The sequence below is a fragment of the Pan troglodytes genome, chromosome 8, assembly GCF_028858775.2.
Source record: "Pan troglodytes isolate AG18354 chromosome 8, NHGRI_mPanTro3-v2.0_pri, whole genome shotgun sequence".
Lineage (NCBI taxonomy): Eukaryota > Metazoa > Chordata > Mammalia > Primates > Hominidae > Pan > Pan troglodytes.
This window is the reverse complement of record NC_072406.2, coordinates 73,662,112-73,806,290: the sequence shown is the minus strand read 5'-3', so window position 1 is coordinate 73,806,290 and position 144,179 is coordinate 73,662,112. Positions and strand designations below refer to the sequence as shown.

The window sequence follows — 144,179 nt, the reverse complement described above, 5'->3', positions numbered from 1 at the left end:
ATGATTAAGCATTTTAATGCTTTGTTCAGAACATTTTCTATGATCTTATTTTTATCTCTGGGATATGTAGTGATGTCCCTTTTTCATTTCTGATATTGCTAATTTTTGTTCTCATTTTCTGTTTCTCTCCCCTGAGCATTTTAAAAGCCAATCAATTCTATTAATCTTTGCAGAATCAACTTTTGTGCAGAATCAACTTTCGATTATTGTTTATTATTTTAAATTTCATGTATCTGCTATTATCTGACTTACTTCCACTCTTTGGCTTACTTTGGGTTTAATTTTGAAAACGTCCAATTAAAAATTTTTACCAACCGTCTTCCATTAGGTAAGAAGCCCTTTGATAGCAAAGACAATATCTAATGCCGTGTATATAAAGCTTCAAAAATATTGGTTAAATCAATTGCCAGAGACAGAAATGGGAAAGTTCTAGTTGTCCAGCATGTAATTTGGTAAGCATTTGCATTAGTTATCTATTGATGAATAATATATTAACCCAAAGGTTCTTGCCTGATCGGGAAGGGGAAGAAATATAAGAAAATGACTAAAAATAAAAATCCCTTTAAAATGCAGAGGAGTGTAATAATATAGAAAGAGCAGAGATATGGAACAGAATGGGTCAAATTCCAGTCTCTAGATGTGGAATTTGGGGTAAATACTTCTCTGAACTTTAATTTCCTCATGAAAATTTGGTTATCACTAAATTGCCAGCCTCAGGTTTATGAACATATCAGTTGCTGAACTATTGATAATAAGTCTGATATTTTGGGTATCCTTTTTTCTGTAGTCAGTGTTTTGCTTCACCTTGCAAATCACATGCTCAAAGAAGGGCCCACTAAAAATATAGTGAACAGATGTCCTAGTCCCATTAGATCATCAAGGCTTACATTCATGATATAATTGATCCCATTATCAAGTGATTACCATAGTATTAAACTTTCTACTAAGCATCTCTGTTTTATGGTGCTTTGCCAAACACCAGTCCTATTTCTGTTTATTCCTGCTTTATGGTAGCTCACATAATACGGAGATAGAGTTTCATGCTATAGTCTAAATGAAATAAATGTTTAAATCACTGGTAATGAAAGGAGATATCAGAAATCCTTTTCTAAAATTTTTAATTTTTATGGGTACATAGTAAGTGTATGTATTTATGGGGTATGTTGTATATTTTCATAGAGTATTATCACATCAGGGTAAATGGAGTATCCATCACCTTAAGCATTTATCCTTTGTGTTACAACGCAATTATACACTTTTATTTTAAAATGTACTGTTAAATTATTGACTATAGTCACCCTATTTGCTACCAACTACTAGATATTATTTATTCTTTCTAACTATTCTTTGTACCCTTTAACCATCCCCAGTCTCCTACTCCCTACACTTCCCAGCTTCTGGTAACTATCCTTCTACTCTCTATCTCCATGAGTTTAATTGTTTTGGTTTTTAGATCCCACAAATAAGTGAGAACATGCAATGTTTATCTTTCTGTGCCTGGCTTATTTTACTTAATGATTTCCAGTTACATCTATGTTATTGCAAATGACAGGATCTCATTCTTTTTTATGGCTGAATGGTACTCCATTGTGTATATGTACCATATTTTCTTTATCCATTCATCTATTGATGGACACTTACGTTGCTTCCAAATCTTGGCTATTGTGAATAGTGCTGCAATAAACATGGAAGTGGAGATATCTCTTTGATATAATGATTTCTTTTCCTTTGGGTATATGCCTAGCAGTGGGATTGCCAGATCATATGGCAGCTCTACTTTTAGTTTTTTGAGGAACCTCCAAACTATACTCCATAGTGGTTGTACTAATTTCCACTCCCACCAACAGTGTATGAGGGTTCCCTTTTCTCAACATCTTGCCAGCATTTGTTATTGCCTATCTTTTGGATAAAAGCCATTTTAGCTGGGGTGAGTTGATATCTCATTATAGTTTTCCTTTGCATTTCTCTGATGATCAATGATGTTGAACATATTTTCATATACCTGTTTACCATTTGTGTGTCTTCTTTTGAGAAATGTCTATCTAGATATTTCACTCATTTTTTAGTCAGATTATTAGATTTTTACCTATAGAGTAGTTTGAGCTCCTTGTGTATTCTGGTTATTAATCTATTGTTAAATGGATAGTTTACGAATATTTTCTCCCATTCTGTGAGTTGTCTCTTCACTTTATTGATGTATCCTTTGCTGTGCAGAAGCTTTTTAACTTGATGTGATCCCATTTGTCCATTTTTGCCTGGTCTTGGGGGGTTATTACTCAAAAAAGTTTTGCCCAATCCAATGTCCTGGAGAGTTTCTGCAGTGTTTTCTTGTAGTAGTTTCATAGTTTGAGATCTTAGATTTAAATCTTTAATCCATTATTATTTGATTTTTGTATGTGGTGAGACATAGGGTCTAGTTTGATTCTGCATATGGATGTCCAGTTTTCCCAGCACCATTTATTGAAGAGACTGTGCTTTCCCTATTGTATGTTCTTGGCATCTTTGTCAAAAATGAGTTTATTGTAGATGTATAGATTTGCTTCTGGGTTCTCCATTTTGTTCCATTGGTTTATGTATCTGTTTTTATGACAGTAGCTTGCTGTTTTGGATACTGTAGCTCTGTAGTATACTTTGAAGTCAGGTAATGTGATTCCTCCAGTTTTGTTCCTTTTGCTAAGGATATCTTTGGCTGTTCTGGGTCTTCTGTAGTTCCATGTAAATTTTAGAATTGTTTTTCTATTTCTGCGAAGAATGTCATTGGTATTTTGATAGGCATTGCATTGGATCTGTAGATTGCTTTGGGTGGTATGGACATTTTAACAATATTCATTCTTCAAATCCTTAAACATGGAATAATTTTCCATTTTTTGTGTTCTCTCCAATTTCTCTCATCAATGTTTTATAGTTTTCATCGTAGAAATCTTTCACTTCTTTGGTTAATTCCCGGGGATTCAATTTTATTTGTAGCTATTGTAAATGACATTACTTTCTTGATTTCTTTTTCAGATTGTTTACTGTTGGCATATAGAAATGCTACTGATTTTTGTATGTTGATTTCTTATCCTGCAACTTTAGTGAATTTGTTTATCAGTTCTAAGAATTTCTGTTAATTTAGATATTTTGAAATAGATTTACCCTGAAAATTTTAATGAGAAGTGCATAAGAAAGAATTGTAATGAAATTTGCTTATCAGAAAGTTGTGTCAAAAAATTTGCATTAAAAGATGTCCTGTTAAATTCATAGAGAGTAAAAGGAATGAACAATTTTAGGCATTCTTTTCTTAATAGTCATAAGCCAAGATTAAATAAAGAGACGAAATATGAGTTTGCAAAGGCAAACAGACCTGATGCCTAATGTGATCTTTTTGTTTTTTTTGGCTCTGAGTTCAACATTGTAGCTGACTTGCACTGTGGGTGATAAAGTTAAAACTGAATAAAAAACTTGAGAATCTTACTTATCTGGCTTTCACTTTCTTCTAATGTTGCACCAAATCAAAACTCTGCCATAATCTCTGCATAATAAATCAAGCAGATGTTTCTGTTTATTTAATGAATATTATTTTTTCCATATATGACCATTGCTGTGTCTTCAGCAAGTATAAGGGTAAATTAATGAAGCAAGTCACTAAAAATTGCATGTTCTATTAACTAATTAGATGACCACAAAGAGAAGAAAATTCAATAGCTAAGGTTGGTATGATATTATTTTAACCATTTGTCTGAAATGATCAATTTCTAATCAAGGTGATCCCGTTGTCTAACAATGGGATTGAATTTTTTTTTCTGATTTTGTTATGAAAAATTTCAAACATGCAGAGTACTTGAACAAAATAAATATCTACCATCAATATTCAGCAATAGGTAATGACCATATTTACATTTGCTCATTTTATCTCTAGCATTTTTAAATCTAGAGTAGTCTTCCCAGCTTTTGGTGTATTTAACATATTTTTAAAATTATTTTAAAATTAAACTTATTTTGAGAGAATTATAGATTTACATACAGTTGTAAAAAATAATGCAGATAGGGCCTATGTATCTTTTATCCATTTACCCCCAATGATAGCATTTTGCAAAATGATAGCATTAAAATATCACAATTAGGATATTGACATTGATACAATCAAAATACAGAAGACTTCCATCACCACAAGGATCCCTTGTATTCCCCTTTTATAGCCACAACGGCTTCCTCCTGTTTCCACCCTGTCCAATGCCCCTGGCAACTACTAATCTGTTCTCCATTATTATAATTTTTTATATTGACTTTTTAAAAAGACCAAATCCATTTTCTCACTGATTGTCCCACATCGTAAATGTATCTGATAGTTTCCTCTTGATGTTTATCTTTTTTCTTTATCCCCTATTTCTGGAAAACTGAAAGGTTGATCTAAAGACTTGACTAGATATACAGTAAACATTTTGGACAATATTTAATAAGTAATGCTTTGTATTTCATTTTACATCATATCAAGAGGTACACATGTTGGCATACCCCAATGTTAGTGAGGCTAAGTTTGATCACTATGTTGATGTGATGACCAGCAAACCTCTCCACTTAAAGGTATGTTTTCCTTTGGCAACTGTGTATATCTTATACTCTAGCAACATTTTACCTAATTGTTTTAATCTTTACAAATAATTTTTGCCTGAATTACTTATTTCAATGTGGGGGGGTCAGAAAAACATGATTTTAAAATATTATTACGCTTTCTATGTTTATTAACTATCATTCTTTTGTAGAAAAAGTGTTTCTCCTCCAAAAATTTGCTCAGCTCCTTTCTTTTAATTACCAGCTGTCAGAGTAAGAAACTGGTATTATAATAATAAGATGACTAGCTATTCCAGTTTATCCATGACAGTCCTGGTTATATCTCTTTCCACAGAAAGTTATTGTGTTTCCATTCACAATAAAAATTTAACAATTGACAATAAGTTATAACATTATTCCATGTATCAGTCACCTCCAATTTCTCTCTCCCCCGGCTTTCACTTGCAGAATCACTACAGACTACTAAGTGTTTATTTATTCAATGTTTCATAATTAATTTTGCCTTTTGATAGGCAAATCTTTTATACTTGAACAATTAAAATAATTATCCCTATTGGTGCTCAAATTTCAATACTCAAATACTCAGAGCTCAAAATTGGCTAATGTAAATCCCTTAAAAATGCTTTTGTGGGAATGAGATCATGTCCTTTGCAGAGACATGGAAGGAGCTGGAAGCCATTATCCTCAGCAAATTAACGCAGGAACAGAAAACCAAACACCGCATGTTCTCTCTCGTAAGTGGGAGCTGAACAATGAGAACACATGGACACAGGGAGGGGAACAACACCCACTGGAGCCTGTCACAGGGTGGGATATGTGAAAAGAGCATCAGAAAAAATAGCTAATGCATGCCGGGCTTAATACTTAAGTGATGGGTTGATAGGTGCAGCAAACCATCATGGCACACGTTTACCTATGTAACAAACCTACACATCCTGCACGTGTACTGCGAACTTACAAAATAAAGTAAAAAATCGCTTTGTGTATTTTTGACACAAATTTTTGCTTCAGTGGTCTTTGACTAAATTTTTGTTTTATGAGCTATTAAGATATTACAGTCTTACCCTGTGTTTTCTTTTTTCTTTTTCTTTTTTTTTTGAGAAAGGGTCTCACTCTGTCACCCAGGCTGCAATGCAGTGGTGCAATCATTGGTCACTGTAATCTTGAACACCTGGACTCAAGTGATCCTCTGACCTCAGCCACCAGAGTAGCTAAGACTATAGGCATGTGCCACAATATCTGGCTAATGTTTTATTTTTTGTAGAGACAGGGTCTCACTATATTGCCCGGGTTCGTCTTACCTTGTATTTCCTATGCTCCAGATCAGAATTTAAACATTTCTTCAAAGATCTCTGAATTCATTTTTTAAACATTTATTTGTATAAATTTAAGGTATACAGTGCAATTTTGGTACATGGATATACTACTTAGTGGTGAAGTCTGGGATTTTAGTGTATCCACCACCTGAATAATGTTACATTGTACCCATTGAGTAATTTCTCATCATCCAACCCCCAACCTGCACCCTCCTGAGTCTCCAGTGTCTCCAATTCCACACTCTATGTCCATGTGTACACATTATTTAGCTCCCACTTATAAGTGAGAAGATGTGGTGTTTGTCTTTCTGCATCTCACTTCTATCCATGTTGCTGCAAAAGACATCATCTCATTCTGTTTTATGGATGAATACTATTCTATTGTGTATTTATATCACATTTTCTTTATCCAGTCATCTGATGATAGACACTTAGGTTGCTTCCATATCACTGCTAATATGAGTAGTGTTAGGATAAACGTAAGAGTGAAGGTATCTTTTTGATATAATATCTTCTTTTCCTTTGGGTAGATACCCAAACAAGGATGCTTACTTTGACCACTCCTATTCAGCATAGCACTGGAAGTCTTAGCCAGAGCAATCAGGCAAGACAAAGAAATAAAAGACGTCCAAATTGGAAAAGATAAAGTTAAATTATACCTGTTCATTAGTGATATGCTCTTACATGTACAAAACCCTAAAGACTCCACAAAAAATCTTTGAGTCATAAATGAATTCAATAGTTTCAAGATACAAAATTAATGTAAAAAATAGTACCGTGTGTATACTTTAGCTATCTAGCAGAGAACCAAGTCAAGAAGGTAATTCCATTTACAACAGCCACAAAAAAACAAAAAAACATAAAACCTAGGAAAACTTTTAACCAAGGAGGTGAAAGGTGTCTACAATGAAAACTACAAAACACTGATGAAATAAATTGTGGATGACACAAACAAGTGGGAAAATCATCCTATACTAATTGACTGGAAGAACTAATGCCATTAAAATGACCACAATGTTCAAAGTAAACTACAGATTTAATACAATCTTTATTGAAATACCAATGTCATTTGTTTTACAGAATTTGAAAAAACAATCCTAAAATTTGTATGAAATAAAAATAAGCCTGAATAGCCAAAGGAATTTTAAGCAAAAAGGAACAAAGCTGGAGGCATCAGATTACCTAACTTTATTTATTATTATTATTATTATTATTATGATTAGTAGTAGTAGTAGTAGTTGTAGTATTTGAGACAGAATCTTGCTCTGTAGCCAGGCTGGAGTGCACTGGCAAGATCTTGGCTCACTGCAACCTCTGCCTCCCAGGTTCAAGCGATTCGCATGCCTTAGCCTCCCAAGTAGCTAGGATTACAGACATGTGCCACCACGCCCAGCTAATTTTTGTATTTTTATAGAGTTGGGTTTCTCCATGTTGGCCAGGCTGGTCTCAAACTCCTGGCCTCAAGTGATCTGCCCACCTTGGCTTCCCAAAGTGCTGGGATTACAGGCGTGAGCCACTGCACCCAGCCCACATTATCTAACTTTAATCATAGTACAAAGGTATAGTAACCATAACAGTATGATTCTGGTATAATAGACATATAGATCAACGGGAACAGAATAGACAACTCAGGAATAAAGCCATACACTGACAGCCAATTGATCATTGACAGTTGACAAAAACACACTGGGGAAAGGCCACCCCTTTAATAAATGGTTCTGGGAAAATTGGGTTCTCATTATGCTAAAGAATGAAATTAGACCTCTATCTCTCACTATATTAAAAAAATCAACTCGAGATGAATTAATGACTTAAAAGTAAACCTGAAACTATGAAAATACTAGAAGAAAACATAGGGAAAACTCTTCTGGATATTGTCCAGGCAAATAATTCATGACCTCAAAAGCAAAAATAACAAAAACAAAATGGCACTTAATTAAACTAAGAATCATATCTGATTTTTTTTGGGGGGAACTGATAATTAGAAACTAAAATGTGAGTATCAGGAGTATTCATTTTCATTGGGGTGGTGTGGTTCCCAGACATTTCAATGGATAAAGCTAGGATATTTGTAAATATAAGTATATTTAAATATAGAGTATATGTTGTTTATTTCCAATTCAAATTTAACATTATAGTGCTTTTCTGATTTTTTTGATTTTGTATTGATAATCTATGTTTTATATTGAAAACCCTGGTTACTAATTAGCACATTTACTTTATTCTTTATTCTAGGACATGTATAGAATGACTACAATGTAAAAATTTCAATATGCTTACCAACTCTCAATAAGGTTTATAATTTTCTTTCGGATTTTTTTCCCTTTAGAATATGTTCTATTAAGGAAGTTCAGTCAGAATACTAGGCTAAAAGTCATTTGAACATTTGCCTGCAAAAATACCACAAGCAAAATAAAGATACACAATAATCTAAAAAAATAGCTTCCAGTTTTTTATCACAGGTGAAAGATTAATATTCCGAGCATAAAAGAGCTAAAAGAAACAGAATATATAAAATAGAACAAAAATGTAATAGAGATACAAATAGTTCATTGAAAAAAGAAATACAAATGACTTTTAACATATGCAAAAAGGCTTAACTTGATCACAGTAAGTTACATGTAAAACTCTATTAATGTACAAATTTTGACCTATCACACTGACAAAAATCCAAAAGTCTTACAACATATTCTCTTGGCAAGGCTTCAGGGGTAGAGACAATGACATATTGCTGGTGACAATGCAAAATGTTATAATTCTTTATGGAAAGGAATAGACAATATCTAGCAAAATTTGTACATTGTTTTAGTCTTTGACACAGATAATACAAAATCTTTCCATCCCCAAATCATTAATTTAATAACATCTGAAAAATCCCTTTTGCCAGGTAAGGTAATATATTTTTAGGTTCTGTGGATTAGGACATGGATATCTTGGGGGGCTTTTTTTTTTCTACCACAGAGAGTCACAGAAGACATAGATGAATTTACTAATAAATTTAAGAGGAGTGTAGTTGTGTTGAGTATTATCCCTTATAATAAGAGAATTAAGTAAAAAAGTCATTGAGAGATAACAGCAATTTAGAAAGCAATCAACACACTTCCAAATTACCCTCAGATCAAAAAAGAAATCAGAAGGGAAATTAGAAAATATTTGAAATTAAATGTAAAGAAACCACCTATATTTCAAAATTTGTGGGATACAATTAAAGCAATGTAGACAGAGACATTTATTTATTTATTTATTTTTGAGACAGAGTCTCACCCTGCTGCCTAGGCTAAAGTGTGATGGCAATCTTGGCTCACTGCAACCTTCACCTCCTAGGTTCATGTGATTCTCCTGCCTCAGCCTCCTGAGTAGCTGGGATTACAGGAGCCCACCACCAAGCTTAGCTAATTTTTATATTTTTAATAGAGACAGGCTTCACCATTTTGGCCAGGCTGGTCTTGAACTCCTGACCTGGTGATCTGTCTGCCTCGACCTCCCAGACTGCTGGGATTACAGGCGTGGGCCACCACAGCCGATACAGACATTTATATCTTTTAATGCTTATGTTAGTAAAGTGAAAGGGCATACAATCAATGAACTAAGCTTCAGTATAGAAAGCTAAAAAAGGAGAGTTAATAAAACCAAAGTAAGTGAAAGCAAGTAAATAAAGATGAGAGCCAACACAGTAAAAGAGAAAACAGACCCCCAAAATAGAGATGAATAAAATTCAAAGTTTGTTCTTTGGAAAGATAAAAAAATGATTGAATGTCTAGTAAATGAATTAAGAAAAAAGAGAGAAGGCACAAATTGTCATTATCAGAAGTGAAATAAGTGATGTCTCTACTGATCGAACAGTCATTGAAAAGATTATAAAAGAATATTATGAACAACTTTATTCCAATAAAATTGAGAACTAAAATGAATTGGGCAAATTGTTTGAAAGGTCTTAATTACAAAACTGACTTATTGAGAAATAGACACCTGAATAATTCTGTATCTATCAAATAAATTAATTACTTAAAGCCTTTCCCAAAAGAAACTGTAGGCACAGATGACTTCATAAAAGAATTGTATTGCATATGTAGGAAAATACAATACCAAGCCTAACAAACTCTCTAAGAAAGTAAAAGGAGACAACATTTTTCAGACCATGTTATGAGTCTAGCATTAGCTGAACACCATATCCAAATAAAGACTTCAAAAGAAAACAAAGCTAAAGAGCAATATCTCTTATAAAACAGGATGCAAGAATCCTGAACCAAATATTTAAAGATTAAATCAAGCAATATAAAACACAGATAGCCTGTAATCCCAGCTACTTGGGAGGCTGAGGCAGGAGAATTATTTGAACCGGGAGGCAGAGGTTGCAGTGAGCCAAGATCACACCACTGCACTACAGCCTGAGTGACAGAGTGAGAGTCCATCTCTAAAAACAATTTTATTTTATTATTATTTTAAGATGGAGTCTTGCTCTGTCACTAGGCTGGAGTGCAGTGGCAAGATCTTGGCTCACTGCCTCCCGGGTTCAAGCAATTCTCCTGCCTCACCCTCCCAAGTAGCTAGGACTGCAGGCACGTGCCACCACACCAGGCTAATTTTTGTGTTTTTAGTAGAGACAGGGTTTCACCATGTTAGCCACAATGGTCTCGATCTCCTGACCATGTGATCTGCCTGCCTTGGCCTCCCAGTGTGAGGATTACAGGCATGAGCCACCACACTCAGCTGGTTTATCATTTTTAACTCAATTAATGTAATTCCCCATGTAGAAAATAATGAAGACAGCTATGCCACTGCTGCTGTCCTGAGTGCACTCTGCCCGTGAATGCCCTGTCATGCTAGCATTGCCAGCACAAGCACATGCATGGAGGCCAAAAGTCCCACCTCCTGCCCTGTACCGCTATTGCTCCTCTGGCATGAATACATACAGAGAAATTGCCAGCCCCACATCTACCAGCACCCTGCCCCTGCACAGACACCACTGTATCCACAGACTCCAGTAGCCCCAACACCTGCCCCCCGTATGCTGCCACTGCAAACACCTGCATGGACAAAGTCAGTCCTGCACTGGCCAGCATCCCTCACTAGCCAATGAGTGGAGACTCTGCTGCTATGCTGCTGTTGCTGCTACTGACAGGTATGAAAAAGCACAGATCCACAGATTCTGCTGTCACCTCCCAGTGAAGTGCTTTGGCTGGCACAACCCATCATAGTGTTGTGGCCAGCAGTCCAGGAATACCTCAACTCCCCAGTGCAGCAGGTTCCTAACCTGAAGGGGCCGGGGCCTGCTATCAGCCCCTGTGATTTAGAGCATACAGCCCAGGAGTGCTGATTTGAGGCTTGGCCTCCTAAAATCTTCCCAAAATGAAGCCAGTCAACTGAACCTACCTTATACCATAAGTAAACCCCCAAGGACATCAAATAGGACAAAAGCCAAAACAACAACAACAACAAAATGATCCAAAGGACAGCATCTTCAAAGATTGAAGGAACATCAGCCCACAAAGATGAGAAATAACCAGCCCTGGAACTCTGCCAACTCAAAAAGCCAGAGTGTCTTACCTCCAAATGATCACAGTAGTTCCCCAGCAATGGTTCATGACCAGGCTGAAGTGGCTGAAAAAACATAAATAGAATTCTGAATATGAATATGAATGAAGATCATTGAGATTCAGAAAGTCAAAAACCAATCCAAGAATTCTAAGGAATATGATACAACAATGGAGGAGATGAAAGAGAAAATGGCCATTTTAAGAAAGAATCAAACTATTCTGACAGAGCTGAATGACTCACTTCAAGAATTTCAGAATACAATCACAAGTATTAACAGCAGAATTAACCAAGCTGAGGAAAGAATTTCAGAGGTCAAAGACTGGTTCTCCAAAATAACTCAGTCAGACAAAAATAAAGAAAAAAAAACAGTATAGAAGAATGAACAAATTTGCTGAAAAATATGGGATTATGTAAAGAGACCAAATCTACAATTCACTGGCATCATTGAAAGAGAGGGAGAAAACACTAACAACTTCAAAATATACTTCAGGACACTGTTCATGAAAATTTCTCCAACACTATTAGAGATGCCAACATTCAAATTCAAAAAATACAGATAACTCCTGCACGATAATACAAAAAAAGACCATTCCCAAGACACACAGTCATCAGATTCTCCAAGAATGACATAAAAGAAAAAATGTTAAAGGGAGCTAGAGAGAAATGGCAGTTTACCTACAAAGGGAACCCCATCAGGCTAACAGCAGACCTTTCAGAAGAAACCCTACAAGCCATAAGAGGTTAGGAGCCTATATTCAGCATTCTTAAAGAAAAGAATTTCCAACCAAAAATTTCATATCCATCCAAATTAAGCTTTATAAGCAAAGTTGAAACAAGATGCTTTTCAGACAAGCAAATGCTAAGGGAATTTGTTACCATTAGACTGTCTTACAAGGGGTCCTAAAGGGAGTGCTAAATATGGAAAGAAAGACCATTACCAGCCACTACAAAAATAGACTTAAGTACATAGACCAGTGACACTACAAAGCAACCGCAAAAACAAGTCTGCATAATAACCAGCTGACAACACAATGACAGGATCAAATCTGCACATTTCAATATTAACCTTAAATGTAAATAGGCTAAATGCCCCAACTGAAAGGCACAGAGAGGCAAGTTGAATAAAAAAGCAAGACCCAACAATATGCAGTCTCCAGGAGACCCATCTCACATGCAGTGACACCCACAGGCTCAAAGTAAAGGGATTGAGAAAAATCTAACAAGCAAACAGAAAACAGCAAGGCAAGGGTTGTTATTCTTTTTTTTTTTTTTTTTTGAGATGGAGTTGCTGTCATCCAGGCTGGAGTGCAATGGTGTGATCTCGGCTCACTGCAACCTCTGCCTCCTGGGTTCAAGTGATTCTCCTGCCTCAGCCTCCTGAGTAGCTGGGATTACAGGCGCCTGGCACCATGCCCAGTAAATTTTTTTGTATTTTTTAGTAGATATGGGGTTTCACCATGTTGGTCAGGCGGGTCTTGATCTCCTGACCTCAGGTGATCCACCTGCCTCAGCCTCCCAAAGTGCTGGGATTACAAGTGTGAGCCACTGTGCCCAGCCCAGGTTGTTATTCTAATTTCAGACAAAACAGACGTTAAACCAAGAAAGATACAAAAGACAAAGAAGAGCATTGCATAATGGTAAGGGTAAAGGACTTAATTCAATTAAAAGATCTAACTATCCTAAATATATACACACCCAATACAGGAGCACCCAGATTTGTAAAACAAGTACCTAGTGACCTACAAAGAGACTTAGATAACCACACAAAAATACTGAGAGGCTTCATGACACCACTGAAAGTATTAGACACATTATCAAGGCAGAAGACTAACAAAGGTATTCAGGACCTGAACTCGACACTTGACCAAATGAACCTAATAGACATCTACGTAACTCTCCACCCGAAAACAAGAGAATGTACATTCTTCTCATCTGCACATGGTACATACTCTAAAATCAAGCGCACAATTGGACATAAAACAATCCTTAACAAATTCACAAAAACTGAAATCATACCAACCACCCTTTCAGACCACAGCACAACAAAAATAGAAGTTAATACTAATAAAATTGTTCAAAATCATACAATTATACAGAAATTAAATGACCTTCTCCTGAATGACTTTTGGGTAAACGATGAAATTAAGGCAGACATCAAGAAATTCTTTGAAATTGATGAAAACATAGAGACAACATACAAGAATCTCTGGGACACGCTAAAGCCATGCTAAGAGGGAAATGCATAGCACTAAACACCTGCACCAGAAATTTAGAAAGATTTCAAATTAACCTAGCATCACAACTAGAGGAACCAGAGAAGCAGGAGCAAACAAACCCAAAAGCCAGCAGAAGACAAGAAAGAAGCAAAATCAGAGCTGAACTGAAGGAAATTGAGATGTGAAAAACCATAGAAAAGATCAACAAATCCAGAAGTAAATTTTTGGAAGAATTAATAAGATAGAGAGACTGCTAGCTAGATTAATAAAGAAAAAAAAAGAGAAGATCCAAATAAACACAATCAGAAAGGACAAAGATGTTAACATTGACCACACAGAAATAACAAACAAACAAACAAAAGCTCTCAGAGACTACTACAAACACTTCTATGAATGCAAACTAGAAAACTTAGAAGTAATGAATAAATTCCTAAAAACATGCAATCTCCTAAGATTGAACCAGGAAGAAATTGAATCCCTGAACAGACCAAGAATGAGTTCTGAAATTGAATTAGTAATAAAAAGTCTACCAACCAGAAAAAGCTCAGGGCCAGATGGACTCACAGCCAAATTCTATCAGAAGTATAAAGAAGTGCTGGTACGATTCCTACTGAAAGTATTCCAAAATATCCAGGAGAAGGGACCCCTCCCTAACTCATTCTATGAGAACAACATCATGCTGACACCAAAACCTAGAAGAGACATAACATAAAAAGAAAATGTCAGGCCAATATCCTTGATGAGCATATGCAAAAATTCTTAACAAAATGCTAACAATCTAAATCCAGCAAAACATCAAAAAGTTAATCCACCACAATCAAGTAGGCTTTATACCTGGGATTCAAGGCTGATTCAATATAGGCCAATCAATAAATGTGATTCATCACATAAACAGAACTAAAAACGGAAACCACATGACCATCTCAATAGATGCAGAAAGGTCTTTTGATAAAATTCAACATCACGTCATGTTAAAAATCCTCAACAAACTGGGCATTGAAGGAACATACTTCAAAATAATAAGAGCCAGCTATGAAAAATCTACAACCAGCATCATACTGAATGGGGAATAGCTGGAAGGATTCTCCGTGAAAAGCAGTACAAGGCAAGGATGCCCATTGTCACCCCTCCTATTCAATATAGTACTAGAAATGATGGCCAGAACAATTAAGCAAGAGAAAGAAATAAAAGGCATTCAAATAGGAAGAGAGGAAGTCAAGTTATCCCTGTTTGCAGATGATATGATTCTATACATAGAAAACCCCATAAAAGCTCCTTGATCTGATAAACAACTTCAGCAAAGTTTCAGGATACAAAATCAATGTACAAAAATTAGTAGCATTCCTATACACCAACAACATCCAAGCTGAGAGTGAAATAAAGAACAAAATATCGGTTGGGTTCAGTAGCTAATGTCTGTAATCCCAGCACTTTGGTAGGCTGAGGTGGGCGGATCACGAGGTTGGGAGTTGGAGACCAGCCTGACCAACATGGTGAAACCTCGTCTGTACTAAAAATACAAAAAAATTAGCTGGGCGTGGTGGAGCACCTGTAATCCCAGCTACTCAAGAGGCTGAGGCAGGAGAATCGCTTGGACACAGCCTGGGTGACAGAGTGAGACTCTGATTCAAAAAAAAAAAAAAGAAAGAAAGAAAGAAAGAAAGAATCTCATTCACAATAGCCACAAAAAGAATAAAACACCTAAGAATACAGCTAATTAGGAAGGTGAACTATGTCTACAACGAGAAATATAAAACACTGCTCAAAGAAATCCAAGGTGACACAAATGGAAAAACATCCCATGCTCATGGATAGGAAGAATGAATATTGTTAAAATGGCTGTACTGACTAAAGAAATTTACAGATTTAATGCTATTCCTATCAAACTACAAATTACATTCTTCACAGAACTAGATAAAACTATTTTAAAATCTACATGGAATCAAAACAGAGGTCAAATAGCTAAGGCAATCCTAAAGAAAAAGAACAAGCCTGGAGGCACCACAATACCAGACTTCAAATTATTCTACAAGGCTACAGTAACCAAAACAGCATGGTACTGGTACAAAAGTAGACCCACAGACCAATGAAACAGAATAGAGAACCCAGAAATAAGGCTGCACACCTATAACTATCTGATTTTCAACAAAGCTGACAAAAACAAGCAATGGGGAAAGGACTTCCTATTCAATAAATGGTGCCAGGATAACTGGCTAGCCATGTGCAGAAGATTGAAACTGGATCCTTTCCTTACACCGTTTACAAAAATCAATTCAAGATAGATTAAAGACTTAAATGTAAAACATAAAATTATAAACCATGGAAGATAACCTAAGAATGCTATTCTGGACATAGACCTGGCAAAGATTTCATGACTATGACACCAAAAGCAATTGCAACAAAAACAAAAATTGACAAATGGGATCTAATTAAACTAAAGAGCTTCTGCACAGCAAAAGAAACAACAGAGTAAGCAGACAACCTACAGAATGGTAGAAATATTTGCAAACTACACATCTGACAAAGGTCTAATATCCAGAATCTATAATGAACTCAAACAAATTAACAAGTGAAAAACAAACAACCTTAGAAGAAGTGGGTAAAGGACATGAACAGACATTTTTGAAAAGCAGACATACATGTGGCCAACAAGCATAGAAAAACTGTTCAACATCACTAATCATTAGAGAAATGCAAATCGAAACCACAATGAGATATCATCTCATTCCAGTCGGAATGGCCGTTATTAAAAAGTCAAAAAAAATAACAGATACTGGCAAGGTTGTGGAGAAAAGTCATTGCTTATATACTTTTGGTGGAAATTTAAATTAGTTTAGCCATTGCAGAAAGCAGTTTGGTGATTTTTCAAAGAACTCAAAGCAGAATTACCATTTGACCCAGCAATCCCATTATTGGGCATATAGCCAAAATCATAGAACTTATTCTACCATAAAGACACATTAACATGTATGTTCACTGCAGCACTCTTCACAATAGCAAAGATGTGGTATCAACCTAAATGCCTATCAATGGTATACTGTGTTAAAATAATGTGGTACATATACACCATAGAATACTATGCAGTTATAAAAAAGAATGAGATCATGTCCTTTGCAGCAACATGGATGGAGCTAGAGGCATTATCCTAAGTACACTGCCACAGGAACAGAAAATGAAATGCCACATGTTCTCACTCACAAATGGAAGCTAATCATTTAGTACATATGGACACAAAGAAGAGAACAAGAGACACTGGGGCCTACTTGAGGGTGGAGAGTGGGAGGAGGGTGAGGATCAAAAAAATGACTTATCAGGTACTATCCTTGTTACCTGGGTGACAAAATAATATGGATACCAAAGCCCTGTGACATGCAATTTACCTATGTAACAAATCTGCACATATACCCCGAACCGAAAATAAAAGTTTTTAAAAATTCAGAAAAAGATGAAGAAAAACATATCATCTCAATAGATGTAATTAAAAACATTTTGCAAAATGCATCATCCACACATTGTAAAAGTTCTGAGCAACATGTAAATATTAGAGTAAGAGTAGAAAACCTTACTTAAGGTAGCATCATACTTATAGTGAAGGATCAAATAATTGTCCTCTAAGATTGGGAAAATTGAAAGAATATGTACTCCCACTTATATTCAACATTGTCTTTGAAGTCCTAGCCTGTGAAATAGAGCAAGAAAAAAGAAATAAAAAAATAGGTTTGGATTCAATTGTATCTCTTCTAAATAGTTATCCATATATATGTGTATGGATATGTGTGTATTACACTGTTGAGATGATATGTTTTTCTTCATCTTTTTTTGAATTTTTGTAAACTTTTATTTTAGGATCAGGTGTACATGTGCAGGTTTGTTATATAGGTAAACTGCATGTTACAGGACTTTGGTGTACATATTATTTTGTCACCCAGGTAATAATATATACACACACCTTCCATACACACACACACACACACACACATTCATATAGATAGATTAGATAGATAGAGAGATAGATAGATGTCTTATTTGTTTTTAATCTGTGTGTGTATATATATATATATAAGTATATATATGAAAGGAAGCTATAAAACTTAAAACTTTTTTGGGTATTGCCATCCTGTACATAGAAATTCCTAAGATCTTTACAACTGAAGCTACTTTAATCAGTATGTAAATATAACATCAAATGAGACAAAACTAGTAGACCAAAGTCAATGATTTTCTCAATTCTAACAATGAACAAATATAATGGCATTAACAACCATAAAGTGCATAGAGATAATTTTAACAATACATTGAAAAATATAAAAAAATTGTTGAATGCAATTAAAGAAAACAAATAATTTGGGAGACACAAGGTTCATGAATTGGAAGATTGAATACGGTTATGATATTGATTATTTCCAAATGTATTTATTTAACACAATTTCAATTAAAATCCAGGCAGAAGTTTTTATAGAAATTGTCAAACTGATCCTGAAGTTTATGCAAGTACGCAAAGAATACAGAATGTTGAAAAAGAATAGAATGTATCCAGAAAACTTATATTCCCTGAGTTGAAGACACTGTCAATGTGTAATGCTTGTATTGGCATAAATATAGACATCTAGATCCAAGAAACAGAATTGAGAGTTCAGAAATAGATGTATGATTATATGGTCAATTTAAAAAAATTGTCAAGATAATTCAGTGAGGAAAGAATTTGTCTTTTAAATAAATGGTCCTGAAAGATATGATCCGGCTGGATATCTGTATGGAAAACAGGATCTTAGGCACTTTTCTCACACCATACCCAAAATTTGATTCAAAATGGATCATAGACCCCAATAAGAGTTAAAACCCCACAACCTCTAGAAGAAAACATGTACGAAAAATCTTTGTGGTCTTGGGTAAGGCAAAGTTTGCAAAGACAGGATGCAAAATATATGACTCACCAAAGAAAAATATTTTATAGTTAAAATAGACCAAAATAAAAAGCTTTGGCTTGTCAGAAAACACCATTAATTAAGAAAACTAAAAGATAAGCTACAGATGGGGAAAAATACTTGCAAAACATACATGTTATAAAAGACTTGGATTCAGAACATATAATGAAATCTTACAACTCAATAACAAGACAATCCAGTACGAAATGGGCAAGTTATTTGTAAATGACCAGCAAGCCCAGGAAAAGTTGTTGAACATCATTGGTCACTACGTAAATGCAAATTAAAACCACAGTGATGTACTATTACACACCTGTCAGAATAACTACAATTAAAAACAAGTCCCGGCAAAGATGTGGAGCAACTGAAATCCTCATGAACCACCTGTGGAAGTGCTAAATGACTGTCAGGAGAATAGCAGTGTTACAGAAATGGACTATTCTATCAGCCTAGATTCTGGAGTAATGAGGATTCTGGAGTAATGAAACAAAGCAATAGCCAACACAAAATTTCAATAAGCCAGGAGAGAAATCAACATTTGCTGTTGCTGTTCATGGAGATGTGGGGATTATTACACAGCATACCTTATAAAAGCTGATGAATAGAGTTGTATTTTTACTGGTATATGGTGTTATATTTTGTTTCTTCCTTTTTGTCTTGCCACACAAAAGATTTTTTGTATTCAGGTTTATTGATTTTTTTTTATTGCTTCAAAATTTGAATCATAATGGGAAAGGCTTTCCAACTTTCATGTATTAAAATAATTTACTTATTTTTCTTCCAGTATAGGTAACATTCTCTTTTTTATATTTATATCCCTGATCCATATGGATTTTTTGTTGATGTATAATAAGTGAGAGGTCTGGATTCAATTGTATCTTTTTCTAGTTATCCAATTGTTCTATGATCATTTACTTATAAGTGCATCATTTTCCCAGTAACTTGAGATGCCATGTTTACCATATATCAAATATCCATATATACTTGCCCTAATTTTGTACTTTCTATTCACTTTCGCTGTCTATTTTTTCTTGCACTAATACCACAATGTTTAATTATAGTGGCCTTATTATACAATTTAAGGTAGTTTTTATTGATTTTTTCCTACATTTTCTTGACTATTTGCATTTTGAGAATCAAGTCTGTAGCTTAGAAAATAACTTCACATTTTTATTGGAATTACATATTGTAATTTTTATATTAACTTGAATAATATTAACCCTTTATGAGTCAAATCAGCAAATTCAAGAATATAGGGTGACTTGCTGTCTAAGTTTATTTTGCTTGTATCTTCTAATAGTGTTTATTATCTTCTATATATAGATTTTGCACCACATTTATTATTCATTGTATTTCTTGTTTTGCTCACTTTTTTGTTTTTGTTGGGGCATCTTTCCTTCTATTATATTTTCTAATTATTTTTGCATATGTGAAATAATTTTTGCATGCTAATTTTAGATCTTGATTCCTCATGGAACTATATTTTTGTTTGTAATTATATTTTCATTGATTCTTTTCAAGTACACTATCGTAATTCATACATATAGATATATTTTTAATCTTTTCCTTTATAATCATTTTACTCCTAATTATTGTGCTTATTATAACATTGGGTAATTGTATCAGTCCGTTCTCACATTGCTATAAAGAAATACCTGAGACCAGGTAATTTATGAAGAAAAGAGGTTTAATTGGCTCACAGTTCTGCAGGCGGTATAGGAAACGTGATGCTGGCATCTATTTAGCTTCTTGGGAGACCTCAGGAAACTTACAATCATGGCGGTAGATAAAGGGGGAGCACAAACATCCTGTGGCTGGAGTAGGAGCAAGAGAGAGAGAAGGGGAGGTGTCACACACTTTTAAACAACCAGATCTCACGAGAACTCACTCACTATCATGAGGACAGTACCAAAGGGGATGGTGCTGAACCATTCATGATAAACCACTGTCATGATCCAATCACCTCCCACCAGGCCCCATCTCCAACACTGGGGATTACAATTCACCATGAGATTTAGGTGGGGACAAGAATCCAAACCATATTAGTAATGTCTCCAAAACAAGACGATATGTTAGTGGAAATGATAGGCATCCTTGCCTTATCCCTGCCTTAGGGAAAATTTATGTTGTGTTTACTACATAATGTTACCATTTGTGTTGAGGACTGGATATACATAGATACACAGACACACCGACACACATGTAATAATTTTAAGGATGAATGCATTGAATTCTATTTCACAAAGTCTTTTTTTTAAGTTAGAAAATGATGTTGAATTTTCAAATGCCTCTTAAGCATCTAGGAAGATGTATGATTTTGTTTCCTTAAATTTATTCATGTGTTGAATTACATTAAAGGCTTTTTAAAAATTGTTGAACGGTTCTTGCATTATTGTGATGAATTCCACTTAGTCAGGATATATTATTTTTTAATGTGCTGTTTGATTTTGCTTGATCATATTTTATTTGAGATTTTTGCATTGATATTCACAAATGAAACTATCTGTAGTTTTAATCACTTAGGGTTCCAGCTTTCTAGTTTCAATATTATGCTCTAATCATAAAAATCCTTGAATATTTTTCTTCTCTTAGTATTCTCTTTGATGGTGATGTTATTTGTTATTTGCTCACATCATTGATTTGTATAGTTTTTGGGAGAATATATAGAGAAATTAGAATTTGCTGATGGTCATTACATAATATGAACCTGGAATTTTTGTCTTATAATACCAAGGCATGCTTCTTGAAAAAACTTTAGTAATTACAAATGAGCAAAAAGAAAAATACAATAAAGTAATAATGTTAATAAAAGCAACAATCCTTTAGTGTTTTGAATAATTTTTTACAAGATGATTTAAAAACATAGTAAGTGATCAGCATCAGAAAAATAAATGTACCTTAAATACTTCTGTCAGTAGAACATTAGTCTTAAAAGCCTTGCTTTTGGTTTACTAATATATTTTTGTTTCCTTTATAATAAAAACATTTAAAAATATTTTGATATACATAGCTCTTCTATAAACTAATGATTCTATACTGTTGGAAGAGTAAAAGATAGTCTTTTAGAAAATAAGAGATAGCTCATTTTAGTTATACCAGATGGGACCACAATATATTAGTTATATAAACAACTAAAAATTGACTAAAATGAAGGCTATCATTCTTCAGGCATAAAACAAATTTTTGAGAGCTTACTTTAACCTTCCTCTCTAAAAATGTCATTTGTATACTTTCTGAATTCATACCTTAGGTAACAATGTTTTAGATTCTTCTTTATGATTGGATCTTAGTGTCGAATTCAGATACTCTTACATGGATACCTGAGATATATATTTTTTAAGACAGCAAAAAGTATAAAATAAAATATCCATTTTCTGTTTTTTGTTCCTCTGTTTCGCCTTTCTTACATTCCTGTGGGTTATTTACATATTTTATAAAATTTCATCCTGTTTTTTATTTATGGTATTTTTAGTTTCAGTAGGGGTGGTCCAGGTTATAACAATCTGCATATTAGTCTGATGTTATTAACATTTTGCCACTTTGAGTGAAATTTAGAAAGCTTACTCCCACTGGGGTCCCTTTACCCCACTCAATTACTCAATTTAAGAATATAATTGTCTTATGTATTTCTTCTGCATACATTAAGTACCACATTAGAGGGTGTTAGAAATTTTATTTTAATCATCAAACATGATATAAGAACTTTACAAGAAGATTGTCTATTATATTTATTCCTATTTTTACCCATTCCAATGTTATTTCCTTCCAAAGTTTCAAGCCTTCTATTAATATTTCCTTCCCATTTATAGAACTTCCTTTAGTAATTCTTTTACAGTGGATTTTCTAACAATAAATTTTCTTAGTTTTACTTCTTCTGAGAATGTCTTTATTTTCCCATCATTTTTAAAGGCTATTTTCATCAGACATAAAATTTATATTGAGTTCTTTTCTTCCAATACTTAAAAAATGTCACTTTTTTTCTGTCCTCCCTGGTTTTAGGTATGAAACTGGTATGTTCTTATAAGCAATGTATTATTTATTTATGGCCATTTAAAAGATTTTTTCTTTGTCTTTAATTTTCAGAATTTTATTTATGATGTTTGTACCTTGGCATGGATTTCTCTGGATATTCTATTTGCAGTTTGCTCAGCTTCTTGAGTTTTCAGGTTTATGTCTTTTTCCAAAAGTGGAAAGTTTTTAGTCATTATTTCTTTTCTTTTCTGAGAAGGAGTCTTGCTCTGTCATTCAGGCTGGAGTGCAATGGTGTGATCGCGGCTCACTGCAACCTCTGCCTCCCGGGTTCAAGTGATTCTCTTGCCTCAGCCTCCTGAGTATCTGGGATTACAGGTGTGTGCCACCGCGCCCAGCTAATTTTTTTTTTATTTTTTATTTTTAGTAGAGACAGAGTTTCATCATGTTGGCCAGGCTGGTCTCGAACTCCTGACCTCGTGATCCGCCCGCCTCGGCCTCCCAAAGTGCTGGGATTACAGGCATGAGCCACCACGCCCGGCCTGCCATTATTTCTTTGAATACTTTTTCAGTTCTACTCTTTTTCCTCTCCTTCTAAGTCTCCAATGATACTAATGTTTGTTCTTTTGTTTTTGTCCCAAAGGTCCTTGAGACTTTATTTTTATTTTCAATCTATTTTCTTGCAGCTGTTTAGACTGAGAAGATTTTATTGATCTAACTTCAAGTTCACTGATTCTATCCTCTGCCAATCCCATTCTACTATTGAGCACATTCAGTGCGTTTTAAAAATAAATTGGCTGTTGTGTTTTTTAGTTCTATAATTTCCATTTGATTCTTTTTGAATGACTTCTATTTCCTTGCTGAGATTTTCCTATTTGTTCACTCCTTTCAAGAGAATTTGTGATTGTGCATTGAGGCATTTTTATGATGGTTACCTTAAAATCCTTGTCAAATCGCTGTAACATCTGATTTGTCTTGGTGCTGGCTTCTGTTGGTTGCTTTTCTAATTCTTGTTGTGATTTTCCTGGTTTTTGATATGAAAAATAATTTTTTATTGTGTCCTAGACATTTTGGATATTATATTATGAGACTCTGTTTCCTATTTCATAATCTTTTCTGTGCGGGCCATGCCTCTGTTAAGGGGCACCTCAAGGTCTGGGTGGTTGCATGTGTTCAGCTTCTTGCAGGGTCTCATCTATCACACCCTGGCAAAAGTGGGTACTGACTCACACTGCGTGGTTGCTGCAGGGTGTCGATTAAGTTTGGTTCCATACTGAGCCTGAAACCAGAAGAAGAACTGGAGTTGCAATTATTCCTGCCTCCCACTACCTCTTCTGCCTGTTCAGTGACAGACAGGGTGCAGGTTTAGCGTCTCACTGGTCCTGCTGACACCGAGGTAGATGAACAATGGGACAACTATCCCACTGTCAACTACCCTGCCTTCTACTACTTCATTCCATCTCCTTGATGCTATGTGGGTGTGGAGGTTCAGTTCCCCACCAAGTCTTGCTGACACCTGGGGTGGAGGTCAACTGGAGCACAGATTAGCCACAACTGGCACCTCTTTATTTAATCTTGTTGATTGCAGGTGGGAGTGGAGGTTCAGCTCCCCAACCCAGGCTCCACTGCCATAACTCTCCTGGGGAAATTGGAGCACTGCCCATCTTCATCGGGCAGGGGATGGAATACCATCTCCCTGCTTAGCCCCATGGACATCAATCAGATGTGGGGAATCAGAATGCTGCCTATTTTCACCAGGCAGGGGATTGGTTTGGAAGATCAACTTCCCACTGCGTGGCTGAAACCAGAGGAATACAAGATATGATTTTTTCCCCTTCATGTTTGGCTAGAGTTTGGCGGTGTTGCCAAGAAAGTTTTCTAATGTTGGGCCATGTTTCCTGGTCTCTTGGCTTGGGCGGAGCAGGTTTTTCTTGGAGCATTTTGGTTTGTGGCTGTTGACACTTCTGGGTTGGAAGCTTCTGCCTGGCACTGTCTGGGATATGTGGGAGGCAATAAGGAGATGCAGTAAACTCATCACCATGTAGTTCCTCAAGTCTCAAGGTCCCTTTGCAGCCAGCTTTCTTCTTTCCTCCATTTCTGAGACTTCCTATGCTTGTTGTGTTATATCCAGGGCTTTTTTTTTTTTTTTTAATTTTAAGTGGGGCATTGGAGAGAAATGAAACTACTCCATCTTGGCAGAACCAGAACTCCCTATCATATATTAAGATTTAAAATTTGTAAAAAACACATTAGCCTTTATTTTTTACTTGCACACTGACCTGATCAAAGATTCATTCAGCTGTCTGATCCTCCTTGTCAAATCAGACCCTAGCAGATCAAGAGCAGATCAGGTTTAAGTCATCATCAATCTGTTAAAAGATGGTGAAGGCAGAAACATTTTCCCTAAGTAACTAAGGCAGAATTTTTTAATATGTCTTTTGATGATAAATGATAAGTGGGAATATTTGATTCAGTGACATGTGCAATATTTCCTCTGGATTTATATCTACCGTTTAGCACCACCATGTTTAGTTCATGAACACGTTTAATGATAAATATCCCTTTTAGGTTAATTTTTCTATATCTAAAATAGTGGCCCAGTGGGAAGAGGTGGCCAATCTATTCCCCAATGGCTGCAGGTGGAGAAATACTGAGTTCATCATCAATCTTACCCTTCAGTCCTCCAGGGAAGATTATCTTTGCAGAACACTGTAAAGCTAAATAAATTTAAAAGATTATCAGAGAGAGAGATAATAAATCTAAGCATAAGTTCATGATTCTGGGCACTTATTAGAATCACCTGGGGAGTTAGAAAAAAATAACGCTAATGGGTTTTCATTGCCCCAGATCAATTACATAAGAATTTTTTGGGTAGGGCCTGGGCATTGGTATTTTTTAAAGCTCTCAAGGTGAATCTAATGTGCAGCCAAGATTGAAAATAACTCGTATAGGTAGATGTTGTTTTCCATGACAAGGAAATTCATTGCATCTACCATATCACATAAAAACTCAGACTGAATAGAAGGTGTTCTGGTTTTATGAGAGAGACAGCTCAAAGATGGACCCTTTAAGGTTGCTTCTCTCAGCCGGGAGTGGTGGCTCATGCCTGTAATCCCAGGACTTTGGGAGGCCGAGGTGGGCAGATCACGAGGTCAAGAGATCGAAACCATCCTGGCCAACATGGTGAAACCCCATCTCTACTAAAAATCCAAAAATTAGCTGGGTGTGGTGGCGCGTGCCTGTAGTCCCAGCTGCTCGGGAGGCTGAGGCAGGAGAATCGCTTGAACCCGGGAGGGGAGGCAGAGGTTGCAGTGAGCCGAGATTGTGCCACTGCACTCCAGCCTGGTGACAGAGCAAAACTCCATCTCAAAAGGAAAAAAAAAAAAAAGAGATTCCTCCTCTCAACTTCACTAGTTACTTGCTTGGCTGCCAGAATGTCCTCTAAAACCAGGAGAAAGAGTAGACAATACTCCAAAAATATTTACCCCAACAGATAAAGAAATGCCATGAATCCAGAGAGATCGATGGTCTAAAATGTTAGTCTCTTGTACAGAAATTATGTTACTAACCATCAAGTTCCTTAACTGTGGGATTTACAACTTCTTGACATAACAGAAACCGTACCTTTCAAGCAATACCTGCCAATGAGTCTGTCAGAAGCAAAGCACTGAAACTGCTGTATTCCTATGTAGGGAGCACTGAACCCTGCTCCTGGTGGAGAGCTCATCTTGAACCTGGCAAACCTATCTTATTTTGTCTATGAAGAACATTTCTAAGCAGGAATTTTCATTTTTGAAACTTCAGGACTTCTGGTTTGGTTACTTACATTGGTGAGTTAGCTACACCTGGAAAATGATGAAGGACTTTTTCCCAGGGGAGTGGTGTTGAGCTGAGACAACACTCTTGAGATGGCAAGAATATTCAGTGTCTCCATCTGTAGGGCTAGCAGAGGGTGCCAGTCCTGAAGCAGGGTACAGGCTCACAGGTTATATAATAATATATCAGGGCTTTTGTAGGAAAAGCAAACCTCTTTGTCAGTGGAATCTTGCAAGGAGACATGATAGAAGTTTCTAGATATGATGAGTATTGTTATTAGGGCAAAAGCATCAAAAGTTGTTTAAATCACCTTTCAGGGAATGCAACATGTATTTATTGGTCATGAACTTAATCAGCCTTGGGATATGGAAAAAGGATTGCAAAACACCAGTCACAGCCATGTTCTTTTTCTATGAAAGGTAAGCCTGTTGACTGGAATAAAATAGATCTCTCCTCCTTAAGTTTTCTTAGCCCATGTTTTCCTGGCCATCATGGGCTCTGATAAATTAAAAGAGCCTCCACAACTGATCTCATTTACAAAATTCTATGAAGATTTCACTCTGTCCAAGTTTTCATGAATTCTTATTGATACTGCAGAGGCATTCACAGCAATTGGCCCTAGTGTCCATGTATTTTTAAGAATGTTTCTCTTGATTTAGGGTTTAAGATTCAGAGTTAGCATCAGTTTAAGATTTGGAAATTTGTGTTTAAATAGGAGATTTTTCTTGGCTCAACACAAACAGGAGGCAGAAGGGTTGCACAAGAATTAGCCAGCCCGGCTTCTAGAAATCTTACAGGCAAATTTAGCAACAAGTTAGCATCCACATAAGTAACCCAAGTGGTCAAACTGAGGTGTGTACGTAGGGCAAACAGAAGATTCCTTGGAAGCCATGCCATCCCTAAAATTCAGGAATGGACTAGTAGGTGATTTAACATTCTAGAGAATGTTTAACAAAAAATTGTTGAATACCATTACCTGCTAATATGTACAGAAATTGATAAAATGTGGTCTCTGTCCTTTAGAACTTTACAGATGACCACAGTCTTTCTATTTTCATCCATATTTGGCCCTGAGACATGCCCCTAGTTTCAGACAGTGTTCAAAGAAAGTTTAATTTCTGCTTTATAGTTCACCAGTGATTACATAACTAAGGCCCTTAATTCTAGCCTTGAATATAATTGCTGCTGGTTGACTTACTCATCTCTCATTTTACATATTTATTATTAAAGCTTTTCTATATAAAGAACTCTACAAGCATTCAAATTGTATGAAGATGGCTCACCAGACCAAGTACATAAATTATAGTTGGTGGCTCTTTAAAATCTTAGCAGGCAGCCACCAACATTTGCAATATTTGTCAGCCATCTCTTACATGTCTGTGTCCAAAAGGAGTTCGAGCCTCATTGTCTACATCTATGAAGAGTTACAGCCCACATGTAGTATATAGAGCTTGTTGCATGATGAATTAGGTCTCCAAATAAATTGAGTGAGAGTAAAATGAAAATAAAAGTCCATGATGGGTATGCTTAATGCTTGAAAATATTTAATTCATTTGCACTTAATGATAGTTGCAAGATTTCTCTAAAATTAAGACAATTACCTCAGTGTATATTAGATGTTAAAGCTGACATTGAAGAGAAAAAAATTCCATTTGGACCTTCCTAAGCAAATGGCTGGTGAAGAGACATCAGCTGCATTACATTACTTCTTTCCACATTGCCTAACTAAATTATGTGCTCATTAGTTTATTGGGTTAATAAATGGGAGGCTAAAAAATGTACATGCTCTTACAAGTGAAATACTTTAGAGCCAAAGCAAGCCTGACTAATTTGAGTTAAATTTGAATCCTCTGTCTTTTGTAATGATTCATACCGTGAGACAATGAAAGAGTCATCAGCTTCTAATTCTGATGTGGTCAGTGACCCACCAAGAGAAAACTTGGGAAATCCTCTTCACCAAAGGACCACATCTTCATATCTGTAAAAGGATAAGACTAAACTGATGCTTAGGGCTCTACCCCATCAGATAAAGATCGTAAGGGGTTTTATATTTATGTTTATAACTTTGTCTTGCATATAATAAAATTGATCTGTTGTTACTAAAGCATATTCTCTCAGAGTCAAGTTCACTTAAGGTCTGAGGTACATCCTAGGCTGAGAAACACTCCAGGGCCAAGACCCATGATGTAGCTGCAGCAGTGAAATTGCTGAGCTCTCAAAGGAGAATGGGCTGATGATATATCATCAGGAGATATGATAATGTAAGTGAAAATGCTTTATAAACTATTTCGGGCAATATAAACATCAGGTGTTAGGCATCGTTATTACCTTCTCCATTTACTGAGAGAGATCAACTTACAGACATGACTTCAGCAAGGCCATATAATAAGTCAAGAACAACCTGAAAAAAAGGCAGTTTTTCATTCTGACATTCCTTCCAATATTTATGGATTGCCTTCTACTTGCAAAGTAGCAGTGGGGGAATTAAAATTGTGTCTAAGACACTATCATAATTCGCAAAGAGTTTGCAATCTAATAAGTATGTATACAACAGCATTGTCTACTTTTCTTTAATGGCTCTATGAGTAAAGAATCATTTTCCCTGACTAGGTTTTAAGTTCTTTGAAGGCCCAAAGTAGACTTTTATTTCTTTTGAATTTCTTGACAATGTTCAATAGACTATTGGACATATTGTCCTAAAAAAATGTGGATAGGGAAATAAAAAATAAGCTCTGGAATAGTGTTTAGATTCTCTAAAGTGTTATACAAATGTAAGTTATCATCATTATCTGTGTTTGAAACTTTCTCTAGCGCAACTTGAGAAGACATCTGGACACAGATTTCATTGCTGTAAAATGATTCTGGACCAATAACAACCCAAAGTAATAATACAAAAATATCAACTTTTTTTGAAGATTAATAATATGCTCAGCATTATGTTATATATTTATATGCAGTATCTTATTTATTACCCACAACAATCCTATTAACTTGAAACTTATTATCTCCATTTTATAAATGAACAGACTAAAGTTTAGTGTGAAACCAAAATCACAGGGTGAGTAGCAGAATGGGAAACTGAATTAAGCATTTTAGTTGCCAACACTTGAAAGGTGGTATTACTGGGATCTGAATCTACCTGATTTACCACATAAATAATATCTAGAATTTTAGATCAGTTGAGATTAGTGGTTCTCAATGGAGGATGACTTTGCCACCCAGGGGATTTTTGACAATGTTTGGAGACATTTGAGGACATCACAACTGCAGGAGTCCTGTGGAGCTTAGGGCATAGAAGCTAGGGATGCTGCCCATCATCCTTCCCCACAAAGAGCTGTCCCCCTCCACAAAGAATGATCTGGCTCTGAATGTCCATGGAGAATCCCTGATCTAGACCTCTTTTTCCATGCCTGGATAGTTCTGTTGTAAATTAGTGACTTCCTTCTTATGGCTTAGGCAGTCAAGAAAACGCATGACCTAAAGCCAGCATAAGAGAGTCAAGTATGAGGGTACATTTGTGATCTCAAAGCTTCTGTGGAAGGCAATGCTATGTAGTGTATTTTTTTCCCAGAAGGTAAGAAGAACATCCTCCTTTGATATTTATTACTTTTTGGTTGAATTTGGAATTTGTAAAGGTTAGGTTTATAGGTCGTCTTCCCCCAACAACCACCCCTACTCTTCATCCTAATTTAGACTTATGTCCTATAATTTTCTAAAATATAAAATATAGCTGAAGTCTTTCCTATACTTGAGACTCTTTCCTTTTAATAGTTACATGACTTTATCTATGAGTGGCTAAGATAAATAGCTATAGCAATTTCATGGTACTTAAAGTCACATTTCTTGATAATCTCTGGATTTTCAGGGACCATTAGCGATCCCTGTGTGAATCTTAGAATAATGAAAAGTACATTCTAGAAAAGACTTTAGGTACCCTGCTATTACTGCATTGATTTAGAAACACATTTTTAAATCAATTTTTTTTGCAATTTTAACTTGTAATAAAATGAGTCTTAACCAAAGTGCCCTTTGCAATCTAAATGCTTAGGTTTGAGAACAGCAGGCCAAATTGAGAATTAATTAACATTTTGAAGTCAGAGTGCTATGTTGTTTAATCCTAAATTATACTTCAAATAGGGATTGATTTCTACACTGCAGAAAAACAAGTGTTGCTTCTTCCTGTGCCCCTTTTAATAAAAAATATGGATACAGTGTGTTTTGAGAATAAGATTAAATAATTCAATCATTAAATGTTTTTGATGAAGCCATAATAATATTCTATTACAGAATCCATGTTCTCCAAGTCATCTTTATAACTTTGAGAAAACAATTATTACAGAATAAGACAGAAAACCAACCAATATTGAACACATTAGTATAATTTATGTATTCATAAAACTGATAATAGACATTTATTTCTAAAAATTCTTAAAGTACAGGTAATAATGGAACCAGTCAGCAATTTACCACTTGCAATTAATCACTCTCTTCATATTCACAACATTCAATTTTTCTTGCTATTTGAGAGTAATGATTAATTGATAAAAGTTTAACAAGTGCACTAATAGCAGGTGCTCCTAATTGCAAAGTCTTCAGAATGATTCTCCCCAAACCTACCTTATGCTAATTTGTACAGCATTAGTCATAACACTTTATGATTTTACTTTTAAAACGACTTTTCTTTTAGTCACCCTAATTTAATTAAGAATTTTAACTAGTTACATGTATCAAGAACACCAATGAATTTTAAATTTGTGAGTTTGATTACCATAAGAGATTAACAGGAAGACTCATAAAAATGCACGGCTGCCAATTAGAAGCATCAACACTGTGTAAATTAGAATTTGTTAATTGGTTTAGCAAATGTAAATTCAATTTTTTGAAATTTTATGAACTGAAAAATTGATTATATTTTTTGTGAGCCTCCAGAAATATATTAGTGATGATATTTGTTTCAGTAGTTGCTGAGATTATACTTGTGTTTTAGCTACAAATGTTTCTACTTCATTTATTTCAAAAATATCGACTTTAGCATTCATTTTTCATCCACACGTTTGCCCCTCACTATCCACACTATTAAGTGCATACTTAAGTACACACTTTTCTTTCATCTGTCCTTCCTTTCACCAAGACAGATAAAATATGCATTCTTGGTAAGGTTTGTTATTTTGTACTTTCAATATTAAAGTGCATGTAATTAATTTAGCTTCCTTAACACTATGTGTTTATGACAAAACCTACAGATGCTTTTACAAAAAATACATATTGAGAAAGCATTTCAGGTATGCAGATTAATACTGTTTGCCTCTAGGAAATAGACCCCGCCATCTTGCATTTTATAATTATAAGAAGAACAGAGCTATAGGTTAGTATACATTGTGGAATGGGGAGGTCTCTTAGCAATGGAAGATCAAAATCTATTCTCAGAGAAATACGGACCCAGTCTGAGTGTTAACCTTCAGTCAGTTAACTCCCATGCTGAGTTGCAGTCAAGAAACTGAGGGTAGAAATTAGGACAGGCCTTAAGTATACTTATGGCTGAGTCTATATACTATAAGTGAGAAAGTGGGGAAGAATAGCGCATTGGGTAACTCTGTAAATTTAGCACTCTGAATTTTCCAGATAATTTGACTGATTTGACTTGTGAACACCCTCACTTTGCCTCCTAACTTCTCCAGCCCCTCCCAGAGGTGTATTTGAAATTACAGTTCTAGATAATCTTTCCTAAAGGTTCCAAATTCAGCAGATAATTATTTGGACACTCAAAACCTCTTGCATCAATACACTATCCTAGGCCGGGCACGAGGTCTCACACCTGTCATCCCAGCACTTTGGGAGGCCAAGGCGGGCGGATCACCTGAGGTCAGGAGTTCCAGACCAGCCTGGCCAACATAGTGAAACCCCGTCTCTACTGAAAATACAAAAATTAGCTGGGCATGGTGGTGCATGCCTGTAATCCAGCTACTTGGGAGGCTGAGGCAGGAGAATCACTTGAACCCGGGAGGCGGAGGTTGCAGTGAGCCATGATCAAGCCACTGCCCTCCAGCCTGGGTGACAGAGTGAGACTCATTCTCAAAAACAAAACAAAACAAAAACCCACTATCCTAAATTATAGTATGTAGTACTCTACCCCAATTATCTCCAAAGGACTAAGACACAGAATGAAACCGAAGGGTACAGGAAGAACAAATTTAGCACCTTCCCCTTTGAACAATAGGAGTAGGAAGGGACTTAACATTAATAGAGGATATGCTTCATGCACTTAGTTCTGTACCTCATAGTCTTTAAGCAGGAACTGGAGCCTAGACAGCTAGACATGCCAACCAAGTAAACGCAAGAAGGCCTCTGACAGGGGCCAACTGCTGCAGGAACCCAGGTTTAAGAGATCTTGTCACTAGGAATCAGTTGGGTTGTAGGAAGCAGAGTAGCCCCTGATTACCAAGAAAGAGGTTGGGTTTATTTCTCTAACCCTGATCCCTTCCTTCTTTCTACTCTGCCCTCCCTGTCATAGTCCTCATGTTATGCTATTTTAAAGGAAGAAAGTGGAAACAACCCCAATTTCCAAAAACAATATACTGTTTAAATAAATGTGGATATTAGTGAAATATTATGCAGCTATTAAGATAATAATGAAGACATATATATGTATTGACATGGAAATCTGTGCATGATTAATTCACTGATTCACTAATATTGCCTCATGCCTCTTCTGAGGAAGGCGCTGAACTAGGTACTTCAGTGGAAAAGAAAACAGGCCTGCACTCAAGAAATTTATGTTCTAGTGGTAGATTCAGTTGATGAAAAACTAAACAAACAAACATATAATGTAATTTCGGGAGTTATAATTACCATGAAAAAACATAAAGCAGACTAAGGGGTCACAGGAGGTGGGAACAGCATTTGATTAGATACATATTTGAGAGATTTGGGGCCTAAACAATTCTTTAGGTCAAAAGGGTATGAGATATAAGGATAAGAACTTTCCCAGCAGACGGAGATGTCAGGATGAAAGCTCTGAATTGGGAGTAAAAAGGCCAGATACAAGGTGGAAAGACTTGGGCTGGAAAGGAAGCAAAATAGGAGGTAGGACAAAGAACAGAGAGAAAAACCACCACAATGGCAGTAGGTTGGGGATACTCTAGTACTCTCACTCAACTTTTTGTTTTGAGAATGGTAGAAAGAAAGGAGCATTATATGCTCTGAGCTGGTGGTGATTCTGGGTGTACAAGGCATCTCTCAGTAGTATAGTCTATACATATTAACAACCACCAGTGTCAAATGCATTGTCTCATATGCAGTGGGGCATGGGCAAGTGTGGCTGCACCCTATTTATGTTCATTAAAAATAAAAACACTATGTGGGCCAGTCAGATATATCTGTGAGTTCCTATGTGGGCCTTTTGGCTGGATTTTTTTTTTACCCTCATCTCAAACCTGTTTAGTGACCATTCCAGAACTGAGTGTTCTGGAGGAATCAGAAAATCATGTGTTGCAGTCAAAGGAAACTCTTTGAGTAGGAGATTTTCTCTGGGAGTGCATCAACTTTCCTTTCCAATTTGTCAACCTTTTTTTTCTCTTTCTTGGATGTACCCTAGGACTTTTTCTATAGTAATCAATGCTGTCTGTCAATTTCACTGTTTTAAGACTTCTCTCATAATGTGGTATTGAACATTTATGGTATGTATATAGAGGGATTCTAATTCTCTAATCTCCACTTGGGGTTTTTTGGGGGAATCCTGGGCAAAACTGTTCCACTTGAAGCCACAATTTTATGGGTTATAAATGAGAAGAATAATATTTATCTTTCCCTTGAGATGGCGCAATAGTTGATTAATAAATGCTTAAAGGGTGTTCTGAAGATTACAAGTGTCAGCTACTATTGTGATTATTATTAGCTGATCCTACAATCTGGAAGTACAATGAGCACCAGGTTATGGCTGACTCTTTCATCTTCTGTACATACGTTCTATACACTGGAAGAATTAAATGTAAGCCCAGAGTAATTAATTAATGTTTATGAAGCATGTTGTGAGTCTCAATTTCTCTAAGTGCCAAGTGCAGTTATGAGAAATACCATAGCTTTTATTTCAACCTTGTAGTAATATTAGATTCTGATTGGCTTCATTTTCATTATAGATCATGTACTCAGAGTCTCATTTCTATATTCTGTGCAGTGTCTGCTAGCCTGCTGGTATAAGTGTCCAATAAGGGCAGTAATAAAGTTGTAATCTGTTTTCTTTTTCTTTTGATTCACCTTCACATATATATATATATTTAAATGGACTACACGGGAAGAAAGAGCTCTTTCATTTTTGGCAAAAGATAATTCTAAATCTCTGCTGATGGGAATATGGAATCTTCTTTCTCCTGATTACCAATCAGGAAAATGAAAACTATTTACTCTGAAAAGTCTAGTTGTATCACTTCTAAATCATTTATAGTCCACTAAGTGCTTTGAATAATGGAGGAGCTAGGAGAGCCCCTGATTTAATTTTGTCTCTGTGTTTCTTCAGTATCTTTGTGCTTTCTTGCATTTAGAGGAATAGCACAGAACAGAGGGTTTAGGTGATTTTTTTAAAGAAAGCTATTAAAAGCTTTTACAAGGGACTTCAGCTTTAATAAAACCTCTCTGTATGCCGAAAGGCCAAATCTCCAGGGATCTGGAAAAAAGCAACCTCAAAGTTAAACATTTGCAAAGCAAACTAAATTCATGAGTTTAACATCATTTTTTCCATCTCCCACCCTTATCTTTCTTATAATAAATACAACATTGGTTCAGTATATTCTTTAACCCAATGTCTCTAATAGATAGCAATATCAAATTATAAGAGCACATATTTGCCTGACATTTTAGTTTATAAAATGCTATATTACATATGTATTAGTTTTCTATTGCTGCCCTAACAAAACTACCATAAATTTAGTGGCTTAAAACAATCACTATTCCGTGCCACTGCACTCCAGCCTGGGTGACGGAGCGAGACTCCATCTTAAAAAAAAAAAATCACTATTCATTATTTCTCAGTTTTGTAGGTTAAAAGCCCAGGTTCAGGTTGACACAGCCGGCTGTCTGCTCCAAGTTTCAGAAGGCTGAAATCAAGGTGTCTGAATGGCTCTCTTCCTTTCTGGAGGCTCTGGGAGGGTCTTCACTTCCCATCTTATTCACTTTGTTGGCAGAATTCAGTTCCATACAGTTAGAGGACTATGGTCTCCATTTCCTTGCTGGGTGTTGGCTGGGGTGATTTTCAACTGTTACAGGCAGCCTGCATTCCTTCATTAATGGCCTCATAGTGGATCAAGTCCTTTTCAAGCTTTGAATCTGTCTAATATTCCCTTTTGCCTCATCTCTCCTCTGTTCTCTGCCTGGAAAAAAAAAAAAAACTATTTTAAGAGCTCATGTGCTTTGCCTGAACCCTGCCTGATAATACAGAATAATCTCACCATATCAAGATCTGTAAATTTCACTAAGTCTGCAAGCCCCTTCTGCCATGTAACACAACATATTAGCAGGTTCCAGAGATTAAGGTGTAGACATCTTTGAGGGGAGACTGTTTTTCTGCCTGTAATTCCATAGAATTATCATACCAGGCAAGGTGGACAATATTATCCTAATTTTATAGATGAAGAAATACGGTATTTCAGTAGCATAAATTATTTGGCCCTGGTCAAAGAGCAAATAAATGGCAGAGCCCAAGAGTAATGACTAAAATTCTTTTGTCATTTTTAGTTATTTTTGCTTTTAATAAACATTTAAAGGGCTCATGGTAAGTGTCGGATTTCTATATCAAATATGAGAATACAGGGATGAAAGATGTCTCTGAATTTAACAGGTTCATAATCTTACAGGCAACACTGAGAAATGTCCAAGAAATTTAATATAGTTTGTAAAGGCTTGATGAAGAACACAGGAGTATAATCTCAGGGAGTAAAATAATTGGGCATTAAGAAAACCTTTACAAAGAAGGTGATCTTTGAAAAGTCTCCTTCAAACCACATAGGAGTTCATCAGTTAGATAGCCAAGGTATAGTGGGAACAGCATATGTAAATGCTTGGTGTCAAGAAATGCTAGGGCTTCTTCAAGACCCAGCAAATGAGGTGAATGGCACCAGTAGAGAGGAACTGACAGATAAGCCTGTGAAGGTGGGTATAGCTATACTGTGAAGAACGTTTTAAACAGCACTGTACACCTCCATGGTAAGGAAGAGTTGAAGCATTTAAGCCAGGGTTGACATATTCCAATATGCATATCAGAAAGGTATAAAATAGGGGACTCAATAAAATGAGCTGAGATGGTGAACAATGGTGATCATTAAATTTAAGGCACTTGCTAGGTATTTTGAAGATTACAAAAAATATAAATGATACATAGGTCCCCACAGAGTTTTTCGTCTTATGTCAAAACCCTTGGTTGCAAGGAACAGAAACCCGATTCAAACTAACATTAGCTAGAAAAGCAGAATATGTTGTTGATTCACATTACTGAAAATCATGGGGCAGATGACTTCAGGCAGAGCTGGATCCAGAGGCTCATTTGATGTCATCAAGGGTCTATCTCTCTCCATCTCTGACTTCTGTCCTCCTCTTTTCTGGAATCACTTCAGAGAACTTTCCTTTATGTTGCAGCAAAGATGGCCACAGCAATTTTTGGATTTGCATTATCCATACAGCTAATAATCCCAGAGAGAGGAGCAGTTCCTTTCTCCCACCACCCATATTATTCTGAAAAAATGGACTCTGATTTGTCTTGCTTACACATGCCCAGCAATGGACAAATTACTCTGTTTACAGGGATAGCATACTCTAAATAGCTTAACTTAGTTATACACCCACTTCTGTATCAGGGAAAATGCAACCAACCTTATGTGTTGGAGTCAGAGCATTTCCTGAAATAGACAAATGACAGATTTCCTGAAGCAGAGAACGACAGTTAGGCAAATATAATAGGTCTCCAACACACAAGCGTACAAATCACCAGAGAGTGTTATTAAAATGCAGCCTGTGGGCCGGGTGCGGTGGCTCACGCCTGTAATCCCAGCACTTTGGGAGGCCGAGGCGGGCGGATCACGAGGTCAGGAGATGGAGACCATCCTGGCTAACACGGTGAAACCTCGTCTCTACTAAAAATACAAAAAATTAGCCGGGCGTGGTGGTGGGTGCCTGTAGTCCCAGCTACTGGAGAGGCTGAGGCAGGAGAATGACGTGAACCCAGGAGGCGGAGCTTGTGGTGAGCAGAGATCGCGCCAATGTACTCCAGCCTGGGCGACAGAGCGAGACTCCGTCTCAACAACAACAACAACAACAACAACAACAACAACAACAAAATGCAGTTTGTGATTCAGTAGTACTGGAAGAAGGCCTGAATTTCTGCATTTTTTTCAAAGCTCCTAGGTGATGCTGATGCTATTGGTCCACGGCCCATATTTTGGGTAACAAGGCACTATACTATCTATTGGGGTAGCCAAGCCGAGCATGTAAAAAGATAACCATAATAATAAAAAATGCAAGTTGTGATTCAAGGTGATGACAGAAGAGAGGTAAAAAGGGGGATTATCAAACAAATTTCAACGACAATGGGTACCCCACAGTAACACAAAGAAGGATATCCTCTAGGATACATTAAAAGCGTCAAACTGTGGTCTGCAGTTAACCTGATAGGTTTTCAAGGGGTCCATGAGGCCAAAACTGTTTTCATAATAATATTAAGATGTTATTTTATTCTTTTTCCCACGCTGACATGTAGTGATGATTGTACAAAAGCGATGGTAAGTCAAACTGCTGGCACCTTGAACAGTAGTGATAGTTTCATCACCGACATGCCCTCACCTTATTAAAAAAAGGAAGAAAACAAGAAATGTCACTTTTGTTAAAAAATGTACCCAATGAAGCAGACAACATTGTTAATTCATTAAATCCCAATCCTGAATTTTATTAGATATTTTTAACATTCTGTGTATTGAAATGGGAATTATGTATAACATTCTGCTGTATGATGGTCTTCAAGAGGAAAAACACTTGTGAGATTTGAGTTACAAGCTCAAGTAGCCACTTTTTCATTGAACACATTTATTACGTGTGAGAGTGACTGACAGATTATGGCTATTTTGACTTTGGTATTTGGATGTTTTCTTAAAAATCAATGAATGAGTCTCCTACTTCAAAAAATGATAGCTTTCATTCTTAATAATAACATTAGAGCTTTCCAGCAAACATTAGAACTTTGAAAAATATGTCCCCATGATCTTGATGGCATCTTAGTTCTGAAAAGCTTAGGCGTTAAGACTGATGGTATATTAATAAACACAATTTTAAAGTTGCTGTGTAATCATTTGGTTGATTTACATCATTCAGTGAGTCAAATTTTCCAAATGGCCAATGCACCATGTTGCAAAGTTATTTGTACGTGAAAAATCCATTGGAAGTGCAAGACAGACACATAGACATCGCTACAATATGTACCAAAAATTCACTGATGTGGTTCCAGATTCCATATTGCAACTAAACTTTAAGAAACTATCTCTTTCCAAGTTTAGTTCCAAAGAAGGGTATCCACAATTATCTTACAAAATGAGTAAAGTACTCTTCTCTTTCCAAAATACATATCTGTGAGGGCCAGATTGTCTTCACATACTTCAACCTAAACATATATTGCAACAGATTGAATGCAGTAGCTGATATGAGAATTCAACTTCTCTGAAATCAGGCATTAGGGAATTAGCAAAAATGTGAAACAATGCCATTCTTGTCAAAAATGATTTCTTTTTGGGCCTTGGAAAACATAGTCATTTTGTCATAAAACTATTTCATTTATTTTAGCATGCATTTGGTTTAATGTTATTTTTAATAGCATTAAAGTAGAAATATTTAAAATTTTTCCTCAGTCAAAAATTTTCTAATTAGGTAAATGTTTATTGGTATAATCTACATAAATAAAAGCTCTTTGGGATTCTTAATAGCTTTTAAGACTATAAAGTGGTCCTGAGACCAAAATGTGTGTGAACTACTGGGCAAGGCTAATCAGAAAAACCTGAGATTGCCAGGTTTTTACTACCTTTTAATTATGGAGTATATTATAATAGCACAAAACCATGGGTCCTTATTCCTTGAATAAGCTTCCATCATCTAGTTGGGTGTTGTTAATCTTTTGGATAAGGTATTTGGAATAGGCCCTGTGCTTTAAAAATATTTCAGACAAAAAAAAAAAAAAACCACAGAAGTAAAAAACAATACCCATAAATAAATATAATTAGTCTCATTTAAATGCCACAGAGTATAATACAGCATTAAATGTTTGTACTTTTACTTAAAATGTGATTCTTCAAAATAAAATTTAGAGATCAAGTCTCTCACATTTCTGAAATAAATACTATTTGGCAGGGCTTCTGTTTGTCCCAGTTTTCTTTCTCTTTCTAGCTCCTTCCTTCCTTCCTTCCTTCCTTCCTTCCTTCTTTCCCTCCTTCCTTCCTTCCTTCTTTCCCTCCTTCCTTCCTTTCTTCCTTTCTTTCCCTCCCTTCCTTCCTCCCTCCCTCTTCCCTCTCTCCCCCTCCCTCCCTCTTCCTCCCTCCCTCCCTTCCTGCCTCTCTCCCTTTCTTCCTTCCTTTCCCTTCTTTCTTTTTTCTTTCTTTCTTTTCTTTCTTTCTTTTTCTTTCTTTCTTTTTTCTCTCTCTTTCTTTCTCTTTCTTTCTCTCCCTTCCTTCTTTTCCTTCCTTCCTTCCTTATCTCTTTCTTTCTTCCTTCCTCTTCTTTCTTTCTTGCTTCTTCCCTTCCTCCCTCCCTGCCTCCCTCTCCCTCCCTGCCCTCTTTCTTTCTTTCTTTTTCTTTCTTTTCTTTCTTTCCCTTCCTTCCTTCCTCCCTTCCCTTCTCCTTCCTTCCTCCCTTCCCTTCTCCTTCCTTCCTCCCTTCCCTTCTACTTCCTTCCTCCCTTCCCTCCTCCTTCCTTCCTCCCTTCCCTTCTCCTTCCTTCCTCCCTTCCCTTCTCCTTCCTTCCTTCCCTCCCTCCCTTCCTCCCTCTCTCTCTTTTCTTTTCTTTTCCCTTTCTTTCTTTTTTCTTTCTTTCTTCCTTCCTTCATTCCTTCCTCCTTCCTTCCTTCTTTTTTTCTTTTCTTTCTTTCTTTCTCTTTGCTTTGCTACTGCTTTTTGAGATGTCAAAACACACTTAAATAGTTGTTGAGAGTTGGTCCTCATTTTTCAGTACTTTCCTTTCCCTTTAATGCTAAACTAAAGGTTGGGTCACTAGAGGGTTGGTTGATAGATATATTTTACCTGAGATTACCACCTCAGGATGAGGTCATAAAGCTTATTATGTGAATGGTCATATTTCTTCCACCTGAAAACAAAGCTTTAGAAAAAAAACTTTAGCATTCCCCATAGGAAGATTTGTACCACTTGCTATTTATCACATATTATTTTAGATGCCTTACAAATGTTGACACATTTAAACCTCTTAACAATATTATGAAGAACCTATGAAGACATTGGAGCCCATGGAGGTTAAGTTACTCATTCAAGATCATACAGCTATTGAGTGATAGAGAGCCCAGGCAATCTGACTCCAGACATGTGTCCATAACCGAAGACATTATGCTGAATTAGTGTGTTGGAGATCATTTAAAAAACAATATTTCAAATGAAGAGTTGCTTAATTTTGGTGGGAATAATCTTAATTAGGATTTACTTCTTCATTGGACACATACCCTTGTGCTTGTAAGGCTTCCAAGAAGAGATTCAGGAGAGGTTTAGGTCACGGGAGATACAACTTAAAATAATTTAGAGTTTGTGGAAATCTAGTAATGCTCCTCAAACGTTGCCAGCAAAATACCCACCAAAAGTATGCAAAAGTGTGCAAACCTGGATTCTCTGTTACAAATGACAAAATGTCTCTGAAATTTCATACTTTATCTTGTTTTCGAAGTTTGCATATGATAATACTTTAATATGAAAATCATGTTTTAAGTTACTCCTCAATGAATAAAAATAATCATCCAAGAGATCAGCTGCCACAATCTTTTGTAGCTTGGAGTGGCTCCTGGCACATTGTACCAATCTTACCTGGAGAAACCTAGCTCCATAGAATACTTTTGGAAGACCATGGAGTATTTGTTTTTCTGTGTCTCCTCTTTGTGCACTACTGCTCAGGCACTCCATACCAGCCAGAATTTGGTTGCCCAGTTCTAAATAAAATGTTAAGAAGAGGGCTCCATGTGAGAAACTGTGTACACTAAGTAGGTTTAGTGAAGTCACCCAACGGTCCTTCTTTAACTTATGCCAGTAGTTGCAGTATCAAAAGTCTAAAGAGATTAACCAGGTAACTTGAATGAATGAAATAGGTCAGGTATGCGTATTATAGGAAATGTTGGAGACTCAGATAAATGGAAGGCATATGCACTATTTAATGTGAGATAAAGTACACACCTCCAGCCCACTAAGAATGGGGATCAGGTCGCCACATGTTTTGATCTTTAAAAAATTAGAGAAACAATTTAAATTATTATCTGAAATTTTTTGATTTTGGTAAAAAATACAGTTTTATAAAATATGTGGACAACAAACGAGTTTCACACCTATATGTTTTATCAACTTTCAGTAAAGGTAACACCATTTACATTGCACAATTATGTATGTCATCGATTGTTAAGTAGGCACTCTCTGGCTGCATGTGTGTCAGAGAAAGGGTGAGAAGAGAAACTTTTGCCCTCTGATCATCTTAAAGTTTTTGTTTCTGTCTACTTACAAGTCCCAAGAGGAGAATTAGGATGTCTCTTTCTGAATAGGATAAAGAATGACCTCTTTAACACATTGATGGTATCATCCTCTAAGGAACATACATTTCTTTTATTCTCTCTCTAATGGAAAAGTGGAACAACTTTTTCCCATCCTCTGAAAAGTTCTCTGTATGTTGAAATAGTTACTAAGGCTCTCCTTGTTCACGTTTTTGCTTTCGTCAGACAAAATAACCACAAATCCTAAAGTATTTCTTTAAAGAATTCTTTTCTTCTTTCTTTTTAATTATTTTCACTGTAGAACTATGGACCCTCTTCAAGTTTCCCATAGCTTTCTTACAACATGGTTGCTCTGGAATAGCTTGTCCTCATAAGAGTTTAGCCAAAGCTAAATATGAAGAGAACATTATTTGCAGTTACATTTTATGTCTTTGTGTTATTTTCAAACAGCATTGCATTTCTGACTGATATGTAACTTATAATCTGCTGCAATCCCTACATCATTTCCACTATATTTATGCATAGCCAGTTCTTTCTTTTTTTGTCCCATAATTTGTAACTTTAACTGCCTTATAATTCATCTTATATACTTCCCTTTCTGTTTATTTTTTTCTCCATTCTGTGTCCAGAATGTTGGAGCTTTAATGGCTATACCTACATGGTGCCCAATACATAATAGGTGCTTAAGACAGGTTTAATGAATGAAATAACTAAACCAAGATTAGGCAATATATCCCACAATAATTTTTATTGGCTCTAACGCAATATAGATTTATTGAATCTAGTAAAATCTAGTAGAACCTTTTTCCATACTTGACCAAACGTTTGGACTTTATCTAGAGAAAGATCTTTGTTTAAGCCTTGGCTCTTGCTTCTTATTAGCAAGATTTTTAGTTTGGAAAAATCATTCAAAGTCTCTAAGCCTTTGTTTTCTCCTCCAGAAAGTGTGTATAATAATAGCTACCTTTGAAGTTATTGTGACGTTTATATGAGATATTGCACGTAAAATGCTTTAAAGTGTTCTTGATACATAGCAAATTCCCCCAAAATGCTAACTCATAAGAAAATGTAACACCCAAACCACTATATGTGGATTAGCTAAACAGAGGGATGTTTTTCTCAGCTCATGTTTTCCCTTCTGAAAGGATTTATGCTGGAAATTATTTTTGGACTCTTAAGAATTATTCTTCAAGGTATTCTCTCTTGATACTTAACTTTCTCATCTTTCTTCTCAAATTGAATGCATAGCACACATGTTTAGTCCCAGAAAATACTCACTACAAAATGTTAAGACTTCAAAATCAGCAGTAGCATCAGTTTCATCTTTTCCTATTATCTTGAGATAAGATAATAGAAAAAGAGATAAGAATCTAAATGGAAAGAATAGTCCACTGATGCAATAAAATAAATGTATAACTGCCATTGAAATACTTCAGAGAAGAATAAAATTTTTGAGAATTCAGTGAAGAGGGATGGTACCTTTGGAAAAAAGGAATCAGGTCTTATACAGAGTGTGTGCTCAAGGAGATATAGGGTAAATGTCTCTTGGGTGATGATGGCAGAGATGGGGGTGATGATGGCAGAGCTGGTAGTGATGATGATATGGGTGAGTTACCATAACACGGAAAAGAGGGCTTGACCCCTACAGGAACAACAGAGTATTCGATATTCCAGTGAGTATCCGAGTATGGCAAAGCTTTAGGAATGTAAAAGTAAGAGGAAATGACAGTTCAGAAGTGACTCACAGCCACATGAAAATAACAAACCGACAGACTTCATGGATGCTAAAATTCACAATTTAAAAATGGCCACCTGACACGCATGCCTCAGCAGATGTTGTAGTTTAAAGTGAAGATTTACAGTTTCTTTGGCAGGAAGTGAGTTGCTCAGGAAAAGGATTTTTATAAGGCTTCTTAATTGTCATCAGATGATAGGATTTAGGGATGGCATTTGTTAGCACAAGTTGCTATAAGGTGGTAACTTACACAAAGTTTACATTAAGCTTAGGATTCATAATGACGATTTTCAAAATCCAGATAACCTTGCAAGGCAATTTTCATTTTCAGCCACTGTAGAACATTATTTCCTACTCAGAACAACTTCAAAATTATATGTCCCATGGACACACTGAATTTCATTTTTATACCTTTCTAGTTTTACCTACACTGGGAAAATGGTCATTGACCTGAGACAAATAAAAATCAGAAGATCCTAGAGTTATTACTCTTATTGTTAGGCTTATTCTTGGATTACATTTTTTTTCATATTGAGAAATACAACACCCTTAAAATTATAATGTGCCAGTGGCCCTAATATTTGGAGAGTCAAATTGTATATGGATCCACTTGGGATAATTGCATATGCATGTGTCTGGAAAAATAGTGAAACTGAAACTAGTTTAAGAATCAAATTGCAAAATTTTGTTTTGGTTCTACCATTCATTATCTGTGTGTCATTTGTTAGGCAAATACTTTGACCCTTACTTCTCCCTTTAGTCAAATGGAAATGATTTCACAATGGCTTCACAGTGCTGTTTGATAGGACAAAGGAAATAATGTAAGGTCATTGAAAAACCACAAGGGTTGAGGAAACATGCATAAGGCACTACCATTACTAGCTACTAATACTGCTTCTACTACTGTTATTACTGCTATTATAACTGCTGCCACCATCACTAACAGTATTACTTTCGTCTTGGGTTTGATTTGAGTAGCTATTTCTTATCCTGGGTTCGAAGGTGAGTAATATATAGATATGCAACATATATACTATATTCCTCTGATACCTGTATAACTAAAACAGTGGAAGATTAGGTAAAACATAGTAATATGCTTTTACATATTTACTTTTAACAAAATACATACCAATTGTAAAAAAGGGTCAAAAATAATACAAAATTATGATGTAAAAAGTGAAGTATTTGAATAAATAAACAGAGGGCTCTCCTCTGTTATCCTTTCCCAGTTCCATTCCCTAGAGGTTATTCAGTCTATGCTTTTTCAGTGTACTTCTCTCAAGGCTGGTTGTTTCGGGAATGAAATAAGTACATCTTGGGTGTAAACACTGTTCCAGCTATGCAAGTGTCTACACAAGTAAGCAAGTCAGCAAGTTAGTCTTCAAATACTTGGCCTTCTAGTGGGAAGACAAACTATCTTAAAACATCATCATTAACAAATAGATTTTGAGTGCCTGTTACCTACAGGGTGGAGTACTGGTTACACTGAGAAGTACGGATTCTCAGCTTTCCTTTTTCTTAACCTTCATACAGGCTGTTGTTCTCTTCTATCTATATTCAGCATATAGCATCACTCCTTTTATTTTAAATAGATTTTCAGCTTATCTCACAGCTCTAAGTTTATAATTTATTTGTTCTGGAATGTGTTCCTTATGACGTATAGAGAGTCGCTGATTTCAGTGATCCCATATACCTGAGTTCTTTTGCGGGTTGCCTAAAGAGAGTGAATAGCATTTGTTTTAAATGGAGTGGCTGGAGATCTGAGTGAAAGACAGGATCTGGTAGGCAGGTATGTAAACGGGCCTGCCACAGATTGCCTAAGTTGGCTAGATTGGGCTAAAATCTGGTTTCTGATATTGGTATGACTAAGGTTATGTATGGCTGGCACAGGTGAGGGCATAGAGGGATGCTGGGCCAAGAAGACGTTAAAAACATGCTTTAACTTAAAATTAGAGCTTAAGCATGTCTCCATGTACATTTAAATGACTTTACAAGAGTCAAGAATATGCTATAATTGCCCTAACCATTTACCATTCTGCATTATATTATTTCCAGCATTCTGTTATGAATAATGGCTGTAAGGAATGCCTTTGGGCATACATATCTCTTCACATTTATACTAATTTCTTTATAATAGAGTCCCTAAGGTAGAAGTTCAAGTCAAAGGTTATAAAAATGGTAATGACATAGTTACAATTTTTATATCACCTAACTACCAGACCACAACAATTTAACTCACAATCATTAATGCTCGAGATGGCCTGTCTCACGGGTTCCTCCTCCTCACCCTACCCCCTGCAGATTCTTCTTTAGTTAATCTCTGCTAATTTGATAGGACAAAAAAGGGATTGTGTTCCCATTTTCTTGATTGCCATATCTATTAAATATTACTATTTCTTCCTTTGTGAATTGCTGATTGGTATGGAAATCCTCATACAAACCTTAACAATTTGTATGAGCTTTTTATATAGAAGTGATCTCAATCCATTGTGATACTTATTGTAATATTTTTTTCAGTTTATTTTTGCCTTTTAATTTGAATTATATTTCATTTATAGAATAACAATTATTTTATGAGAATATAAACAAAAAATAAAATTCTAAGCCCTGCTGACCCCTCTTTTTGGCCAAGGGCATTCCAAAGTTAACCTGAAAAACTAGTTCAGGCCGTGATGGAAAGTGGAGGTCAGACATGCCTCATTATACTCTCCTCCCATTGGAATTCAGGCACCATGACCTACCAGCATCGACATTAAAAAAGAAATCTTAAGACTGACAAAACAGACTTTTTGTAGCAATGATACCAAATTCCAACCTGACTAGCATAGCATCACATGACAGATAACAGGCCCTGAAAAGAATCAAAGCATTTTACCCCAAAATATATTTCTTTGACATATTTTCAAATGGCCCTTCGTTTAATAAGAAGAAATTTACCATTTATGTCTCTGAAGCCAAATAGCTGGAGGTTTCATCTACATAATAAGAACCTTGGCTTCCACAAACCCCCTTATCTTAACTCCAGGAATTTCTTTCTGCTGATTTCAACTCTTCAGGCAAAACAACTCTTTCAAAGATTTGCCAGTCAGGAAATCTTTGAATCCATCTATGAACTGGAACACCCCCCTCCCTCCCACCCCTGCTTTGAGATGTCCTGCCCCTCCAGGCTGAACCAATATACACCAACATGTATTGATTGATACTTGTCTGTAACTTCTGCCCACCTAAAATGTATAAAATCAAGCTGTGACCCAACCTTCTCAGGACCTTCTGAAGCTGTTCATGGGCCCGTCCTTAAACTTGGCAAAACAAACTTCTAAACTGATTGAGAGAGAGGAGTCTCAGATACTTTTTGCTTTATAAAATCAAATAAGTGATCTTTTAAATTATGTCATTTCTATTAAACAATGTAATAAATTAAAGATGATAATGCAAGATCACTTAATAACTCTAAACTACTACTACTAGTATTATTATTAGTATCGCTACTAGTACTAATATTACTAATGCCACCACCACCACTATCATCACCATTTTCATTTGGACTATACAGAATAAAATGTGAAAGTCTGTCTTCATCTCCCCCACTCACCCAAACCCAAATCAGAGATAACTACTAGCAGTTTGATGTATATCCTTTAGAACTTTTCTTTTATATGAATTTGCAATCTTCTTTACACTTACCCTTCTCATCCCATCAGTCATTGAATCCAGTGGATGCAACTTTCAAACTGCATCTTTAATTTCCCGTGTATTTTTGTTTCAAAGCCGCTTTTATAGTCCAAGTCATCATCATCTCTTACAATAGCCTAAAAGTGGCTTCCAACTTCAATTCTGTCTTCTCAACAATGCATTATCTTCACAGTGGTCCACAATGATCATTTAAAAATGCACTTTCCTTTCAAGCCATGGAGTAGTTTTCCATTACAATTAGATTAAAACACACATCCTTAACCAGTTTATAAGGCCCTGCAGGGACTGGCTCCTGCCTGTTCCTCCAGTTTCCTGCATTACCTCTTTTCTGCTTACCAACAGTATTTTTATTTTTTATTTCCTTGAAGCTGTTTTCCTACTCAAGCCACATACTATTTCCTCTCCTCGGGATGCTCTTTCCTCCCTATTCTCTTTGCCTAACTAACTCCTACTCATTCTTCGCATTAAAGATTACTTCTTCAGATTTGTCTTTTCTCAGTTTTACCAAACTAATTACATTTCTCTTTTCATACTTTGAGTTTTCCGTTGTAATAGTAATATCAATTATTAATAAACAATCATTTGTGTAATTGTTTACTTAACTAAACAATTTGCATTCCTCAGTAGGTCATAAGTTCCATGAAAGCTAGGACACGGTCTCTGTCTTATTCACTTATTTGTAGGGGGTAGGGAAGGTTACTATCCAGGATAGGGCCCCAGGAAAACTTCTGAAGTGCTGAAAATGTTTTAGATCTTCATTTGAGTTGTAGGGACAGAAAGGGTGTGATAACTTTCCTCAACCATCATAAGGGTCACAGCTGATACTCCTATAACAAAAGACAAGTTTACAAGAGAAAAACATCAATTTATTTAATCAAAGTTTTTTTTGTGACATGGAAGCCTTCAAAAATGAAGACTCAAAGACTCAAGGGGAAACTGTCTGTTTTTGTCCTTAAACTGGGGACAGCCATGTAGAAATGTGATTGGACAAAGAGGTATCATCTAATTAATGGTGATACACTCAGGTGAGGAAGCCAGTAAGGCCTATCCATGCAGACTCTTCTTGGCTTCTCTGTGTAGCATCCTTTCCTCATGGGTATGGGGCTGGTCCCCTCTGGAATGAGGGTATTCAAAAGAGAAGGGAGAGAGTAACTTTTGTAGGTTTTAGGACTTGCTGTGGGGGAGAGGGCTTCCAGTTTCTATGACTTACCTTGGGAAGGGAAATTCTGGTTGCTTTGACTCACTTCTGTGGAGAAAGGAGTGGGAGACAGGAGAGCAAGAGAAGGTCAGAGAGAACTTGCTTTTGAGGCCCTTCCAGTGTTCTTCAGTTCACAGTACTCAGCATGTCAAAGTGCCATACTTATAGGGTATCATTTTCTGAGCCCCACAGAGTGATGGTTACAGAAATGATGACATTTATTTTTACATGTATATAAATATATAAATTTGTAAAAACTCTTAAGGTTTGTGAAATTTATTATATATACATATATTATTAATATTATATATATTCATCAAGTAATCAAAGACATACACATTTCAAATTTTCATAGTGAGTGGCAGATTGTGCTTCGGAAGCTATAACAATTTATATTCCACCAACAGATATGAAGATACTCTTTTCCAACAATATGACAAGCAAAAGGTAGTGTCTCATTGATTCCCAAATTTTCTTCTTTGATTATTAGTAAAATTGAACTATGATGATATTTTCAATCCATTTGGGACTTATTTCAGTATATAATATAAGGATTAAATTTATTTTTTCATCCTGTTGTCCCAGAATCATTTATTGAATAATCTTTCCCTTCCTCTTTGATTTGTTATGCCATTAATCTTTATCATATTTGATGATGTCAATGGCCTTGATAATATAATACATTCTTGTATATTGTAGGATCTGTTTCTAAGATATCTATTCTCATCTATTCATTTGTCTCTTCATTATTGTACTAGTGACATGCTGATTAAATTAATAGAATGTTAAAAAAGTCATCCTCATTAATCTTCTTTTTCAAATGTAAAAAGAATCCTGATGCTTTAAATTATGTCTAAAATGGTTTTGTTAAGTTAAAAAGTACCCACTGAGATTTTAATTTGCAATTCATCTTAGGTTGGTTCCTCCTCAGGGAAACAGATGCTGAGATGGAGATTTGCATGCAGGAAGTTTATTTGGGAATCTCATGGGAATAACACCTGTAAGAGAAGAGAGAATGCAAAGGGAGAAGTTAAACTGTGATGGAGTTGCAACAGAGGCTTCAGCTGATTCCATAGGGAGCTCTGAGGCTAGAATTGTTCTTCTGAATTGACTGGAATTAAACAAAAGAGCTACAGCAACCAGTTAATGGACAAGCTACCGCCAAGAAAAAGGTGTAGCGGGCAAGGCCAAGGGCAGTTTCTGGAGAAAGACTCAGCTACAAGCTGTCAGTAACCAATACTCTCAGTCTCTGGGAATGAATGCCTTGATCTTGAATAGGAATATGGGCAGTGCACCACAGCATCCATGTCACAATTTTTACAATCTTGCTTACTTTTCCAGGAAAATGATTAGCTTTCCCTTTTATTCAGTATTTTATATTTTAAATAACTTCCTTAGACTAAAAATACAAAAGAAAACCATCAGAAAAATTCAGTAACTTTTCTGTGCAATGAGTAATAGATAAACAGAAGCTCAGTAGATGGGAATCATGCATTCAAATCAATAAGACACTGTAGCAGAAACAAATAACAATCTTTTACTTGATATTAGTGGAAAGTATAATGTGGTTCTTAGAAAGATACATAATCTATTCCTTTGTTTCCCTTTGGTTTTTCCAATCCCTTTCATCCTCCTTGAGCTATGAGTAAACTTTAAGAGCTTCCTCTCATTCTTCTTCCTCCTTAAACTCTGCATCTTTTGACAAAGCTGACCATCAAACCCAACATTTGTATGTCCAGATGTCTCCTGAGCATCTCTTTCATCTTGATAGACTCATTATTTTCCCCCCTCAAACCTGTTTCTCCCATATGTTCTCTTCAGGGCCATCTCCAGCTCTTTCTCATAGTCTACTTTTAGTTTATGGTCAGGACCTGCCACGCCTACCTATGAGATGGGTTTGAAACTCCTTCTCATTTTATTCTTGATGCTATAAGCAAAAATAACATCGATATTATTTCTCATATGGGGCAATAATGTAAACTCCTAACTGATTTCCATGTCTCTAATTGTTTCCATCTGTAACCAATTATGTCATTGACAATACCATCATCAACACCAAAGTTCAAATATTTTGATGACTACTGCTCACAGAAAAAAAAATCTAAGTGTGCTCACATGGAATTCAAAGCTCTGCATATTCTGGACCTCACCTAGCATCTTGGTCTGTAGCCCAGATTTACCATACTGCTTGCCCTCTCATGCCTCTTGTTTATATTGTTTCCATGTGTCTCTTTTCTTTGTTATAAATGTAATTTTCCCTTTGTCCCTCCCCAAAGACATTCTATTCATTTTCAAGATGAAGCTCAAATGCTACCTCAGTGAAGAGTTCTTAGATTCCCATAGTAGAAATCAATTGTGCATCCTCTTATTTCCAAATGTGCTTTGTTTATGCCACTCTTGCAGCATGTATCCCGTGTATGAATATACTTGCATGTATGACTCCCTGAATACACTTGAGTTTTGGAAGGCAGGAGCTGTTTATTTTATTCATCTTTGTATTCTTCACAGAGTCTGGCCTAGCCTAATTCTTTATTGTGCAAACTATATGGTTGTGGAATATAATTCTGATGTCTAAGGCAAGGGTGTAATTGTTTCATTCATTCTATACTCACTGAAATGCATCTAGAGCTGTGCTGTCCAATATGGTAGCCACTAGCCACATGTGGCCATTTAAATTTAAATTAATTAAAATGAAAGGAAAGATTCAGTTCCTCAATCATACTAGCCACATTTCATGTGTTCTAGCAACCACAAGGGGCTCATGGCTACCTCCCATGATGACCACTGCAGATATGGAACATTTCCATTGTCACAGAAAGTTCTACTGAACAGTGCTGCTCTATCGGATTTGCATTAGAATGCTTTCAGCTGCAAGTAATAGAATTCTCAACTCATATTGAGTTGGGCTCCTCAAAAGCAGACCCTGAGACAAGGTTTTGGGCTTATGTAATTTATTTAGGAGGTGACCCCAAGGTCAAGTAGAGCACATTTTTAGGAAAAATAAAAGTAAGAAAAGGAAGCTAAAAGAGCCAGTAAATGGCATATTAATATGAAGTTTCTACCGTAGGCAACTGGGACTCCTTTGGAATCCTCTGAGAAAACTCACTTCAGAAATGAGTGAGTTTCTGAACTCACTCCCAGGTGTGGGAAGGCTGAACCCTCCAACTCCACCAAATCTCCTTCTTTATTGATTGGGGATAAGGGGGAAGTGGCTTAAACTCCTCCTCCACTTCGGCATTGCAACTTCAGGAAGAGAAGAAGAGGTGCAGGTGCTTGAGGTGGAAAACTGTCAGAGTGCTAGAAACTATTGCAGCAGCAGATCATTTCAGGATGGCAAAGAGGATGTGCTGGTGCATCAGCAGACTCTTCTACACATCTAAATGGGGATAAAACAATAACTAAAATCTATTGTCTCACATAAAAATGTCTGGAAAAAGGAAAAGTTAATATTTTGTTAATTCAGAGGCTTAATGATGAAGGGGCTCTGGATTGGTAGTTCTGCATTAATCTTATTTCCTCCTAACATCATTTCAAGTTGTCTGCAGCCCTTCCAAACATTACAAGTAAGTATTCCAGTGGCAGGAATGAGTGAATCCAGGTTTGGGGTCTTATAAAGAGTAAGAACATTTCTACAAACCCTGCCAGAAGACTTCCTTTTGTATCTCAGAGGTCAAGACTCCATCTTGTGGCCATGACAGTGGCAGAGTAATAGACTTGTTGTGATTGCTTTCAACTAATCAACGTTCACCTCTTGGGTCCAGGGACAGGGCTGCCTTTCTTAAGCATAATACTCCCCAGTATCTGAAAACAATAGGCTTCTGTTGGCAAAGAGAAGAGATAAATAGGGTGGTGATGCATATGTCCTGGGTAAGCAAGAGTATGTCACAGGTGCAGGCAGCAGCTTTTAAGAAAAATATTAACAAACTCAAGAGAATCTAGAGAAAAAATGACGAGGATTTCCAAGACCTAGCAACTGCACTGTATTTTGAGTAAATAAAGGAACTAGGTACAATCAGAGCTCTGATGTCATTACACCAGTAAACTAATCAACCTTTGAACTTCTCTAATATACAGAGGTAAAAAGGGTATTAGGTGGCTATCATTAAATATTTTAAAAATAGCATTGGTTGGCAGATAAATTTAATTCTATGATGTACCAGAGGCTATAGCTGGGACCAGTGTGAGAGTTAGATTTTTTTTCATATATTGAACAGTGATTTATCCTTAACAATTAGAGGTGTTCATAAATAATATGATAAAATAGTAACATTTTCACCAATGGAAATTTAAGAAGAGCTGAATTCCATTAACGGTTTACATTCCAGTGGTGTTTCATGTTTCAAAGTATCATTTAATTGAACTATTATTAAACCCTTATAAGATATACTATGTAAATACTATTGTCTCTATTTTCCTTATGGAAAGAATGAGTTCAGCAAGTTTAATGATTTCTTAAGATCATGGAGCTAGTAAATGGCAAAGATGTGACATACACTCAAATTTTCTGACCCTCAAATACTGGTATTCCTAAGTCATTATAACTATCTGGGTATTTTAAATGTTTTAGGTAATTGAAAATAGCTTTGTAATAGACCTGAATTTGGCTATGCTTCTATTGCTTTATATCTTATTACAAGCAATCTTGTTCCCAGGAATGCCCATCATTAGCCACTTCAGCCTGCCTCTCCCTCCCTCCCTCCCTCCCTCCCTCCCTCCCTTCCTTTCTTCCTTCCTCCCTTCCTTCCTTCCTTCCTTCCTTGTTTCTTGAGACAGGATCTCACGTTGTCACCCAGACTGGAGTGCAATGGTGTCATCATAGCTCACTGCAGCCTCAAACTCTACGCTCAAGTGATCTTCCCACCTTAGCCTCCTGAGTGGCTGGGACTACAGGTGTGCGCCACCATGCCCAGCTAATTTTAAAATTTTGTAGAGATGGGGTCTTGCTATGATGCTGCTCAGGCTGGTCTCAAACTCCTGGGCTCAACAGACCCTCCCCTCTTGGCCTCCCAAAGTGCTAGGATTGTAGGTATGAGCCACTGTACCTGGCATAAATCCACATTTCTTATTGTCCCTGCTGCTGTATGTCTATATCCTGCAGATTCTCCTTGTATTTCCTTTAGTGGAAGATGTTTTATTTGGTATTAGTCATTATGTACATTTTTACCCCTTTCCAGTATATATTGCATGGTATCTGGTTTGTGAATAAATGAAAACATAGTACAGGAAATAGATCTTGTTTCTCTTCTCGGACATTTTGAATTTTTTTTTCTCTTTCTTGGTGTGTTCTGGCTTATTTTACGATTCATTGAAACATAGTAAATTCTCTCCTTCCTTTCATTTGTATTCAATATTAAGGATTACCATTGCTTCTGTTACACAGTGTTCTGTTTTTAACTTCCTCACAGGGTGGATGTTGGTGTCTTCTATACAGCCTGCACTCAGTGAAATTCTCTTCAAATAAATTAGGAGATTCTATTTTTGGATATGAAATATCTTTATCCAGTTCTGGATGCTGCTTTATGGCTCGAGTTTTTTTTAGATTAGTGCAACCATATTCTTTCTCTAGTTTTTGAGATGGAATTTTTAATATCCACCAGAGCTTCAGGCTTTACATGATTCGAAGCAGCTCATTATATTCAGATAACAAAAGGACTTTGCTTCTCAAATATGTTTGATGTAGACTTTTCTTTCAACTACTCGCATGGGTAACTTTTGAACTAGTGATTGTTGATACGGTACTGGTCACTTCAATATGTGTTGTGGCTACTCCAAAGAAAACCAAAGAATTTTTACCTCCAAAATTATGCAACATACATGCCAAAAAATACAGATTTTGTAAATACTTTCCAGTTACTGCCGTGGTGGTTGTTTGCTTCCTAGTCTTTACATTCATCTGCTATTTCCTTCTAATTGGTCTTTATTTCACAGTAAGAAAAATAATAATATAGAAAACAATATGGAACAATTATTGAGACTTTACTGTGTATGAGGCATCATTCTAAGCATTTTACATAAATTAACATAAGAACTTTGTCAACAAAGTACTATTGTTATCCCCATTTTACAGATTTGAAAACTGAGGCACAGAGAGGTTAAGTAAATTATTCAATCACACAGCTATAAAATAGTGAAGCCAAGATTGCCACCTAGGCACATCACTATACTTTAAAAAAAATAATATTAGTAATAACATTTTGTTATTAACATTTAACATTTTATTAACATTTATTATTGTTATTATTACAAAATGTTCTCCAAGTTGGAATCCAAGTTGGAAAGTGGGTAGTAAAGCACAAAGGAAACTTGCTTCTTAGAATGTATTAATGAATCTCTTCCTTCTCTTCAAACAATCTTCGAGTATTCAACTTGCATATTTAAGTACTGGTCAATGTTTAATATTTGACGTCTATATCCATATCTATCTAAGTATAAAAAAATTTTTTAAAAATGGACATTCTCACATAAACCCTCTGTATAGACTCTACAATCTTTGGGATTCGAAATTGTAGCTTATGAACTCGCCATTTTTTTGTTCTTAAATTTTCTGTCTTTTTTTAAAATTGATATGTAAGGGCTGACTTGACCTGTCTTTGAAGGAAGCCTAAACTAGGAAGTAAAGGCAAGTGAGAGGAATAAAACTAGACAGAATAGCTGTGATGGAAGGATTTCTAGTAGCTGTAAAAGCAATAAGACATGTGAATAAAGGAGATAAAAAGTTTAAGTCAGGGCCGGGCGCGGTGGCTCACGCTTGTAATCCCAGCACTTTGGGAGGCCGAGGCGGGTGGATCACGAGGTCAGGAGATCGAGACCACGGTGAAACCCCGTCTCTACTAAAAATACAAAAAAAATAGCCGGGCGTGGTGGCGGGTGCCTGTAGTCCCAGCTACTCGGAGAGGCTGAGGCAGGAGAATGGCGTGAACCCGGGAGGCGGAGCTTGCAGTGAGCCGAGACTGTGCCACTGCACTCCAGCCTGGGTGACAGAGCGAGACTCCGTCTCAAAAAAAAAAAAAAAAAAAAAAAAAAAAAAAAAAAAAAAAAAAAAAAAGTTTAAGTCAGAAACACTAAAAGATAAAAGGAGTTTAAATAGTTTAAACATTCTTATATGAGGAGAAAAAATAGGAATGTTTGGAAACAAATGTCAATCTATGAAATCAGAAATTAGGATTAATTTTTATAAATCAGAGAAAAAGAAAACTTAAAATGTCTACATACATATATATATATTTAGGAAAGAAAAATTGCAGTCATTACTATTTTATCATTTTTTCCTCAGAAAAATGATGGGAAAAAAGAAATAAAAAGTCAAAGAGATGAATAGGGAAAAAAGAAGCAACACAACAAAAAGAAAACAAGAAAATATTGATGGGGCAATATTTACGGAGAAATTCCTGTGATTTTTAATGACTAAAAGCCACAGATACATAAAATGTGAGAGGAAGGCAGAGCTGAGTCATTCCCACAGCTGGCTGTTGAAGAAAAGGCTGTAATGGTTCTTTATTATGACAATTGACCAGCCAGATAATTTATGATTCCATAAGTTACGGGTGCGGGAAATGGAGTGGAAACATACAAGGGACTCAGCAAACTGTAAAACTGCATTGGCTTTATCAGTGGACTCATGTTGAGTCCATCTAGTTGATGAACATCCTTATCAGCCAGCAAATATAAATGACTTATGGGAATAATATTTCAAGGCATAATGACACAGCTATATCTAGTATTCTTCTAAGATCTGGGTTATTAAATATTAAATATCAAAGCTGTAAATTATAGTAGCAGTTTTATATAACTAAATTAAATTCAAACAAAACCTAATTTCCTTAATCATTGGCTGTAATCCTCCAGGAACATATGCTATTAACTCAACTACAAATGGCACAGAAATTGTATGACTTCAGTTAACTTATTTGATATGAAATTCTAATCCAGGGCAGACTTCTCTGTAAATCTCCTACAGGGATTTTAATACCTCGACAATCATATTGGCTTTTTACAGAGTAACTAATCTTTTCATACTCTGATTTCTTGCTCCTTTATTCGGTTTCTTTTTTTCTCTCTCTTTTTTCTCTCAAAGCATATTCTAGATCAATTTTTAAAACAAACTTCCTATGGAATTTTAAAATTTTTGTCCGGAGTTATCACCACAGTTATTATAACCTGGGATTTTGTACGGAGAACTAATTAAACTTAGCTGGAAGTATTTATAGCTCCAATTTACTATTTATGGCCATGTATGTTAGGGCAAACCCAAAACAGTAAAAAATTGATCAGTCTAATCTGGCTCCTTGTCCCCGTGGCCAAATGTCTATCACAGAGTTTGTTCAGTGATGAAGTGCATTGTGGCTATTGTAATTGTGAATAAATGGCTGAAGTGAATTAATTTTGTTCTCCTCTTGGCTAACTGTTAACCATTTTTTGAAAAGTTCATTATGGTCATAGAGTAAGTAATTTATCATTTAGAATCTAAAACTGCTTGAAAGTAAATTTTGAAAGGGAGGGAAGTATCAAGTCATATGATAGGGATATACACAACTGTAAGAAAATGAGAGTCCCCAAAAAAATGGATGCCTGGGAGGTTTGGGCCTCTGTTATTAACCAAGGTAAACAGTGGTGTGAGGCATGGGAGAATTAGTCTTGCTAGACTCTTAAAGGAAGGAGGGTAACTATTTCAGGTTTTAGTACTGAATGTCAGGCTTCCTGAATGTGAGGATGAAGTAGCCCAGGTCTTCCTTGAATCTAATAAGATTCCCATCTTACCATTCAACAAGGTAGCCTGGTCTGCAGATGAGACAGTTGCTTTCCTGGAGAGCAAAAGGTCATAACTATTTCCTTCTGCACCTATATGGTAAAAAGCCTTTTTATTTTTTGAGACGGTCTTGGTCTGTCACCCAGGCTGGAGTGCAGTGGCGTGATCACAGCTCACTGCAGCCTCTAACTTCCGGGCTCAGGCGGTCTTTCCACCTCAGCTTCCCTTGTAGCTGGGACTGGAGGTGCACACCTCCACTCCCAGTTTATTTGCTAAAGACTCTTACACTTTCTGTATCCCAGACTTTCCCAGCCTTAGAGTCTCTCCCAACTCATTTCTGCTTGCCTATGTAATATCTTCACTTGGATGTCTAATAGGCAGATCAACATGAACTTGGCTTTTGTCACAATCAGGGTCTCAGCATGGGACAACTGGCGTACTCAAAAGTTTTAATAGAAAGTTTAATGACAGCCAGGAGTGGTTGCTCATGCCTGTAATTCCAGCACTTTTAGAGGCCGAGGCAAGCAGATCACTTGAAGTCAGGAGTTTGAGACCAGCCTAGCCAACATGGCAAAAACCGGTCTCTACTAAAAATACAAAAATTAGCCAGGCATGGTGGTGCGTGCCTGTAATCTCAGGTACTGGGGAGGCTGCAGCAGGAGAATTGCTTGAACCTGGAAGATGGAGGTTGCAGAGAGCCGAGATCATGCCACTGTACTCCAGCCTGGGCAATGAAAAAAAAAAGAAAGTTTAATGAAGTACAGTTTGCCAAGGTGTGGGCAGAACTATAGAAGCCAATACAAGGTGTTAAGGCATCCAGGGATTAGCAACATTGGAAAGCTGTTATCTTCTTTAATCCTGTAGGGACAAGCAAAAGGAACCCAGAGAAAGCCTGAAGCCATAGAACAAGGTCCATCCAATTGAAGTAGTAATCCCAGAATGCAGTGACTGGCAGAACTGGAGTGAGACAGGGAGGGTCTAAAGGAATAAATTCTCCTACTTGTTTCTTATTCAGCCTCTTGCTGGTACCTCATATTGCCTTATGCCATTTGAAATCAGACAACAAGAGCACACCCTGGCCATAAAGCAGAGCAGAGAAGTGTGGGAAATAGACGGGTGTGTGCTTGTGCGTGCACATTGTTTGTGGAAGTGGGGGGTTGGCACAACTTCTACTATTACCAATCCCCATTCTCCAAATAAACACACACATCTCATTCTTTCTTCACCCTTCTCCATCTCAGCAGAAGGCACCAGTATACACTCAACTGTTCGTGCGAAAAAAAATTATCAAGGACCATTTTTATTCTTTTCTTTTTTTTCTTTCATTTTCCACATTCAAACCATTACCAAGCCCTGTTGGTTCTCTCCATCTGGGCTGCCACACCCTTATGCAAACCACCATTATTTCTCCCTTGGGCCATATTAGGAATACCCTAACTCCTCTTCTTTTTTTTGTCCCTACCCCTCTCCAACCTACCTCCCTATCTTTGTTACGAGAGACTTTGTAACCTGATGGTGACAAGGAGCATTTACAGTCCAAACAGCTGTCGATAAAGCAATATCCCACTTCATAATTTTATTTCACATGCCTCTCCTGGGAACAGGCCACTGTAATAACTCTTCGTTCACAATTCTAAGCCCTGCAGATCCATCTGTGAACAAAACAAAGTCTCTCCTCTGGTGGAGTTTACATTCTTGTAGGAGGAGACAGACGATAAACAAATAAGCATAAAGTGTGCCACGTATTGAAAATTATATTATGAAGAAAAATAAATCAGGGTAAGCAGAGAGTGACTGAAGTGCCATTTTAGTCAGGGACGTCCTCGCTAATTAGGTGTTTGAGCAGAGCCTTGAAGGAAGTCACAGGGAGTTATGAGCCAAGAGTTCCAAGCAGAGGAAGAGGAAGTGCTAAGGCCTTGATCCAGGATCATGTTTGGATTTTATCAGGAAGTGTGAGAAGACTTCTGGCCATGCAGAATGAGCAAGACAGAAAGTGAGAGGAGGCCAGGTCAGAGAGGAGGTGAGGGGCTGGATCATGATCAAGTGGAGGCTTTCAGGCCATGAAAGGGATTTGGATTTAAACGAGTGTGATTGTGAACCAATAGAGGGCGTGAAGGATCAGTGGCAGGAGCTGTGTCACAATTTTAAATCATCACTCTAGTTGCTGTATGGATAATTGAGGTATAACTGAAGGCTGAAGTACGGATAAGCTCATAAGTAGAGAGGCCAGTTAGGAGGCTGTGGTTATAGACTAGGTGAGGCCTGAATTAGAGGTATAACAGTGGGATAATGAGAATGCTTAGAATTGAAGATATATTTTGAAAGTAGAATTTGCTAATGGCATGGATGGGGGGGCTATAAGAAAAAACAAGTTTAGTCAGCTCTGAAATACAGTCTAACTATTAGCAGTTTCACAAATCATCTCTGTCATTTGAGTCATTTGCTATTGTTTATTCAAGAGAAGCACTTTTTTTGGTCAAGACTTTATAATATTTAGTATCTACTTAATAATCTTAAATATTTTAATGTATCTTTTCTCTTGGACTCATTGTAAATGAAAGAATTATACTTGGATGAAGAGAATAAAATTTAGATTATACTTTAATGAAGAGACTAAAATTCAGTAAGTTGTAGAGCTTCAAAAGTTGCCTGCTACTCAACTCTTGTGTCTTAGTCAGAGCCCTGAATGATAAATCACATTGACCGCAAAGCCCAGGACTCCTCAGGACCCTTGTTTTTTTAGTTAATCTTGTTTTGTTGAAGAACAACTTCTCTTCCACCCTGCTTTCTTTTCTAAACTCAAAGCCTCCTCCAGAGTGGAGAGTTTTTCCGCATCCCAATTATGCAAAATGTTGATATTGGGTAGAGGAAACACATAGAATTAAAATAGTTTTATTAGGGGCTTGGGAACTGTGAGTGGCCAGAAATTTCTGGAATTTTGCAATGCATTGATGGTGCCAGCAGCCCAGAGAAAGACTGGCTCTGATTGGTTACTATGGGATCTATGTTGTTCAGGTACATAGTAGAAACTCAGTAAATGTGTGTTATTGAGTTAAGAAATGGAATACATTGGGAGGGAACTGAAGAAGATATCATTTGGAAAAATGTAATCTGTATAATCATTAGGGGAAAAATTCATTCCCTTGTGTGGTATGGATATCATGAAGTTGAGACGACTTAGGACTTAAAGGGTCATTGCTACAAAGAGTGGGGAAGGATTCCATATTTTGCTGTCTGTAGCTAGGACACAAAAATAGCCATTCGCTCTAGGTTTACACAGGAAGTTTGATATATTTTGATAATGTTGATATCAGGTAAGCTGAATTTTTAAGAGTTAAATTTTATATTTTCTATAGGGAAATATAAATGTAAAAATGCTCAATCAATTACAAAAGGAGAAGTGAAATTAAACTATACTGAGATAGCATTTCTCATCATTAGGTTGGCAAAATGCCAATGTCAGTGCACACTCTGTGGATGACACTAGTGATGGGGTGGGAAACAGCCATTCTTATATATTGCTGGTAGAAATACAAAATAAATAGTACGACCTATAGGAAAAGGAATTTGGCAATATTTAGAAAAATCACATACTCATTTACACTATTGGCAATCTTACTTTAAAAAAATTATCCCAATGATTCACTGGAAAAAGCAAGAAAAGATATGTGGACAAGGCAATTCACTGTAAGGCAGTGCTTTGTAACAGCAAACTACTAAGAACAACTCAAATGCCCACCAAAAGGGGCCTAGCTGAATAAATTATGGTACATCCACACAATGGTGTACTCTTCTGCAGCTATTAAAAAAACAATGAATCTATTAGGCTGGTGCAAATAATGGCAAAAACCATAATTACTTTTGCACCAACCTAATATTTATACCCTTCTTTCTTAGATAACTAGAAAAGTAACATACATACTTCAGGTTTTTTTTCATTCAATAATAAGACATTCTGAAAATGACTTTAGAATGGCCTGTGTATGTGTGGAGAGAGAGATTCCTCATTCATGTGTATTTACATATTCATGTGTATATGTATGTATAAGTCAACTTTGTTCTATATTTCAAGTAAAAATAAGAATCGAGGTTTTAGGGTATCAGTTAATATAGACTTCTGGGCTGGTTGACCTTTGAATTCTTCCTTCTTCTAGGTGCTGTCCATTATTGCCTGTGAGCATCTCCAAGGGCTCAGTCCTCAGCCCTCTGGTCCTTCTCCTTAAATTCTATTCCCAAAATTCAACTATTCCTGTGGGTTCTGACCTCATGGCACAAGAAATAACTCAGTAGGACAACATATGAATAGGAGTGCAGAATTTAAAAACATTTAATTAAAAAATTAATTTTCTTGATTAAAAAGGAACAAAGCACACAAGATACAGGGGGCAAATGGTCCATCAAGCTGTCAGTAGAGGACCTAAATTACATTTGTGGCACGTAGCCTTGGTTTGCTCTGTAACCATGAAAAAGCCTTGATCAATGGTGCTTTAAGAAAAAGTAACCTGAAGGTTTGCAGGCCCCTCCAGCTCACGGCTCCTGTATAAACTCACCCAGAGTCTTTTTTCAAAGTCTATGAGGGCGGATGTTTGTCCCTATATAACTAACTCTCTGTCTTGTTTTAGGGTCACTGACCATCCTATGGACGACCGTCTCCATCAGTGCCCCTGACTGTGGATTCCGGGGTGATCACCTCAGAAAATGTTCTGACCACAGATCCAGAGAGACCATCTCCAGAAGTGCCCTGACCACAGACCCAGGTGATCACCTCTGTAAATGTCCTGACCACAGATCCAAGGTGACCACCTCCGGAAGTATTCTGACTGCGGACTCCGGAAGTGCCCTGACCGTGGATTCTGGGGTAATCATCTCTGGAAGTGCTCAACTCAGTTTTAAAGCTTCTTGAATCTGTCTTAAAAAGTAACACTGGGCTGGGCGCGGTGGCTCACACCTGTAATCCCAGCACTTTGGAAGGCTGAGGCGGCGGATCGCCTGAGGTCAGGGATTTGCGACCAGCCTGGCCAACATGATGAAACCCCGTCTCTACTAAAAACACAAAAATTAGCCAGACGTGGTGACACGTGGCTGTCATCCCAGCTACTCTATTCGGGAGGCTGAGGCTGTAGAATCACTTGAACCTGGGAGGTGAAGGTTGCAGTGAGCCGAGATTGCGCCACTGCGCTCCAGGCTGGGAGACAGAGTGAGACTCCGTCTCAAAAAAAAAAAAAAAAAAAAAAGTAACACTGTTCGGTAACTCCCTCCCTGCTGTTTCCATTCACCATTCCTCACTCCTTACGACTTTGGGAATCTGCTGTTGTTATTGTTGTTAGAAGGGTACCAACTTGATAGAATTTAGTAATATGGTAGAAGTCATGTTGATATATATTTTTTAACGGCTCTGTGGGAAACAAAGGCAGCATTGGTATGGTTCTTGGATTTGGGGCTTGTAAAAAAAATTCGATTTTTTTTTCCTGCATTGCAGGCTTTGAAAAGACGAAGCAGTGAGAACAGCAGTCAATTTCATGCTCAATACAAAATATTACGAGCTGAAAAGTTCTGTACCAGAGACTTCAAAGAAAATATAAAAAATATATATAAAATTTTAAAGGCATAAAGCTTACCTGTTCCATTAGGTAATTTGTAGACTTCAACTAGCTTCTGCCATTTCTGTGAAGTCTCCACAGTTTTCTGAAGAAGGTTACTCTTCAAATCACAACTATTGTTCAATAAAAAGAAAAGAAAAGATATTGTCATGATATTTGTGCAATATTTCTGCATTATCAACTTTTGATTCAGAAAAGGGGAAAAAACCCGTAGCTTCCCCAAGGAAAGCCTGTAACAATCTATTACATGAATCTAACATTGCACCTTTTGAAAAGTTTAGAAATTGTTTTACAGAAAAATTGTATTGCTTTTATTTATAGCTTCATAGGTCATCTCCAAACTCTGTGAATGCAGAGCAGTGAAAAATGGAAACACCTTAGTGTTGCTACAGACGACCCTTTGTTTGACTTTTCTTTTGGACTTACAGCATAAAGGTGTTATATTAACACACATGAAAATATTATATAACACTTGAAAATATTTCAAGAGGTCTCTTCAACTAGGTAAAAACAAAAAACAGTGTTACTGAAAGAATGAAAACCACCTTGTTACAAACATAGGGGCCTTGCAGCAAATTAGGGTTCTGAAAGTTGGTTGTGTAGTATAAATTAAAACACACACATACACACACGCACACACCAGACACTGTCTTTGTAACTCTCGTTTAGCTCTTCATTGGTTGCAAATCCACTGGACCTAAACCAAGTCTTCTATAACCCAACTGGTAGCTTGATGTTGAGATGGTAGTATAACCAGGCCATGGTATCTGCTACTCCTGCTTACAGCCAAAGGTGACAAATGAAAAAGGGAACACTTTTGCTAGTCAGGGAGCAGTATCTTCTTCCAGGTTAAGGCTACATGTGTAGCTGTGCTTTCTACTAGAATCTCCAAATGAGCTTTTAAAAGTCAATTTCTTTATTATAACAACCTTAAACGTTCAGATGAATCAATACCCAATCCCTATCTCACAACCTAGGTCCCTCACTAGAATACTACCTAAAGGGAAGGACAGCATATGCCTTTACCCCTATTGTATCTCCGAGATTCAGCATATGGTAGACACTCAGTGAAAATTTGTTGATTATGTATTCTCTGTTCCAGACATCTCCCTGCTATTGATAGGTTCGTCATGCAGCTTTTAAAAGAGCATGATGAAATCTTCCCCTAAGACATAAAGGAATTTATAATCCAGCCCTCAAAATACCCAAGAACATATGTCTTCTGATTTCTTTTTAAAAAGAGCCCCATTTAAGGCCTCTGTCCAGCCTGGAAATTAAACAGAAAGGTTTAGAACATGCACACAATAATTGGACTGATATATTTTAAATAAATTTCCTCTTCTGTGATAGTGAGAAATAACCCAGCTAGGGCTTTAGTCATTGTATTACACAACTCAGGCTGCCATAACAAGGTACCACAGACTGGGTGGCTTAAAAAATAGACATTTATTTTCTCACAGTTCTGGAGGCTGGAAGCCCCAAGATCAAGAGCCAGCAGGGTAGGTTTCTGGTAAGGCCTCTTGTCCTTGCTTGCAGAGGGCTGCCTTCTTGCTGTGGACCTGCATGGCCTTTCCTCTATGTGAGCAAGGAGAGAGAGACCTCTAGTGTCTCTTCCTCTTTCTATGAAAACAGTCTGATTGGATTAGGGCTTCACCCTTATGACCTCATTTCAAACTAATTACCCTACTAAAAGCCCTGTCTCCAAATACAGTCAAGTTGTGGGATAAGGCTTCAATATACCGATGGCGGAGGGAAGACACAATTTACTTCATAACATTCTTCCCACATACTTACTTAAGTTATGAGACATTAAGGAGAAGAGTCCATCATGCAAGGAGTTTGCATCCTCTTCTGGGGAAAGGGTTAGTGCAGTTATGCTTGTATGCAGGATAGCTGTATAATGTGGTGGAAGTATGATCTTGTTATTACCCTTATTTGGACATTATATGTGTTTTACAGAGACATGTACAGTGCCAAGTTGACAAGGGTGGGCTTATGATGGTTAATTTTGTGTCAACTTGATTGGACCATGAGATTCCCAGATATTTGGTTAAACCGGGTATTTCTGCGAGGGTGTTTTCGCATGAGATTAATATTTGGATTGGTAGACTGAATAAAAGACAGCCCTCCATAATGTGGGTAGGTTTTACCAAACCAGTTAAAGACCTATGTAGAACAAAAGGGTGACCTTCCTCCAAGTAAGAGATTTATCTTGCCTGACAGCCTTTGAACTGAAATATCAACTTTTTTTGTGTGTGTGTGTGTGTGTGTGTTCTTTTTTCCTCTGCCTGATGGCCTTTGAACTCTGAGACAGTGGCTCTTTCTGGTACTACAGCAGCCTTACAGCCTTCAGTTTCAAGCTGGGATATAGGCTCTGCAGGTTTGTAGAACCCTATTAATTCTGTTTCTCTGGAGAACTCTGATTAATGCAAACATGCATTTCAAAAGCCAGTTATCTCCCACGTGTTGTCACTTAGTCATGTGTATTGTAAATGTATCCTGGTTAGTCATGTTTATATTTTATTGTTGCAAAATGTGGGAATCAGAAAATCTCAGCCATAGTTCCCACAGTTTTCTGACTCTTAATTTGTGTCAGAAATTTGAGTGATTACAAAATATCCAAGTGACTATGAAATATTTCCTAAATTCTGTAACATACTGGCTGCATGACCTCGGGTGAATCACTTATTTGCTCCAAAATTCAGTTCCTCATTTGTAAAATGGGGATAAAAATATATCCTGTTTCTATTTCATGGAGTCATTTTAGCATTTCATGACATGGCACGTGTAAAAGTTCCTGTAAAGATAGAAAGCACCATCATGTGATTGAGTTTTGTACTAATACTGTATAATATACACATGCATTTGCTGCTATGTAGGTTTATCTTGAATGGAAAATTCCTAAACCTTAGGAAACATCTTTTGATGACACACTCCTTTGGTTAAATCAGAGATGGCAACTCAGTAGCACACATGCTGCTAGTCTTCCTTCCCACTTCCCTGACAGGCATCTGAAATCCAATCCACCAAGGAGATGCTTCTTTCCCACTGAGCATGTTAAGGGTTTAGACTGGGATTGGAAGCTCACGCCTATGATCCCAGCAGTTTGGGAGGCTGAGCTGGGAAGATCGCTTGAGGCCAGAAGTTTGAGGCCGCAGTGAGTCAAGATTGTGCTACTGCACTCCAGCCTGGGCGACAGAGACCCTGTTTCTTTTTAAAAATCTTCTAATGCCTAGTATTATATTAGCATTTTAGTATTCCTGGCAACCACTACCAATGGACCTGAGTAGGTCCACAAATTGATGCCTCATTGATTTGTTACTAATCAACTAACCAATTTGTTACTAAGTTAGCAATTCTGTGGGTAGCCTGTTCTGTCAAAGGAATGTCTGGATTAATTGTGTGGATGGTGTGGAGAACTATGTTTAATCTCAATTGTTGCAGTTAGCAATAAGAATTATAACTCTTCTGCATCAACTTTGCAAAACATTTCCAGTGTGTCCCTCAGCATTTGAAGCCTTTATGGTCAGAAATACAGACATTTCTGCTCCTCTTGTAAATTTTCTTACAAATTCTGCAGTTTGTGGGAATTGCCACTGCAAAAAAGAGTGACTTGAAAGGGAACAAGAAATCAGACAGACTATGCGCCAAGAGAAGAAAATGGGCCAGATTATCTACCTTCCTCACCATCCCTTGCTTGTCTTCCTCCCACCAGTATGGGCATAATTACTCCTTCTGGGGATGGTTTTTTTCAATTCCTGCTCAAATTACATAGAAGAAACCAGAGTTCTCTGATTAAGTAAGCAGAAGGATTTATATTTCCCTTTGTCACTGAGTCATAAAAAGAAACAAAACAAAACACATTCAGCTCAATCGAAATCTAACCAATCGCATAGCTTTATTAAACATAGCATCAACAGAAAGAAAATATGTAGTCTTTGCCCAGAAAGGATGGATGCCAAGAACAGAGTAATTTTTTGGCTTTGTCTTTGATATCTGTAAATTTTATTCTTTGTGCAAGTCACTACGTTCCTGAATAGCTGTTGATATTAAACATTGGGGGAAACTTACAAATGGACAGTGAAATCCATTAGGGATTACCAGATGTTAACTAGTCAGACTCCACAAGGGCCCTACTCACATCTGTTTTTGACCTCCAGGGTGCATAAAATACTTTCTTTTCTCTTCTATTATTCTATCTCCTTATTTTTCTGGCCAAGTGTATATTGGATGCAAAACTTGTTCAGACCAAAACTTGGCATGTGAACTCTTGATTTGGCTGCAGTTAGGTTACCACCAATTTGCAAAATAAAGTATGAATAATAATCCACGCTGTAAGAGTGCAAAGTAAAATAAATCTTTACTTTACCATCTTATCTGGGAATGTAAATCAATCTGGCATGTAAGTCAACCTTAATTTCTGTGTAAAAGTTCCAGATGTAGTTATGATTCTATTTTATAAATATAACCAACATGTTCGCTATCATGAGAACTAAAGACTCCATAGATCTCAAGAATGACCCTTTCCTTATAAACATAATCCAAGCCTAGGGGCATGGAATTCAAGTGGGTTTGCTTGATAACTTTGCCTCTATACAGTCTCTTAGCAGCTCTTTGCTCCTGTCCCTTACTCACTTCAACTTCTTTCCCCCTCCTTATTTTCTGCCAGGTATGTGCCTCCTCCTTACTTGCAGGAATTAGATTAGCTATTTGGGGAGCAATAGCTCCAAATAGCTATTTGGCCAAAAAGGGAATTGTCTTTTGTGTCTGCAGTGGTGATTGGGGATGTTAACCTCCATCATTTTTGTCTTTCAATGTAGGCATAAATATTAGACATCTGAGTATTTCAAACTTGATACATTATGAAAGACTGTAGTCACACTCGACCCTCACTGATGCTCTGTCTACCTGGCACCAGGATGTCATTAGCCATCTGTCCACTGTGTGCAGGCCTTGCACAGACTTGCAAGACTATCTAGAGCCTTTAGCCACAGTGAAAGCTGGGGGAAGAAAACCATTGGCTCTCATTTATTAGGTACTCACTCGCTATGGTACAGGCACATTACCTTCTTTGGTGCCACAGTAGCGTGTTAGGTAGTGCTCTTACAAAGGAGAAAAGGGAAGCATAAAAGGTTTAGGTTCTTTCCTGTAGGGACATAGTGCTGACAGCCTGATGCTAAGGCCTGTGCCCTCACCTTGTGCTGCTACTCTCCCTGCCATATTAGAGAGGAGCTTTTTCAACCATTCCTCCCATTTTGCAATTTTTGGTCACCAAACAAAATGCATTGCCATGGTATCTCCTTTCTTTGGCATGTTTTTTTTTAAATGTTTTTATTTCAATAGCTTTGGGGGTACAAGTAGTTTTTGGTTACTTGGATAGATTGTATCCTGTTGAAATCTGAGATTTTAGTGCAGCTGTCACCTGAGTAGAGTACATTATACCCAATATGTAGTTTCTTTATCCCTTGACTCCCCTCCACTCCCCTCTTTGAGTCTCCATAGACCATTATATCACCCTGTATGCCTTTGCATACCCACAGCTTAGCTCTCACTTATAAGTGAGAACATACAGTATTTGATTTTCCATTTCTGAGTTATTTCACTTAGAATAGTGGCCTCCAGCTCCATCCAAGTTGCTGCAAAAGATATCACTTTGTTCTTTTTATGGCTAAGTAGTATTCCATGGTGTATACATACCACATTTACTTTATCCATTCATTGGTCAGTGGGCACTTAGATTGGTTCCATATCTTTGCAGTTGTGAATTGTTCCTTGTCATGCTTTTATCTCTTACTGCTTTGCAATTCTGCACTTCAACATCTGTACCTCCACCATCCCAGGATGTATTCTCTTGGCACCCAGTTGAGCTCCTACCATTTTGTAGGTGTCATCCCCTTTTGAAGTTGATGCCATCTTCTTTAATAGCCTATGACTCTCTTAACCTTCCAGTCATCTCCTTTTATTCACTCAGATGCTTGGCACATGAATTAGGATCCTTTTCTACCAAATTTACTTTTAAGAGATTTTACCTTCCCTGGTCATTCCAGAGACATCCAATTTCTTGCTGCCTCTATTTTATTCTAGTCAGTTGACTTCCTCCATTTTCTTTTTTGTTCTACTCCTCCTAGACTTTACAGCTGATCTCAGAAAAGTTGATATCAACATCCTTGGTTCCTTTAGATCTTCATACTCTGTTGACCTTGCCCAAGAAAACTGAATCCTAGATGAATGCCACAGTCCACTTTCTCTATACGTGGACAACTGAAAGTTGCTAGAGGAAATTGCATATCCCTATATGATGCTATTAATACAAGCTTAGAATTATTCATTAGCCTTTTATTTACCTTTTCTTAGATTCTACTCTTTATCTTCAAAGACAAGCTCAAGTCCTCACCACTCTCCTCCAATTCCCCAACCAATGCCCACCCTTCACTATCAGCACATGGTCTCCTATCCTATTACTGTGATGGCTGAGATCATCAGGCCTGACCTATATCATTTTCCTGTCTCACTTTAGTCATTCTCTTATCTAAACCCTCACCCTTCCTTCCTCCCTGAAATCTTGGAGGACAAGACATCCCTTCTCCTGCCGGGAATCCCTTCCCCCTTTCCTTCCATTTGGTGAACTCTCTCCTCATCTTTTAAGGTATGGCAAGTTGTCATCCTTCCTAGAAGGGTTATTTAAGGCCAGTCCCATAATTGGATTAGGTGACTCCTTGAAGCTTTACACACACATACACACACACACACACACACACACACACACTCTCTCATATTTGAAGCTTTTCTGGCAGACACACACACACACTCATTTTTTTCTAGTATTTTGGGTATAATAAAAATATCTCTTATTTCACATTCTTAAAGCTGCTAAGAATGAAATAGACTGTGACTTTGGAAAGGTCACCTGCCCCTTCTGGGCCTCAGTTTGTAAAGTGAGAAGATTGGACTAGATAAGCTCTGTGGACCTCTTAGAACTGAGATAATGATTTTTATTGATGACAACAATCATAGAACAGACTATTTTCATGGAAGGCAGCAGAAAGGTATTTGATTACGGTACTTGAAAAGTATTCTTAAAATGTCACATAATTCCTTTATCTGACATTTCTGAAGTCTATTTTTAAATGTATAATCTGCTTTGAAACAAAATTAAAGAACCAAATAAAATGTTATATTTACCTATCAACTTTTAAAAAATAAACCTTTAAATTTTATAATAGTTAGATTTGCATGAAATATTTGCAAAAATAGTACAGAGTTCCTATGTACTCTTCATTTATTTTCTTATTAACATCTTACATTATCACATAACTTTTGTCACAAATACGGAACCAACATTGGTATATTATTACCAACTAAACTCTTGGCCTTATTCGGATTTCATTATTTTTTGTTACTAATTTCCTTCTCATGTTCCAGAATCCCATTCAAGAGACCACATTACATTGAGTCATCATGTCTCCTCAGTTTCCTCTGGTCTTTGAGAGTTTCTCAGTCTTTGCTTGTTTTTCATGGCTTTGACGGTTTTGAGGAGTATTGGTAGGTTATTCTGCAAAATGTCCCTCAATTTGTCTTTGTGTAATGTTTTGTGAGATTTTTGGAGGAAGATCACAGAGGTAAAGTGCCATTTTCATAACCTCATACAAAAGGAGCATGCTATCAACATGACTTATCACTGATGATATTAACCTTGACCTCAGTGTACAAAGCATTTTCATAATCATTACCTCATGTGATTCTTTAAATGATCATGAAATGGACAAGATTGGCATCCTTAGCTCCATTATACAAAGGGGGATTTTGAGGCTGGGATGGAATTAAGGTGTTGGGACTGCCACCCCACTGGTTCCTTTATAGCACCTGACCACCTCTTCTAAATTATACATAAACGAAGCAATATCTTACAATGCTTTCCATGTCAACTCACTCTAGAGCTGCTGTGGCTAGGAATGTTCATGATTTAGTGATTCATGTTATCTTCATCCTGTAACTGTAACCTTAGGTTTATTTAAACAAATTTAGATCATCACAGAAGATGATCAAATGTTTCTACTGATCAGTGTTCTCCCTTCTTTGTGATGGAGTGAGGCATTGAGCTCACACAAATGACATTTACTAGCCCCATCATTTACAAGCAGCTGGCCTTAGAATACTCAGCTATGGTCCCAGCTGGGGAATTATACCTTTCTGCTTTGGGTGTTGTTTACCCAATCCTCACTTATATCTTTATTTATTTATTCAACAAATATTTACTGAGTACCTGCTTTATTCCAGACATTTTTCTGAGCACTTTTGAAGTATCAGTTAATTTAATCCTAATAATAGACATGAAGGTCTATCATTATTTGTTTTTATAAATGAGAACCAAAATTCAAAGAAATTAAGTAACTTTCCAACTGTCACATAAGAAGTGGAGCCAACTCTTGAAGAAGGTGGCTTAATCAAGATCCTCCACCTGCACTTTAGATTCCTATTCCTTGTTAGCTGTTGAAGTGTCTGAAAACTGATCACTACCACTGACTTTTATTAGTTTCTAAAGATGAATAATTATGATAGTTATTACTAGCGTAATAAAGTTCTATTTTCCTTCCTGTTATATTATAATGTGAAATAATTACAATTCCTTTTCCTGTTTAATACACACATTTTGAACAGTAAAGCAACCTGTGAGTTTTCTGTTTCAAATTGGGAACTGAGAATTAAGATTTCACCTTTGAAATGGAAGAAAAGATTGTGAAAATCCAAAAAGATACAATAGAAGCAGTATTAGAAAGCATGAGGGGGTGAACCTCCTTTTTGAGGAAATCCAGGAAGACAGAATACAGACAGGATTGGGTCAATGGAAAAACCAGTGCAGAGGAAAACAGACTGAGATAGCCAAGGTGGGCCCAGTTCCTTCTATAAGCACTCCTTAAGAAGCTGAAGTCACAACCCACAAGTACAAAGAGCAGTAATGCTTGAGGTATTTGTTCAACACATATATTGAGAACAATTGAAATGTCTGGAGATCACTTCTGCTTCCTTACTTAGAGGCTATCACTAGTGATATTTGCTCCCAAGCTAAAACCTGAGAGGTGTTCTTTAAAGAAAAGTTGTTGGGTGGGCTGTGAGGCTTGTAGTAAGGGTGTGGGTAGAATCAGAGCATTGTTGTGGGTAGATATGGATCTTCACAGCAGCCAGAACTAGGGCATGGAGTAGAAGAGAGAAGTCAAGGCAGCTCTACCAATGACTGAATGAGATGCACTAAGAATCAGCTCCCAGAGGAACCTTCCTTGCCTTGACACCCCTGCCTGCTCCTCTTCATTGCACCCGTTACGGAAGCTGACCTGACAAGTGTTTCTTGCCCAAGTATCCAGGACCACAGCCAGCTCTTCCATTTAATAGATAAACAGCAACTCATACACCTATTTCAAATATGTCCTGTAACCAGCCCAGTCCTTGGTTTGTAAATATAAATGAACAACAAAAGATCATCAGAGTATTTGAGAACCGTCATGTTATAAAACCCTACATGTAAAGGATGGAACTGAGCAACCAACCAAGTAAAAACAGAAATAATTCAGGAAGACAAAAAGGTATTGCATCCAGCAGACAAGAATAAACTGCTGTAAAAGAAAATCTCCATTAATAAGTAAGGCTTATTACAAAATAAGTTGACCAACAACAAAAAAAATCACTTATAGAGCTCAACAATAAAATGAAATAATCCGAAGACTAACTTAGACATATGGAAGATAAAGGTAAGAAACTACAAGAACATAGATGAAAAAGACAAAGATGAAACGTATAAGGTATTCCAGAAGGAGAAAACAGAAACAATGAAGGAGAAAAAAAGATCAAAGACATAATAAAAGGAGATTTGACTCTCTACCGAAAGACGCAAGACTGCTGTGTTGAGTAGGGTATATGAAAGAAATGTCCACTATCTAGATGCAGTCAAATGATAAACATTCCAAGGTAAAAAAATTCTAAAAATTTCTGGAGATTTAAAAAAATACTTATCTACACAAAGAAGACAATGAGACATAAAACATACTTCTTATCAGTAACATTGCATTCTAGAAAATAATGGAATCTGAAAATACATTGAGTAATAATTATATATTTTAAATATTGTTTGTTGATTTTCAATTTTTAGAATAAACCATTTGAGAAGACACAGTATGCAGGCTTAATTATAGCTGGAGAATAGAATGTTACAGACAACAATTTTAACAAATTTGGGTGGTATAGGTGGAATGAGGAAGGAAGAAGGTGTTGCAGGATAATGGATTCCCCAAATTTCAAACTGAAAAATCAAGTTCTGTAAATTGGTAAATCAGGAAATAGAGGAATATAAAGTGTAATTTTAAAGGTATAATTTTAATCATCAGAAAAAAATGAAAATGTTAATTGTGAATGATTCCTCTGGGGAATAGATATACAATCCTATAGTATATTATGTTTTTTCATGCATTGTATTACACACACACACACACACACACACACACATTTATGTATACAAGTAATGCCTGAATAGGATTAAATGGAGCCAAGGGAGGAATGAAGATTTCCAGGAGACTGCAGCTTCTGTGACCAGTCTGCAGCTTTGGTGGCCTCTGGATGCAGATGTGACTTTGTATCGCATCCCTGTTGGGAGACCATAGCTGGGTGCATAATTGCATGCATGCACAATGTTTCAATAGTATTAGGGAGGGGCATCTTTGGCCTTTGGCATCATAGGTGTAGGATGTGTGCGTGTCATCCCACAGCTGCATGGTACTCCACCTATCAATGTACCTGCCATGCCCCATTCCTCCCCTGCTTAAACTCTGCTGCCCAGAATCTTATGTTGAAGGATGAACAAAACAACACTAAACTGGTATTTGCATAGGGATAGCCGGTGACTGGATTTCAGTCAGTAGCCTGCTCTGTGGTCTGTAGTGTGACCCTGATGCTTAGAGTTGAAGGAAGTCAGTTGAATTCCTTATCTCAGCAATTTGAATTCAGAGTGGAGAAATCTGGCTGGAAGACAAGAATGTCAGAGAGTTGCTGTGCAAAGGTCTCTAAACTGCAACCTTGAGATCCTTGCTGCCACCCAAGTCCACAGCTGTCCCCAGCTCCCAGTTCCCAAGGCCCTGTCTTCATCTACCTCGTATTCTTCAGTCCAAGAGATTCCATCTTCATTTTTACACCACACATTCCCTTCCAATAACAACTCCTTTTACGTGAGCGAATTGAGAAAGTCTCTTCCTTGTAGCCAAAATCACCCAAATTGAAAGAAAATCCTGACAACTATGTTCAGTTTGCATTCAGAAGGGAAGGGAGACCTGTTGATAGCTGCCTCCTGGGATAGTGGAACAAGCTGGCTGCATTTTAGTGCAACCCCAGCCCATACCACAAGACCTGGGTGCATCAACTGAGATTGCTTTTTTTCAAGAAGAGTAAATTTTTAAAATTGCTTATTTTTTTCTTCTTGTTTAAATATTGGGCTATTTGCCTGACAGTTTTAAGATATTTCTGAAAGCTTCCAGTCTTTAAAATGGACTTAGGAAAAAATTAAGAAGAAATCAACCTTAATTCTCTTTAATGACAATTTTGTTTTTCAGATCCAGAGACGACAGAAACTAATTTGTTTCTGAACCTTCAAAATAGGGAATAAGAAGTGATTGGAAGATGTCAGACTGACTGCCTTCCCTTTTTTAAAGCTCTCCTAGAGATCCCTTCCTAGGAGGCTTGAGAAAGAGAGAAGTTGCTGGATGCGGTGGCTCACGCTTGTAATCCTAGCACTTTGGGAGGCAGAGGTGGACAGATCACTTGCGGTCAGGAGTTCGAGACCAGACTGGCCAATACGGTAAAACCCCGTCTCTACTAAAAATACAAAAATTAGTCGGGCATAATGGCATCCTCCTGTAATCTCGGGAGCCAGAGGCACAAAATCGCTTGAACTTGGGAGGCGGAGGCTGCAGTGACCGAGATCGCGCCACTGCACTCCATTCTGGGTAACAGAGCGGGACTCCGTCTCGAAAAAAAGAAAAGAGAGAGAAAGAGAAAAACAACCCCTGACCGCAAGCAAGTGGTCTGGCACCATCAGCCAAGCATTTGTATCCTCCTCTTGAACATACAAGTTTTACAAAACATCAGGTAAGGCCACTCTGAGATCATGGTGGATCAAATAGGACCGCTCCAAAATTATGTCTGAACATGAATATTGTACAAACCACAAACATCCCTTTCTATATTAGATTTATCAACATACCCAACATAAAATTAACCCAGCTTCCTAATAGCATTCCATCTAGAGTAAAGCCCCACTTCTGTAAGCCCCAAAATCACCTCAGTCAAGCCCAAATCATATCTAATAAGTTATCTCCAATGCTTTTTAACCTTTCTAAGACTTTCATACTGAGACGCCCCACAGTGGCCCATGAAGTGTGCCCCCTCCCTAAAAAAATAAACTCAACTTGTTCAGTTCCAGATGTGTTCATCTGGGGTTTTTTGACAGGAATGTTATGTGGCTCCACTCCAATCCTGTTATTACTTGTCTCAGATCATCAAAGAGCAGTTCCCCTGGCGTAACTTTCTTGGTCCTCCCAATAATCACTGATGTCTACCAAGCATTTACCACTTGCCAGGCCCTTCATATGGATTAACTCATTTGATCCCCACAATGACCCCGTGAGTAGATAGGTTTAGTACCAAATTTACAGAAGGACAAAAGGCACAATACTACTAAGTGACTTAGTGAGCCGTCTAAGTCAGCTGGTTGGTGGGTGCAGGGCTCTAATCCCCACAGCACACTGCTTCCTTCCACGGCATTCATCTGCCACACTATGCTCTTCCGCTTCACTGAATGGCGTGTGGTCACTGTGTCATCAGCCAACATTGAAGGACACTATAAACTAGAATAAACTGCACCAGGAAATCATTGCTGGGTTTCCTGTAAGATGTGGGAGAATGCTGACCCACAGGAGAAAACAAAAATTCTCTCAGCTCTCAGTATTGGAAATAACTTCTAAGCTTCTTGTGAGCAGTTAGATATTTCTCACCTAATGGAGACATTAATCATATAATTTGCAATTTTTCAACTTGATTTTAAGAAAAGTATGACATGATTTTAAATTGACGAAACGTAACCAGGAAAGATATTCCCTTTGTACTTTTCTTTCAATGTTACTAATGTGGTCAAGGGAGCATTCCTGCTTGGTATTACAGTAATATGACTAATTAATTCTATATATCCCTTTATAAAAAAGAAAGAGGGAGTTTGAGGCAGAGAGCTTTGGAAGGCACTAATTAATATCTAGAGAGATTTCAATAACATAGTTCATCATATTTTAGCTATTTTTGTAATTACCTTCCAACTATAGCCAATTATACAGGCTTTCCATTTACAAGTGATACAAAGTTTCTTTTTAAAATAAATTTATTTGAGTAAAAATTTGAGGACATTTAAAGAAAAATGTTAAGTCAATAGTAGTACAGGTGGTAGGACACCAAACAAGGAAACAAAAATCATGAAGGTGTTTTGGGAAACCCCGACTTCATTTCTTGTGTTGGGTGCTGGAAAGAGGAGACTTTAATTCATGGTCATTGATCTCAAGAGCACAGGTCCTTGAATTTGAGAGTGCATGCATTTTACCTTCTAATGGCATTCCTGGTTTTATCATCCCTCTCCTCCTCCACTTTCCCCTCTGCCATCTTATCTTGCTACCCCTATATTTTTTTCAGGAAAAAAAAACAAATAACCAACAGGGGTGGGGTGCGGTGGGGGATGGCACAATAAGGAATCTTCGAGTAGTAAAAGCGACCAGGGCTACCCACTGGCCCAGGGAGGTGCGCTAAACTCGCAGAAAGCCCAGAGGGTCTGACTGCCTCTGATCCTAAGAAGTTTTAATTCAAGCTGGGCAGTAACGGGGTTTCTAAAATTGCTTGGATTCTTTGGCCCTCCTGCGTCCCGGCTTCGGGTCAGCATGACAGCGTGAAACGTGTGAGTGAATTAAAGTACTTCGGTGGAAAAGTAAGGAGGAGCTGCCAGAGATGCGCTCCTCCTCCGCCTTTCTGGCTGTGCTGCACCTTGACCTTCAGTCCTCCTCCCTCCTCTTTCCGCCCCCTCGTGATGGGGAAGTTCTTGGGGACCTCACAGAGGCCCGGGGGCGGGGATACCGGACAGGGATGGAGACTGGCCCCGAGATTGGGAGGGGGATGGGCAGCGCTGGAGAATAACGCCCTGGAGACAGGGCAGCGCAGCCCCAGACTCCCTGGAAAACCCAGCAGTCTGGAAAAGCTGGGTTTGGACTCACCCCTCTTTGAAGAGTTCTCAGGAAGTTTGGGGGAGGGGCGAGCCGCGCACCAGTTCTACCGGCATCGGGCGCTGAGGGTGAGAAGGGACCACAAGCAGCAGCAGGTCTCAGTGGTTGTCATATTCCTGCTCACCGGTGGGCTCCGGGCACGCCCGGCAGGGTCCTGGGGGCGCAGGCAAGGGGACGTAGGCAGAGTGCTCGGGCCAGCATGGAGGGACTGGTCTTCTTTAACGCCCTGGCCACTCGGCTGCTGTTCCTGCTGCACTCGCTGGTCGGGGTCTGGCGAGTGACCGAGGTGAAGAAGGAGCCGCGGTACTGGCTGCTTGCGCTGCTCAACCTCTTGCTCTTCCTGGAGACTGCGCTCACTCTCAAGTTCAAGCGCGGCAGAGGCTACAAATGGTGAGAGTGCCCCGGGAAAGCGAGGGCGCACGGGGCCCTAGGGTATTGTCCCCCACCGCACTCGCAGGCCATCTTCCCGCAACCCGCAGAATCTACTCGAATTTGGACCCCGTTTTTCCTCGCTGATCGCTTGGAAGGCGCGAGATGCTTGCGCATCTCTTGGGCACGCCAGGGCCACCCTAGGGTCCCAGTGCAACACTGGGAAGGCTCGATCTGTGAGCCTAGGCAAGAGTCACTCAGTCTCAGGTTTGGAAACTTGGAAGATGAGTAAAGAGAGGAAGCGCTGGTCTGTTTTGCTGAATGTGCCCGCAAATAGGGGAGTCTTGGGACAAGGAGGTTGCCATGTAGTGTGCCTTCTGAAACTGGGGTGTGTGAGTGTGCGCGGGTTACTCTGCGTGCGTGCACATGTGGGAATGTCCTTCGCTGGGCATCAGCGACCTTCGCAAGAGCTGAGCACACTGGCCACCCTCCTAAGACGAGAAGACCCTCGCTGCACGTCTGTGGTTTCATCCACTTCCCTTCCCTCCAGCCGCGGGCGTCGCGCGTTCTCTGGCACAGCGCCAGCTTCAGGTGTCTGGGTTTGCTGGCTTTGGGGCTTGGCTAACGGCCTGCCTATCTTGCAAGGAACGGGTTGTAACGCTGGTGAAGGGACCAGCAGGTAGTGGTTCAGTCTTAATGTCTGTGTGCAATAACTACACGCCACGTGTGGTGCTTATTTCCTCCCCGAAAGGCTTGAATGGCAATCAAATAATTGAGAAAAAGATTCTCTTGCCATTGACGAAGAGCCTCCCCCAACCCCCAGAGGAATCCATCTGGAAGTTCATCCAGAACTTCTCCAAGTTAGGCCTCTTTCTGTTTTAATTCTTTAAATAGGATGTGTTTTCATATATATATATATATATATATATATATATATATATATATCAATACATTAAAAATATGCTATGAGAAAGGAGAAAATGGTATTAGGCAATTTACAATTACATACACAATGGCATTATAGTCATTGTGTTCAAAAAAAATGAAACAACCCCTCTATAGTTTTACATACTAAACTACAAAAGGCTTTGTATTTCCTGACAGTTCACGGAAGAAAACATGTTGCCTCTGAAGATGATGTGAATCTTACTTACATTTTCTACTGTTGAAAAATTTCTAGAATTATCAATGCTGAAATTATTCAAGAACAATCCTAATTTAATACGACCAGGATGGGAATGTGACTACCCCTGGCTCCACCTCCCCACCCCCATGAAGAATTTATTAAGCGTGAGACATTTGAGGTACTTTCCAGTGTGCCTTTTGGAAATCTCAAAGAAAAATGGTGTTAGTTTCCCAAGGAAGCCTCAGGGATAAAGAAACAAAGGGGGAGAAAAGTGTTTGTTCACTCAGCAGGTCATATAACATTGATTTAACTTTGACTGAGTAGGTTTAATAAGCCAGAGTGGAAATATCTTTGGTCACAGAAAGATGAAGTCTGAGGCTGAAAACTGTTCATTGGAAAATAGTCCTGCCACCAACCGCCAGAGATTCTAGGAGACCTTCAGCCTCAGAAGAGGGGCCTGCTCTCCCCCTCCAAGAGTAGACCAGAGGCCTTAACTCGCATTAAGTCAAACATTCCTGTTGTGTGTAAATACTATAGCCAATGGAACTTTACCTTCACGTCTACATCTTTGTTTACTGCTGATTGGAACTGACATGTGACTTACAACCGAGAGAGGAAAAATGGTTGGGATAAAAATGAGTGATGGTCAATAAGTCAAGTTATACAGGGAACTGGGGATATACTAGTGTTTAGAGTACGCACCTCAAAATCAGACAGATAATGGGGTAAAATCTGGGTTTTCCTACTTGCTGTCAGACCTTGAGCAGGCTACTTAATGTCTCAGCCTCAATTTCTTACCTGTGAATACTTACCTCATAGGCGATTAGAGAATTATATAAAATAATATATGTTGATTGGTGATGAATAAAAAAGCAATGATCTTTTCTAAATCCAAAGATTTTTCTTTATTTTCTTCTTATTAAAAATATTATTGTATCAACTAGGCACACTTTATGTCTGCACAAGTCAGACAAATTTACTTGAGTGACTAGCCAATAAGCCATTGGTTCCAGGCAAAAACGTCAAAAAAAAAAATTCTCACCTTTATTTTGGAAGAACAGACCCATTATATATATTGTGCATTATAACATGAATTCAAGGAAAATCTTGCTGGCATAGTATCTACACTCATATTTGAAAATAAGCAAAGAAAAAAGTTGATTGATTTGACTTAGCATAAAATTTCAGCAACAAATGAGTCTTGGTAAATGGTCTAAATAGGAATATGATTAATAATGCTTTATTCTATTGATGTTACCAAATACAACTGAATATAGACATATGTTCATTTTTGTGGTGGAAAAAGCCCACACACTCTTCTGTCATAAATGTGAGAATAAAAAATCAGAACATGGGCTGCTAAAACATGTAGGAAATTATCCTTGAAATAATATGTTAACAATGAAAAAGCGTTCAATTTGGGGAACATTCCCTTTCTAGGTGAAGTATTCTGAGTAAAGCAAGGTGTAATTTTTGTTTTTGAGTGTTAAGAAAAAATTTCCATTTGAAAATCTAGGCTGATGGAATTAAATAGAGATGAAGTAAACATTATGGCAACATCTATACCTCTATATAGAAAAATATTAATATGCATTAATCTATATATAGATAAGCCTTTTTTCCACTGCTCTTATAGTCTTATATTTTGGAATCAACCCTATAGAACTAAAGGTACCCATATGTGAAGACATGAGAAAAAATATTAATATCCATCTTGTTTGTGGAAAGTAAAGCTGAAAGCATACTGATTTTCCATCAGAGGAATAGTTAAGAATTGTGAAATATTCATACTATAGGCTATTTTGCTGACATTAAAAATAATGAGCTAGATTTTAACCACTAAACTCAAGGAATGTCCATGATATATTATCAGGACACTAAAGTTATAGAGTTGTGTATATTATGGTTACATTTTTAAAAAATGTAATAGAATTGTCCTTTGTATCAATTGAAAGCATTGTTTCTACAAGTTGAAATGAGGAGCAAAGGAGGAGGAGAAAGGGAAGGCAAAAAGGAAAAAAAAACCTTCCATATTGAAAATAAATAAAGAGGAATAAATTAGAATAGACTGAATGATTGACTAAACATGAATGATGGACTAAAATATATACATATATAAGGTGGAAAAGTTCTTTTCTTTGAAAATCAGATCCATGAACTTCCTTTGGACTACTCTGGGCTACTTTGAGTATTGTTCTTTTAATTCAAATTTACACTTGGACCCAAATGAGTCCAATCTACAGAAATTGTGGAACAATAAATAGAGCTATAGAGGAAAATGTGAACTAAATATTTTGAAACATAGCAAACATATGACACTTATCCAGTGAATGTTTCTTTAGCTATCCTTTGGAAAGGAAACATGGAACTGGAATTGCTGAGCTCAGCTGTCCAGGGACAAGCAACATTACATCAACACTAGTAACTCGCCACTTGGAGAGGTTTAATTTGTTGGAATCCTATAGAATAGAGAGGGCGAGCCAACAACATGTCCCCCGTTAAGCTAAAAAAAATATGCACTCCTGGAGTTTGCTTTTTTTTCACCTAATATTTAATTTGTTGGAATCCTATAGAATAGAGAGGGTGAGCCAACAACATGTCCCCCGTTAAGCTAAAAAAAAAATGTACTCCTGGAGTTTGCTTTTTTTCACCTAATATTTATCTATTTCACCTGCATATTTAATTACATTTCTGTAAGATGAAAATGAATATCACTTGGCTTAAGATTTTCTTGATTTTATTTTCTATTGTCTGGGCAACAATCCAATGGATCTGTGAATTACCATTTAGGTAAAGTCAAATAAAAGGCAACATTTCAGCTGCTTTCCAGCCAATAAAATATTCCTCAGGGATAGAAAGAAATTACTAAGACTGTGACAAGTTTGAAGCCTGTTCACTTGAAAGCAGGCATTATCTGAGAATAAGTAGAAAGCTAAGTTGAACTTACTGGCAAAAGTATACAATTTTAAGCACTGAGTTTTCTTCCCCAGATAAATCCAAGGAAAATATCATTTGTGAGTTAATAAATAATAACTCACCTATTTGGTCACCTTGCTTTGTTATCTCTCATTTCCTTTTACTTTATTAAGTTCAATCAGACAAGTATTTTTGAATTGCTTAATGAGCAAGCATGATATGATAGTATGCTAAACACTGTGTGATCAGACCAAAAAAAAAAAAAAACAAAAAAACAGAAAACAAACACGGTCGACATTTTAAAAGGTAGCATTTTGGTACAGTGCTCAAATGTGCTGGTATCAGAATAATTATGAATATTTAGCATTTCCTATCTTCCAGAATCTTCCAAGTGTTCCACACAGATAGTCCCATTTGATCCTTTCAAAAACTGTAGTTTATTTTGTTTCTCTGTTTTCTCCCATTTTTAGATGAGAAAACTGAGGCACAGAGTTATTAAGTCATCCCTTTTAGGACCAGTTAGTTGTCAGTTGAGAGAGAAGAGTGAAGACTCCAGGCTCCCAATCTTACTCACTCCAGCAGTTCAGAGGAGAAAGGATATGCTGCAGAATATTGGGTCAGGAACAGGGAACTTGACAGCATTTGAGCTGTCGCAGGAAGAATGGGTGAGAGCTGCATCCGGAGAGAGGTGTGTGAAGGCCATGTAGGGAGGGAACCTCCTGGGTGGGCAGGTGAATTAGACAACCTTGAGTAGTTTTCTCTGGAGAAGGCACAGAGTCTTTTCACTCTTCTTTCAACAACAGTGTACGGAACATCTACTGTATTGTGTCAGGCATTATTCAAGTACTGAGAATATGGAAGTGAATAAACAGGCAAAATTCTGCCCTCGCAAACCTCACATTTTAGTCAAGGGGCTTAGAAAATAAAGATGTGAGTAATTAATAAACAGATGAATTAATAGGTAACAGAAAACAAGTGAACAAATGAGTGATCAGAACTCTGAAGGCCCCAGTGGTTTGGGTGACAGAGTGAGGGGGGTGTGCAGGGGAAGGTGCCACTGGATGGTCAGAGAGGCCTGGCTGGGGATGTGACCTTTGAGCTGAGGCCTTAGAGAAGAGAGGGAGCCAGCCAGGCATGGGGAGGATAAGAAAAAGGGGCAATCGTCATGAGCCTCGAAATATTTCTGACATACCCTCAAATGACCGATTAATACTGTTTTTCTACTCTTCCCTTTTTCTTATTATTCCAGTATCCCTAGACTCCATGTTAAAAACTCTTCCGAATTTCTTTAACTTTACGATACCTCATTTTAAACACTGTGTATTAGAAATTATCTGGATGGCTCACAGCTGAAAACAGAAAAGACAAGTTAGGAAACAGAAAGGATTCTATCCTAAATTGATCTCAAATTCAAACCAATTTTGTAAAAAATTCACTGAAATCTGTTTAGATCACTCAATTGCATTTGAAAAGTTCAGCAGTGAAATTGAAAACCTAGACTTGACAGATGCATACTGTGTGAAATTTGATCTTGATGTATAAGTTTTAAGCAATGCGGGAGAACTTTGTATGATGTAATTCTGTAGTATGTGATAATATGTGCTTTCCTCCATCAAAAATGTTTATGAAAATGCCAGAGAGAAGGTTTGGAAAGAAAACTCTTCCTCCTCCACTCCCCACCCCAATGTTTTTGGACCCCAGAGAGGATGAGATAGAGGGATTTGAAAGGAGACCCTGTGACTTCCATATGGCCAACTTGGGCACTGGAAATTCTCCCAGAAGATAAACAATTTCTCTCCCTCTTCACACTTCGTGTCCAAGTTTCCTGAAATCTCTCTTTAGCTTTTTAGTGTGTCTGAGGTTTTATTCTACAGGTGTACCTCATTTTATTGTGTTTGCACATAGTGCATTTTTTTTTAAAAGTTTGTTGTAGCCCTGATGGGAGCAAGTCTTGACGCTGTTTTTCCAACATGTATGTTCACTCTGTGTTTCTGTGTCAGCATCTTTTTAGCAATAAAGCATTTTTAAATTTTTTTTTTTTTTTTGAGATGGAGTCTCGCTCTGTCGCCAGGCTGGAGTGCCGTGGCGCAATCTCGGCTCACTGTAACCTCCGCCTCCTGGGTTCAAGCGATTCCCCGGCCTTAGCCTGCTGAGTAGCTGGGACTACAGGTGCGTGCCACCACACCTGGTTAATTTTTTGTATTTTAGTAGAGACGGGATTTCACCATGTTGGCCAGGTTGGTCTCAATCTCCTGACCTCGTGATCAGCCCACCTTGGCCTCCCAAAGTGCTGGGATTACAGGCGTGAGCCACCGCGCCTGGCCCAGTATATACATTTTTTAAGACATAATACTATTGCACACTTAATAGACTACAGTATAGTGTAAATATAACTTTTATATGGACTAGGAAACCAAAGTTTTGTGTGATCTGCTTTATTGAGATATCTGAAACCAAGGTTTGCTTGTATTTGTTATCTTCCTGTATGTTTGTGGGAATGTGTGTTTTATATCCTGAGTCTTGAACTCACTGCAGAAGGGTGACTTAAATGTGCATCATTTTGGGAAGCACACACTGAATGTTATTAGCAAATGACTTTGTTCTTAGTAATCCAAGTCATGGTTTAGGACAAGAGTCTTCTTCAAAAATTAGTACCATGCTTTACTCCCAAGAAGAAGTCATATTTCCTTCTTTTGCCTCACATAAGACTTCAGATCAATGTAATAATTATGTCTGCAAGTAGAATGGGAGCTCCAAGAAATGGAACCTCTGAATGATGGCTATGCTTTCTTTATGATCATGTTCAACTGAGACATTTAGAACTGAAAATTAAGTTTACTGATATATATTTTTTCACTTCTTGTACTTGACTGGAGAAAAACAAAGTACAAATTAGCATGGGCAGCTCCTATAAGTCAGTATAAATATATTCCTACTTTTACATTTCATGCATTTCTTCTCATGGCAGTGACATTATGCATACAGCATCAGGACAAATCTGAATACCTTAACTTTTTTTCCAACGGTGGAAAAATTCACATTTACATCAAGGTTTATTCTCCCCATGTGTATATTCCCCACTACTCTGGAAGTTCCTGTAAAGTCTTGGTACTAGGACAAAAAGGCCTTTGGTATATAAAATGTTTTGTTAAAAATAAGTTTCTTTCCTTTTTTTAAAAAAAATTTTTAATGTAGGCACTTTATGAAATGTACTTTTTTGGAAAGTCATATTGAAAATATATTAAGAATATAAGGCTTGTTAATGTAACATGCCAGGGTGAACGCCAATTTTGTTACTTTTCTCTGAATATAAACCTATTACCTATAGTTATTTAAGGAGATGGGTTATATTTTATCTTTGTTTTGTCTGACTGACCTCAAAGAGGTAGATAATGTACAACTGACTTAATGTTATCCACTTATTAGAATAAAAATCGGTCATCCTTAAGCACATAAAGAGGTTCTCTAACATCAGTGCTGCTGTAGCCCTGGATGAGGGGGTGGGGTTGTTTCTGTAGTGTTCCTTTGCTTTCTTATTTCCCAGATTGAGCTTCCTGTCCCATACACATTTTAATCTACCTGAAATAGCCTCAAAATAAATTGGCTAGTGCCATTCTCAGACAGTCTCTTAATACTAGTGATGACGATGGTGATGAAAATGATGATGGTGATGATGATAATGGAGGTGGCACCACTTATCAATTATTGAGTACTGACAATGCTACAGCCTGCTTTCTTTCCCTTATCTCATGTAATCCTTACAATGACCCTATACATTAGTTGCCATCTTAATTACCATTTTAGGGTGAGTACGCTAATGCACACCAACACTAAATCATTTATCCAAGGTCACAACTGATAATAATAGATAATGAAAACAATTCCTAGCATCGGGTGAGCACTCACATTTATTGAGCCAGGCATTGGCATTGCACACATCAGCTCATTCAATCCTCACAATAGCCCTGGTAGTGCCTTTATGCCTCTGCTTGCAGATGGGGAAGCTACAGCTTAGAGGTCTGGAGAAGGATTCTTCTTCCCAGGATGGAAAGCTTGGTAATCCTGTGTTGAGTCCTCCCCTTACTCCATCAACTTATTTGTTATTTTTTGTATACAGTAACTACATTACTACATAATTTTTAGGGTCAAGGATTTTCTGTAGTAGAGAAAGGGTCAAAGTTCTGTTGGTGTTTTTTTTTAAAAAAAAATTATGTGGGTAAAACTCAAGTGACCAGCTAAAGGAAGACTGCGATGATTTTGCTTAGAACACAATGTAGGGAAGTCCACACTACATACAAGAGTGTCTGGCTCAGATACACTCTTGCACAAGCAAACATTCTTGTAAAACCAAAACAGGACATAAAAGGGAGAAAAGGGGGAAAATTCTAGACTATTTTAACTTTCGTCCTAAAGAACCAATCTCCTCTACAGAACAGAAATAAGTACTATCGTCTTTATTTAGAATGAAATAAACTAAAGCCTAACACAAATAACAATTATAATGCATTTTATTTTCTCAGAGAGCATTAAAGTTCCTGTAGTCGGCAGCAATATAAGTTCATTTGTTCATTAAATAAGCATTTATTGTACCAGATGCTGTCATGGTGGTTTTATAAAAAATAGAAAATATACATAGTTATATGAGAACAGTATAAAATGACATTTAGAGAACCAAACAAATTTTCACAAATTAAGTCCAAGAGTGTGGAAAGCCTGCAGAATCAAGATACAATCAGTAAGCTGGGCTTGTTGACAAGGACCATTTCAGAGGTAAATGATTTCTGAGGTAGCAGTGGTTATGAGTGCAGAAAAGAAAGATGTGCTTTTCAGGTTGAAAGAATATCATGATGGTGACAGTTAGGATTTCAATTGGAACAATTCATTTAGGAGGATGCCATGATTTTCTTTTCTTCTGAAATATTTTATGAGAAAGATAGTATGTAGATCCTCAAATGGATTCATATTTTGTCACTATAACTAGTTTAGTAATAGTGAAACATATTGCTGGAGTTTGTGAACAACTTCAATTGTAATAAAGCTTGTGCTTGCTTTAGGCCTACTCTTGGAAAATTTTAGATTGAGTGAGGTATATGGGGTACTAATTTTGCTATTAGTTTATATCATTATTTGGGAATATGACTTTTTTTAAATTGCAACAACAAACAATGAAAATTATAACTAAGAGTCACATTCAGTAGTATCTTCTCTTTACAAAATCTGAATATAGACAATCTTCAAGGGCTTTGGAAATACAAAGAAAGATTTCATTGCAATGGATTTTCTCAACCCATTTGAAGTTCCTCCTTGTCTCTTCTGTCATTATTTGTCTGGTCTATCCTTAAGATCACTGAATAAACAAACCTATCCACTGATCTTGGCACTTTTTTTTTTTTTTTTTTGAGATGGAGTCTCCCTCAGTTGCCCAGGCTGGAGTGCAGTGACCCAATCTCCGCTCACTGCTAGCTCTGCGTCCCAGGTTCACACCATTCTCCTGCCTCAGCCTCCCGAGTAGCTGGGACTACAGGCGCACGCTGCCACGACTGGCTAATTTTTTTTTTTTTTTTGGTATTTTTAGTAGAGACAGGGTTTCACCGTGTTAGCCAGGATGGTCTCGATCTCCTGACCTTGTGATCCGCCCGCCTAGGCCTCTCAAAGGGCTGGGATTACAGGCGTGACACACCACACTGGGCCTGATCTTGGCACCTTTTAAAACATTCTCATTTATATTCAATTTTCCATTTTGGGGGGAATTCTCGTTAGCTCTTGGCCATTTAGTTGAGGCTTTCTTGCCAGGGGACAGGCACGTGCAAAGGGCTTTGGGAAGGGAGGTAGTGATGAGGGACATGCTAGTTAAGAAGATTAATGGGTGGTGGCTGGGATCACACTGGTGACTTCCCAGGCATTCAGAGGCTTTGTGTTCCACAAAAACAATGGGTTCACTTTGAAGAGTTGAAGAGAGGTAGAGGAAATACTGAGGTTGTTATATTGGTCATCCTATTCCCCTTACACACTAACAGAAAGCCTTTGCCAAGCAGCCTTGATGGAAATCATACATGTTAAGGCCCACTTAGACAAATGAGTCTACATGTAAGAAGGACAGACAACCTTTGCATTGTTAGACAGGTTTAGGGACTTAGAAAAGAATATCACGACCTGGTTTTTTGATTTCCACGAAAATAAACTTTTATAAAGTGCTCCAGAAATTTTACTGAGGACATGCAAAATCTCACTTAACATGAGATTTTGAAACTTGGGTCTAGTATTCTTAACAACTTCACTCTGTTTTTGTAGAGGAGAAAATATTGAGAAATGAAATACAAATAAAATCTGGATTCAATTGAAGTACATTTTGAATATTATTTTTGCTTCACTTAAATATTATCCATTTTCAGATATATACATATGATCAGAAGACAGACAGAGAAAAACTAAACAGGGTAGTGATATGGCTAATTTTTCTTCTATAGGCTTACTTATACTGTTGTTTGTTTATAAAAACGAATGGATGTTATTTTTTTCAATAAGAAAACATTAATAATTGTCATTTTTAGAAAGAGAAAAATGGAATCCTAATTCTAGACTAATGGTGAGTCAAAGTAAATAAAATCTACTGCAGGGCTAAATTGCTAAAGGTCATGACATATCATTTTGTAGAAAACATTATAATTTGTTGAAATGACAACTTTGGTAAACAATATTTTACTTTTGGATGAAATGAACTGACAAAAGCAATGAGTAAAGCTTTTAAAAAGCTTGGAGCAGTGTCTAATATGTAGCAAGACCTATATATATACATATTTCATAAACAAATAAAACAAAACAAATGAATTTTTAAGTAAACAAGTAAATATGTAAAGAAAAAAACTCCTTTCAGTTGGTGCTCCTGCTTGTGTCCTTGGGAGAGAATTGGTAGGTAGGCTAAGAGCTATGGAATTAAAACAAAAAAACACAACTTCATGGAAAAGAAAGATTTTAAGAGGGCTTTATATGAAAATATAGTTGAGCAAAGTAATTTGGCATTGAAGAATTCATATTGGACAACTTTGGTATTCTGACAGGTAATTGGGATTCTAATAAATCTGAGTTTCTAAGGGCAGATAGCTCACTGGTAATAGGGTATCGTCCATTTGTAAAAATTTTTCACTTGGACATGTATTAGTCATTGAATCATATACTTATCAGCTTTTTATCAGTCCAATATATTGTATGTTTATAAACAGTTATCCAGAAACCTGATATAAATGATTTGTGAGTTGGCCAGATCTTTCCATGGTATTAGTCGTCATACAAGGTACTCCACATTTCCTTACTCCTAATGCCATCAACACAAAGACTAAAATAAAACCTGGTTTATTAATTTTTAAACTTCACACTCTTCTTTGTTCTAAAAATGAATTGCACAGACAACACATGATCAAGAATACTGCAAACCCTCAAAATAGTAATTAATGGCAAAGATATCACACTAAAATATTAAATCTTTCATAGGAGCAGAACATATAAAATTAGTTTTCTTCTGTAAAACTTCCAATAAAAATCAATTTATGATGACATTTCAAGAAGAAATTTTTATTCAAACCAGCAACAGAGTGTCAGGAAAGTAGAAACTGTAAATCAACCAGAGCCTTATCGAATCACTAAATGTTTGTGGCGAGCTCATCACATGCCAGATACTCTGGAAGGAGCAGAGAGTATACGGTCAGCCCTTCATATATGCAGGCTCCACATCTGCGGATTCAACCAACTGCAGATCAAAAATATTTGGGAAAAAAAACACAATAAAATACAACAATGTGACACTAAAACATAATACAAATAAAAAACAATACCGTACAGCAACTATCTACATAACATTTACAGCTATATCAGGTATTATAAGTAATGTAGAGATGATTTAAAGCATAGGGAGGATATGCATAGGTTATATGCAAATACTACACTATCTTATATAAAGAAGTTAGGCATTTGTAGTGTTTGCTACCTGCAGGGTTTCTAGAACCAATCCCCCCCCAGATACTAAGGGATGACTGTAATTTTGAGCAGACAGGCACAGTTCTGGTGCTTGCATTATTTAGAATTGCTTGGAGTCAACACTTAAATGTTATCAAATACACACATATACATATGCACATATGTAATTATAAATATTGAAAATCTATGGCATAAAAGTGACCAGAGAGGGCTAATTTAGACTTGAGGAACAAGGAAAGTTTTCTGAAGTCCCATATAACTAATATGAAATAATCAGGTTAAAAGTAAGAGAGGCAGTATTTCTAAAGAGAGAAATACATATGTGAGGGCTTCAGTTGGGACAGCACTTGCTTTTTTTTTTTTTTTTTTTGAGAACTGGAAGAAGAACACTGTTATATGAACACAGTTGGAAGAATGGCAAGCAAGAGAGCACAAGAGGTGGGCAGGGCCCTGAGTGGGCAGCATCTTGTAGGTAGTGATGGGCAAATGCTCCATAGGTAGTGTGTAGGTAGTGTGACAGTAATTGCCTCAACACTGATTGTGAAGTTAAGCATAACGATGTTTGTATTCAACAGTACAAGAAGGGCCCTTGATTCAAGGAGTTCTATATAGGTTTAGTTTTTGTTGTCATTTTTTTTGCTTTTTTTGAGTCAGAGTCTCACTAAATTGCCCAGGTTGGAGTACGGTGGTATGATCTTAGCTCACTGCAACCTCCACCTCCCGGGTTCAAGCAATTCTCCTGCCTCAGCCTACGGAGTACCTGGGATTACAGGTGCAAGCCACCATGCCCGACTAATTTTTGTATTTTTAGTAGAGATGGGGGTTCACCATGTTGGCCAGGCTGGTCCCGAACTCCTGACCTCAAGTGATCTGCCTGCCTTGGCCTCTCAAAGTGCTGGGATTACAGGCATGAGGCACTGTGCACGGCCTTATATAGGTTTAGTTTTGAGAATCATGGTTTAAAAATATAAGTCATTATAAATTATATAAAGAAACAGTCTCCTAATTGGGTGTCCTCTAAGAGTCCTTCATAAGCATAAATAACAAGTATGTAGCTGTGAGTACATTTTCAGAGCTGAGTCTAGGGAAAGCAGCAAGTACATTTATTGAGCACCTAAAGTGTCAATCTCATTGCATACATTGTCTTATTTAATCCTCATAACTACACTATGAGATGGGTATTATTTTCCCATTTTACAGATGAGGACATTCAGTTTCAGGGAAGGTTGTGAATTTCCAAAGATCAGTGCATGGAAAAGGCAGGATTCAAATTTGGGTCTTCTAAGTTTCTGAAATTTATACAGGGTCTTACTAACATATAATAATTCAAGGTTCATAGCTGGAAGAGGTTACTTGATACCAGACCTCTTGAAATGAAAGCTCCTTGTAGATATCAGTAGTCTCTATTGACTTTATTTGCTCAGTCCTTCCTTCCTTCATAAATTCGGGCATTCAAATATTTAAGCATTTGCTTAGTAAGCATTAATTTGAGACTTAGTAACACACTGTGATTCCACTGGGGAGAAAAGAAAATGAAGGAGTGGGAAGAGGAAAGAGATATAAGGAATATATAAGACCCAGGACCTTCCTTCATGGAGCTTGCATTAGGAAAGCGAAGTCTTATACACACATAACTATAAAACAGTACAGCATGTGTTGGGCCACAAGAGAAGTACAGGTTAAGATTAATTCCTGCTGTGCCTTTAAAATACAAGTAGAATGTTGGTGGATAGACGTGCAAGAGAAGGACATTCCAAAATAAGCTTTCATAATTTTGGGAGATATTTGCTGTAAAACCATTGCAGAACCTCGCTCCTTAGATTAACCGAACTAAAAGAGCAGAGAGCACTTTGTTCTTACCAGAGACACGTGGTTAGTTAAACAAGGCTGAGGATTGAGTTGAATATAATTAATTCTTGGGCCCTCAATATGATTCCTTTTTCCTTACCCCTTTCTTCATTAGGTCAAATAATCTAAGGAAGAGGATTGAAGTGAGAGGAACTTTCCAAAGCTTTTTGTTTGTTTTATTTAAAATACACAGTCGGTTGTAACTACTGAGTTGCTCAGCTTGACAGGATGTGGTAAGGGAAGAGGAAGGAAAAGTGGAGATAAGATCAGATAATGAAGTCTTCGAATATCAGATTATGGAGTTTAGATTTTCTATTAGGCAACACAAAACATCTTGAATCTTGAAGTTTGTTTGTTTATATAACCAGTTTCCCAATTAGAGGAAATACGTTGAAACAGGATAGTACTTTTTTCCAATTATAGAAATAAATGTTATGCATAGAAGATGTTAAGGGTATTGTTTGTTTTATTTTTAACCTCTTTCAAGAGCTATTGTATGTTCAGGCTATGGTTTCCCTAGATTATTCTTGTTACATTATTGTTAGGGAGGGGTTAGTCTCAAAATTAATCCCAAGAGACTCAATGAAATTGCAATCCAGCCAACATTTCATGTCTCCAAACCAAAATATGCATATTCCTACTGTCCCTCTGACCTAGAATTCACTTTCTTTCCCAGTTTCACAAGGGAAATATTATCTCCTGATGTTTCCTTTGATATGTGAGGTCAAAACGTTAATTGTTCTTTTTTTTCTAAGAGCATGCTAAATATGGGCTTTTGATATCTCTCTATAGCTTCACCATCCTCCAAGTCAGATTTTAATAATATCATGACCCATAACCTTTTGTTTCAAAATTGGCTTTTGCAGGAAATCAAAGGTGGGGGAGTATCTATATTAAATATTGATTTTTTAAGAGACCTCTCTTTCTCTTGCCCTTTCTCCCTTCCTCTCTCTAGGAATTGAAAAAATATATTAGTGAAAGGGTTAATAGCCTTTAAAAAAATAATTCTAAATTTTCTCTTTTCATTTCACTTTTCTCTCCTGAATTATAATAACATACTTTGGGTAACATTTCATCTCGAACAATTCTATTTGTTGAGCAATTAACATGTCTATTTTCTAGGTCATTTCAAACTATTGCTGTGTATTAAAAGCATTTTAATAAAATTATAGTGACATAATTTTGACTTTGAGATGTTCTGCAAAGCAAGAGTCCTCTAAAATAAAGTTCAATTTGTTTTTTTATTTGTTTGTTTTTTCTTGAGAAGGAGTCTTGCTCTGTTGCCCAGGCTGGAGTGTAGTAGCTGATCTCAGCTTGCTGCGACATTTGCCTCCCGGGTTCAAGCAATTCGCCTGCCTCAGCCACCTGAATAGGTGGGATTACAGGCCCAGACCACCCTGCCTGGTTAATTTTTTGTATTTTTAGTAGCGATGGGTTTTCACCGTGTTGGTTAGGCTGGTCTCAAACTCCTAACCTCAAGTGATCCACCCGCCTTGGCCTCCCAAAGTGCTGGGATTACAAGCCTGAGCCACTGTGCCCAGACCAATTTGAAGAAATAAATGTGGAAAGTATGTTATTTTTCTTATTTCAGCATTTTGAGGACACATTTATGTTGTACCATGTCCAATAATAATACTAGTAATATCTACCTATTATTGAATGCTCACCACTGCCAGGCACTGCTTTACGGGAAGTAAAATTAAAAACCCTGTGAGATAAATGTAATTGCTGAATTGTCTCCCCTTCCAGGTTCTAGACTGAAGTCCTAACCCCAAATGTAACAATATTTGGAGATTAATTTGGTCATTAAGGTTAAATAAGGTCTTAAAGGTAGGGTCCCAATCCAATAAAACTGGAGGCTTTATAAGAAGAAGAAGAGACGGATATCTGAGGACACATGGAGAAGGCACTGTCTACGTGTCAGGAAGGGAATCCTCACCAGAATCCCACTCTTCTGGCTCCTTAATCTCAGACCCCCAGCCTCCAGAGCTACGAGAAAATTAATGTCTGTAGTTTAAGTCACATAGTCTATGGTATTTTGTACAGCAGCCTGAGTTGGCTGATACAGTGATGTTTTTGTGGATTAGGAAACAAACTGAGAGGTCAATGGCAAAACTGGCATTTGAACCTGAGTGTGTTGGATCACAGAAGTCCACTCTTCGGATTCCTCTCTGAATTTTGAATGAGAAAACAGTGAATATAGATAACTTAAAAAAAATACCAAAGGCTTACACCGTTGGTTGTTGGTGTTTTTATTTTATAGGTTTAGCAAACCACACACAAAGCCAATGGGTTACTCTCATTCCTAGTCCTTATCATCTGATTTTTCTGTTCCAGCATCATATTATTGTTTGAGCTCTCAGAGTTCCAGGTTAATGTTGAAAAATGTAGCCATATCTTGAAATTGTAATGTCTAATAAATCCAAGATTTACTCCTGCTGTATTTGCTTTTCGTAAAACATATTAAATACAAAATATCCAGTGTTGTGCCTGAAACTAATTGGCAGTGTCCCATTAAACCATATCAAAATTAATGTCTATTAATTGGATTAGAAATTCAGTGAGAATGACAGCTGCTAGTGCCTTTTACAGTTACTTTGTTTCTTTATAATCCATATGGCAGAAATCACATAATGCTTTTTTCTTCATTGAAATAAACACTTTGAGGGTATACGAAAAGGTTTGACTCAATGTGGTCGGAGTATGTGCATTTTTTTTTTCATTCTTCCTCTTAAATTTTTTTTTGGAAAATTAGCTTAAATTAGCTAAACTATTTTTTCTTCTCTCTTTTTACAGGTTTTCACCAGCCATATTTTTATATTTGATTAGCATCGTTCCTTCATTATGGCTTCTTGAATTGCACCATGAGACCCAGGTACTTCTTTTTGGAAAGTAGGAATTGACCTATTCAGCAATAAGCTACTTTCACAGTATAATCCAGTTTATTTTCGGAATGCACTTTTCTAAGGTACTGGAGTTATCAAGAATTGAATAAATAAGAGGCTATCAGCAAAAGGAAGTGAATCCATGATTTGCAAAAAAAAAAAAAAAAAAAAAAAAAAACTCCAATAAAAAATTACATTTATGTAAGATTTAGGATTATATAGTGAATTAACATTTTGTGTTAGAGATCTTATTACTAAGACTTCCCCTGTCCCCCACCCTACAGGATGGTAGAGTTTACATGGGGGTGTGGAAATTTGATTTTAACCCTTCCAGCTTCAGTGAGTTTCTATGTTGTGCTAAGAATGGGCACGCCTCAATGATCTGGCACCCTGTAAAGTGACACTTTTAGGAATTTCAAAAACAAAAACAAAACCCTTATCTGTAGTCAGCTATATAAATGCAATTAAACTTATAGGAGCCATTTAAAATAGTCTCTTTTAAAATGCAGGTTATGCAGATTACAGGAGATTAATTTTTGGGAGTCCCACGGGCTGCCTTAGTGAAATAGAAATTCTTTCTAGAGCCCCGAAACTAAGATTAAAGGGGAGGAGTCGTGGGACCCACCATGTGGAAGGTGAGCTTATATGTATTAGAAGATCACATCGTCATAGAAATAAAATAGTAGCTTCCGGCCAGGCGTGGTGGCTCATGCCTATAATCACGGTACTTTGGGAGGCCGAGGCGGGTGGATCACGAGGTCAAGAGATGGGGACCATCCTGGCCAACGTGGTGAAACCCCGTATCTACCGAAAATACAAGAATTATCTGGGCGTGGTGGCGTGCTTGTGTAACTTCAGCTACTGTGGAGGCCAAGGCAGGAGAATCACTTGAACCTGGAGGTGGAGGTTTTAGTGAGCCGAGATTGTACCACCGCACTCCAGCCTGGCAACAGAGAGAAACTCCCTCCCAAAGAAAAAGTAGCTTCCAATAAGAGTCCCTAATTTATTACAGAAATTTTTAATACAGCTATTTTCTACACAGACAACTCTAATAAGCAGTCTCTAGGTTGAGTGCAGTCATATACTGCTGTTGATGTTCCTGTACAACTCTGGGGAGGCCAAGTTTCTAAAGTCCATCTGATTCCAGCTTTGACTTCATAGTTCAGGTTACAGGACTATGTTACAGAGAAATGTAGTTATGACCTAATAATATTTTGGTAACTTCACTGATAAAATACTTTAGAAAAGATCTTCGAGAATTTGGACTTACATAGATTTCTTTGTTATAGTTGGTCATTTTATAGCAAGGTTAAGCCCCCAATATGTAACCCTATCTGCCTCCAATATATAACCTTATCTGTAAAAGGCTTGCTCCAAGTTATAGGCACACAAAGGGGGATTTAGTTCTGTGGACTACTTTTGAAGAATTCTACAAGCAAGTACCAAGAATGTAGGGATGAATAAAACATTTTTCTCCCTTCAATCTGCTAAAAATCACCAAAGTCATATAGGCTATCCCTATGTCTGTAGCAAAAGTGTTTTTGTAACTGTATATTTTTGGTTCAAGTTATCATGGCTTTTTAAAACTATACTGGAAGGAGTTAGGGGACTGTTTCAATCTCTTTACTATTTACTACTTTCAAGGGTATGAATATAAGCTCTAGTGATTTGAATCAATTCTTTCATGTTTCTTTCATATCCAATTCTATGACATGGCTATCATACACAATAACCATTCATTTCCCTAAATGCTTTTATAATATAAATTTGTTGCACAATTAATTGATATACAGGTCAAATCCCATTACAACAAATAACGTGCAACCAAAAGTTCCCTTTATAATAAAAAAAGATTTTTGAGCCCCGAGCAGTAGCTCTCTAATTTTCAAACTACAAAAGAAACTGAACCTTTAGTAGTAATGGATTTGACTCATTTTGACACTGAGAATTAAAATGAATGCCCAGAGATTGAATTGGGCAGACTGAGCAGAAATGAAAGTAGAAAAATAGTAAGAGAGAAAAAAAGTATTGGAATTGCAGTTAAATAAAGAAGAAATGGCAGAATAAAGGGAGTTACAGCAATTCTTCTAGTCTACTCATTTAGAACATTTTGGGAGTGATAATAATCACTTTTCTTCAGGTAGTCTCCTGTACTTTCACAAATGTTTTCACATATATGGACCCAACAACTCCATAGGTTAGGCATGATACATACATTTCTATTTTAAAGACGAGGATCCTGAGACTCAGAAAGGTTCAGTAATTTTCCTAAGTTGATACGGTGAATACACAGTAATGCTGGGGCTTAGAACCTAATGGATGTCTAGTCCATTAAACCATATTGCCCTTCTCAGCTATGTGTTCTGTGTTTTAGAGGAGTTTGCATCAGAATTATCTGAGTTGTTCATTGTAGAAAAGAGTAATTTAATTTTCTTTCACATTTTCCATTTGCTCTATATACTATATGTTCTAACCTATGACTTGGCATTAGGAAAACATCCTGACCTATTTCATGAGACATTTCTCCTAGATAACTAATTTCTTACCTTCATTCCTGAATCTGGTTGGGTGTACATGTATGGGAACAAAACGTTTATGACAATGATTGTGACCTTAGTTCTTAGGTCCATTTATGAAGTGGCAAGATTAAAGTAGTGGAAATATTCTGGTCATCTTGTTGTCACAGTCTTGTTGGACCCAAAGGAATATTTTTGAAGCTAATAAGAGTTTAAAAGACACAGACTTTTTTTAAAAAAAGGCATGTTGGTATCCAGATAATCTATGTGAACTCACCTATACGAGGCAGAATGTAAACAATATAATCCCCAAAATAATACAAGTCAGGCTAGGTTTTAAGAGTGAAGTCACTTGTTCACTGCAGTCCCAATGTAGAGGCCAGTTGGAGGAAAATCTCATAAATCTATAACAAATAGAATAACAAGAGCAGAGAGCAACTCAGATAGGTCTTAATACCATAATATGGACTATGAAGCTATTTGCTTCCAAGTTATCTTCTACTGCACTAAAGCATGGCCTTTTTTTTTAAATAACAAGATGTTTATGTATTTTAGTGGTAAGAATGTCAAAAACATATTAAGGTCGCCATTTTTAATACATAGTCTGTTTTCATGCCTACAAAGTGGTCAAAATATATTTCCTATTGAAATAAATCTTAAATAAAATCACCAACATGCTTTGCAATGAAAATTTGTTGCTTGGTTAAAGATTTAATTTTTATCTTCATTATCTTTTCTTGGAGGCTTAGCTGCACACATATACACACACATAAAGTGTGCAAACAACTGTATTTTTGCTCCTACAGATATGGAATATGGCCATTTTTCTTAATTATTCTTGTCATTTCAACCATAATACTAGTCGTTTGGAAAGAGAGTAGAAAAAACAGCTTCTTGCAGACTTTCTTTTCTGCTTTTTCAAGTAGCTTATAGAATAGTCGACGATGTATCCAGAATAATTAAGAAAAATACACTTCTTACAGCTTTAATTTTTTTAAAAAAATAAGTCCTCTCTAAATAGAAATGTGTGATCGTGGATGTGTGGTGGTTGTAGTGGCGGTGGTGGAGCATGTGTATGTGTTTCAAAATATGTTAGCACTGCAGATGTTTGAAAAACCTTCAACTTTTTTTAAACCAGTTTGTAAAATTTTCATTGGGTACAGCTACATTTTCAAGTGCCACCCCTTTCTTCTCTTACATAATTTTTCCTTTTCTTACTTTACCTCGGATTCCCAGCATCTGGTGGATAAATATCATGCACAATTCACTTGGAGAAATTCTCATACAAAATGAAGAAACAAAAAAGGAAAAATGCCATTTTTCATGTCTGTTGTTGAATTTTCCATAGACCTAAATTGGCTTTTACACTGTCACTAAAATGTATGTTTTGGTGGGTGAACATGATAATTTTTTAGGTTGTTACAGTACTTGACAGTCAGGATTAAAAATGATTGGATTATTTACTTAAGCAATACGATATTTTAGATAAAGAGGCTTCTGGATAAGAAACAAACTCTTAAAATACTATATACACACACATACACACACACAGACACACACTGTGGAATACTACACAGCCATAAAAATAGCAAAATCATGTCCTTTGCAGTAACATGAATGAAGCTGGAGGCCAGTATTCTAAGCAAACTAACACAGGAACAGAAAATCAGACACCACATGTTCTCACTTATAAGTGGGAGCTAAAAACTGAATACACATGGACACAAAGATAGGAACAACAGACACCAGAGACTACTTGAGAGGGGAGGGACGGAGGGAAGTGTGAATTGAAAGGCTGCTTATCAGGTACTATGCTCACTACCTGGGTGATGGAATTATTCATACACCAAGCCTCAACAACATGCCATTTACCCATGTAACAAACCTGCACGTGAACCCCCAAAACCTAAAATAAAAGTATAAAAAGAAAAAAAAAACGTAATTTCCTTGACCAGCATCATATATGCTTTATTGTTGTCACTGGTTATTTGTTTGGTTTTAAATTCTTGCAGGGTTTAAGAAAGGAATCTCAGTTACCAATCTATAAATTCTACAGCTCTCTGCAATGACTCAGAGCATTTGCATCCTCATCGACTTATGGAAAAATAAGATTTGTATACTTGACATTCTTTTCATATTGATTAAAAAGTGGTTTTCAATCTCAGGCCTATATTCCAATTTTTGGAAATGTTTATATATATGCTGTATAAACTCTGCATATCTGCTCATAATCTCTTGAACAGATTTAAATCATTTTGATCTCTACCATATTGTGCTAATTTTTTGCCATAATTGCCTTCCCTGACCCCATTCTTAGTATTGCAGTATCCAGGCTGAAGGAACATCACAGAATACCAGCAGAAAAGAAGACTTCAATCAAACATTGACTTCCAATGAACAAACCAGTAGAGCTGATGATCTCATTGAGACGGTGAGAGCTTTTCCACTGTTTATTAAAGGATCTAGAAAATGGTGGACTTGGTATAATCCTCAATTACCTGCTATACATGCTTCCCAGCTAATTCTTTCCTGAAGAAAGTTATCCATTGTTTGGCTTAGGAATTCACAAAATAATTATATTTTTAAATTATTAAACATTTAATATGCATAAGTATATACATTGATACATTTTATATATATTAATAGATATATTTAACCTGCATCATTAAGGAACACATAAAGAAGATATATGTGCACATTGAGAGACATATAGATTTATGAAACAATGATATAATTAAAAAATTGGGATATGATAATTTTAAGATTTATTTTTTAGAGGAATTTTAGATTTACAGCAAAAATTGAGAGGAAGGTACAGAGATTTCCCATATACTCTGTACTCATGTACAGCCTCCCCATCCATCAATACCCTGCACCACAGTGGTGCGTTTGTTAACACTGATAAACCTACGTGGCATTTTTGGGGATGCCAATAAAAGTGGCGTTTTGTTTTTAATTTCAAATTTCACTTATTCTTTGCTAGTATATAGGAAAGAGATTAACTTTTGTATATCAACCTTTTATCCCACAACCTTGCTATAAACGTTTACTAGTTTCAGGAGGTTTTTTTTTTTTTGTCAGTTCTTTGGGATTTTCTACCTAGACAATTATGTCAACTGTGAACAGAGGCAGTTTTATTTCTTCCGTCCCAATCCCTATACCTTTTATTTTATTTTCTCGTCTTATTGAATTATCTAGGAACTCCACCATATGTATTTTGTAGATGTTTATTAATAACATAGAGAAGATTTCTGGCCAAAACAGAATCCCTTCCTTTTTCTTCATAAGGCTGTTATTTGGCAAACTGACCATGACCTATTTAAAAAGGAAAAGGCCCCTATCACCAAAACATATTTTCAATAATAAGATGTACTATTGGTTCTGTGAGGTTTAATGGAATGAACCTTGGGTTCTAATTCAAGCTCCAATCACAATTTATTTATATCAGTCTGGACAATCGCTTAGTTTCTCTCTCAGTTTTTCATCTGACAATCAAAAATATTAATCTTTACTAATGTGCTTCCTGTATAAATTAAATATGATGTACGTAAAGTTTCATAGTACTAATATAAGAAAGCGTACAGATGGAATATTCTTGATTTTCATGTATGGATTCAATCAGGATAGCATCATGCCTTGTCTTTTATCCGTCCTTGTGCATTTGATATCAGCAAGTGATGGAGAGGGGTAAATGAATTTTGCACAAACATAGTTAAGTCACTTGCATAAATAAGTTGGAATCATTATCCACTTGAGACCTAAGTCCTTGTAGGAGCAATAGTATACTTTGAGACTTATTTAGAACGTAATTGGGCAAGTTGTCATCCAGAATACATTGCTGGGATGTAAGTTTTTCTTAGTCTAAGAATAATGGCAGTGTAAAATTTGCTGGCTGGCTTATGGATTATTGAATAGTATGTTAAGTACTCAGAATAAAAATAATAATTTTACAGTTATTCTCTTTCTTTACATTTAGGTAATCGATAAACATTATTACATTTTTATGTTTAGCTATAATAGAGTTTTAAAGCAAAAAAAACAAAGGGAAGATTTGTACAGTGCTAAAAATATTTCAAGATTAGTACATTCAGATTTAAAAATCTATTAAAGAAAAATATAGGAAGTTTTTGTGATATTAATATGGATTTTATAAAACTTTGCTATGTGTTATTTTTCATTACACAGTATAATAAAATGAGACATGATCTTTAAAACATTGTAAAATTGGTTCTTTAAATACCATATGGTACAATCCCACTCGTAAGTTTAAGGCTCAAATTACTTGCTACTTATAGGCACCCCCATCTTAAGGACCATATTAGCTTTTTATTTTTTTCAGAGTGTTCAGCTGAAAGGCATTTTACTTTCTTTAGTAAGTAAAGAATAACTCCTGAAAATTACTGTCTACAAAAGCAAACTCTTGATTGAAAGCACAGTGAAGAAAATATTTCTCTCTCAGGTGGTGGCTCATAATCTTTCTGTCTGTATAACATTTCTGTTAAACAGGCCAAAGTTTTTGTGAATAACTTATCTACAGTATGTGAGAAAGTTTGGACACTGGGACTCCATCAGACATTCCTGTTAATGCTAATAATTGGAAGATGGCTTCTACCCATTGGAGGCGGGATCACTCGAGATCAACTCTCTCAACTTCTTCTTATGTTTGTGGGGACCGCGGCTGACATACTGGAATTCACAAGTGAGACCCTAGAAGAACAAAATGTGAGGTGAGCATTCCCTGCAGCAAAAACACCTTGTTTTCAGGGTCAAGACCATGCACCTGTCTCTTTGTTCTGTGACTTGTATTTCACATGAATAAGAATTTTTAGTATATTTTATATGCAACGTTAGGATCAGAGAATTTGCTGCTGTTTACATATTAGAAACCAGCACAGTCTTTATGTTTTTTAAGAAATACACAAAGGAGATTTCTGCTAGAGAAAGAGACACATAATATTCTCTGTGGGAGAGAACAGAAAAGCTCTGCATGTTTTCATGACCACAGGTTAGATAGAGTCATGGTTCTCTGAAAACCTTCTGAAGTGGAATGACCATCCCCAGCTCCTCTTTTCCATTCCCAAGTGTCAGAAGCATAGCCAATCATAAAATCCTCTCCTAGAACACAGCATAGCTACAGTTTAGGAGAGCACTGAGAGAAGACATGGAGAAGTCTCTCCCTATCCATTTGGGGATTTGTATTCCCTGGTGTATATGGAGAATGGGGCAGATGAGGTTTTATTTTACTAAATTTTATTTTTAGTCAGTTTTGTTCGAAGTGCCCACAGGCTTTCTGGTGTAGAGGCCTATAAATTAAAACTTATTGAGTTGGTACTTTTATTTTTGCCACAAGCAAATAAACTCAGAATCCATGATCACATCTGTTTACGGAACGACTTTCTTACCATTAGGGATTTAAGTCTCAGTGCCTGAATATACTTTAAGCTTGGGTTGTTTTGCACTATGCCATAAAAATAAATTGGAATGAGGCTGGCTTTTAATGCTACAGTTTACTTTATGCTGTGCTTCTCAAACAACAAAACATAAAGCTCAACAAAATACACTAACTTACCAAGTAAATTTAATATCCCAATTATAGCACAAATTATATTTATAACCATGAGCTACCTTTACAAGATAATTTCCTGTTTCATCTATACTAATTTTTCTTATAGCTTATTAAGTTGACATATTCTTTTAAAAATCCAATCTAAATTGATTCATTATCTTCAAAGTGTTGATTTTAGTTCCATAGTTTTAATGTCTTAAGTATGATCAGTGCTTTACACTGTAAAATGTATTTTCAAATAGAATACAATGTTGTTACAAGAAAAACATCAAGCAATCATGACAGAGCACATAAAAGTGACAGGGACATCACAATAGAAAGATAATTAACTCCACCTATATAGAAATAAACATGTACATGCAAAACATTTAGGGAGTTGGGAGGGAACATAGGATAGTAGAAGAGGTAGTAAGGAGGGATATGTTTTGTGGGGCCAGTCATAAAATTGTAAGAAATGCCTAACTCATTTATCTTAATGGACTGTTAGTCCCATCCAGAAGTGACACCAAGGAGCAATTTATAGATCTGTGTTTTCCAATAAAGGTTGAATATTAAATAATTTCGTGAATAAAAGTAGAATTGCCCAGCAAAACAAACAACCCAAATGAACAAAAAAACCCAAATCTTGAAAACCATAAGGCATTTTTTCACTCACCCACTACTGATTGGTTATCTAATATGTGTCAAGCACTGAGCTAGGCAGAGATTGGGGAACAAATTGTGAGCAAGTATTAGTAAAAGGACACACAGTCCTATCTCAGTCAAGACTGTTTCAATTCAGCAAGAATTTAGGGAGCACTTAATGTTTCAAGACACCATAAATACTCCCAATTTCTTCTATCACCTACAAGTTAATCTGAATGCTTTATAAATATGTATTTTTATAATTTTAAACTTGTATCATATCCCAGGAAAGCTGATGTTTAATGGAGCCCAATAAATTATGTCATAGTTTTTATTGGTTAATGTTTTTAAAATTTGTTTTCAATTTTCATTGTCTCAGGTTGAAGTCATTTTCATTTTTAATATTACCACATTGTGACAGTAGCCTTCTGTAATTCCCATTCAAGTTCTATGTGCCTCTATTACTCAGATATCCACTGTCCCAAAAACCCTCCCAAAGTCAAAGCCCAGGGAGGATATAAAATTTTTCTCTCTCCTAAAAATTAGCTTCCATGTTCTGATTTCCTGTTTTGGTTCTCGCCTATACTGCAAGAATAGACACTGCAAATATCTATTTTTTCAAAGAAGGAGACCCTTAATCCTTTCCAACTGGGACATAAGCCTTCCCTTTTAGGCTCAAGAGGATAATCATGGAGAATAATCTTAATACATAAGTAAAAGATATTTATATCTAATAGAAGAAGGGATCACTTCATTGTAGTCTACTCAGCATTGCCTATTATTATGACATTTTACTTTTTCTAATGTTTTATTCCATAGTTTAGGCTGATAGATTTAGGAGAAAGCCTACAGTGATATCTACATCACAAAAATGTCTAAATCTCTTCCCTATTTTCTAGCTAATATGTAAAATTCCATTTTTTATTAAATAAATTTCCTTCCTTTGGCTCACATTGAAGTTCATCTACCTAAGTTTTATGGATTTATATAGGTTTGTAAATCTTCTGATTCTGCAACTTTTTCTTAACAGATTTGTGAAGTTATGGTTTAAATAACATAAAGTTCAACTGTAATTCTATAGTTTAATGATATTTAGTAATTATAGATTTGTTTATCCATAACCACAATCCAGGTTTAGAACATTCCCATCACTCCAAAAAGATTCCTGTGGCAGTTTGCAGTCAGTCTTCACTCTTAACAGGCAACCACTGATATCCTTTATGTCTCTGTGGATTTTTCTTTCCTAGAAATTTCATGGAATTTGAATTATAAAATGTGTGCTCTTTTATGTGTGGCTTTTTTATGTAACATAATGTTTCTGGGATTCATCCATGTTGTTTCATGTTTAGCTCCTCTTTAGTTGCTAGTGTTCCATTAAACACATATACCACATTTTGTTTATCCATTCAGTAGTAGATGTACATGTGGGTAACTTCCAGCTTTTTCATATTAAGAATGATGTTGCTAAGAGGATTCACTGACAGACTTTTGCCTGGCTATGTTTTCATTTCTCTTTGGTAGACACCTAAGAGTGGAATGGCTGGTTATATGTTAAGTATAGCTTTAATTTTTAAAAAAATCTGCTGAGATATTTCTAAAGTAGCTGTATTAATTTATATTCCCACCAGCAATGCATGAGGATTCCGTTTTCTCTGCATCCTTATCAACCATCCTTTTCCCTGTAGTCTTTTTTGTTATACCCTTCTGATGGATGTAGAGTGGTATCTCACCAGGACATTAATTTGCAGTTCTTTAATGACTAATGTTGCTGAGCATCTTTTCATGGAAATATTAGCTATTCATATATCTTCTTTGGTGATGTGTCTGTTTAAATTTTTCTTCATGTTTTATTGGATTGTCTTTTTATTATTGAGTTGTAAGAATTCTTTATATATCCTTGATACAAGTCCTTTATCAAATATCTAAATATAAATATTTCCTCCCTGTGTTCAGCTTGTTTTTAATTTTTTAATGTTTATCTTTTGAAAAACGTGTTTTTAAAATTTTGAAGAAGTTCAAATCTATCAATATGTTCTTTCACATTTTCGGTGTCATATCTAGGAACTATTTTCCTAACCCTAAATGAGAAATGTAATTTCTTTGGTTTTCTTATTGATATGGTTTGGCTGTGTCCCTGCCCAAATCTCATCTTGAATTGTAACTCCCACAGTTCCCAGGTGTCATGGGAGGAAGCTGGTGGGAGGTGACTGAGTTATGGGAGCAGGTCTTTCCTGCACTGCTCTTGTGATAGTGAACGAGTCTCACAAAATCTGATGGTTTTAAAAATGGAGGTTTCCCTGCACAAGCTCTCTTTGCCTGCTGTCAGCCACGTAAGATGTGATTTGCTCCTCCTTGCCTTCCCCCATGATTGTGAGGGCTACCCAGCCATGTGGAACTGTAAGTCCATTAAACTCTTTTTCCTGTATAAATTACCCAGTGTTGGGTATGTCTTTATCAGCAGCATGAAAATGGACTAGTACACTTACAGAATGTTTTAGTTCTTACATTTATTTCTAGTATCTGTTTTTACATAATTTTTGTGTACAGTGGGAGGTAAGGTTCCAAGTTTATTTTTTATTTTTGGCACTGCCCCATTCCAGCTGGGACTAATTTTCCCAATACCATTTGTTGAAAGGAGTCTTTCTTTATTATATTGCCTTAGCATCTTTGTCAAAAAATCAATGGATCATAGATATAAAGCTTTTTCTCTGGACTTTCTGTTGTGTTCCATTGTTTTATTTGTTTGTCATTATACCAATACCACACTATCAGGATTATGTAGCTATAGTGTGTTTTGAAATTGGATATTGTAAGTCTTCCGAAGTTGTTCTTTTAAAATTTGTTTTAGCTATTGTAGGTGCTTTGCATTTTTATATAATTGTTATAATTCTCTTTTCAAGTTGTAAAAAAGGGTAAAAAATTAAAAAAAAACTTACTATGCTCTTGGTAGAGAATAAATTGAATCTAAAGATCAATTTGGGAAGAATTGTCATCTTAACAATATTAAATTTTCCAATCTGTGAACACAAAATATCTCATCCTTTGTTTAGATGTTCCTTAATTTCTCTCAGCAATGTTTTGTAATTCTCAGAGTGCAAGGCTTGTACTGCTTTTCTTAATTATTTCCTAAGTATTTTATTCTTTTTGATGCTCTTAGTAGTGGAATTATTTTTTTAATTTTATTTTCACATTTTTCATTGCTATAATAGAAACACAGTTTACTTCTGTATGATGATCTACTATCACAGCCATGCTCAACTTGCTAATTAGTTTGATCCCTTAAGTTTTCTCCTTACAGTATCATGCTGCTTGTGAACAGACTGTTTTGATTATTTCTACTCTGTATGCCTTTATTTTTCTTGCCTTATTGCACTGGCAAGAACTTCTTTCAATGTCAAATAGAAGTAGTAAGAGTAGACATTTCAATCTCAAAAGATAAGCATTCTGTCTTGCTGTATTAAAGATGATGTTACTCGTGGGTTTTGTATAGATGCCCTTTACCAGTTTGAAGAATTTCTCTTTTATTTCTAGATTATTGGGAATTATTTTTTGGTGGGTGTTAAATTTCATTAAATCCTTTTCCTGCTTTTATTGACATAATTATGTGTTGTTTGTCTTTTATTCTATTAAAACAATATATTACACTAATTAATTTTCAGATATTAAACCAACCTTGACTTCCTGAGATAAATTCTACTTTTTTATAACATATAATCTTTTTTTATCTTTTGAGACAGGGTCTTTCCCTTTAGCCCAGGTCTAGGCACCACCCAGTGTGATCACCATTGCATTGACCTCCTGGACTCAAGTGATCTTCCCACCTTAGCCTCCCAAGCAGCTGGGACCAGAGGCAAAGGCCCTCGCCGGCTAATTTATTTTATTTTTTGTAGAGATAGGATCTCCCTATGTTTCCCAGTCTGCTCTTGAACTCCTGGTTTCAGTCCCCCCACCTAAGCCTCTCAAAGTGCTAGGATTATAGATGTGAGACACTGTGCTCAGTCTGTAATATTTTTTACATGTTATTGGATTCAGTTTGCTAACATTAGCTTATGAGGCATATTGATCTGTAGTATTATTTTCTAATGATATCTTTTTCTGTCTTTGGTAATGCTGACTTCATCAAATACTTCAACAAGTATTCTTTCTATATTTTCTGAAAGATTTTACATAGGTTTGGTCTTATTTCTTCTTTAAATATTTTATAGAATTTACCTAGGGAGCCATCTGGACCAAGTTTATTTTGTGGGAAGATTTTTTAAATTATCAGTTTAATATCATTACTTTACTTTTTCTTTAGTAATATTTCTTTTCTGAAAGTCAATTTTGTCTCCTACAAAAATAGGCACTCCAGCTTTCTTATGTTGGCATAGAGATATCTTTTTTTATTCTTTTACTTTTAAATTATATGTATATATGTATCTACATTCTGTCCCTTATAAACAGCATTTTCCTCCCCAGTTAAGTACAGTTTTTGTCTTTTGATTTAAGTGTATATTAGTTTACTAGGGCTATTATAGCAAAATACCACAAACATGGTGGCTTAAAACAACAGAAATTTCTTTTTTCACAGTTCCAGATGCTAGGAATCCAAAACCAAGATGCTGGTTCCTATTGGAGGCTCTGAAAAAGAATCTGCTTCATGCTTCTCTCCTAGTTTCTGGTGGTGGCTAGCAATTCTTGGTGTCCCTTTGTTTGTTGATATATCACTCCAATTTCTCCCTCTTTCTTCACATGGCATTCACCCCAGTGTGTCTGTCTGCGTCTCCAAATTTTCCTTTTCTTATAAGGACACTAGTCATTGGATTAGGGCCCACCCTAATCCATATGACCTCATCTTAACTTGATTACATCTACCAAGACCCCATTTCTAAATAAGGTCACAATCTGAGACTTGGGTAGACATGGAATTTTAAGGGACACTATTCAAGCTGGTACACTGTGTTTAGACCATTAATATTTAATGTAATTATTGATATGGTTAGATTTATAGCTGCCATTTTGCTATTTGTTTTTCTCTATGTCTCACGTCCTTATTATTTCTGTGTTACTCCTTTACTCTTTTGTTTTTTTGGTGGGGGTGGTTATATGAGCATTTTTAAGTCAATGATGTCAATTTCTCCATGCATTTTTTGAATTATTTTATTAGTGGATGCTCTAGGGGTTACAATATACATTTTAAAATTTCACACTCTATTATAGGGTAAAACTAACTTAATTCTGATAAAGCCTAACAATATGACTCCATTTGGTCATAGCACTGTTGCCCCACTTGCTCCATTACTGATAACTCTGTTTCCTCCTCTTCCTTTTTGCTGTTATTTTTATACATATATTATATCTTTGTATGTTATAAATCAAATAATCCAGTGTTATAATTATTGTTCTATATAATCTTTTAAGGTTTTAAAAAGATATTAGAAAATATCTATATGGCTGTATATTTATATGTTCTTTTAATTTCCCATACATTTATCATTTTCATGCACTTCATTTCTCCATGTGGATTTCAGTTACTATGTGGTGTAATTTCCTTTCGACCTGAAAGACTTTATTTAGTGTTTCTCCTAAGGCAAATGTGTAGTAAAAAATACTCCAAGTTTTTTTTTTTTAAATTCTGGAAATGTTCTTATTTTACCTTCATGTTTAAAGGTTAGTTTTGCTATATAAAAATTATTGGTTGACAGGTTTTTCATATATATATAATTTGAGGAAAAACATAGTTTACAGGTGTAAGAAGATCAACAAAGCCATATAATAAGTAAAAACAAAGATCCACCATTTTACATATATATACAAATATATAATTTCACTGTCTACTGGCCTTCATTGTTTCTGACCGGAGTTAGCCATTATAGTTGACCTTTGAATAACATGAGTTTGAACTGTGTGGGTCGATGTATACACAGATTTTTAAAAAATAAAACTTACATTGGGTGTGCCTGCCTCTCTGGCCTCTCCTTTCACCTTCTCCACCTCTTCCACCTCTTCCACCCCAGAGATAGCAAGACCAACCAGCCTCTCCTGTTCTTTCTCCTTCTCAGCCAACTCAATGTGAAGATAATGAGGATGCAGACCTTTATGATGATTCACTTCCACTAATGAATAGTAAATACATTTTTTCTTCCTTATGATTTTCTAAATAACATTTTCTTTTCTCTAGCTTACTTTATTATAAAAATGTAGTGTGTAATACATATAACATACAAAATATGTGTTAATTGATTTTATGTTATTGATACGACTTCCAGTCAGCAGTACACTATTAGTAGTTAAGTTTTGGAAAAGCCAAAATTATACACAGATTTTCAACTGTGTGTGGGGAGGTCAGTTCCCTTAACTAACCCCCACTTTGCTGGAAGGTCAACTGTACTTATTTGTTGTTACTCTGTACATGATGACTCAATTTTCTCTTGATATTTTAAAGATTTTCTTTTCCTCTTTGGCTTTTAGTAGCTTGAGATGTGTCTAAGTGTGGATCTTTGCTTTTACTTATTCTAGGGCTTTGTTGATCTTCTTACACCTGTAAATTACGTTTTTTTCCTCAAAATTTTCATCCATTATTTCTCTAAATATTTTCTCCTCTCTTTTCTATCTTTCTTCTTCTGGGTCTCCTGTTAAAAATATATATGAGTGATTGTGTTCCACAGGTCTCTGAAGCTCTGCTGTTTTTCCTTCAATCTTTTTTTACTCTGTGTCTTTCAGATTAGATTTTTATTGATCTATCTTCTAGGTCACTGATTATTTTTTCTGCCATCTCAAATCCAGATGTAGAGTCCAATTGTAGAGTTCATCTATTGAATTTTTCACTTCAGTTTGCATATTTTCAATTCTAGAGTTTCTATTTAATCATTTTCATAGTTTCTGTATCTTTATTTACTCACTTATTGAGTCATTGCCATGAGACTTTTCTTTAACCAATCAAACTTAGTTTTCTTTCATTCTTTGAACATATTTATAATAGTTGCTTTGAAATATTTTTCTGCTAAATCCAATATCTGCACCTCAGTAGAGACAGTTTCTACTGACCAGTTTTCCCTCTTGATTGTAAGTTAGATATTTCTGGATTTTTTCTTTTATATATCACATTCTTCCTTTGTTGAGAACTGGGCATTTTGGATAATGTATTATAACCATGTTATCTTCAGCCTCCCCCACCACTGCCACCACCTGAGGCTTCTCATTTTGTTGCATCTGTTTTCTTAATTGGAGGAATGTATCTCTCCTTGGGTTGTAGTCACTGATGTCTCAGATTTTTTAAAAATTCCTAGTTTTATTTTTAGTTCGATGTCTTAGTGGTCACACCTATGGCTATGTAGTTTTTGGTCAGTCAATAACTTGGGCAGATTGGAATCAAATACTATGAGCCCTTATGACTTCTGCTCTTTGATGATCTGTGCATGGAGTGGATAGCACATTTAGAGTTCAAGATGTTTTCATGTCTGCCTTAGCTTTTGATTCCCACTGGGCCCTCTTTGGCCTTCCCTGAACATGCCTGCAGTTTCTCAGTCAGCCAAGCCTACAGGAGTACTCATCTAGCCCTTCTATAGCTCTCATTTTAAGAATCTCTCTATTAAATTTAAAGTTAGTTCATTACCCACTCCAACTGGGACTGCAGTCTCAAAGTAGCAAGCTACAGATTTTTTAAATATTTCTAATCAAGTTTGTTACTTCTATTGACCACACCGCTGAGTGTGAGATTTCATACTCCACTCCAAAGCTGTCACTGGTAAAATTACCACTTTAACTGATCAATATGGTCTTAGCATTCCCAAAACTTGAATCAACTTAGACAGGGTTTTTTTTTTTTTTTTTTTTTTTTTTTTTTTTTTTTTTGCTGACTATAGGTCCCTAATTTATCTTTTCATACAGCATTTACGTTAAGAAACTTGATATCATAAATTCTGTTTCTGCCCCTTTGAAATGTAAATTTCCCAGCTTCTTGCCAGTTTGCAAACCAGCAATATCTTTCTCAAGGACCTGGGAGCCATCTATTTAAAATGCAGTCTTAAAGAAAGATGGAGCCCCTGTCTCCCAGCCTCTGTGAGAGGGTAGGATCCTAACTTTGAAAAGTGCCAATTACCAAACACAAGTGGCCTAATCAAATTGACCAACCTCCATCCTAACAGTCTCCAGTACTTTTCCAGTAGGAAAAGTTTTCCTAGTTCTTGAAAACTCTGCTACTTTTTGTTTTAGCAGAGTTGAGTTTAATCTTTCTCCTGTATTGCAATAGTCTTGAATAAATTTTTCCTCATCTATTTAACTTCATTCAGTACAATTTAAAAAAAAAATAGCCAAGCTGGGGATAGGGGAATGAATATCTGTGGGTAAGAATGCTTCAGATTCCCACTGTTCTTACCTGAAGCTTGGCCAGCTTTTCATGAATAAATGTTACCCAATTTGTTGTTTGACTTTGGTTGATTTTCAGAGCCCTGATCGTTGTTTTTGACAATTTTTGACAATTTTTTAAGTATTATACATGTTTGTTGGGGAAAGGATTTGCTGACCTTTTCATTTCACTACAGCCACCTTCCAACATTTTCACAAGTCAGAATTTCAACATCATTGCCACGGAGAGTTCCCTGGCCATTCACACCTTTGGAGATCACCTTGTGCAGTCTTTTTTCCCCCCAACATATTAATAGATCATGTACTAAAAAGAATTCTATTCTCACAGCATTACTAACATTTCCCTGTGAATACTTGACCATACAAAGGAGACTCTTCTTATGTTTACATTGTGTTTTATTTTTATTTTGCAGAGTTGAGGCTAATCTCTTTTTCACCTGGAAGAAATGGTGAAATATTTCTTCCAGGGTAGGTTAATACTTCATTTTTTTCTTCCTTTCTATTATTTTTTCCTTTTCTGGTGGTATTTTTCATTTAAAAAAAAACTAGATGAATTCTATCCACTGATTCTGTCTTTTCTACAGGAATATTTACACTTCCAAAAACAAATAGCTAAGCAAATTGGCAAAATATGACTTTTTATTTTTACTTTTAACCACCATATTGAGTGTGCTGATATACCAAATGCCAGTCTTTTATCTTACAATTTTTTTCAAATAGAAAAGTGATACTAATGTCAATAATTAAACTTCCCAAGTTTTTTTGTTTCTCTCTGAATCAAGTCATTGTCTGCTTACATGCTTCTCAGTTGACATTTGTGAAGGCAGATTACACACATGGGACAGTGGTGAATAAATCCACCCAAAATTCCTTTGCAGATCTTGAGTGTTTGCCATTAATCTCCATGATTTATTTACATTCTAACATTTAACCTTCCTGAGAATTTTTACTGTCTGATCTAATAATTCATATTTGCCTGCTTTAAAAATTTTCTGACCTACTTTTCCAAAATTGTGTTTGATAATTTCACTAGTATGTTTTTCAATACCCACATTCTTCCGTATTTTGTGTGTGCATAGATAATATATGCATATGCAAAAAATGTGCATTTATTATTGTATGGTTAAAGTTGGATTTACGTAGGGCTAGGGTTAGTATATCATTTATCCCTATTCTGTAGGATGGTGAATAATATACAAAGATTTTAAGAAGCATGTTGACATACTAGTAAAATTACTACTGCTACAATTATGTAATGTTTATTTATGACTTTTTGTGTGCTAAGAAGTCTTAAAAGGTTTAATTTAGTAAGTTATTTTGCATTTACATCCACACTATGAGGTAAATTTTTTTATTATCCCAATTTTATAAGCAAAGACATGTCAGGCAAGGAAAATAAAGTCTCAAGGTGACATGAAACCAAAAATAACTAATTTGTAGTGATCTACCATAATAGCTTGTGTCACATGCTGTTCTAAGAGCTTTATGTGTTTAACATGTTTAAATAATATACTTAATAAAATTATTATATAATCCAATAATTATTATTATTGTCTTCCTCATAATGTAAATGGGTAAACTAAAGCATGCAGATGTTAAACTAGTTATGCATATTTATATGACTAATAACTGATCAATCTGGAATTAGAATCTCACATCCTATTTCTTTAGTGAGAGTTGGAGCTGGTGTTAGAATTCTGGTCACTTGGTACCAAAGCCCCCTGCTTTGCCACTGCTTTCTACTGCCTTGCAGGCAAATTGCACATAGTTTTTGGTAGAATTATTGAAGTTTGGGATTAGATGAAACTTCAAAAGATCTTGTGAAAAATTTCTTTTGCATCTATTGAAAAAACCTTGTGAAAATATCCTCAACAACTTTTTCTGCAGGCTCTGTTGGAAAAATTCCACTAATAGAAGACATACTAACCCCAAGTGGCAACTTGTTCTATTTTGAGGTAATATTATTAGAAACTACTTTCCTCTATTGTGATGAAATTTGAATTCTCACAGGTGCAACTGAAATCCTTTGAGCCTGAATTGGCCATCTCAAGTCAAAAGAAATGTTTCATTCCTTTTCCACATTATAGTCCTTAAACATATGAAATAAAACTTCTAAGGAATTATCTCTAGTTTTTAGTTTCTTGAACTGTCTCACATAGATCATGACTCTGAATGCTTTACACTCTAGTTCTCCCCTTTGGTACAAGAAACTTTATAAATGTTTCTCCTAATATATGAAGCATCACACATAATATTTCAGGTATGTTCTGAACATTGTAGAATAGAGCAGACCTAAAAGTTTCCGTTTCATTCATGGAAATAATATAATGTAATGTCCAAAGGAGTAAATGCTGAAATCAGCTGTCTAGTTTTGATTTCTGCTCTCAACACTCATAACTACATTATTTTGGACAAATTTCCTCAACTCTCTTTTACCTCCTTGATAAAATAGAGATAACAATTGTGTCTACTTTGTTGAACTGGTGTGAGGATTAAGTGTGATCATAGAGTTAAGCATTTAGAAAACTGCCTGGCATGAATGTCTGAAATCAGAAACTGTCCATAACATTATTTAAAAATTCAGGCACTTATTGAACATCTGTTGTGTATAGACATTGACTGTGTAAAGAGGGAAAAGCTACAGTCTGCATTCCCAAGGCATTTCCACTTAAAATTTTAGACCTTATATTTCTTGTGAAGCAACCTATGATTTTATTTGATTTTGGTAAATCATAAATCATGTCATACTGTGGACTCATAATTAGATAACAATTAGGGAAAATCTTTGAGCCCTTTTTTATGGCTGCTGCTGTGAAATGCTCTTTCTTCTATCCAATTCTATTCTAATCTAGGTCATCCAGTTACTTCTTTTGGAATCCTGATTGTGTCTTCCAGGGTACTGGTTTTCTATCCACGTTCTATGCCATATGTGCATATGAGAAGCCTTCCATCAATGTCCACCAAGTCATGATAAAATGTGAAGTAGAAAAGAATCAAAAGCACAGCCTTCAACAACCCATTGGAGAGTCCCCCTGTGGGGAGCCATTTACACAGGAATCCACCTAACAGTATTCACACCTGGAATATTTCTTAATTTTGTTAATGAGGACACTATGGGAGACTTTTTCAGAAGTCTTGTTTAAATCTGAATGTCTGTCATCAATTTACATAACATTACCTGCTTGGTAATCCTAACTATATTTTTTAAGAGGAGGAACTAAGTTTAGTTGAGTGCAATTTTTCTCAGAGGACCTGTGCTGATGCTTCGTAATAACTGTGTTCTTCTAAAAGGGCTCTCAGAAATCTTTTAAAGGATCATTTATATAATCTAACTAGAGATTAATAGTAAATGTGCCTTTTGTACTTCAAGACATATTTCTGCTTCATTTTGAAAGTTGAGACTTTATTTTTTTATCACCAACCTTGTCTCCACCATTAACTGCCAAGACAGATAATGATGGTTTAGAAATCTCATTTACAAATTCTCTCAGAGTTTTGAGATTTAATTTTGTATTTAATGCCTCTACACTTGAAGCATTTAAAGATATCCCTTACAATCACCTCATTTCTTTTGGTTTCAATTACTCCTCCTTGATGCTTTTCAGACCTCTTCAATCTGAAAATCTCTTTTGATGGAAGATGGAAACAAAATCTATTATTATGCCACCAAGCTCAAATTGATGACTTCCTTTCTATCTTTGCTAAAAATAAATGTGACCCTGTTTAATATCCTTTGCATTTCTGTAACCTCTGTTCTTTCTGATTTTAGCCCTCATGACCATTTTCCTAGGTCTAGGACATTTGTATATTTGTCTGAGTATGGACCCTTCTTTTGTGCTTTTAACCATTCCTTCCATGAATATATGTTGTATCCATCAAGCACTGTTCTAGGCACTAAGGATACAGTGGTGAATGAAATAGGCTTATTCCTTGCCTTATGTCCTACTATCTGGTATAAATCTTTGTTTATTGGATTTATCTCCTTACCTTTTTCCTATCTAATGACAATTTTATTTCAATGTTGAGCTTTTAATCTTTGATCATCATTTAGCTCTTTTGAAATGTCTTTTCAATTCGATCCCTGGTTTCTTAGAATAATTATTAATCCTCCCACTGACATTCCTTGAAATCAGCCATTTGAATATCCATGTTAATATCTATATTTTCTCCCCTATCGTTTTTCTCCCATAATGTTTCCATAATTTTGTAAAACTAAAGACAGCAATATGGGACCAAGAGGCTTTGTCATAATTCATGCATATGTTGGGCTTTAAGTCTCAGATTATTTATTTTTCACTTCTTCATTATTCCATTATTATCATGTAAGGATTTTTTTCATTGATTTATTAAATCACCAAGATATTTTGGCCACAAGAGGTTTATTAGGAATATACTAAAAAAATTGACTGAGAAGACTTTTCTGCATGTGATCATACTTTTTATTACAAATTTAACATTTTGTCTGTATTCTAGGAATAGTCCTGCACTAGTCTATGCCATCCTTGTTATATGGACTTGGAGCATGCTGCAGTTTCCACTTGACCTGGCAGGTAAGTATCCTGATGTTTGTGCAAAGAAATAGAAAATTACACCTCTTGATTATTAACTATGCTAAAACTAAGAAGGCAAGTGAAAGGATTATCATGTCTGTATCCCAGTGTTAGTTCTAGTTCAGCTTAGAAGGAAAGTAGATTGAAACTTAGTAAGCCAAGAAGAGTGGATCCACTGTGGTACATGGTGAGCTTAAGATAGTAGAGCAGATAATTGCATAGTGTTATATTTACTTCAAATAGCAGTTCCATCAGTTATGATTTATAAGACCTCCTGTAAACCAGGTAATACATCTGTGTCTCAGCTTTCTTTCATCCATGAAATAGGGATGATAATCATAGTCACTAGGGTTGAAGATTCTTGTCATGACTCAGTAATATACAGTTTGCTTAGCAAGTTGCTGCCATAAAAGTTTTATTTCTTATTATTTGTAAGAAGTAATTTTCATTCTTTTTTCAGACCCATGTATTAGAACTTCAGAAGACATAGGAGCAGTTAAAATTGTCCTCATTGGAGGTCCTTGGAATCCTATTGGTCCTACTTTAATAAAAACATAAACCCCTAAGATTTTGCAAGAAGTAATCTGTTTCCCAGGCATTTTATACTAGCAATAATCTAGGGCTGCATTGTTCAACAGGGGACCCACCAACCACACATCGCTCTTTAAATTGAAATTAATTAAAAATTTAAAACATTAAAATTCCAACTCCTCAGTCATACTAGCCACCTTTCAAGTGCTCAGTTGCCACAAATGGCTACCATATTGGACAGCAGTAATATGGAACACTTTTACCATCACAGAAAGTTCAATTGAGCAGTGTTCATCTGGAGTCATCTGAAAACTTCTTGGAACCCTAGAATTTTGATTTGAGAATTCTCCTGGATGTCAATTTACTCCAAAGAAATTCTAGAAATTAATAATTATGTTTTCCTTAGCCTGACTTGTTTATTTATTACACCTTAATTGCCAGCCTCAGGATTAGAATTAATCTTTAGGACAGAGATATTTAACGTTTTCTCCATCTTTTTTGGTTCACTTTTGTAGGCTCAGAGGTCTGAGGCCATTTTAAACATAGCATCCTCTTTTTGGAATTATTAACAATTTGGAATAGATGGAAAAACTTGCTGTGGCTTTTAAGAAATGCCAAAAACGGAATTACTTATTAGTAATTACAAACAAATGTATGCTAACACACACACACACACACACACAGATTTTGTCATAATGTGCCCTGGAAGGTATGCTATACTCATTGGTCAAGCTGGTGTCCACTTACAGAATATTAGGTGCCATCACATTAGATACTGAATTAATACTTTTAGAAGGTCCTTTGGGAGCCATTTCCTGGCCCTCATTTCTTAGGAAAGGCTACCATTGATATAACCTTGGTTTCTCTTTTGTCTTTCACTCTGCCGATCCTCACCCTCCCATATCTTGTGGTTTATTGCCTTGCTAAGAAAATTTGTATTTAAGAAAGACATTTTGTAAACTTTCAGGGGTGATAATGTTATGCAGCTGTTTGAAAAACAAAGACCAAATGTTACTTCTGACTAAATCATTATTGTATTTTCCAACAAATAGTACATTATGTTTATCCATATCAAAGCAGCTTCATAATATTTGCAGGCTCCAGTAGACGAAGGCATTCTTTGTTTGAAAACTCCAAATGGAAGGCTTCATTATTATAAAAGGATTATTTTCTGCCCTTGACCCTGAATTAAATTTACATTTGAGAAATTAAGACAAAGGTTCTTCTGTTGATTGCACCTCCTTTTGTTTAACTGGAAAATCAGTAATTATATCCAGTCATTATTGTAAACTGTGAAACAAAGCACAAGGAATTAGGACAAAATAAAATAACAACAGCATTTATTCAGGCTTTTTCCCTCCATCATTTGAAAAATGTGTTTAATATGAATTAAGTTTGAATTTGAATATAAGCACTTGAATTTTCACAGCACAATTTGCGCACACGCTTGAGTGTGTAAACCAACAAACAGGCAGATACTAAAAAGAGTATATAGAATGATCAGAGCCACGTACAGTTTGCTCCATTTCTTAAGCTTATCGTTCAAGCAAATCATTCGTGATCCTAAGGGGAAGATTGAGGGAAAAATTGGACAGAATGCAGGGCTGTTATTCTAATGGAAACAAAATGAGCCAATGAATAGAGACCCCTCTCCTCACTGATATGATTGTTATCCCAGTTTTCAAAGGAAGAAACCGTGGCCCAGGAAGGCTTAGTGACCCCGCCAGCAACTCACTGCTGGAAAATGCGGCAGTCATGCTTCCTGACTTGAGGCCTTGAGCATGCAACTGTGAGGCTTCCTTACAGTGTGGACCCCAGAATCACAATGGTGGCTTCCTTTATTTTTTATTCCCCCCATGGTGCAGCCTCAGCCTCACAAGGAGCTTGGGCTATAAGCACTTGTGACCATGACTGGCTCCTAGAATCTATTTAATTGTGCTTTGCCCAGGGTGAGAACTAGATGATCTTACATTTTCTATGTGGATGCGAGTCACAGGGCAGGGTGCTTTCACTTGTTCCACCCTGAATTAAATTACTGGATCATTCCATTTGATTTCCATCCTGTAATTAAATCACAGAATTATTACTAGCACAGTCCCCATTGTTAATGACTCGTCCCCATGGCATTGTCTTATATGTCTACACTTCCAAGAGAGATAGTAACTAGTCTGTCTTGTGTTTTCAGTACAGAACGTTGTGTGCCCTGTGTCTGTGACAGAGAGGGGATTCCCCAGCCTGTTCTTTTGCCAGTACAGTGCCGATCTGTGGAACATCGGAATCAGCGTCTTCATACAAGATGGCCCCTTCCTTGTCGTGCGTCTCATACTGATGACCTATTTCAAAGTGATCAATCAGATGCTGGTGTTCTTTGCCGCGAAGAACTTCCTCGTGGTGGTGTTGCAACTCTACCGCTTGGTGGTGCTGGCATTGGCAGTCCGTGCTTCGTTGAGAAGTCAGTCAGAAGGCCCGAAAGGAGAACATGGTTGCCGGGGACAGACCTGTGAGAGTGGGCCCTCTCAGCGGGACTGGCAGAACGAGTCTAAGGAGGGCCTGGCTATTCCTTTGCGGGGCTCCCCAGTCACCTCCGACGACTCCCACCACACCCCTTAGTTATTGATTGACAGTGGTCTGCGGCTAGAACCTGACTCCCTGGTTCTTCTTACAGGGAGGATCCTTTTTCTCCCCCAACCTTGGCGTATAATAATTTTCAAAAGAACAACATAAAAAGGTGATCTTAAACCAAAGCTGAGGAATTTTCTTTTTTCAACTGAATAGAAGAAACTTTGATTAGTGACTATTGCTACAACTTCTGTGTGATGGTATCAGATGTTATAGTTGTTCAACGACTAAGTGATTTGTTTGTCTTGAACTGTTTGAAAAGCTATGGAAGAGGTTACAGTGACATGCCCTCGAAAGATTTGGTGCAGACCAACTGTCGCGGCTGTTACCTGGAAATAGAGAAGCTTTGAACTTTGCCTCCATTGTCAGACTATTTCGTCTGATCTTTTCTGCAATGTTCCTCTGACATAAAAAAATGTACATTCAGTGAATGCAGAACAAATGAAGGGAAAAGTGCCTTTAAAATTACCTCACTGTGGGCTGGAAGAAGCGAAAATCTCTGCCCAGCTTCCGTATCATAGAGAGCCCTATTCATCGCTGCCCAGGCCTTCCCAGGAAAATCATTTTTTCTGGGCTGATGTTGTATTCTGCCATGGCCCATATGTTCTTACAGAAATTTTATTGCTTTTGGCTTGGGTGCTACAAAATTCACAGCAAGCCATTTTGGTTACATATCTACTGGTTGCAAGGCAGGAAATATTGGTGAAATGCTAGCAAAGTCACAATTTCTACTCTGAACATGATTTGCAATGTTCATCAGTATTTTTCTGAACCCTGCTTTCCCATTTTCTATATTGCCAAGTTGAATCATGTGGGCTGATGCAGGGAAGCTCTGAAGCAGTGAATAAAGGTGTTTCGGGCCCTGTAAGTGTTTCCATGGTTTCTGGTGTCTGCCAGCAGTAGTGAACAAAGCTGCAGCTTCTTTGAACCGCCACTACTGGAGGTGGCCTTTGCTCTCAGGGAACATGGTGATGGAAGGTTGCATCAGCTCCACCCATGGCCAACAGCCCTTGTTGAATGACGGGAGTCGGAATGTGCTACCCCGTTGTGGGAATCAGGCAATTCGCTTTATTTTCTTGCATTAAGACTTCATTTTCCCAGTATTGAAATAGCCATACTTTTCCTTTACATACCTCTGTACTTTCCAGATGGAGGTGATTCAGAACCTTTTAAAGTGATTTTTGCCTTTAAAGATACAGTGTGAAAATTTGCTCAGGTGTGTAGCAGTAATTACACAAGGCAAACAGTTCCAAAACTGTTCTTTTAGGTTCAAAACCTAATTCCCCCAGATTAGTATACTCGAGAATTCAAAGGGACATTTAAGGTGGGGTATGGCCTTAATTTGGTATGACTTATTGACAACCAGTTGAGACAATTTTATCTGTAACTCTCTGGGTGACATGATACCTATTCGAAACATTTTATACAAACTTTTATAGACAAATTGTGTTTTTATACAGAGTCATGCATATTTTCTCATAAATGGCTTCTTCAGCGCCATTGTTATATGTTTTTATTTCTTTCTTCCTTGTGCTTCTAATTTTAACAATATAATTACTATAAAATGACACATGGAACTAAAGGAATACATTTATGATTTTCCATAATAATTTTATGAAAGTTAAGATCAAGAAATTATATTTATATGAAGTAAATCACTTGACAACTTTTAAGGGCATGTTATTTAAAGTGCTCAGCAGTTGAAAGCAAAATAATAACTGCTATTTATAAAAATGCCTCAGCAGAATCTGTTTTTATGTTGACTGCTTTATGTTGAATATTTTCTTCCACAACATGTATGTGCTGCTTATTATTGCAGATTTGCTCATGGCATACTTTTCATGTTTTAATTTTTTTCTTCCAGCAAAACAAACACTGAGGCCCTAAAAATAGATAAAGTATAAAGTAGTACGGCTGTTGCAAGGATATTTTTAAATGCTTTCAAATCTGAGACTTGGCTTGGCTTCGTGAATGAGTTTCTAGTGTTTAAATTAAAGTATTTTGTAATTAGACTCCTCGTGGGCTTGAGAAATAAAAAGCCTGTCCAAAGTCTAGCTTTATTTAGAGGGTCAGGAAGTCAAAGAGCACCCAGGACTATCTTGGCAATTAATAGCGGCAAAAATAGACCCAGCTTCTGCAAGGTTTTCCAGGAAAATCTGCTTGGGGCAGCATTTGTTAACCTAGCTGCCAGTACTCCCACTCTCTTATACTGGCTGCTTTTATAATAGGAAAAAAAAATATGCATTTGCTTAGTTTATTTGAAAAAAAGCTCTAAACCTAGGTTATATATTAGCCATTCCTAAGACTCCTGATTAAATATTACAAATTTGTTCAGTTCATAGTTGTTTTTAGTGTAGACTGCTAAATACTGTAATGTTTCAAAACATCCAAGTGTTTGTTATAAAGTGGCTAGAACATCAATTACCTCCCATGTGTGGACATCCTGGGACTTGTTTACATTTTATCTGTAATAAGATAACTGACTTACAACACCTGTATAATGTGATGCAAGTCATCCTCTCTATCATAACCCCTCCCCGCAACACACAGTAGGTCAATCCCCAACCCCTGAAGAAAGTGGCTTATTTGAGGTTGTTGGTGCTGTTGGTATTATTGCCATAGTTGTTATTTAATTGCTTGATTAAACTCAGTCAAATATCCTTCCTAAAAACATGTCATTCCACTTGTGAAAGAAAACACAATGTGCATGTTTCAATGATACTGTGCGGAAACACACCTCATGATCATCTTGTGGGTTTCTTTTGCCCTTACTGGATGACTCTCAAAGGACATGACTTGACATAGTAACATTAGTAAACTGTCTTTATCTTTGATTATTGTTTTAATTTTTATTTGAGCTCTTTCAATAGCAAAATGAAATAAAATTTTGAATTGGCCAATAACATGCTTTATAATCTTCCAGTGAAGAGTCTGATACAAATTTACTCTTGGCTCTGTTGTAGTTCCACTAACAAATAGCACTTCAGACCTTATAGAACCATATAGATATGGCCAAGGAATAGCAGGATTCACTATTATAATACTAATTGTTAACTCATTATTTAATTGAACATTTTCAAAGCTCTGGAAAGGCATGCATTTGTAGGTGCACATGCTTTAAGATTTCTATCCATCTTTCAGAGTTGAATGTAATAATGTTTGGCATTTAATTCTTGACCAACTTTTCCTGTTACAAGAGAGAAAGAATTGCAAATGCCAGGCGTCTGTCCACTTTAGCCCTCCTCCAATGCTAAGAAAGAGGGATGGTGACGTATACTACAGAGACGCAAATGAAATACCAAACAGTCTTGAATTACAAGAAAAAAAGGGGATTGTTTTGTTTTTTTTTCTTTCTAATTTCAGACTTGGCTTTTTACTTAGTGGACATTCTGACTTGCTCTCAGAAACATCTGATTTGGGGTTAAACTAGGCAGCTGGAGGATGTTGACAGCTTTGAGGCTTCAAATAAGTTTCCATATGCAGGGAGTAACTTTAAACAATGTTTGAATAATTAACTGCTAAGTCTTATATTTTATGTGTATCTATTTCATCCTCTGACTCTTTCTTACTAGAATACCATATAAGAATATTTTCTCTGCAGTATTTATATTTATACTATTTTGCTATGAGTGGCCTTTGTATTTTATTATATGCATTAAATAGTGTGTGCACAACTTTATCTTAATGTGGATTTTTGCTGGCTTTTCATATCTTTGCTCTCTACTGCAATTCATTTCCTTTATGGTTTTTAAGCTCTGGTTTAAAAAATAAAACTGATCTATTTAGAATATGATTAAAGTGGCATTTCAAACCAGTGAGGAAAGGCTGACCAATTTTACAAATGATGTTGGGAAATTTTGCAATCCATCTGGAAAAAATAAAGTTAGATTTTTATCTCCTGCAATATATAGAAATAAATTCCAGATGGATTAAAGATGTAAATGTAAAATGAAAACTATAAATATTAGAAGAAAATATGCAGTCTGTCTTTAGCCTGTGGGGGATGGGAAAGATCTTCTGAAACAAGACATGAAACCCAGAAGCTACGGAAGAATTGACAGATTTTTCCTACATAAAAGCTTAACGTTTCTCAATGGCGAAAGCTATCATAAATACATCACTCTTATTTTCTTTTCTGGAGAAAGGAGTCAGAGAAATCAGACAAGAGAAATGAGAGGTATAGAAATTGGAAAGAAGGAGCCAAATTTATCATTTATTCATAGAAGATTGAGTCTTGAACATCCAAGGAAAACATATTAAACCTAAGAAACTTTAAAAAATAATCTGAAATCACACACAAAAATCAATGGCTTTTCTACATACAAAATCACATAGAATATATACTTGAAGAAGAGATTTCCTTTACAATATAAACTAAATCTATAAAATACATAGGAATAAATTTGGGAAATGTTTAAGATCTATGTGAAGAGAACTTAAAAATGATTGTGAGGGCCATACATGAATAATTTAACAAAAAGAAAGACATTATTTTATGGGGATTGGTAAGAAGCCTTGATTTTTTTTTAAAGTTTCAATTTTCCCTAAACTGATCTGTAAATAGATCAAGTAGCACAATCTTCATCATGCTATCAACAAGATACTAATTTTTTTGTGACTGTACAAGTTGATTCTAAAGATTTCATGATAAAATAAGCATGAAAGAATAGTTAGAAAATACCAACAGAAAGTTGAAAAATGAGAGAGATATTTAAATATATTTAAATATATTATACAACTATAATAACCAAAAGTATTTGGTTCTGGAATATGAATAAGCAGGCCAAAAAGCTGAACAGAATAAATTTAATAAATAGACCGAGTTACACAAGGGATTCTGATATGTGATAAATCATGGGGTGGGGTAAAATATTATAAATGGTTTAGGTTTTGGAAAATATTAAATTGGATCCTTACCTAAATCCTTATGTCCAAAACTTTTCCAGTAGAGCAAAAAATTAAACATTTAAAATAAAATAAACACAGAAAACTTTGTTTTTATAATTGTGATGGTGAGAATGCTTTTTGAGCAAGATACGAGACACCATAGAAGATTCATAAATTTCAGCTCATAAAATTAAAAATTTTAGCATTGTAAAAATACCATAAGCAAATTCAAAAGTTGAACAATGAACTGAGTTAATTTGTTTGCAATGAATATAACAAAACATTAGTTTTCTTAATGAACAAACAGTTCTTACAAATAAGAAAAAAAATCACTGAAAAAATGAGCAAATGACGTAAGTATATGATTCACTGCAAAAGGAATAATTGAAGAAATGCAAATCAAACCACAATGAAATACCGTTTTTCAAATGCAGACTCAACTACAGGGTAACCATTTTTCAGTTACTTGGTTGGCAAAGACCCAAAAGTTCTTTAGAATGCTGTATTAGAGGGAAACAAGGGAAGTAGGCATTCTTATTCGTAGTTAGTGAGGGTGTAAATTGGTACAACTCCTTTGTAAGACAATTTGGCAACATCAGTCAGAACAAAACACATTTATCATCTGACCTAGCAACTCCACTTCTAAGAATGTATCCTGCAGATATGTGTGTGCAAAAATGTGCATATAAGACTGTTCAGTATTTTCCATAGTTGCAGCATAATGTCCATCAATAGAGTCATGGTTAAATAATGTAACCTCTATACTACATAATACCATGCCATTTTTTAAAAGAATGAAGTAGAGCCATACTGTTGATAGGAAACAATAGCTTAAATATTCTCTTAAGTAAAAATAAGGATACAAAACAAGTTAGTATGTTACTCTTTTTGTAAGTGTTATCCATACCTTCACAAGTGGCTAATAAACATGAAATGGTGCTCAAGTTTCTAATGATCATGGATATTCCCTCCTTTGTAAAACTACTTTTATCTATTTGATAGCTGGAATTTTTTAAATTACGCATCATTTTTGTAATGTTAAAAGTAATTATGACAAAGGAAACCTCACCAATTTGTGAGTTTTACTTCAGCCTACTGCCACGTACAGATGCTTTGATATCACTTTGCAAATAAAATAAAAGCACATCATTTATTTCCACCCAAGAAAATAAAGACCTTCTCATTATAACTAAGGATGATCTTGAGAAGTTTTAGATAAATCAAGGCCTTAAACCATGTCAAATTCTGCTTGCCTTATAAAGTGTCTAATACTAGGGAAATGAAATAATGAATAGATACAGAAGAGCACAGAAAAATCCAGCTGACCAAAAAGATTCACTGGGTCTTTCTTGATGAGTACCATGGAGACTACTTTGAAGCTGCCAGTCTAACACTTCCACACTCCTGACATTTATGGAGTCACCAAAACAAACCATCAAGAAATTTCACTTTGAATGACACAGTCATGCTGATTTCCCTAGAAGAGATTGAGAACTGAAGGAACCCTGACAGAGAAAACTTCAGAAAGAATCTAGGCATCTGTTTCCATGTCTGTATTCACAGCCCATCTAATTTGTGTGTGTAAGCTTTTATGATTTTGCCAAGTATTTACTAAATTTATAACTGATTGTGGTAAGTGATCAAATGGATCATATGCAAATCTGATCGACTTATTGAGGAAAACAAACATTTCTAAACCAGCCATATGTCAAATATCATATAGTCTTTGTATCCAAACTAAGAATTTTGGGCAAGGAAAATTGGATCTACAAGACAAAATATGTTTTCTCTATGGATGCTGGTGTTCAGCTTCTGCCAAATGCATAGCTGAAGAATTCAGATGGTTGTGGCTCTGGGATCTTGGGGGTTGCTTCTACCTTCTGGCAAAGAATATTTCTCTCTATTATGCAAGAGTCCCCATATGACCTACATGGCAGCAAACAGCTGGGTCAAATGCTATAATTATTTCACTGGATGTTTTGGTTTCAACTAATTCCTATAACTAGTGATTTTTATTAGTATCTCTAACCCCAAACTCTTTTACTTCCTGGACTCTATGCCTGGATTTGCATCTCCTCTGTATATTCTGCAAGTATTACAGACTCAATTATATATATATATATATGTGTGTGTGTATATATATATATATACACACACACATATATATAATTATATGTGTAATTAGATTGGAGTAGATTGGGGGTTGAGTGTGGTAAGACATATATAATTATATTTATATATAATTATATATTTTTATATATAATATATATAATTATATATAATGTATAATTATATATAGTTATATATGTGTGTGTGTGTGTATATATATATAATTATATATGTCTTACCACACTCAACCCCCAATCTACTCCTTTCCTGTGTTCCAAACAATAACTAGTAGCATCTCCAGCCACTTAGGCACCCATGCCAAAACCAGATGTTTCCTAGGTCCTTGTTTCTTTTTTCTTATACCTTCTTCCTAAGTAATCCCTAAATTCTGTCAGTTACATTGCTTATACTTCCTCTCAATCTTTATCCTACATTCTCTATTCCAAGTGCTACTGTCTTAATTTGGTGTCACGTCATTTCTTTCCTCAGAGATTGCAATTATTTCCCAACTGGTCTTCCAACCTCCTGGTTTAATCTTCCATAGTGCATTCCAAACTGCATTCAGTGCTGGCTGTTCTAAAACACACATTTGATCACATCTCTTCTATTCAAAACACTTTCATGATGCCTCACTGCCCACAAGATTAAACCTAAAGTCCCTCAAAAATCATTCAAGAACTTTCACAACTTGCCCCTAACCTAATTCTTCAACTTTGTTTCCCATTACTGCGGTCTGCCCCCCAACACACATAACTGCCACTATAAGACCATAGTAAACTACATGTGTTCCCCTAAACATGCCATTATCCTTTACATTGCTGTGTTTCCAAGCAAAATTCTTTTTTCAGTGATGCCACCTCTCCATTACTGATGGCCTAATTTCTCCATCCAGAGTTGATAGCTAGGGAAGAAAGAACAACCCCAGAAAGAAAAATTGTTCTGCGCCCTCTGGGAACTCCAGGTGAGTGAGTGTAGACATCCCTTGTCCTGAGAGCAGAGACATCCTTCAGTCCTGGGTCTCTAATTTGTAGGTTTCCTTTGAAGCAGCAATCCTAAGGATGCCAGGTAAGGCAATGTGGACATAGAGCTATGGGATTCATCACTTACCATGAACCTTGACGAGAGTCAGCAAGAGAAGCAACTGGCCAACGGTCTCCAGAAGTTTTATCCTATTATTGAATCTGGCTGAACTATGCAATTTAATCTGTGTTTACTAATCCAACAGCTTATAAGTATATTATAAATATATTGTCTTATCCCTTCCCCTTCCAGAGATTCTCCTTTCTAGCAATATCTCCCACTCACTACTTACCATCTTTTTGGCAAAATCCCTCATAAAAGGTTCAGAAGGTTTATGAAAAATATTACACGCTTCTGCTTCCAGAACTGAATGTCTCCCCTCTATTACTGTGCATTTATAGCACTCATACTTGTCTCGTCTCTATCCCTGTGCTTACCATAATGTATTGGAAGTATTCGTTGCTATATCCGTCTCTCCCATCAGACTATGAGCTGTCTGAGGGCGCAGGTCATATTTTATACTCTGCTATAATAACCACAGAACTCCAGATGCATTGAAATTTTGTCTATTCCCAGAATTCACCAACCTTCTTTCTGTCTGTGGGACTTTGTATTTGCAGGTGCTGCTTCCTGAGATGTCCGTATCCCACCCCAACCCCACCCTAGAGAAGCTCCCTCTCATTTTGATTCCAGATGGAATGCAAAGTCCTAGGGGCTGACACACATAGTGGTCGCCTCCACTCCTATGGTTATATGAGAACCATCATCTCCTGGTTCCTCATTATTGGCTCCTTTTATGCGCATGGGTCTGTTTACTCCTTTACTCTCTAAATTTACAAGCCCTGTCTTGTTCATTTGGGCTCATCTGTCTCTCTGTGACTCCACTTTCATCAGTGCCTTATTAAATCTGCATTTCCAGCCTTGTTCTAAGCTTCTCTTTAACATTTCCATGCAGAAGCACTTCTGGCACTTCCAACTTAACATGCTCACATTTGGATCCAAAACTTCTCCTCCCCCACATCTGTTTCTCTTCTTGATCGCTCAATTTCTCTTAATGGAACCATCACCCATCCAGTCATTTGGGCTCAGACTAAGGAGTTATCTTTGACTGACTCTCAAAGTCATTTGCTGCATCCTATACTCTGTTTCATGTAATGAATACAGTTTTATTGCTTTCTCTGGTTATATAAATCATATGTGATCAATGTAGTAACTTCAAACATACAAAAGGATAAAATACATACAGAGGGTAAAACATACAGAGGGTAAAAATCACACGAACTCCCACCTTATTACAATTCATTATTAACACTTTAAAGGTTATTCTTTTGTGAGCCCTTTAACACAGATAGATAGATAGATAGATAGATAGATAGATAGATAGATAGACAGATAGATAAAAATGGAATAATACACTGGTTCATTCTTTAAAAATAAAAAAAAAATGGAAAGAGTTCCCAAAACTTTGGCTTAATTTAAATATGTATTTTGAACAACTTCAGCTCTCAATCTTGTCAGTATCACCTCTATGAAGGCATATATAACGTCACTTGGAGAAATGAGAGATTTTTCAGGCTTTTTGTGAATTTGAAGCCTAGACCAAATGGTGCCCCTGTGGTAAACTCTGGAATTGAAACCTCATTTTATTATTTTTTCTGTAATCCATGGAGACTCTCAGGGTACATGAGGAATAATATTTTTGCTCTATGAATGATCAATGACGTCAACAAATATCTTTTAATATCTATCATATACAAACTACTGCTAGCTATGTGAGGGACACACAAATGAATAAGACATTTTACTTGCTTTAGAGAAAATTTTTATAACAGTGGCCTTTAAAAAATGTTGCTATAGCCTCCATAAACTTCACTCCCTGCCACCTATCTTCATGCCTGTGAAGGGCTCATTTTGGTTCTCTTTGAGTTTTGTGTGGAAGATGCAGTCCCTAGCCTTGCTCCAACAAGCACTTTGAAATATAAGAAGAAATGCAAAAAAGAAAGTAGATCTTAGAGGGCTGATTTAAAAGAAATGAGAATTGTTTGTTTTCGGAAAACACACCTTTGCAGCTTGATGGCCCTTGATCACTGTGGGATGGGCACCATAGGATCCCCGAAACATGGCAAGAACTCATCTTAGACTTAACAGCGGTTTTGGCTATTATCTGCTGTCTTCTTTTCAAAGGATGCAGCTCTTCTGGAGAGGCTTCTGTCTGAACTCAGCCACATTTCTATGCTCAAAGTGGTAAAGTACCATTCATGTGAAAACCCCACGGAAGACTTAAAAGCACTTTACAGGCCTTCAGAATAATTTAAAGTATATCCCTGGTAGATATCCAGGGCAGAAGATGCTCATTTGTCATATGTCAAAAAGCACTGAGGTTTATTTTTACAGAATCACTGGCTAACAGGAAGAATACTTGGGGCCATTACTCTCTAGCAACTTTAATTACAGCAACACAATGTTAGAAAGAAGATATACTTGGCCCATACTTGAGGATTATAATCTCTTAACTCTTTCAAATCCTTTTTGAAAGGTTTAAAATTGTATTTAGTGATAGTGATAAATGGCATAAAAGCCATAGAGAAAATGCTAGTTTGGGGAACATGTCAGTCACTTTTAAGAAGAGATGTCCACCACCACTTCTCTCTTTTGGGAAGCAGCCCATTAAGCTGTGTGCTGCTGAATCAGACATGACAAAAAGGTTCATTCAGTCTGGTTTATTTTGGCTTGGGAGTCAACATCATGAGAGGCAATGGCTGATATTTCTGGATCTGCTGTTGCTTCTACTTTAGAGACTGTTGAATCAGACTTGATTGAACTTGCAGACATCTCTGGTTCTGCTGCACACACATGCTGCTTCATAGCCTGAGTGCTGGTGATCTATATAGCATCTTGAAAATTTGTGTTTTAAAATTGCACACCTACCTGCACAGATGTAAAATCAGCACCGACCAAAATAAGCTCACCCTTGAATTTCTGCATTCTATGTTCTTCCATAGAAGACTAAACATCCAGGCACTGATCCATTTATTATACCATGGCATCTTTGGGGTGACAGACACATTCAGCAAAGCTTCAGTACCTCGAAAGGATAACGCTCAGGAAATACTTGAGCAGTTATCAGATAATTCACCTTCGTCTTACGGCTTTTCTAAAACTTAATAAAAATCCTATTTTCAATTAGAATCTTCCACAAAAAAAATAGACCTTGTTTCTCCAACTTCTTGGATAAGCTAAAGCAAACATTGACTATCATAACTTCTATTTTTTCAGCTTCAAGTCCCTCAAAAATGCTGTTTCACTTAGTGTCATGCTGTGGACTTCCTTTCAGAGGTTGCCTTTACAAGGATTTTACTCATAGACTCTGCTCTTTATTTGAACTTTGAGTCACATACTCCTGGAGCCTTTGGGATCTCCTTATCTCCTTGAAAGCAAAGAAATGAAAGCTGAGAAAAGGGTCAGCTTAGTTGTATTCTAGGGATGGCATACTCAAGATCAGAATTACCTGTACATAAAAGCAAAATACAAACAAAATCTACAACAAAACAAAAAATTAAGCATCTTTAGTTTTCTGCTAATAGCACATAATATTTATAATATCCTTGAAACAATTTTACTTGCCCACCATTTTAAAGTTTATACATTTTCACATCTTTATCTCAGTCTTGACAGCCAATCTGGAGGCAAGTTTTAAAAAAACAAATGAGGAAATGAGCACTCAAAGAGGTCAACAGACTTATAAAAGGTCAAGTCTTTGGGTCCAAGGGACTCAAGTCCAAAGATTCAGCTCCCAAGGTAGGAATGCATTATGAAATGACTTTATTCCAACACGGGGCAGTAGTGATAACAAATCAACTTAAAAATCTAAGTAGATTTTCTTTTCCCATTGGTCTGAAATTTTCTACACTTAGCTTTGACCAGTAAAATAGTCTCTCTGTCCCTGGAAGTGGGTGCAAACCCACTTCCATAAAATGACAACTCCATTTCTCAGCATAATCAGAATGGGATTGAATTACCACTCTTTGGGCCCTGAGCTAGTTTGTTGCCAGCAGTGTCCATTTCCAGAAATATTCTAACACTCATCAAAAATGAGAAAAGTCATTTGACTACTTCTTCCCAAACAGAAGTTTACATTGTGCACATTCATTCAAAGAAAAACGATTGCCCTTCTTTCTGTGGTACTACAATTATTCGTGTCAGAGTGTTTTCTTTTGATTGTCTTCTCTTTCATATTTAGTAGAGCTGGAAAAAAGAAAACTAATTTTTCCTCCTTCCTACACTGAAACCCTTACTACTTTTCAAAAGCAATTAAAAGAATACAAGAAAGGCACCATGGCAGGGAATCTCTGGGTTTCTATGACAGAAGACCCTTCAAGTTTCCATGATACAGGTTTCTCCCTTCCTTTCTCTCCCTAGCTCTTCCTCTTTGCATGCGAGCACTTTAGGTCATGGGATATTAATCTGCAGCAAGTAAAAGTGAAACTAAAATGGCGTCTTCCTTTTTTTCTTTCTCTGACTTCTTCATCTGAATAAATTAAAACCTATTCTAAACTGGCTTTGTCTATATTTCATGAAAATAAGTTCTTAAGTACTCATTAAATGCCCAGTGCTGGTGATGTCGCCTCATCCTGTCTTTTGCTTCCTTAACTTTCTGTTCCTCAACTTCTCCTAGATACCTCTTGTCAGAGTGGTATAATTCTTTCTGTAAAACCTGAAATGGTAACCTTGGAAAGTCTGAATTGCATCCAAAAAGAATTCATGACTGCGTGGGGGTGACTTTGACTTTCATGAAAATGAATGCTCCAAAACCATCAACTTTAGAAAATAATTCATTACACATTTTTTATGGTGAAGAGGGGGGATAAAAATGTCTTACATAAAAGCACCTCTTGTATGAGTATCCTGCGTGACCTATCTCTTATGAAAGAAAATGTTAGGACAGTCAGCTATTTGGAAACATTGTACGTGTAAGCTTTTATGCTGACTTTCAGCGAGAACAAGATGAATCATGAATACTTAATTTTTTTTTCCCCATGGTTATGCTTAAATCCTAGTTCAATTGCTTCAGAGTATGCACTTGGGAGACTCTGTATGTAATATGGATTTGGGTGTTAGAACTTCCAATAATTGTCTAGGTTAGGGGCCAGTGGGAATGCAGCTCCCTGGACTTTTTATCTTAGTCCTCCTTTCTTTCATTATTTGGGCAGATACTTTCATGTCTCTTTCTCTCTCAAGGTAAAAGAACACTTAACAGTAGCCCCAGCATTTTGAAGGTTAACAAAATACCTTCGAAGATTTTTTTCTTAATTTTGAACAATTACAGTAAATTACAGAGTATAAGATTCATGTATCTAACATCCAGGTTTAAGAACTCTAGTATTTTGTCACATTTGCTTCAGATGTTTTAAAATATGAGTACTTAAAGATAATGGAGATCAACTGAAAATCCTCTTTGTACTTCTGTTCAGTTGTATTCCTCTTTCTCCCTGCCTGGAGACACACATTTTCACAAATTTGGTATGTATTCTCCCAGTCTACATTTTGATATGTTTATTAATTATATTTAAACAATATGTAATATTTGAGACAATAAATTCTAATGAGCCATTAGTTGTCACTAATCCCCTCTTCTCTTCTGTCCTATCAAAACTTTGCTCTGTGGCCTAGTGAGTTCTAGTCATCCCCTCTCCCAGGCTCTTCTGTCATTAGCTAAAAAGCCAAATGGTGGGTAGAGAAGGACATGGCCAAGTTTTGGTCAAGGAACTATAAGTAATTTAAAAGGTAGGACTTCTAGTAAAACCATAATTTTCTTGGTAAGATGGGGCAGATTTAGATTCAGTTACATCTTGTGTCTCCTCTCCCTCTTTGGATCTGAGCATGGATGCAATATCTGTCACAAGAATTATCATCTTGTGATCCTGAGGATGAAAGCATAGAAGAAGGTAAAATAAGCCATGATCCTTACAAAAGGGACCCTGGTGGCAGGTTTGAGCCTATACAAAAATAAATTTTTGAGTCCTTTAGCAAAAGTGGACTAATTAAACATACTTACACATTATCATCTTTTGTTCATCTTTTGGACCACCAGACCGGGTAAATTTTATTCCCTCCCTCACTTTGTGGGGACACGATTGATGGCAGCTGGAAGCCAATTTCAGTTGGATCATCTTTAGCTGAAATCTTACAGGAGAAAATTACAACAGCCTGTTTGGTTGAGCCACTGTTGTTAAATTCCTTTAAATGTAGCCAAATACAATCCTAACTGGTATTGTATTATCTTGCTGTAATGATTTGTGTAAAAATGAGGTTGCCTTAACAAGTTGTTCTGCAACTTACTTTTTCCACTCGATATTATGTTTGACCTTTATCTACCTTGATATGTATCTAGTTCATTTAAAATTCACTTATTCTATTCATTTCTTCTTAAGAGATATTTAGATTGCATCTAAGTTTTTGCCATTACCAATGCTATTGCTCTGTGTCGCCCTGCACACTCACATGCACAAGGGTTTCTTTAGGGTGTATGCTGGATGTGGACTCGGATGAATCTCTTTAAGATTCTTAATTTGGGTCCAAGCAATTTTAGAAATAGAATCAATTATGAATTTAGAGGCAGATGGGTAATAGTAATCTCCGGGACTCTAAACTATTCTATTCACATTTTCTTATTTTCTTACACTATTTGTTAAGCCTCTGGCAAAACTAGAAACAAAAATCAGAAAAAACAAAATCCAGAAACATCAGTACCTGAGTAAGAAACATCTATTTCCACCAGCTTTATGGCAGTTTCTTCTGTTAGTCCCCTTCTGGAAGTGAAACTCTACACTAAGACTTCCCAACCTTCCAGGGCTTCTCAACCTTGACACTATTAACATTTTGGGCCAGATCATTCTTTGTTATGGGGGCTGCTCTGTGCACTCTAAAATGTTTTACAGCCTCTCTGACCTCCACTCACTAAATACTAGTTTTACATCTCTCCTCAGTTTTGACATTTAACAATGACTCCAGGCACTGCCAAATACCTTTGAGGCAGAAGGAGAGGGGGGCACAAAATCACCCATGGATAAGAACTGTTGCTCTACAGTAGCTAATCTTGTGGTATTTGGGGCCAAAATAAATAGAGAATCCCATGAAGGCAATGAGAGATCTTGCAATTTTTAAAAATGGTCATTTTAAGGCCATTAAAGAATGCTACTATAGTACTTGGTTTGAGGAAATCTATATTTCCAATCTTTAAGGTGAGGGAATTAATTTAGGATAGTTATAAAACCTTTGTAAAATAAAAATATAAAAATAATAATAATTGCATTTAGTCTACGTGGGAATTTTTCTTAGTATGATACATATGTCTACCTCTTTAATCTTCACAACTTACTTATGACATAGGTATTATTTTATATCCATTTTATAGATGAGAAAATAGAGCTACAAGAAGGTTAAGGCTTGCTCTTCATAGACATTCTGTTTAATTTTCATGGCAAGTCTTTAAGGTGTATGCTATTACCACCATTTCATAGATGAATAAATTGAAAGAGAGATTAAGAAACCTAACGAATATCCCATAGTGTTAAACTGTGAGTCTGTATTCAATGCGCATTAATATGGATACATTCATGAAAATGATACAAATTAAAACTGGTACCCACTTATCAATGTTATTTTGCCTTGGAGATACAGATCCCTTAAGAGGAATTTAATTACCTTTTTGTAAGTATAGAAGAACAAGATCTTATAATTTGTCATAGAACATTATGCTTATGTCTAAGTTCACAAATTTCAACTTTCTTACTCTTTCTCCTCCCCAACCCCCACAATCTTTCAAGTAAGTATTTAAATAAGGCAGCTAAACAGATGTGTAAAGCTAACAAAATGTAATAAAACATGGTGTAGGAACATAAAGTGGACTCAGAAATGATAAGGAAAAACTCTGACTATAAGGATCTATAAAAATACTGGCAAACCGAATCCAGCAGCACATCAAAAAGCTTATCCACTATGATCAAGTTGGCTTCATCCCTGGGATGCAAGGCTGGTTCAACATACGCAAATCACATAAACAGAACCAACGACAAAAACCACTTGATTATGTCAATAGATGCAGAAAAGACCTTCGATAAAATTCAACACCCCTTCATGCTAAAAACTCTCAAAAAACTAGGTATTGATGGAACATATCTAAAAATAAAAAGAGCTATTTATACACATATAAACCCACAGCCAATATCATACAGAATAGGCAAAAGCTGGAAGTATTCCCTTTGAAAACTGGCACAAGACAGGGATGCCCTCTCTCACCACTCCTATTCAACATAGTATTTATTGGAAGTTCTGGCCAGGGCAATTAGGCAAGAGAAAGAAATAAAGGGTATTTAATTAGGAAGAGAGAAAGTCAAATTGTCTCTGTTTGCAGATGACATGATTGTATATTTAGAAAACCCCATCGTCTCAGCACAAAATCTCCTTAAGCTGATAAGCAACTTCAGCAACATCTCAAGATACAAAATCAATGTGTAAAAATCACAGTGGGGTGATGGAAGTGCATTATACGTTGTTTGTAGTATGGCTAGCTGACTGCATGCAATTGTCAAAATTCTTGGAACTCTACAAGGGTAAGTGTTATCATGTGTAAAGTATACCTCAATAAAATGACAAAAATTGTAGATAATCAAATGAAGAAAATAATTAAAGTAAGTTTTTAATACAAAAAAAAAAATCACAAGCATTCCTATACACCAATAATAGACAACCAGAAAGTCAAATCATGAGTGAACTCCCATTCACAACTGCTACAAAGAGAAAAAAAAAATACCTAGGAATACAATTTACAAGGGAAGTGAAGGACCTCTTCAAGGAGAACTACAGACCACTGCTCAAGGAAATAAGAGATGACACAAACAAATGGAAGAACATTCCGTATTCATGAATAGGAAGAATCAATATTGTGAAAATGGCCATACAGCCCGAAGTAATTTATAGATTCAATGCTGTCCCCATCAAGCTACCATTGACTTTCTTCACAGAATTAGAAAAAAAACTACTTTAAATTTCATATGAAACCAAAAAAGAGCCCATATAGCCAATACAATCCTAAGCAAAAAGAACAAAGCTGGAGGCATCATGCTACCCGACTTCAGACTATACTACAGTAACCAAAACAGCATGGTACTGGTACCAAAACAGATATATAGACCAATGGAACAAAACAGAGGCCTCAGAAATAAACGCCACACATCTACAACCATCTGATCTTTGACAAACCTCATAAAAACAAGCAATGGGGAAAGAATTTCCTATTTAATAAATGCTGTTGGGAAAACTGATTAGCCATATGCAGAAAACTGAAACTGGACCCCTTCCTTACACCTTATACAAAAATCAACTCAAGATGAATTAAAGACTTAAACATAAGACCTAAAACCATAAAAATCCTAGAGGAAAACCTAGGCAATACCATTCAGGACATAGGCATGGGCAAAGACTTCATGACTAAAACACCAAAAGCACTGGCAACAAAAGCCAAAATTGACAAATGGGATCTAATTAAACTAAAGAGCTTCTGCACAGCAAAAGAAACTATCATCAGAGTGAACAGGCAACCTACAGAATGGGAGAAAATTTTTGCAATCTATCCATCTGACAAAGGGCTAATATCCAGAATCTATAAGGAACTTAAACAAATTAACAAGAAAAAAACAAACAACCCCATCAAAAAGTGGGTGAAGGATATGAACAGACACTTCTCAAAAGAAGACAATTATGCAGCCAACAAACATGTGAAAAAAAGCTCATCATGACTAATCATTAGAGAAATGCAAATCAAAACCACAATGAGAGATACCATCTCACACCAGTCAGAATGGTGATCATTAAAACGTCAGGAAACAACAGATGCTGGAGATGATGTGGAGAAATAGGAAAGCTTCTACACTGTTGATGGGAGTGTAAATTAGTTCAACCATTGTGGAAGACAGTGTGGAGATTCCTCAAGAATCTAAAACCAGAAATACTATTTGACCCAGCAATCCCATTACTGGGTATATACCCAAAGGATTATAAATCATTCTACTATAAAGACACATGCACATGTATGTTTATTGCAGCACTATTTGCAATAGCAAAGACTTGGAATCAACCCAAATGCCCATCAATGAAAGACTGGATAAAGAAAATATGGTACATATACACCATGGAATAATATGTAGCCATAAAAAAGGATGAGTTCATGTCCTTTGCAGGGACATTGATGAAGGTGGAAACTATCATTCTCAGCAAACTAACACAGGAACAGAAAACCAAACACCACATGTTCTCACTCCTAAGTGGGAGTTGAACAATGAGAACACATGGACACAGGGAGAGGAACATCACACACCAGGGCCTGTCAGGGGGTGGGGGGCTAGGGGAGGGACAGCATTAGGAGAAATACCTAATGCAGATGACGGGTTGGTGGGTGCAGCAAACCACCATGGCAAGTGTAAATCTATGTAACAAACATGCACGTTCTGCACATGTATCCCAGAACTTAAAGTAAAATAATAATAATAATAATAATAATAAAAAGACCTATACACTGCTAGGAGAAGGCTGCATATTAGAATTCTTTTCTCTCACTGCCAGCATGAAAAGGGAAACCTGGTCAATTACACAATTCCCAGGGTCTATCATATATATATATTATGTATATATATTATGTATAAAATATTATATATAATCAATATTGTGAAAATGGCCATACTGCCCAAAGTAATTTATAGATTCAGTGCTATCCCCATCAAGCTACCATTGACTTTCTTCACGGAATTAGAAAAAACTACTATACTATGTAGTATATATATACACTACATATATATACTATATATGTATATATTACATATGAATATATAGTATATGTGTATATATAATATATATGTGTGTATATATGTTAAAAACCCATTACTCAGAAGAGGTACTAGTGTTCTTGGTACTAAGACAGACAGGATCCCTCTCACTGGGCCTGGCGACATTTATTGAACAGCACTCAACACCATTCATACAATAAATGCAGTGATGAGTTTCATGAGATGACGGGAAGTTGTAGGGTCACTTGTGGAAAGCATGTTTATTAATGGTGAGGTGCCCTTTTTTGGGCTGATTTACTTCTCTGACGAATACTTCTAAAGTCATCAAAATGTCAAATTAACAAGAAGTTTACACATTATCCTGACATCTTTTTTTTCTGATTCTCTGGAATCTCCATTAAACTCCATTTGACACTCTATAAATCTCACGACAAGTTTACTCATTTTTGACTATACTTCCTTTTTCAGGCTTTAAAAAACTCCTGATTGTGCTTGGTTTCCTGAAATGACAGTATTGAACCATCGTAGAGTCACGGTGGTTTCTGCTACTAACTTAATAGTGATTTATGTAACTTTATTTCCCCAGCTTACTCGATTGCTTATATTCTGTAAGGCTCAGGGCAGTTTATAAATTAATAATTTTTAAAAAGCCTGTGATAATAGTTGCAAAACCAGCAAAACCCGCAGTGGGCAGATTTCACTTCCTGTTCCAAATTGCTAGCACAGGTCTATTAGCAACCAGGACAATGGTGAGGATTATAATGGCTGTTTTTTGTATTACCCTTTTAAAAGAAAATTCAGCAGTCAGTCCCACTGAAACTTCTAGTTCCTGTTGTAATTTAGAAAGTACTGATATTTATTGTTATTATTATTATTATCATTATCATTACAAATAGTGAAAGTAGGGATGCATAAATAAAGTCTGCCTTAGGGGCAGCCCGAAGCTATATTCCAGCAAGTTACTGTGCTACAGTATTATGAGAATTTTTATCCATCATCAATAAAAAATAAGCATAGCAGTTATTGTGGCAGTTGCCACAGTCAAGACTGTTTCTGCTATTACATCTCTTAGTAAAAGGGTGATACACTCTCCATTATATGATGTCAACTCATCCACCTTTCCAACATTAAAGTATAATGTACAATCTCTACATGGATTCTTCCCTCATGAAGTCACATTTCCATGAACTTGGGGACAAGGACACAATGGGGCTAAATTAACTGTGAGCAGAAAGTAAAGTTAATTACATTTCTTTATAAATCAATAGCATAGAGATACCACCATTTCTTTTTTGGAAAGGAATACAGTTGAAATAAAATTGATAAAATAAATATTTTACAGTGCAGGCCTATGCCCACCAGTGGTGGAATTATGCCAGACCAATACCCTTGATGCTCCACTGGGCACACTGGAACCACAAAAGGAGCACGAACATTTCTATGCCCCAGGCTTTCCAGCACCAGGCCCATGAATATGCTGTCTGAGCTAAGTGGACGCTGTAGTCATCTTTCTGGCAGCATGGTGGTTGGGGTTAGATTCTCAGAATACGAATTTCCTCATTCTCATAATCTGCTAATTCTGCTTTTTTTTTCTTCCCCTAAAGTCTATTTCATTTTATCCTTTTTTTCAGAGACAGGGTCTTACTCTGTCACTCATGCTGGAGTGCATGACTCATAGCTCACTGCAATCTTGAATTCCTGGATTCAAGCGATCCTCCCTCCTCAGCCTTCCATAGTGCTAAGCACCATAGAGTGCACCACCATGCCTGGCTGCTACCAAAAAAAAAAAAAAAAAAAAAAAGATTAAATATGGTGTCTTGCTACATTGCTCAGGCTAGTTTTGAACCCTTGGTCTCAAGTGATCAGCCTCCATAGTGGCTGGGATTATAGGCATGAGACACTGTGCCTAGTTCTTGTCCTATTTCATATTTTTTTACCTAACTACTCTTGCTTATGGTGATCAAAGTGACAGAAAAAATTTATGGATAACTCACTAAAGAATATGTACGGGGAAGTTTAAAATGCCCAAGATTTATAACAGATGACCCCAGTTCAAATACTACTTCAGCTTCTTAGGGCAAATTTCTTTCCTTTTTTGTTTTAGAGAGTTTGTAGGCATCTAACCAGCTCAAAATGATTTTCACTTCTATGGGAAGCTAGCTGTCTTCTTTGCTACTTACCCATAGCAAACTTGACTTTACCAATCAGATTTTCTCTCCCAGGCAAGGTTAATAAAAGGTAAGCTGTGGGCCGGGCATGGTGGCTCACACTTGTAATCCCAGCACTTTGGGAGGCACAGGCAGGTGGATTACCTGAGGTCAGGAGTTCGAGACCGGCCTGGCCAACCTGGTGAAACCCCATCTCTACTAAAAATACAAAAAAATTGGCCAGGCGTGGTGGCAGGCACCTGTAATTCCAGCTACTCGGGAGGCTGAGGCAGGGGAATCACTTGTACTCAGGAGGCAGAGGTTGTGGTGAGCCAATGAGCCAAGATTGCACCATTGCACTCCAGCCTGGGCAAGAAGAGCGAAACTCCGTCTCAAAAAAAAAAAAAAAAAAAAAGTAAGCTATGAAAAGCTGTATTCTTCCACATGCATAAAGGAACAGAAAAAGTTAATTTGCAGGGAGAAAACAATGAGGTAGAAAGGAAGAGAAGAGCAAATATGAGAAAGGGAAACTGAGTCCATGCATTCCTAAGCTATCGTGAGGTAGGAGGGAGAATCAACTTGGCAGCTTTCTTACTTCACCACTCCATTTAAGTCCCACCTGCGACTTGGCTATCCACCTACTCTCTGATTCTGGGAAATAGTCAATGTTGTATTGCTGGAGTTCTTTCTATTGCTTTTCTAGATTTTGTGAGTTTTTATTACCTGCAATCACAAGAGTTCTAAGACACTCTTTGAAGTCTTGGTTTTCAATGGACTAACAATTTCTGAGCTACTCTTTGGTCATGGTGTCTAGTGAGGGGAAACGGAGTTGATGGACAATGATGTGCTATTGTTAATAACTCACAAGCTCATGCATGTGGTCAACAAATGTTTACTGGGCATCAACTATCTATCTGACATTGTCTTAGATGTATGAATAGAGCACTAAAAAAAACAAAGTCATTGCCAAATGGAATTCATGTTCTGGGAGAGGGAAATAGAAAGTAAAAATTTTTAAAACAAGTAAATATATCATATGACAGGTAGCAAAAGGAAGCAAAAAATAGTATAAAGGCGACAAGGAGTGATGGAAGAGAGGGGTTGTTATTTTAGGTAGATTGGGTAGAGAAAGTCTCAACAGTGCAATGGCATGTGAGACCTGAAGGAAATTAGGGAGTGAGATGGGACCCTTTGGAGAACAATGAACAGGGAAAGGAAGTACAAAAGTCTTGAGGAAGGAGTGGACATGGCATATTTGAGGAACAGAAAGACCAGAGTGACATACTAGAAGATAAATTATAGAAGGGGCTGGCATAAAGACTTTTACTCTGGATGAGATGGGAAGCTGTTGGAGGCTTTTGAGCAGAGATGTGACATGATTTGACTTCCATTTTAGAAATACTGATGGGGTGCTGTATTAAGAATACATTAGAGGGGAATGGGTGCAGCGGCTCATGCCTGTAATTCTAGCACTTTGGGAGGTCGAGGTGGAAGGATTGTTTGAGTCCAGGAGTTTGAGACCAACATGGCCAACACAGCAAGTCCCTGTCTCTACAAAAAATTTTAAAAATTAGCCAGGTGTACATGCCTGTAGTCCCAGTTACTTGGGAGGCTGAAGTAGGAGGATCACTTGAGCCCAGGAGTCTGAGGTTACAGTGAACCATGATGGTGCAATTGCACTCCAGCCGGGGTAACAGAGTGAGACTTTGTCTCAAGAAAAAAAAATACAGTACAGGGGAAAGGCAAAACAAGGAAGGCAGTTAGGAAGCCCCTGTGATGGTTTAGCTGAGAGATGGTCATGACTTGGATAAGAATCATGGCTAAAGAAAGATATAGAAATGCCAGGTTCTCCTGTAATGTTAAGGCAGAAGCTGTAAGGTTTGCTGATGGTTTAGAGATGAGTTTGAGAGAAGACATGGGTCAACAAAGAGTAAAAGTCTGGACCAAATGGAAAGATGGAGCTGTCATTGATGAGATTGGGAAGGTGATGGAAACGGCAGTTATTTAAGTGGGGAAATTTAAGAGTTTCATATTGGATATGGTAAATTTCAAACAACTACTAGACATGTAAGTAGAAAAGTCCCTTAAGAATTTGGATATATGAATCTGGAGGCTTGGAGAGGGCTCTAGACTGGAGATCTAGTTTATTTTCCTGTCGTCCTCATTCAGAGGAGCATCCCATTTAGGGATGCAAGAAGACAGATTTTTTTTAGTCATTGAGATTAAGAATTAAGGAGAGTACAGATGGTGTAACACTTTAAGATCAAAGTGTTTGGAAGAGAAGCAAGAGAATTTTTAAAAGCCTGGTTGACTTTCTTAGCTTTCTGTAATTAGTTTGTGTCAACATATCTTTTATCTTCGAACAAAATACCATTGGCAGCAAAATGTCTCATATCTACAAATAAATTTATTGGAAACACTTGGAATTTCTGGGTCAGAAAATATATAGAGAGATTACTGTGCTAATAATTAACAAATTATTCTTTCATGCATAAATTGTTGGATGAGCGTATCAATGGTTGAATATTTATTAAGCACTCATCTTGTGCTGTTAAGCATAGCCTAATAAAGGCTAAGGCTAATAAAAATCAGTCTTTCGTAAATAAATTAAAATAAAATTAATTAATTGATTAATTAAATTAGATTAAAAAATTAATTTCTGCCTTCAATGGTTTTATAGGAAAGAGCTTAAAATCTGGCATATTACCAAGGTCAACTCATGGCAAACTTGCAAAATCTGTCTTTGGTTCTTTTCTACCACCATACTGAAAATTTAACTTATCCCATAGCCCATCCACTTTCCCAAACAACCTGTAAACCAGAAAGGTTGTGTAGGAGGGCAGACCTTGAACATTCATGCAAATAAAAAGATCCTACTTCCAGTTCATCTCAAATACTGGAATACAGCTGAGAACCATGAAGGCAATGCAGTTTGGTATAAAGAACACCGAAATAGAGCTGACTTCTGAATCCTACTCAGCATGTTACTTATCAACTGTGTCTTGTATGGCATGTTTATACTTACAATAAATGTATATGGAAAACTTCAATGCCTCGTTGATGCAAGACAGCCAGCGATTATCTTACACCAAAGTCTCAGACACTTCTACCTCCAGTCCTTCAGACTTTCTTCAGTACTTCACATAGCTTTATTTCTTAATCCTCACTTTAGTGGGATTTTATGTACCCAACCCCCAAATATTTTAATGTATAATTGTCACATGTGGCACTTGTGAACCAAGTAAACATTAATTGGACACCTACTGTGTGCCAGGTACATACTGGTGACACAAAGAACAAAATGCTGACGTTCTCTTCAAACAGAGAGGAGAAACCACAGAAATCTAATGTGTTATGAAAATTTCAAAGGTGTATCTTTGCATGAGATATTATGAGAATCCAGAAAAAGGCAATTTTCAACCGAGGAGGGGCAGCAAACTCTTCCTTGGCAAGGATTAGAGGACAAGTAGGAGTTTATTAGGCCAAGAGAAAAGGTTACAGGTAGGAAGAAAGGTCATTTTGTTACACAGAGCAATAACAAAGAACAATGAGTCAGTTGCATAAGATTATGTGCTGTTGGAATATAAATTTAAAGGCAGGAAGTCATAAGAGTTGCAACTGGGGATAAATTAGAATCAAGTCATGGGGGATTCTGATAACTTAATTCTGCTCTTGCTATGGAGCCATTCTTCCCTAAGCCAACTCAGATCCTTTTGTGGAGGAATGGAAATACGGCAGGATAAATAACTAAGTAGATGACTTTACACAACTACAGAAGTTTCTTCTTTTATGTTTTCCAGATGCCTGGGGAGAAATGATGCAAAAGGCAAGAAAATAAATATTATGGAAATTTGTTAATTCAGATATCGCTTGTTGTATATAAGTCATCAGAAATAATAATACATGCTACGAACATCTTTTGAGTGATTATTGGAGATTACAACCAAAAAGCATAAATATGTCAATAACATTGGGGGTCCCTTATAACAGTTTTA

General features: G+C 36.5%; 1 protein-coding gene and 1 long non-coding RNA gene across 10 annotated transcripts; one reads left to right on the top strand and one right to left on the bottom strand.

Moving 5' to 3' along the window:
* Positions 1–30,717: 30,717 nt before the first annotated feature.
* LOC107966699 (uncharacterized) lies at positions 30,718–77,389 on the bottom strand. Of its 6 annotated transcripts, XR_010146900.1 has the most exons (8): positions 77,305–77,389; positions 63,038–63,132; positions 49,561–49,671; positions 48,686–48,721; positions 47,467–48,302; positions 41,377–41,498; positions 37,189–38,154; positions 30,718–35,693 (listed from the first exon to the last, which is right to left on the bottom strand). It is a non-coding gene; the product is annotated as an uncharacterized LOC107966699 (long non-coding RNA). The 6 variants fall into 6 exon arrangements; XR_010146899.1 differs by having other exon boundaries at positions 30,718–38,154; XR_010146901.1 differs by lacking the exon at positions 41,377–41,498 and having other exon boundaries at positions 30,718–38,154.
* On the top strand, positions 51,534–122,854 carry TMEM26 (transmembrane protein 26). 4 transcript variants are annotated; one of them, XM_063781826.1, is made up of 8 exons: positions 51,534–52,236; positions 62,042–62,176; positions 74,611–74,855; positions 94,340–94,418; positions 99,262–99,375; positions 101,451–101,671; positions 115,954–116,030; positions 118,747–122,854. In XM_063781826.1, the coding sequence occupies exons 3-8, from the start codon at positions 74,761–74,763 to the stop codon at positions 119,169–119,171; spliced, it is 1,011 nt and encodes a 336-aa protein (XP_063637896.1). In that variant the 5' UTR covers positions 51,534–52,236; positions 62,042–62,176; positions 74,611–74,760; the 3' UTR covers positions 119,172–122,854. The 4 variants fall into 4 exon arrangements, with proteins under 4 accessions (XP_063637896.1, XP_063637895.1, XP_063637897.1 ...); XM_063781825.1 differs by having other exon boundaries at positions 51,554–52,236; positions 62,042–62,277; XM_063781827.1 differs by lacking the exon at positions 51,534–52,236 and having other exon boundaries at positions 61,957–62,176.
* Positions 122,855–144,179: the final 21,325 nt, after the last annotated feature.

What these genes read in the sequence shown, in the direction of transcription:
- TMEM26 (XM_507811.8), top strand. Translation starts at nt 77,513, where the DNA reads ATGGAGGGACTGGTCTTCTTTAACGCCCTGGCCACTCGGCTGCTGTTC. An exon ending in CGCGGCAGAGGCTACAAATG is followed by an intron (nt 77,704 to 94,339) that starts GTGAGAGTGCCC and finishes CTCTTTTTACAG; the next exon opens with GTTTTCACCAGCCATATTTT. An exon ending in AATTGCACCATGAGACCCAG is followed by an intron (nt 94,419 to 99,261) that starts GTACTTCTTTTT and finishes CCCCATTCTTAG; the next exon opens with TATTGCAGTATCCAGGCTGA.